The sequence below is a fragment of the Maylandia zebra genome, linkage group LG5 (genome assembly GCF_041146795.1).
Source record: "Maylandia zebra isolate NMK-2024a linkage group LG5, Mzebra_GT3a, whole genome shotgun sequence".
Classification (NCBI taxonomy): Eukaryota; Metazoa; Chordata; class Actinopteri; order Cichliformes; family Cichlidae; genus Maylandia; species Maylandia zebra.
This window is the reverse complement of record NC_135171.1, coordinates 18,649,819-18,783,939: the sequence shown is the minus strand read 5'-3', so window position 1 is coordinate 18,783,939 and position 134,121 is coordinate 18,649,819. Positions and strand designations below refer to the sequence as shown.

Sequence of the window (134,121 nt, the reverse complement as noted above, 5' to 3'; positions counted from 1 at the left end):
TAATTTCTGCTGAAAATTCAGATGGTAGGGTCAGAATTTGATTTAAACAATATGAAAGCACGGAGCCACCCTGCCTTTTATCAGTGCTTTGGGCTGGTGGCAGTTGCATGATGGAGTGGGGCCTTAGTACCAAACACCACAAACACCACAAACACACCTGAGTACAGTTGCTGACCATGTCCATCTCTATGACCACAGTGTGCCCATCTTCTGATTTCTGCTTCCAGTAGGATGATGTGACGTGTCTCAAAGCTCAAACGGTTTCATTTCTGATTTCTTTAACATCCTGAAATGACCTCCACAGTCACGAGACCTCAACTCAACCGAGCACCTTTGAGATGTGGTGGAATGAAAAATTCACATCAGGGATGTGCAGCTAACAAATCGGCAACAACTGTGTGATGCTATCATGACAATACGGACCAAAATCTCAAAAGAATGTGAGCAGCACCTTGTTGAATCTGTGCCATGAAGAATTAGTTCTGAAGCAGTTCTGAAGAGAAAAATTGCCAGACAAAAGCCAATCCTTACTGAAAGGCACATACCAGCTGCAGGGAGTTTGCCAAAAGGCACCTAAATAAGTCTCAGACCATGAGAGGTAAAATTCAGTTGATCAGCAACATGCATGGACTAAGTAGCTGTATCACAGTTTGAGAGAAATGACACAAAAAGCAAAATATGCAGCAAAACCATGTAAAATGACTTGGCATATCATTCATATTCCATTTCTTGTTACCAAGCTGTTTGTCTTTTCATTTTGGTATATTGTTCTTGAAATCCAAACTGTCAGTTGACAATTATTCATCATTTCAGGATAAGAATAGCATCCCGAGATCGCAGTGGTCCTTGTGTCCCAACAATATCTCACACAAGTAAAAACAATTTAATGCTTGTTTGCAAGATGAAGAAAACCACTGCCACAGGTACACAAATTCAGGCATTAATTGTGTTGTAGGGACATGAATCTGCTTTGTCGCATCTCAGAGTGTGTTTACCTTATAGAAACAATAAGTCCGTCTGTGAAGGTTCTCAGTCATCCAGGTCATCGTAGTCAAAGGAGCTTGCAAAGAAAAACGTCACCTCTCATCCGAGAAGCTTCTTCAGTTCTAAGGTCAAATGGTGGAGAGTCCCAAACTCTGGCTGATAGGGACCCACACCCAGTTTCACACCTTGGCTCAGGCGATTAGAGGATCATCAGGGGGTCCTTTTGTCCCTCTGTGGGGGGTCACTCCCACTAGGTTTATCTGGGACTCTCCACCATTTGACCTTAGAACTGAAGAAGCTTCTCGGATGAGAGGTGAAACGTCTTCAAGTAACTTAAAGAAGTCCAGACGCTTTTCTTTGCAAGCTCCTTTGAAAACAATAAGTCCCTATAACATAAAACACTTTTAAGGGTGAGTGTTAGTGTAAAAGTAAAGGGTAAAGTAAATAGGTGTTATGATTAAAGTAAGTCTCCAAGAAATGAATGGAATGTCCTGGGCACATGACTGTGTGTGTGTGTGTGTGTGTGTGTGTGTGTGTGTGTGTGTGTGTGTGTGTGTGTGTGTGTGTGTGTGTGTGTGTGGCACTCTGTAATGGATCAGTATGAATGCCTCGTTAGCAAGCGCCACTAAAACCCTGTCGGCCCTTCAGAATATGAGTACCATTTTAGAGAGCAGCTTTTGCTGTAGCATTCTAACTACCACTTACACATTATGTTCTGTTCTCTCTCTCTCTTTCTATCAAACACACACACACACACACACACACACACACACACACACACACACACACACACACACACACATTAGCCCACGCACATACACTCAACAAGCACTTGCATGTGTGGGCAGCTGACTGAATTGATGAAACAGTATTCTGCATCCTCCGGGGAGCAGAAACACACCACTCTATTTAGCATCAGAAAGGCTACATTCACTCTTTTCATCTGAGAGGTGAACTGAGGAATGCCCTCAAGGTGTGGACAGAGGAATAAAGATGGTTACAGGGGTCTGGTGTAGGGTTTAGGTGGCCAGCTGACTCCACCATTGGTTTCCTGATCATTCCATTCATTTTTCTCTTTTACAGTAAATCTTGCCTTCCACTCTCAACACCCCACATCAGGCAGAGAACAGAGGTTATAACTGTAAACAGTAGCAGATCGTTTCATACCTTCCTGTGTTTGCTGTGTACTTGTTTTATCCTCATTTGTGGTCATGTTTCTCTTCTCTAGTCTCTACAGGCCATTTCCCTATGAAAAAAAAAATCCACTAAAGGGAGCACACACACACACGCGCGCACACACACACACACACACACACACACACACACACACACACACACACACAGATACAGGTAGCAAAGTTTCTACTGGAGTTTTCATAGCAAAGCCAAACAAAACATGAAACGAAGCAAACGCAAAAGAGTGACGGTAGTGAGGAGGAGGAGGAGAGACGAGAAGGGAAGCGATTTTCTCTGGTTTTTGAGGCTGCACCGCATGTACTTCTGACAGGTGGGAGGGGAGATGAAGCGTGCATTGTGTTCGCTTGCTAATTAGCATCGTTAGCGGGGCCCATCCACTGTGAATGGAAGAGATAGTATTAGTGAGGTTTATGCACAGTGAGTGGTAGAGATAGGAAGAAAAGAGTGTGGTACAGCCAAAAGCTGTATATGCTAACGCTACATTAAGTTTGATAAACTTGCAGGTCCTTTAATGGACTCAGAAGAGGGAGGGAGGGAAAGACGAACAGGGAGAGCGAGGACGTGTAAAGAAGTGTACACCAGGCTGCTTCAGGCTTTCCTTTCAATACCCTGAATACAACTACTATGGTGCTCATAAAACCATGATGACACATGCATAGAATAATGAGCTATTGTGTGTGTACGTGTGTGACTGTGTGTGTGTCTTTATAGAGGTTTAGGTGTAGATCAGACTTCTCTCCTTTTATCTTAGCTTTTGTTAGGTTACACATTGGGTGTAGGTTACAAGCCATTGGCTCTATGAGAAGTCCTGTTTGCATAGGATTCATATTACAAACACACTTATAACTCTTTTGAGTGAAGGGATATCCTTCTAGTAAGTGTTTCGGTTTATATGTAATGCTTTTATGTGTATTAGAGCAATAATAAGAGTGTATGAGTGTGCATTCATTTTTGTGTTTGCCAAACTGACCCAAGAGGTAACATAAAACTCTCAGCATCATCCAGTCACTCAGGGGTTTTTTCACGCTGCCCTTTACCCCTCCCTTCACTTGGTTCAGCTCGCTTTCTTTCAGTCTCTTCATTTTATCCCCTCCAGTGTCAAGAAAAGGCCCTTGAAGCTGTTTTGCTCTCCCTTTCTAAGTACAGGCAAGCACACGCATGCAGCGCACACATACACTCTCGCTAAAAACCCGAATGTAGAGGACCATCGTAGAAGTTTGAAGAGAATGCGAGGAGGCTGTTGTTTGTGGTGGAGTTTTCAAAGATGAACATCTAACTAAAAAAAGCTGTCTACCAGAAATTATTATGCTTATATACAAGGAAAATGTATTAGCAAACTGGTTATTTAAGGATAGTAATCGTGGCTGTTATTGGGAACAGGTAGTATTATTATGAATTTATTAATATAGAAAATGTTCACTGCGAATCCAGATGCAGCATCTGATATTTCCAAAGACTTCTCTTATATAAACTAACAAACTGAACTACATTCACTACTTCATAGTATAATTCATGAATAAGACTTTTTATAAGAGTCACACACATAAACAGTTTGCATATTTCATTTAATATGGTCTTATATTGTACACATGAATTTTGGAGAGAGAAAAAAACTAATTTATGAAATTTAAAATGTAACTATACACTCATGGTAATAAAAAAACATACACCTGCAGTTTGTAAGTCTAGGGCAAAGAAAAAAGATCAGCAATGGTCTTAAAGAAGCAACTGTTGGTATCTATCAACTTGAGCAGACAATTTGAAGTCCACCAAAAGTGTAACAATCAAAACAGGTACCAGTGGACATCCCAGAAAATTAACCCCAAGATCAGACCATGCAATACTCTGAGAAACTGTAGTGATTTGGGATTTGGAAGTGCATAATATATGATAGACAACGTACAGCTCCTTTATAAATTACACCTTCACAAAATTCTACTCTCCCCCTGATCATCAACATAATTCTGGCCACATGCATGATAAAGAAAAGACAACAAAAGCTTGTAAGTTCTATGTTTAAAAGTTTTTAACTTTTTCAAATTTAAAATTAAAACTGTTACTGTAGCAATATGCTAGCAACCAAGGCAATTCTATAGAGGTTTTTGACAAGTTGGGGAAGACCACTTTTTTCTTTAGTGACCGGTGGTTGCCATGGGAGACTGTGCAGACCAATTTGGGGTTATGTATAACTGGGCCTTTAGCATGCAATTCCCAGTGACTACCATCAGCTTCCCGCAAGTACAACTGGTGGGTGAATACCTACATCACAATTAGTGGTTGGTTGTAGACCAGTCGCAGGACTTTATTCACTTGATCCTACTTGTCACCGTATTGTCACAGGTCCACAATGGCAGGTTAACGTCACATAAATATGGTCATGCATCTGCAAAACCTCAATAGAAATCAATATAACGTGCTGCACTCAATATGTACACCCGCCTGGTTGCATAGCAACATGTATTTTTTACATGCTATAACATGAGCAATAGCTAGCCTGATGTCATTGACAGATAAACATATGGGGGACCGTAGTTCGATAATAGTTGCATAATAGCTGCAGCTCTGAATAGGTTGTAGCTGTGATGCTGGCAGAGCAGGGCAACATATATCGCTGGTTGGAGGCTAAAGAGAGTCCAGAGTCCACATTGCAAAGGGCTAGTCCAAGTCAATAAAGAGTCAGCAGATGAAACTTAACAACTTAACTTCTTCAAGAAATGACTTCTTTGCCATTGCTGCTGTTGTTGCAGGACAGAATCAAAATGACCTTCCCTCAAAGTTCTGGTGTTAAATTGTCATTTAGCTGCATTGACAAATGAAAAATGTACAATAAACATCAATAAGACAACCAGTAACCCCTCCAAACCATTTATATAAACTAAACTTTCCATTCAGCTGTTTAACCCTCAGTGACAATTTAACAATTTTTTCTTGTTTAAAAGAAGACTGTTTATACCACCACATGCAATTAAAGATGACAAAGATACGCTGTGTTTTATGTCCGGGTAAACAGCAAAATGAGCAGCACATTTTGATTGAGAAATTAAAGGAAGTACATAAAGAAACCGCTTTATAGTAATGCTGCATGTATGGGATTACAGTTTACAATTGCTTTTTAGCTCTGATGAACACTTCCCTCATTATCCCCAACTTCAGTGCATTACAAATCCCTTCTGATAACAACATCTTGCAGGCCTCTATCATCCTTATACAGTACAGCACAAGAGCTTTTCATTACACTGTCACCCGTCATAATCCGCCGTCCAGCATGGCCCTCACGGAGCATCAAACAGATGACTCTGGAACAGAGGAGAGGAGGAGGGCGCGAGAGCTGGAGGCGAGGACGGGGGTGGTGTAATGCGGTGTGTTTGTAAATAATCTCTCTGTCACGGTGGTAAATAGCAGTTTATTTAACAAGCATCATATCACAGGAGCGCTTTCACCCTCCGCCACCCCGTCCCTTCTTCTTCCTGCCTTCATCCCTTTCTCCTTTCCTCCTCTCCTCCGCTCTCATCTTTGGCTCTGCGGTTACAGCAGAACATTAATAATAATAACAATGATAAACAGAGAGGAGAGATAACCACAGTAGTGTGTGTATAAGAGGCCCTCACGCTCAGCCAGCTTACAGCGCTTAGCGCCCATTAAAGATGGGATGCGGAGGTGGGGGGGGGGGGGGGGGGGGGGGGGGGGTGCAGCAGGAAAATAAGAAGCTGTTATTTTGCATGATATTAACCACATGAAAGCATACGGCTGCCGAGGACAGTAAAAGTCACTGAAGAAGACAGAGGGAGGGTGCAAGAGAGGGAGGCTTGGTGAGGGAATAATGTAAATAGTGACTGGCTGTGTTATTGGGCATAGCACTGTCAGACGTGTGCGCATGTGTGTGCGTTATCATACGCAGCGCTGTCAGACGGTCCATTGTTTGGGAAGCGATAAAAGGCAATTTCCCAGAGTCCCTTGTAGAACCACACGCTCGGCTTAATTTGAGGGCCATTTTCCGTGACAGTGTTGACAGTTTATACATCTCTCTCCCTCCTTCCCTCTCTTTTCCTATGTCTCTCTCTCTCTCTCTCTCTCACCGCCTTTCCTGCATTTCATTGCTTCCTCTGCTCATCCTGTGTGCATGCTCACTTTGTAGGAAAGAAGCTTGTATTCATGTCTGTGTTTATTAGTATCTCACCCCCATGTTTGGCATGTTCCCTTTGAAAAGCCAACAATACCTGATACTCTAATACCTGTCAGCACGCACACACACATAACCACACACACGTGCGCGCACACAGAGCCCTCCACGTCTGATGGGAATGTTTTTCCCTCTGCCCTGTCTTAATCTTGCCCTGACATGGAGCATTGTGAGCTGTGCTGCGCAGCCATCAGAGGAGAGCATGTCCTCTCATCATCCTGAGAGAGGGCCTATTAGGAAGCTGAGGATGATGGGAGGCAGAAAGGAGAGAGGGAGAGAAGAGAGGAGATCGCAGGTTCAGGGCAGGATAATTGACACGGAGGCTCCTGTTGCCTGCGGAGGAGGTTTATCTGTACAATGCCTTTAGTGAGAGAGCAAACAAGACACTGTGAACAAACACGCACACAGGCAAACACATGTATAGTACATTCACACACACACACACACATATCTGAGCAGCTTATTCCTGCTCTTGAGGTTGGTATGATCTGCACTGGTTGTTTAAGTTTAGGGCTTGGCACCTTAAGAAAAGCAGGTTAATGAGTTCAGTGAAGTGTTTTTTTTGTTTGTTTGTTTGTTTGTTTTTTTACTTTAACCTTTGCTTTATATTGATTTATTTTTCTACTTACAGGAAACAAGATTATCTGGCACAAAGTACTGTTAAAAAAAATCATTCTATGATCACTGATGCAAAAAAAAATTAGTCTTTGAGTTTTAAAGGAAGGATTTTGTTGTTACTGTCCAACATAAATAGAAAGACTTTGAAAATACTTATGAAAGACTAAAGTTTTACACCCTTTCACATCTGAAGATTAGGTGTTATAACGCTGAGTTTTTAAGACATAAAATATAAGATTTTGTAAAAACTGGGGATCGTGGAAAGTTGCTATGTAGATGAAGAAAAACTGTTGAACAATGGAAGGAAGAAGCTACCCATCTGAAAAGTCCCAAAACTAATAAACAGGTAGAAGAGAAGAGAAGTGATGTAAAGACAATATTACAGAGAAAATCCCCAGAATGTTCCCCTCTAAGCATTTGCAATGGTGGGGAGGAAGAACCCATTTTAACAGGAAGAGAACTCGGGCAGAACCACTACCTAGGGATCGGCAGGGATCTACTGTGAGACAAGAGCAAAAGATTATAGAGAGACAAGGACAAAACTATGGGACAGAGGACACACAGTTAATGATTTGCAGTAATGGTACGCAAACACATCAGGAGTCACGTTCAGCACACCGTAGTCTTTAGCAGCTAAACTCAGTGATAGCCTAGCGTCACCTGATCCAGTTCTAACTACAAGCTTTATCCCCAAAAAAGACATCTTTAAACTTAATCTTAAATTTTGACATGGCTCCTGAGCCCAGACTGGGAGTTGCCTCCTGTGGAATCAGGAAAATAACTATGAGGTCTTTAAATTATTACATAAAGTTATGACATTGGTTGAGAGAATGGAGAGAGCTTATGTGACTATGTTGACACAAGAAGTTTAATATTTGCATGAGCCAAAATCTTAAAGGTGTTTCATTTTGTCAAAAGGGAAGATAATATGACCACCTTACATGAAGGTAGCTGTAAAATATGCCACGTTAGCTAAACACGAAAAAGAAATAGCTACACGATTTCATTTGTCGGTGGCGCTGAAATAACTTGTATCAGGCTACAGTAAAAATTAAGTATGGATTTAATGAGAATATAGATAGAAAGAAGAAGTAATAAAGACGGTGGTAGTGGATGGAGATAATGTGACAGATTGGTAGCAAGCTGCAGTCTCACATGTTTAAGTCTGAAGTTTTACTTACCTGTCCATTCTCCCCAGCATCCTCCCTAGTTAATATCACTGTGACCACACTTAGTCACATTATACATGTGTTTTGGGGGGAAATAACTGTTGCTGCGATACTTCTTGACAGGTCAGTCTCTCCTAATCATTTCACTCTTATACATCATTGTGTGCATCCAAGCTTTAATAGAGAATGTGCGACATATATCACCTCAGCAGCATAGGTGTAACACTGTTTGCTGCACCTATATTAGAAGCACAGTATCACCGCATAGCATCCGAATCTGGACAAAGGTGAGACTCTGCAGGAGTTGTTGCATTTCTTCTTCTAAGCCTCTAAGTCAAGTAGCAACGGAGTAGCTCAGACAAAGATAAAGCTGTGCGGGTATCTGCTTACCATAATCTATAACCTACAAAAAAAGATGAAAAGGTTCCTGGCCATTCTTTTCTTCAGCTGTGTTATCATTTTTCAAAGCTGAGCTCTCTTGCTTTCTTTCTTACTGCGAGGCTGTATTATTGTATTGTCATGAAAAAGTATTCTTATTGTATGTATTTTTTTATTATTATACTTCATTGTCTGTGGAGAATTCCTCATACCGGCAGTCTGGTGAGCAAAGCCAGTGGCAGGTGTTTGATAAAGGCACATTTTGAGTTTGATGGGGCACTATCTGCCCTTTCTGAGTGATAAGTCACTCCTCAATGAAAAGTGGATTTAAAAAACTGTATATGCCACAATCTATTCAGTCTCACAAAGTTGCAGACAGCAGAATAAAGGCCAAATACCATAAAGACTTTATAAAAGTAACACAAAAGGTTTTGCTTATTATCTGGAGCCCACAAGCTTTAATGTAACAGACGTTGGTAGAAAGACTCAATACATTCTCTGTTGTTGGAGGGACCGTCCTGTGTATAGACTCCTCTCCTCGCCACATCACGCTTCCTCTCTGTTACAAATTGCTCCACATAGGAAATAAGAATATTGTTTCAGATTTAATAATGTTATAGGACTCCATCAAGACAACACTGCTCTATCAAACTCCTGCTATCTCCAGAGATAATTTAATCACTAAATGCCAAACTGCCACACCACATTTAGGTGTAATTTTCATCTATGCAAAGGTAATTTGTTTCAGTATTATGAATTAATTAAAGCCTAACGAAGATGGAGAAGGCTGTAGAATGTCTAATCAACGGGCCCTTGAAGACTGATTGATTGTCTCTCCTGCACACTGTGGCCTATCCTGCTTACTCGTTCTTGTTGTCCCATCTTGTGCGTCTTCTTTTCTGTCATCCCTCACTTTGTGCCTTTTCGTGGCTGCATATGTCTTTATATGACTTTGTCTCTGTGATTATGGTGATGTAGACATCACCAAAGAGCTGAAGTCTGGTCTTATCAAGTCGTAATATGGTTCTGGTTTATTAGACTGACTGTTTTCACAAGAAGAATGACACCATTAGTCCTTTCAGCAAACACCCAGGAAATCATGTGACAAAACAAATTACATTTTCTTTCAGTTCTAAGGGTTTTTTATATATCAGGAAATATTAAAAAATATCATCTGTTCCTTTTAAATCAAGTCAAAATAAAGACGTAGTATGGAATAAAGTAAGTACATCCCATCATTCGATAGCTTTAGAGCCACCTTTAGCAGCAATAACTTGAGATAGTAATTTTCTGTATGACTTTAGCAGTCATCATGGAGGAATTTTGGCCCACTCCTCTTTACAGCATTTAGTCCATTAAAGTTTGTGAGAAAAAGTTTACACACAGCTCTTTAAAGTTCTCACCACAGCAATCGGTTCAGTCGAGTTTAGATCTGGGAACTTTAACCTGACAGTCAATTCTTTTGTTTTTCAGCCATCCTGTTGTAGTTCTAGTCCGTTTGCCCAGGTTTGATCAAGCTTTAGCTATCAGACACACAGACTCACATTTGTCTCTAGAGTACTTGGGTACTGAGAGGAATTCATGATCAACGAGGGCAGTTTGTACTATAGTACTATGCATTATGGCCAATCATCTCCACTTTGTTCCTGTCTCTACAAACGACATTGTGGTTGATTCAGAGGCAACTCTACAAACCATGCTCCCATATTCTTTATTAAACACAACCTTTCCAAACAAGCCATATTTGTGCAGTCTTGTTCTAATTGTGCTGTAATTAATTTTAACATTTAATATTCTACTGATAACATCCTGTAGAGTCTGAGATGTTTTTAACATCCTGAGCAAGAATATCTTTTTTTTCTGTTTATTTTTAAATTTGGAAATATTGCTTGTCCCAATTGTCACTGAGTTTCTGTTTATAGATCATTTCTGTCTCTTTTCCTGTTTGTTACTTGCTTACTCAAAGTGGACCCAATGTGTTCATTTCAAGCTCCGCATATTTATTCTGGGAGTCCAGTAGAATAGCTTTGCATGACTCACAGTTCCAAAGAATCCTTATTTTCAAGTCAATTCCATTTTATCTATATGGCACTTATTTATGTGCCTCAAGGTGCTTTATATTGGAAGGTAAAGACTCTACAATAATAAAAAGAGACCCCGACAATTACACAATTACGACAACAGGAAGGAAAACCTTCCTTTTAACAGGAAAAAGTCTCTGGCAGAACCCGGAACAGGAAGGGGCAGCCATCTGCCACGATCAGTTGGTGGTGAGAGGAAAGAAGAAAGCAGAAAGAGAGAGAGAGGACTTATTTACCCTATAGCAGCTCTGCATTAGTCGTTCATAAAACTATAAATAAAATAGTGTCTAATGCAACTTATGGTAACTGTCTGTTACCATGTGGGGGCAAAGTCGAACTCTTGCTCATATTTGTGCTATTTTTGGTCCTTTGACTTAGCTAAGCCACAGGGAAGAAAGAATTAATAGTAACAAAAACCTTCTTGGTGGTGAAGTGAAAGCAGTTAAACCAGTTAAACACTCAGTAAAAGCCCTTTCAGCTCTGCCTTAGAGTAGAAAAGAACTTCATAAGGGCCGGTCCATTTACCAAAACAAAACTGCTCGCTGCAGTCATAACTTGTGCTTCTTGTCTGCCTTCTTTGATCTTAGTAGCCTCTGTTTTGGTTGAATTCCCGTACGTCCTCGCTCTGTGTAGCCTGAGATTTATTCAAATGGAGACCTGGCAGAACTGTAAATCAAGCTTTAGCTCACTGTTACCACCGATAACCTTCACAAATATCAAACAGGTTTCGAGAATGGACAGAATAACAAAAAATAAATAGCTTAGCCGGATTGTTTATGCTCAGTATCCTCACTGAAACAGCACTAACAAGCTATTTGGTCTGACAATCAATACAATGCAGGCATTTTATTATTATAAGGCAATTTGCGGCTTCCGACTCTTCAACATGACTCTAAAAGACAAGGCATAACAGCCTTGTCTTTTAGCATTATCCTGATCAGTAATCATCTCAGGCTGAAATTTGTTAACTAAAAAAATCTTTTTGGAAGTGCTGTGAATAAACATGTTGTTTTTGGCCAGTGTAGTGTACTGTTAAGTAGAGCAGTGGAAAGATTTCAGTCCGATTGAGCACGAGCTGATTGGTGGAGGTGCTCTACTTAGATAAAAACGCTGCAAAGCAAAGGTTTAGAGCAGTATTTATCTGAGGAATTGGCTCACAGGTCCACTTTAACTATACTCTCTCTTTTCACTACATCGTAATTCCCTGCGTCTTTTCTTGATCAAATGCTATATGATATTTGCTGATGTTTAATGGATACATTCCTTTTTCCCATATCTTTCCTGTATATGCCAGAGTGAAATGCACCAGGGTGGAGCCCCGTGTCACTCAATCATTCTTGCAGCTGCTCATCCCAGGGGCCCAGGACTTTGTTTTCACATACATGTACAAGCCGCAGGGTACCTGAAAGCGTCCTTTTCAGCCCTAAACGCTCGCTCACAGCATAAAGCAGCGCAAAAAACCACACTACACCATAAATCACGATTTTCAGACAAGCCTCTCTCACGCACACGCCACACATCAGGTGTTATCTGTACTTCTGATCTTTAGGCATGTGCACTTTGTATAGTCGCTCTGAACTACACACAACACACAGACATTCACATAAAAATGCGCACGCCCAGACACATGCAGTAAATACAACAAATGTTTTCTCATCTACCAATAACAGCATTCCTCACATCCAGACCTTAATAAAGTAAATATTTACACTGCAAGCTTGAGATATTCAACACAAGCTACGTGGTTGAGACAAAAGTTTCCAAGACCGACACGGCACAGTCAGTCCAGGTTAACAATGGATGAATGAAACCTGCAAAAACTCTGCTGTTGCAAACACAACAAACATGATCTGAGATTACAGAAAATGCTGAGGAGAGAGTTTGTTAACTTTCAGCCGCTGATTTATCCTGTAAAAATAGTTTTGACATTCTTGTCTCTTGGTGAAAGCAAACTGTCAGACTTCTACAACAGCTGGCAGCTGAAATTATGTTCAAGGACCAGATGCAGCCGGAGTGGCAGGGTGACAGTACAGGCTGAAACACTCACAAAATTGTAGGCTTTTGAGTGCACCCCTGAATCACAGCGCACTGGTGAACACTGTGTATTTCCTGAATTTTGAAACAGGATGAAATCGTTGTCGAAATGTTGCAAACTGATCCATGTTCAGGTTTATGATATGAAAGGTGTGTGTGTGTGTGTGTTTGTGAGTGCTGCTGTTGCTGTTGTTTGCATTGCTTATTTACTTTAGAAAAGATTGATGATATCTGGTTTTAGAAAAGAAAAACAGCCAAATTCAAGCGTTGACGCTTCAAAACTGTTGTCCGCGGTAGACGTAATATTGATGTCACAGTGGCTTCTGTCATCTTTTATATACAGTCTGTGGTGGTTCACACATGCCTTTATTGGTTTCACTTTCAAATGGTTTCCTAATAAGTTCTGTGTTTTATAGTCTGGCCTCTCTTTCTTTGAATTTTTAGCTTTTCTACTCTTTGTTTGTGGCTCAGCCTAAATCTTGGGTCAGAACTCTTACGGTAAAGAGGAAGAAGGAGGAAGAAGTTTGTCAGTGTGAGGTGCTGCTCACTTTTGTCACAGAAGCAAAAAGAATACTGAGATTTTTTTTTTCTAAACAAAGTGGGAATCGTGTTGATGCGGACATATAGCTGTAGGTGTAGTCCTTTAAAAAGAAAGGCAGAAGTGGAAAAATTGAGTGGGAGACCAAGGTAATCAGCGACTCGGTCAGAGTGAAACTGGTTGAGCTCACTCTGTAAAACAAACAACACAAGCATTGTTTAGTGACAGGCACCAGGGTGTGTTTATTTGTGTGTGTTTATTTAGACTCTATGCACCACCATGGGAAATGCAATAGGGAGTGTCACCAGACAAACAAAATAGCATAACCTAGCTCTCAGCAGGCCGCTATTTAAGGGCTTAGTTCACCAAATTCCAACTGAATAGTTTCCTAATTGTGTTAAGGCCATGTGGGCTATTTTGCGACACTACGCCAAGCTTTTGAGATCATTTCTGCTGTGCGGCACTTCGAGGGAAATTAAAAATTTTTAGGCCGTTACTCTGAATAGTCCACAGACCTTCATGTCACAAGTGTTCAAAACAGTTTGCGGTGAGGTGTGTGTTTATAGTGTAGTTTTTTCCTCCTGCTGCCTGAAACTCCATCTGACAGCTCACCAACAGCGTTGTTGTTTTGTAGACATTCATGTTTTACCAGTCTTTGCTCTAACATTATCCTTTTTTAATTGCTTTTTAATTGGATTTTTTTTAATTGTTCACTTTTGGGTCGCTGTGCGGGAGCTTTATTTAAAAAAGGGAAATAGAGATATTCCTCTATTTTTAAGCTTGGTTCGACTACAGCCATGGCAGGCATGGATGTTGATGATACTCAATTGATATCAGTGCATTTTTTTTTTTATACGTTATTGCTTTGAATTATTGTTTTTTTTTTAGTTGGAAAAGGATGGACCTTTCCACTCAAAGTGTACACACTAAATGTCCATTAGTATTTAGACAATGACACGTTTTGTAATATGACCTTTGTACAGCACAGCACTGAATTTTAAATCAAACATTCAAGGTGTGATGGAAGTGTTCATTTGCACTGATACCTCTGTGGATATCATATTGAGGAGTCCAGTGTTAAGATGCAAGTTTCAAGCTCCGCATATATCAAAGTTTAACATTAGACATGAACTCCAGATCTTTTATATTTTATATTTTATATTACATACATATTTATAATATGTATGTAACTTTGTAATTTCAACATGTTGTCGCCTCTTGGCCAGGACTCCCTTGAAAAAGAGGTTTTTAATCTCAATGGGACCTTTCCTGGTTAAATAAAGGTTAATAATAATAAAAAAATATATGTTTTGTTTCATGAAATCATGAGGGAAACAACCTCTCCTCCTGCTTGTCAGCCAAACGTTCAATTAGTTTTGAGCAGCTGAAAATCGGGGACTGTGTATATAAACGGCTGTAATTCCTAAACAGTTAATGTCAGAAAATGTCAGCTATATATGGCAATAAAGTGGGCGGGACTTCACGAAGTCCTTAAAGATTATAGCCTCATTGACCTAAAAAAAGCCTTTTCTTTTAACATTTCGGAGCCTTTCACTTCCATTTATCCCAGCTTGCTCTGTGCATGTGTGTTTGTATTGTCATGCACATATAGTTCAATTGAGCTCCTGCAGTTAATCTTACTATGGTGACAGGAAGCAGATGACCAATTTAAAATTCTTGGGCAAACATCCAATCAGAATTGAGCTCTTTGAGTCTTCCACTCTGCAGTCTGCCACTGCTTTTTCACAGCTCTTCCCTTATTCTGTTCTTTCCATCACACTGAGCGACAGGGGTCTTTTCACCGCGCGTGGACACACATTCAAGGAACACGTGCACACACGCACACATAAATGCAATACACCTTATTACTCTTTATTAATCTGCTGGGCGTTAATTGAAACCCCCCTGAGTTTGAGCCATACCTGCAATTCCTCTCTCATTATCAGTGAAGGTGCCTTTGGGGGGGGAAGGGGGGGTGGAAGGGGGGGGGGGGGGGGTGGAAGGAGAGGACTCCCGAGTTTCCTGTGACAGGCCACTTGTGCATCCACAGTTCAGGCTGAATTAAACTGCCAACTGCCACTCAGTGTCTGCTTCCCCTTTCCACCGTAGTGCTGGGCATTTTACTGGTGCCCTCCCACTCAGGAGTCACTCATACCAAACTTACCCAACATATGTGCATGCAGGCAGATCAGGATCCAAAGGATTCATTGAACTATGTGATTAGATCTATTATATACATTCATCAGCAGCAGTTTTTTTTAATTAGCTGCTCCATTATTAAGAGGTTTTTTTCTTTCTCCTCACTCCATGAGTCTGGTTCCACCACAGATTTCTTCCTGTTAAAAGGAAGTTTTTCCTTCCCACCATTGCCAGGTGCTTGCTCATAGGGGGCCATGTGATTGTTGGGGTTTCTTTCTATAATGCAGGATAGTTCCCTTACAATATAACTCACCATGAGGCAACTGCTGTTGTGAATTGGTGCTATAGAAATAAAATGCAATTAAATTAAATTACTTTTCCATCAAATTAGAGTGTTAGCCAAATTAAAAGCTAGTAATTACTGTTTCTTCCAAATCTAAAATACAACTCTTTTTCACAGCTGAGAGACACTAGTAGGCAATAAACAAATCCACTGTGGATTTCCTATTTGATTTCTGCCTCCCTCAAAAAATGAACACAGTTCAATGTCTTAACAAAGTGTCGCTGTGAGCTAAGATCTGCTTACAGACGATACAATCACTGTGATTCAGTGTTTTACTCAAGCATGATTTTTTCAAAAGAGTTACAGTATTTTAAAAAGTTATAGGTAATAGGCTTTAAATATAAATCTTCTCTATCTCTCACAGCACATGGGTGATTACTGTTAATTCAGTTTTTTTATCCAAGCTGAATAACATTGTATGAGTATCGTATGCCACTTGTGCCAGCATTAATCTGACTCACAGTGTGAAGAACTATTAATAATTACAAACTGAAAAAAGACTACACAGAATTTCTACTTGGCTTTTCTTTTAAGCATTCAAGCAGCGGTTTAAATTTTGCAGCAGCAATGGTCCACCTCTACACAGGTAAGGATTGCGTCTATGCTGGCACTGTGTGAATACACTGCTGAAGAGAGGAAAGTGTGTATGAGTAAACTCCATGTGTGTATGCGTGCATGCGTTTACGCCAGGAGAGAAGAGGATCCGATTAGTACTACTCTGAAAGTAATTACCTTAATTAAAGCAGTAATGTGTGGAGACAGAGGGAAGGAGGGGAGAGGGGAGGCAGGGGAGAACCTGCCATCTTTTATGGGACAGTTTAGAGACTGTGTGATTTACGGGGCACACTCGACAGAGAGAAAAGGGGTAGGGACAGAGGGATGAAAGAAAATTGTTGCAGATTGAGGATGACAGTCGGGTTCTGTTATTTTTGTTGGAGAAAAATAAAAACATGTGAGGGTGAATGCAGAAGACAGGGATCGGGGAGCGAAAGAGCGATCTGGCCAAATTCATTTTCTCATGTCTTTCCTGTCTCCTGTGTGTATGTTTTCACTTAATCTCTAACTATGCTCTCCCCACCTGTGGCAGATTTAGAAAAATGTACATGAACATTTACAAATATCCACAAAAACACTTTAAAAAAAAATCACCTTGTCTTGTAAGAAAACAAAAACAAGATGATTTTTTTTACAAGCATTAAAGTAGAAAAACTTTGCTCACACCCTGCAGTACTCACTAGCAAAACAATAGCAATTGTGCAGAGGTGAAAAGTATTTTAAGTTATAAAAGGTGCTCCCCACACACACGTAAGCTTTGACAAACGAAACCCAAGCACACGCATGGAAAACAATAGAGAAAAGCTTTGATTAGACACTGTTTAACCTCATGTTGCAAAGTACCAACACTATGCTGGCCCTTATCTGGCCGGGCATATTTCTCAACCCTCCTAAAGCAGACAAACTTCCTCTGCAATCTTTATGTACAATACCACACACAAACTCACACACAGTATATCAGCAAGTGTCAGCAAAGTGATCTGTTCAGATATTGTACACTGTGTTACACAACCATGCATTTGTTGCTTTGTGCGAGCAGTAGGCAAACCTCTACAGGCCTTTATTCAGGTGAAGCCTTTGGCACATCGCTGTAGGAAGGTCACAGTGGAGGCTAAACACACACAGACATCATTACATTTAACTGTGAGTGTGTGATGTTGGGGCGTTGCCACTGACCCACTACTCAGTCACCTCATATCTGCATGTTTTTATACTTTCCAAGGTCCCGCTCTGTCTGAAGTCTGTGGTTTGACTTGGCCTTGCATGTCTGAACATACATGTATTAGAAAGTGTTTGCGTGTGATCCCGTACCTGTGCGTTTGTGTGTACATCTTTGGTTTTGCATAACCAGACAAAGGGATGGAGAGCAGCTCACACATTTGCATGAGCTGGAGGTCTCACTAATGGTTTCTAATGGAAATCAAATAACAACTTGCGGAAGTAGCGTGTCCTTGCACCGCACACAGCCTACAGGTGTGGGTGTGTGTGCGAGCGTGTTGTGTGTCAGCATTTGAATCGTAAGTGAAAAAGTATCTTTTTGATAGAGTGATAATGAAAATAATAACATCCATGACAAAATATTCATAAAGGTAATGATGAACGCCATATTTCTGGGAAAGATACATCAGAGGCGTCTTGGTTAAAAGAAAACAGTGGCCGGCGTCTCCCACACCCTCAAATTATCTGCTGCTTTCACATTTCACTGATAGCATAGATGAGAGCTGAGGAAAATGGACACACAATTATGCTCACTTGTCGTATATTAATACTGCTTCTTGACATCTTCCATGGACCCTGAGCTGTCATCTCTTTGTCTGCTTTAATTGAAAATTAATGGTTAGTCCGTTGCCAAGGCAACAGCAGCAGTGGTGGTGGGTAGTGAGCCACATTCAGACAGACACCAGTGGCATTGTTTGTCCTGTCTGACCTTGGAAGTCATAGGGGAAAAAAAGAAAGAAGAAAGGCAGAGGAGGACAAAAAACACATTAAAAAGAGAATAGAGAGGTAAGGGTTGAATGTTGTCCATTGGAGCGAGGGAGAAAAATAAAATGAAGTTATTGTGGTCGTGTTTTGGCCAGGTAGAGAGAAAGAAAACTGTGGTAGGGTGACTGAAGAGAGGACTGAAGATATGATGTCAAAATGCCAAATGGGGGAGAATTATGTTTGAGTAAGAAAGCAGAAAAGGGCCTGGTGATTCTTCTCTGAAGTGACAGGATTACCTTTGTGCTGATGGAGTCAGAGGGCACCTCATGGCCCCGTAATCATCTGGACACAGGTGTGAGAGTGAGCGATTGCCAAAGGGAAAAATTGTATGTGTGTGTGTAGAGGTGCGCGTGGACATGTTGGTCCTACTGTTTACAAATCCATCAGTGTGGACACAGTGCCAAATGGACACTGACTTCAAGGCCAGGCATCCGTAGATTGACAGAGAAGCTTATGGACGACATACAATTTACTTCATTGTAAAGCTGTCTAGGACAAGATGAGGAGAGAAGCAAGGGGTTACAGTAGGCATGATAAAAATCATTTATAAATGTATAGAATTCATTTATAACTCTGATTTACTCTTGAGAGATGTCAACAGCTCTGCTGCTTCTCATCATTAGCTGATTTAGAAAAGGTGCTGTGGTGAAAATAGACAAGATAAAAAGATATCTTGATACGTCTAAAATAATCATCGATGGCATATCCTTTATTTTCTTTCTAGAACAGAAAACAACTCTTAAAAGTTGTAGTTTAATTTATGGGGCATGTAACATCACTTGTTCATGTTCTTTTTTTCTTTTCTTTTTTTGAGATAATGGCTCAATAGTGGGCCTTCATGAACTCCAGTGACACAGGCCTAGGGACTGGTTAGCAAGCGTCTGGCAACCACCAGTCATAAGGTACATGTGTTTTCCCCAATCAGTGGTGAGTGTTTGCAAGGGCTTTCTGGTATCCACTAAGAAATACACAGCTAAAACCCCATTTAGTCCTATCCTTGAAACCAATCAGTAAACCCCAGGAAACCATTGCTAGGGAAAAGTGTGTGTTCAGCAACTGATGGGAGAGTGGTTTCTGGAGGTCGCTCCTTGGTCATGTGAAACTGATTGCAAAGAGGTGTGAGGTAGTGCATTGAAAACCTCCTTGTGATTGCTTTAGCTGGTGGTAGATGAAAGGCTGGAAACTGGTAAACTACTTGACTTCGACGATATGGCACAACTTTTACGCTGAAGGCAAACATTTCCTATTTCTGGATTGGCATCACACTTTTTCAGGTTGTACTCCAGCACAGAGGGTAAATTGGCAAGTGTTTGCAGAAAGTTAGCATCTTTAATGCAAACTACAGGCGATTCCATCAATCAGCTTGTGATCAAAGCAATCATAAGGAGTTATTTGTGATCGATTTTATCCTGTGTCAGCCAGTAAAATATCATAAAAGAGCAGAAACTATGCATTTTTTTGATGGACTTACACAATCAAAGCAACAACATGTAAATGGATATCTTAACCAACTACATTTGCCATAAGAGAAACTTGCTATTGTGTTCCTCAAAAATTGCTATCATTAAAAAAAATGCTTAATACAGTTCACAAATACAGATCCATGTCTTGTCTCGTCTCTCAATCCTGCTAGGTGGATGCTGCGTCGAGATTTTCAGATTATGGCAATCAACAACCAAATCTTAATGGACTCTTTGGTGAATGCTTATTTGTTTCCGCACTTTTTACAACCTTATAATTTAATTCCCCTTGGGGCACAGACGCTTTAGAGAAACAACATCTGGCTGTTGCGTTACATCCAGATGAACAGAATCAACTTTTTGCCGTTTTCTTACCTGGATGATTGAGCATGCATCAAAAAACATAATCTAAAATTGTTCTGCACTCACTGCTGTAGCTGTATGTGAACAAAGCTTGTGTATTTTTAAGCGATTGCTTGATCACAGCCCAAATACACCCACCAGCCTCACAGCAGCTGTGAAGAGATGTGTTGGAATGAATCATGGTGATGTACAATATATACAAAAAAACATTTACCTCACAAGCATGCTCTCTATACTGCATACACAATACTGCCTTTCTTAAGGTTACAGGCTTCCAAATGTAGACTTGTATCAAATCTAACACAGTCTGCGCATGTATGGACATAGATGTCAGCTGAGCATAGTTCAGTGTGCATATTTGTGCGTTGCGCATCACTGTGGCCAAGATTGAAAAACTCTCCAAGGGCTAGAAGGTCATGGCACATTTATTGATTGCAACTTTCTTATGCAGACATTCTGTGAAGGTTGAGTGCCTTTCCATTCCCATTGTGCATTCTGTTACAAATGTGACAAAACAGTGCATTTGACAGGTCACATAACATTTTATTCTTTAGCAAACTCATTCAGAAAAGGTTTTTTTTTTTTTTGGCCACATTCACACAGCGTTTCTTCATTGTCATAACCCAGAGCAGACCAATCAGTGAGTCACATTTTATGAAAACCAGTGTCCAAACATTCTACACGCTAAAGAAGCTAAAGAAGACCAGCATGTCTGCTAATGGGACAGTCACAGTAGGGAAAACAGAGGTCAGAGACTGTGATTCACTCCAGCTGATTGCAATGTGTTGGCAATCTGTCTTCATTTATAAACGCGTTATTTGCAATCCTTTGCTTATTTGTCTGAGAGTGATTTCAGGGGATTGCGATTGTTTGGAGACAGGTTGCCTCCCACCAGGCAATCACCTTGTGATAAAAGTGGGCGCACAGAGGTTGAGGGTATTGATCAGCTACTTGTAATCATTCACTAAATATTTTAAAAAAAAAGTTTTAATGCAGTCACCGAGAAACTGCTGATTTCTTTGCTAGTCGGATGCAGTTCCTGTCCTATCTTTACTCTGATGTGACTGTGGCCTAAACCATACTGACACATAGGCATCACTTTTCCACACAGATACTATGTCAAAGTTTGTTTGGCAGACATCTTCAGTTTTTGCCATACGTGATATTTTTACTTGTGGGTGGAATTATCAACATCATCTGGTGGTGGTCAGAGGGGCCGGTAGCGCCAGTGTCCGGCAGCCTGGCCTCTGTCAGTGCGCCCCAGGGTGGCTGTGGCTACAATGTAGCTTGCCATCACCAGTGTGTGAATGTGTGTGCGAATGGGTGGATGACTGAATGTGTAAAGCGCTTTGGGGTCCTTAGGGACTAGTAAAAGCGCTATACAAATACAGGCCATTTAAGTCCCAACAATGGTTTTCGCATTGCCTTAAAAAGTAAATAAATAAATAAAATCATCATATTGCATTATACATCAAGAATATTTTTAGGTATCTATCATTTGCTTTGCTCATTTGTTCATTTTATGTGTATGACCCACCTCATCTGAACTGGATTTGCCCTTAGAAACCTTTGACTATCGCGTAATGCCATTTTATTTAGAAGTATATGAGATCTTATGTGTTAGACAACTAATATTATGAAACCTGCTCCAAACTATAGTGCATTGGATTATATTTGAAGATTAAAATTGTGATGATGATGATGATGATGATGATGATGATGATGATGATGATGATGATGATGATGATGATGAGACAAAAGTCAAATATACACTGGTGAGGTAAGAATTGTCCTTAGGGGAAGAATTGGACATATTTAAGAGGGGACAACGCCCGCTGTAACAAATCAATATCCTTAGGCTGTCAGGGTTTTCATCAGCATGGGTATTGCTTGGAAGCTGTCTGCAATTACATCCTTATATTATTATATAATCCCAAAAGATCATATTTGACAAGTAGTTAGTCCTGTAAAACTATCAACTATACAGTATTAAGACTGACAGGCATGACTTCAGATCAATTCAGCTTTTAACGCAGCGTCAATTCACAACAAGAAGACTTTTCATTGTAAGGTAAAGACCCTACGATAACTGTCAGGCAGGTCTTAAAAGAAACTTCAAGCATTAGAAATAAAATCACCTTGATTATTTATCTTGATTAATTGATTAAAATTAGATGTACAAAGCTCAGAGATAAATAAGTGTCCCATGGAGTGAGTGAAGATTCGTTTTCTAACATCTAAGGAACATCAAATGAATCTTTTCAAACTACCAGAATAATTGATTTTATCAATAAGGTCTAATAAGGGTGAGGAAGGATTTTCAAACAGTGTTGGGACTGTTTAAAGAAGTGTGTCAAGAATCACCTGCAAAAAAAAGAAGTAATGGATTACATAATTACTCTTTCCTTACACTACTTTCCCACTCACCGACATAAATCCAAGCCCTAATGAGGACACATAAGGAATCTTTCTTTTAATGTTTAAGTTTAAATAGAAGGATGACAAAACAAAGCAAAATTGAAAAACAGCAAAAACAGACTTCACAGAGATTCTGCTGTAGAAACATGTACAGATGGAAATGGAGGTTGATGTTTTGTTACGGTTAGTACAGCTGTTTTTTTTTCCTGGATGCAGTTTGTGCTTTACCACTCTCGTCCTTTTGTGTAATAAAAATAAAGTCCCCCATATACCTCCTTTCTGCACACTAATTGAAATCAGCTGATTGTAGTGCAACTGCACAGCAGAAAGGTTTTTCTTTCCTTTCTGTCTTACCACTGTGCAGATAATTGAAGCACATTTGTAGCAAAGTAATAGCATTATTATAATTGTAATCTGATTACTGAATTTAGTACAGCAATGCATTTCATTATTGTGTCACTAAAAAATGTAATGTGATTACAGTAACATATTACAGCCAACACTGCTGCATAAATCCCACTGAGTGATTCTTTTATTAACTGCTTGTGATTGTTTAATAATACAACCAAATATAAAATATTACACCACATGTGCAAAGTTATTTTTTAGATGTCTGCTCCAATTTGCATTTACAACGTTGATACAAATACAGGCCGGTGTGTTTTTGATTAGGAACGAGCATTCCCGCCGATATGACAACACTGGCAGGTTACTCGAAAGTCTGTGCACACATAAATTAAATGTACATCCAAGCATGAGAAATCATGTTTACATTTTTCTTTTATAACGTGTGTGCAAGTTTGCTTTCGGTTAACTGATGGCAGTAGCAATTATAAAATAAATTAAAATGCATAGCAATTACTGGCGCACAGGCCGACATCAGTGTGTTTATAAAGTCACCTCTATTTCAGCCAGTGCGCAGAAAATTCCAGTGTACTGGAGTTTGTGCATCTCAGAGCACAGACTTTTGATTTATGTGTGACTGTGAACTGTTGTCACAGTTTTGCAACAGTAACAACCTGTTGGATTATATTTCTGGAAATGGGAATGGATGGTCTGGCTGCTACAAACTGGAAACTATGTAGATTTCTACTTTGTTATTATAGTTGCAGCAATTTTACCTCTGCAGTTTAAAAGTACGTAAACAGATACAAAACAGTTCAGAGATGAGTCATCTTCACTTGAGTACTGCTATTCAACGGATTCAAGTGAAACTCCTGATTACTGATTCCACATATATAATACTTCTGTAATACTGTATATGGTTCACATATTGTTTTAGGTCAAAATAAGAACATTTATCTTTAAAACAAAATTGTGCTTCGTAATTAAATCTTATACTTAATACATACTTAATTTGAATACTACTGGTGTTTTTTTAACTTTCTGCTCACTTTATGAATTTCTTTTGTTACACGGTACAAAATGAGCCATCCTGTCTGTCACACCAACCCAAGATACATAATAAACATCTGAAACACTCAGCTCAAACATTTGGTTCCGTCTAGAGACCACGTAGCTTGCATGCAATGAATCTATTTACCACAGTTTCAAAAGCGAAAACTAGATGTCACCGATGTTCGTGGAGGTTTATTATTAAACTAAACTATAACTAAATGTGGACATCATGATTTTGCCATAGGAGAGTAGAAGTGTGAAGTCACAAATCAAACAAAGTGGTGCATATACTGCAAATGGTTGCAGCACTGGTATCATGCCACCGAAATACAGTGAAAATAACATGCAAATGAGGAAACAGAGGGAAATGAGGGTAACAAGGTAGAGAGTTAAACGCAGCTTAAATTTGAGGTGACTAACTGAAGCGACTTCCAAAGAAAGCAGGGGCTGCAGTTAGCCCCATAATGAACATATTTGGACAATGACACAATTCTTGTAATCTTTCCCTCGCCACAGTGGATTTTAAATCAAACCATCAATGTGTGATCAAAGTTCAGACTTTCAGATCTAATTCAAGGGATTTAGCAAAAAACATTACATTAACTGTTTAGGAATTACTGTCATTGTTCTACATAGTGACCCATTTTCACAGGCTCACAAGCTACTAGACAAACATACTCAAATCATCTTACTCAAAATCTCTGCCCGTTTGTATGTTTGCGCACAAAGTACTCAGACAAAATCAGTTAAGCAACCAAATCTGGCGCACATGCGTAGGTACCATAGATTCTTATCTATGTCAGATATTAGGACGTCTTTCATGTTGCAGTAAGCACCTGAAAATGTTATAAAGGCCTCACAAAGTACATCAGTTTGTCAACAACACAAACAAACCAAACAATGCTGTGGCATGGGGATGTGGATGGAGGTCAAGGTGCATCCAAGTATTTTTTTTAATGCTTGAATAAAAAGCTTTTGTAGTCATTGAAAGGTCTAGAGGTAAACGTCATATTTCCAACTTGAGATGCTCTGCATCCACTTTTACCGCAGCCACTTGCTTGTTTGTGGGACTTTCTCCTTTCAGTTTTGTGTTGTTCTATTGTGTTGAGTTCTGATCTGGCCATTGAAGAATATTGTTATCCATTTCACTGTAAAGTACTGGCTGATCAGTCATTCAGCACTTGGCTGATTCTGAGCAGAGAGTGCATGCTTCAGGATTCATCTTGGTACTTCTGTTAGCAGTCATATCATCTAAACACTAGAGACTCAGTTCCGCTGGCAGCCTTACACGCCCATGTCTCCACCATATGTAGCAGACAGTGTCAAACATGGTGGAGGCAATTGGATCGTGAGCTGTTCTTTTCCTTCTCCATGTTTTTATCTCGCCATGATTCTGGTACAAGCTAACCTTGGTTTCAAGTGTCAATTTCTTTTCAGAACTATGCAAGTCCTCTGTGAGATATTTTATAGTAAATTCTGAAATTCCTAAGCAGTATTTAATCCTTTGAAGCCAAAAGTGACGTGGTGATTGACACATTCACTTTGCAAGTGAAAGGTTTGTTTCCAGCCAGTGACACAAATGAGCATACATCCTAAAACTTGGCCAAACATGTGGAGTCACCCGCTGAAGCAAAATTACAAACACTGTTTAATCATCCAGATTTTTACCTAAAATCAGTTTTGATAAATTGTAAAAACAATATAGTCTGTTCAGATGATACTGAGCAACTAACAGTAGTAACACTACTGTAATAACACTCGTGCTCACATGTCACAGCGATAGTCACTATATGACTATCGCTGTGACATGTGAGCACGAGTTGTCACAGTGATAGTCATCTAGTGAACACAAACCGGGCATTGTGACAATGAAAACACATCCCTGTCCAACTACTTCACCAGTTTTCTTTATTGACATTTGCAAATGACAAAAAGAAAGTTATCGTCTGATTCAGTGTGTTCACTGACAAACACACAGACTGCAGGTGCTGATGGATCCCTCTTTACAGGCACATTTTAATACATTTGAAAAAATATATATCGTATTTTTAAAGTTTAAAGTAAAGGTAAAAATAAGCTACATGTATTAAGTGTTCTCTAATGAATCAGAGAAAAGCATTTAGCTGTGCAACAAAAACAAATCTAAAAAAAAACAGATGCATGTAAAAATGTGCAAAAAGGAGATTTTCAAAGTAAAAATATGGTTGCTTGATATGTTCTCCAGCTGTTATCAAAACAAGGAGGATGTAAAATAGAACGATGTAGTGCAGGGTTTGCTATCAACTTATAAATATACAAGACTGTAGATGCCTAAACAGAGGGAGTCTGAGGGAGGGAGGAGGAAGCGTCGTGAGTGATGGGCGACTGGAAAAAGCAGTTGCTTTTATGCGAAGGTAAGGAACCGGGATCGGAGAGAGAGGGGGAAGACAATGGAGAAGGGAAAAAAGCGAGATGGATCACTTTCCCATATTGCATGTGTAGAAGAATCCATCATCTTGTGGAGCCAGATGTGCGTCATTCACATCAAACTTTCCAAATTAAAAGGCCACCTCACCCTTCCACTCCCCTCCATAATCCAGGCTCCATCTCCCTCTCTCGTACCATTAAGCCTCTTTCTGCTTTTATACACACACATGCTGGCAAACTTAAACACATACTTAAACGCACATGTGCTGTACATTGAAACTCACTAACTTTTTCTTCTTATTTTTCCAAGGGAAGTTGCTGAGAAGGCTCATTTCTGATGTTTTTGCAACAGCGACATAGCCTTAGGATGCAAAACATCTCTGAACTGCCAGACGAGGCATTGTGGGTTATCTTATCTGATGTGAAAAGGGGTGGTGAATGTTATTTGCATGCTGCATTGATGCTCAAATAACAGTTTGAATGCTTCCTCAGCAGAGGAGGACTGTGATTGTACATTTGGCAAGCAAACAAGTGTATCAGATGATATCAGCCTTGGCCTACTTAACTGTCCTGGGTGAGACACAAGAGTCTGTACCATAAAAACTTCCCTCATCTCATACGTACATCTTTATCCAACTCCAGCTGTCCTCAAACTTACATACATATGCGTCGTTTCTGTGTGTTCCAGAATCTCGACCCTTTGTCTGTTGCACTTTATGACAGCGTTATGTTAAAACCCACGCATTACAGCCATTAAAAAAAAAAAAGTAATAGAAAAGCTCTGTAAGTTGCTGGATGCAGTTTAAAGCTGTGGAGACAATGCTGCCCTTTAGCCTGATACACAGACGCACACTGGACTCGTTGCACTGCCGAAGCCCTGTCTGTATTTCACGCGCACGGGAAGTGACAAAAGCAAGAGAAGCCAGACGAGAGAGGATGGGAGACAAGTACTTTTGGACAGGAGAGGAACAGAAACAAGAAGGGAGATGAAAGGAAAAGGTGGGAGAAAGACAGTAATAAGGAGTTGAAAGTGAGCGAATTGTAAATGAGTAGACGACATTCTGACAGCCGAGCAGCCGGACACATGATGGAACTTTCATCCTTCACCGTACTGTGTCATTGCCCTAATAAATGGAAAGTGAGAGATATATTTTTTTCCCCATTTTCCTTGGGATAGGTGGGCACGTGATAAGTGAAAAAGCAGAGAAACACCCTCACCCGAGAGTCTTTTGCTCTTTTTCTGTCATTCTTACACACACACACGGTAAGGAGACCAACTTTTCCTTTCTTTGAGGGACTACTCTTTAGCTGCGCTGCCAGATGAGGTCTGATACCTGCGATTCCACAGTTAATCCTGGTTAGAATTCAAATAGCGGGGAAATTACGGTCTTTCTCTTACTTTCCTTCCTTGCTTCCATTTTTGCTGCGACATCTCCCCTCTTTCAATCTCACTCGCTCTCTTTTCTCGGGGCCGGGCACAGAAAAAGCCTGACCTCTGCGTTTTCTCCCGTCCTTAAGATTGGTTTTAAATACTCAGCAGATTAAAGCACAGGCATGAAAGCTCACATTAGCCATATATTTAAAAATCCCCCTGGCCGATAATCCATGTATTTGTCAGAATCAAACAGGGGAATAGAAAAGGGACCAATGACATGATGAGTAGCCTGAGCCAGACGTATTGTGAAGGGGAATTAGAAGGAGAGAGATACATTTAGTAGAATGTGGCCCAAGAAGAAAAGTCCTTCAAGATGATTATTGAAATTCACTGAAGACTGGCTCACGTGAGCGTTTGACAGGACAAAAAGCACTGTTGCAATTTGACGACCCCTGATGGCCTTCACTGTCTTTCTATTTCTCTCTGCAGTGCACGCACACACATACGCACACGTATTGAGTGACCTGTTATGATGAAGGTCTGATCTAATGTGTATTTCCTGCACCCTGCACGATGCTTAAAGGCAGTTCCTATTCTTGAAATATTAACATTCACTGTTTTTCTATAAAAAAGGCAATTTTTGTAAACCAGAGGAGAATGAATATTAAAGCCAAAATGTGCTCTGTATTTTTATTAATATTCACAGAAACCTAATATTTGGACATTGTTAACCAGTGACACAAACCTACAGTAAAAATGCATAAATTCTTTTTAAATTATTAAGTTCAGTCTTCAATTTCAGACTCACCACCACCGTCTTATCTGATGCAGCCAGACCACAAATTGCAAATATTAATTTAGGCACTGTTTGGATATTACACTTTATATACAAGCAGAAATAGGATGAATAAATTATTGTGGCATGTATTTGTTTGATGTTCTTGTTTTACAGAAATTTGCAAGAACATTTTTACCTTATATGTGTGTGTGTGTGTGTGTGTGTGTGTGTGTGTGTTTATATATGTGTGTATGCATAATACAGTGAGTAATATTCATAAACAGTTGTTAGCTAAACTACTAATATTAAGCTGCCAAGAGAAATTAAAGACGGGCAGATGAATAGTCTGGGGAACTTAGATGTGTAGGTCAAAAGAAATCATTGAGCCTTTCACAACCACAGCACATATACACAAACAGACCCAGCAAATGTCAATAACCAGATACATTGAATTGGAGATCAAAACTTATATTAAAAAGGCGTGTTGCATTCAATGGCATAAAACATCCAAGGTTGCAAAAAAAAGAAAAAAGAAAAAGAAAATACAAGACATTAATTTTTATTAATTATTTATTTTTTTATCCAATTCATCTCCAATGAGTGAACTTTATTAAAGAGAGCATTTAATGACACAAGGGGACAAAAAAAATTGCGATGCATTCTTGAATGATTGTGAGGGGAGAGTGGGCTTGTTTGCAATAAATGAAGGCTATGTATTTTCAATGTCAACAACATCATAGTGATTTAATTAAATGTGTTTTTTTTGTGCGTTTCAGTTGTCGGTTCTTTGAAGTGTGGGTCAAAGGGCAAGGAGTTCTGCAGCCAGAGTGTGAATGTGCTTGCTTCATTGGCTAGGTGTTGCTTATAATTAGCTTTTCTCACTTCATTCTTTACATTTTTTTTTATTATTTCTATCCCCCTTTGGTGATTCGTGTCCTTTACATGCTGATAAATTCTGATGTTTTGCATAAAAATGTGCAGCTCTCAATCACAAAATTCAGATTTGACTTTCACCTTATTTTCTTTTAATATATGATGGATGACGAATATTCATTTCTGTTTTATTCCTGTAAAGCAAGCATTTCTTTCTGACACCTTTCAACTTATCCGGTCTAGTTTGTTGTTTTGAGGTTGTTGTATTTGTCAGCTTAATAGTGACAGCCACGCTAGTGTGGCAGAGCTCGCTGGGCTAAATCTTCAATACAGTATAGAAAAGCCACACACCACATCTTCAGAAACACACGCGCACATCAAAAAGGTTGCCCAAGAAAGCCAGTTCTATCCTATCCTTTCTCTCCATCTCTCTATAGCCTCTTTCTCTCTCTCTCGCTCACACAATGCAGAGGTAAAAATCATAGAGGCTTCCACATCTTTCCGAGTGTGTGTGTGTGTGTGTGTGTGTGTGTGTGTGTGTGTGTGTGTGTGTGTGTGTGTGTGTGTGTGTGTGTGTGTGTGTGTGTGTGCGTGCGTGCGATGCTTTTAGAGACAAAGACCCCTGCTGTAGGGAGTCCTGTGGGAAAGGCGTGCGGCCGGAAGATGTGAGCGCACTGGCGAGTGATAATGTCAGCTAGAGAGATACGGCGTGTCATTTTACACAACCACACATCAAAAAAGACAGTGGGGGGAGAGAGAGGAGAAGACAGCATGTCATTTGTTTGCTTTGATACAAGATCGCACCGAGGGAGGGAATGGAAGGCTCTGCAAATGCGTGTCTGTGTGTGTGTGTGTGTGTCTGTGTGCGTCTTTTTTGACAGTGTGTTTGTATACCCAGCACGTGAGCAGATGAAGGGATAATATTTCAGGGGTATTTACTAAATGTCTTATATTGAGTTACACTTAAATAGACACACATGAAGACTGGCACAGTCCGGCTAGGCATTTCTTCTGTACGCAGCATCGTGAAGGCCCCAGTCGAACACCCTGACACTGAAGATTTGTGTTTAGATTGACATTTTCCTCTACTTTCAGTCAGTATCAAGGTATTGCTTTGACCTGTGAGGATTATAAATTTATGTTATTCACTATCTACCATAAAGTTGTCTGAATGCATTGCTCGGCACATAAAAGTGACATTTTGCGTTGTTGATCTGTGGCATGTATACAAAATCCATACCTGTGGTCACTGAGAACTTGTGTGTGGCTAAGGGAATGATACTCCGCTAGTGTACTCTATTACAGATACACACCCTGCACTTGAAATGTGTCGAAGTAAAGGCACTCATATTACAGTAAAATGGGACTAATGTACTATTAAATATAATGCTACATTATTAATTGCTGATTAATGTGCAATTCTCATTTGAATCTAGCTGCCAGGGGCAACCAGTAACTCCAGCTGTAATACAGATTTATTGGGGAAAAGAAGTGGAGTTCCTTTTAAGCTGAAATGGGGTAAAACTGTAAAGGGCTATAAAAATGTAAAAGCGTTGAGAAGAGTAGAGAAGTTTTACAACAGTATCAAGAACACTTCTATTTAATTCAATTCAAATGTATTTACATAGGACCAAATCAGAACAGCAGTCACCTCAAGGTGCTTTATTTTGTAAGATAAAGATCTAATACAGAGAAAACCCCAACAATAAAACAATTCCCTTTGATCAAGCACTTGGCAACAGTGGGAAGGAAAAACTCCCTTTTAACAGGAAGAAAGCTCCAGCAGAACCAGGTTCAGGGAGGGACAGCCATCTGAAATGGGCAGGTGGGGTGATGGGAGGGAGACAGGACTATATATATATATATATACTAGGGGTGCAACGATATTCGTATCGATATTGAACCGTTCGATACAGTGCTTTCGGTTCGGTACGCATATGTATCGAACAATACAACATTTGTAATTTATTTTATCAATTTTCCTTCTGACGATGCTGTCTGTGTTGAGCGCTCAGTGAATCTGTGTTCGACTACTCCGCCTAGGCTGCACTGTCCAGCGCAGATCCACTGAGCGCTCAACACAGACAGCATAGTCAGAAGGAAGAGCGCAGGGCACCTCCCCCACCCTCATTCAGATCTGGCGTTTGGAATTATTTTGGTTTTCATGTGACGTATGACCCTGAAGGTAAGCGAGTCATGGACTAAAGTAAAACAGTATGTTGGATGTGCCACGCAATGCTCAATTACATTGGTGGGAACTAGTGTGTTAGCGCAGTTAGCTCGTTAACGTGTTGGCCGTCTAGCCCCATGCACGGAGCGATCGGCGGTAGCTCGTTAACGGAGATTTGCCGTGTTGTGGCGTTAAGGTCATTTCAACGAGATTAACCTGAAAGCACTAGTGGGAACACGACGAATATGACTGCACATTTACGCCGACATCATCCTAGTGCAAAGACAAGTGGAAGCAGACAAAAAAAGCAAGCATGCTACTAACTTTAGCCGAGTCATTTAGACAGCTGTTAGCACATGATTCTCCTTATGCTGCTGAGAATATAGCCCAGAAGAAGCGGATAGTATAGCTTTTATTTTGGAAAGAGCCATCTCTCTGTAATAAACTCTCTTTTCCAAAGATGAGTGATTCCTCAATCAGATACAGGGCTTGCAATATCGCTAGCCCGACGTCCCGGAGCTAGCGATTTTTTCAGTCGGGCTACCAAAATCTATCTCTGCCCTGCCCGTCGGGCTATTGTAGGAAAAATATATGTCAATGCTTTTGCATTCTTTCGGAAATGTAGCTGGGTAATTATGTCATTGGCATCGGTGAGCCACTGTCAATATGTGACATATTGAAGTCGCGTTTGAATTTGCGCTTGTTTTTTTGCTTTCACTTTGCAATCGTGCGAACTGTGTATAGAGAGCGACAGCACTGATCTGTGAGTGATGATAATTTGTGCACCAATTCCTCTGACATCGTCTTATTAATCGTTAGCTTACTATGCAAACATGACAAGTGAAATCTCCCGCAGCTTAAACATGTGAGAGGTTGATCGCGCAGAGAATCGCTGAGCTTATGTGAGTGCATGTGTAAAAGCATTTCAGTTCTGCTGAGCCAAATAAGACAGGTCAGGGTGAAGAAGTGACAGCCAAAGAAAAGCTTACCACAAAACGGAGAAGTTATGACAAATCAGACTATAAGGCAAAAAGAAAGTGCAGCTTTATGGTTTCATGGACAAAAGAATTTCTGTGGCTGCGATATGACGAGCTAAATAACCAGGGCTGCACATAAGTGGTCCGCAGGTGCGCATTCGCTGTCAAAATAAAAAACACGCACAAAGGTTAGAGTTAAATTTAAAAACTGTACTTTTGAGTTAAAATATATATTTATAATTTTAATAAATGACAAATTAAAAAGGCATGAACATTTTTTTTGTATCAAAAAAATATCGAACCGTGACACCAAAGTATCGAACCGAACCGTGAATTTTGTGTATCGTTGCACCCCTACTATCTATCTATCTATATATAGATAGTAGGGGTGCAACGATAAGGCACCCCTACTATCTATCTATCTATATATATATAGATAGATAGATAGTAGGGGTGCCCTCTATACACAGTTCGCACGATTGCAAAGTGAAAGCAAAAAAACAAGCGCAAATTCAAACGCGACTTCAATATGTCACATATTGACAGTGGCTCACCGATGCCAATGACATAATTACCCAGCTACATTTCTGAAAGAATGCAAAAGCATTGACATATATTTTTCCTACAATAGCCCGACGGGCAGGGCAGAGATAGATTTTGGTAGCCCGACTGAAAAAATCGCTAGCTCCGGGACGTCGGGCTAGCGATATTGCAAGCCCTGTATCTGATTGAGGAATCACTCATCTTTGGAAAAGAGAGTTTATTACAGAGAGATGGCTCTTTCCAAAATAAAAGCTATACTATCCGCTTCTTCTGGGCTATATTCTCAGCAGCATAAGGAGAATCATGTGCTAACAGCTGTCTAAATGACTCGGCTAAAGTTAGTAGCATGCTTGCTTTTTTTGTCTGCTTCCACTTGTCTTTGCACTAGGATGATGTCGGCGTAAATGTGCAGTCATATTCGTCGTGTTCCCACTAGTGCTTTCAGGTTAATCTCGTTGAAATGACCTTAACGCCACAACACGGCAAATCTCCGTTAACGAGCTACCGCCGATCGCTCCGTGCATGGGGCTAGACGGCCAACACGTTAACGAGCTAACTGCGCTAACACACTAGTTCCCACCAATGTAATTGAGCATTGCGTGGCACATCCAACATACTGTTTTACTTTAGTCCATGACTCGCTTACCTTCAGGGTCATACGTCACATGAAAACCAAAATAATTCCAAACGCCAGATCTGAATGAGGGTGGGGGAGGTCCATGTTGTAAGGAGAGCTTAACTTCTGTCTCACTAGCTTGCCCTGCGCTCTTCCTTCTGACTATGCTGTCTGTGTTGAGCGCTCAGTGAATCTGCGCTGGACAGTGCAGCCTAGGCGGAGTAGTCGAACACAGATTCACTGAGCGCTCAACACAGACAGCATCGTCAGAAGGAAAATTGATAAAATAAATTACAAATGTTGTATTGTTCGATACATATGCATACCGAACCGAAAGCACTGTATCGAACGGCTCAATATCGATACGAATATCGTTGCACCCCTAATAGATAGATAGATATATAGATATATACACATATGTGTGTGTGTTTAAATTTTCACTGTGACACTTGCACCATAACACATAATAAGCTTCATCACCATATTGGTATTAAAGATGAGGTAGGAATACGTGCCTATATGAATGCTTACTTGTGTGTGAAAATATCCACACAGAGATGCTTTTAAAACGTAAAACAGTGTAGACGTACACTGCTGCACATTTTCAGGCTGTGGGGCCATCTAATCTTATGCTTTAAACTTGAACTTTAAATGTGTTTAAGAAAAGAAAATGTATAAACTGTCATAATCAAAATGAATCCTTGTGCTTAATAGTCAAAATGCCAAGATTTTAACTTTCCCTAAGAAAGTTCAAATAAATGATAATTAAAATCCTTCTCCAGCTTTGATTCAGCAGCTCCTTGGACAGTTAATCCTTCACTCTTGAAACACAATTCTTTTTCTTAAAGTGTGTATTTTTTATGCTGAAAACTTTGCTTCAAAGAAAATGATGTTTTTGCTGGTTGAGGGCATGGGCTTTCTCGAACGTATTCTTTAACTCTTTTCTGCGTAGCCTCAGTTTTTCTTGTGTTTTTTTGTCGGCGTGAGTTTGTACCTGTCAGATTTCCACAGCAGCTTGGCGGGAACTCATTCCTTGAATCGACTGCTCGGCCGCAAGTGCTTTAAAGTAAAGTGAGTCCTTGAGTTTCAGTCTCTCTGGCCATCTCTGCGTTTTGGAAGAAGTGTGCGGGTGTGTGTTAAAGCAGCTTGTTAACACGTACGCCACTGCCTTGGCCGAGCCTCTCTAATTATTCCCTTCCAACGAAGGGCCGAGACAAGGAGAGAGTGGTGATAAACACATTTTCTTAGCACGTCTTTCCCCTTTCCGTTTGCTTCAGTAAGTGTGCGCCTGTGTGTGTGTCAGGTTGTATGATGCTGAGCAGCTGTGACAATAAACAAGTTAATGAGTGGCTAATAGAAAGCAGGTGGTGATTGGTTGTGATCCTCCCAGCAATCAGTGTATATTCAGAGATTTATACAGATGCCACTGTCTGCACCAAGGTCACATAGGCACAATCACCCTGTCTCCACAGTTTCTGTACTAGAGCAGATGAAGAGATGCCCTGTAAAGTCAATTATTATTGTTGCATTCCCAGCTGGGAGATAGCATTGGTGCATTTGAGCAACAGTCTGCTGTTGTCTTTGCATAACCACAGAGGCGGCATGTGTGTGTGTGTGTGTGTGTGTGTGTGTATGCATGCTGCCTCCCCACTTTGTCTTTATTTGTAAACATGCACACTCACATGTGTAGGACAGTGGGTGTATGCACATATGAGCGTGTTTGCGAATGTTTGGATAATTTGCGCTCTGCGCACTGTTCCCTCTCTGTTTATTTGTATACGCCTGTTTGTGTGAGGCCCCTCTCAGGGTTCGACTTTCAAGGCATTGTGGGAGATTTTGTAGGAGTTGTTTGTAAACATCAACAGCAGTAAGTTTTATTTTATTGTAGCTTTATTTTATGACATTATTCCCAGATGGCTGAATAAAGCCTGCAGGTTTTTTTTTTGCTAATGCGTCTACCACACATCCTGCAGTCCTTTAACTCGTCCTCGCCACCACGCAGATGTTTTCTTTTTCTTTTAGATGCAAACCGACAACACAGTCTTTCCTCTTTTTTTCTCTCTCCTCCTCTTACAGTATACACCCAGGACCAGAATCCCCTCCTCTTTTCTATAAATCCCAAATCCTGTGTTGAATGGATCAGGACTTATTCAAGTTGGAGGCAGGAGCTTTTTTTTCCTCATTTTTACCAGCTCTGTGACACTGTGGGTGAGCGCTCCCATATTTCTCTTTAATTAAGCCAGGGAAAACCTTGTAGTACAGCCAACCCAGCTCATGTAGCCACTTATGTTTTAATTTAATTACCTGTCCACTTTGATAATTATTCCTCCTGATTAACAGGGAGAGAAGGGTTCCTAAATGGGATGGAAGATGGGTTAGAGGTCCAAACATCGTTTTCCTCCTTTCACCAAGAACAAGAATGAGGGTACCGAATTTAGATGTCCAGGTCAGCTTGGACTGGCTTGACTTTATTCAGGCAGTGCAGAGCACCGAGTCCTCTCATTTCCCTGTTTTATATTTAATCCTACGATTTTATGCAGCTGTAACCCCAAAACAGACAACAACACACAACTCATCATTCTGCAGGCAGGCGGGGGTGATTGAAATCTTTAGTCAAAATGTCAGCAGTTACACAACAACAAGCACAAGAATGATTCAGCCTCTTTGCTCTCTGCTGTGCTTCGCACATAGTTTTCAGATGCAGGATGCAGGTTGATGTTAACTAAGCATGTTCACCCTGCTGGGATTGGGTTAGAAACTTTCTTTAAGAGCCCTTGCGTGGGTTTTTCCAGATCCAACTTTAAAAAAAAAAAGAAAAAAGGTGCACCTTCCTAATCACATCCACTTAGAAAAGCATCACTCATCACCATCCAGTTGCTCACATTAGCGCCCGTCAATTCTCGGGAGATTTATTTCAGACATATGACAAAGTGTTCCTGGCAAAATCCGTCAGGCTCAGAGGAGTAAGTAAAGGAATATATGGGTGCTCATATACACTCACACACACAAACACACACCTAAACATTTGCACGCCGACACACACACATGTGGAGACACACATATTTTTAGTGCTATTGATTGTGTTAATGAATGTGTTGTGATTTACTGCAGTGGTGGCCGATTGTTAGGTGGTGTCGTGATGGACTGCCATCATTTTCCAAAGGTAAAAGCATAGATAGAGGAAAGGCAGGAGGGCAGAGTCCCATTTAATGGCCAAAGCAAAATTATTCCTTGATCTTTCTTTGAGTTATAGCTTCGTTTTTTTCTCCTCCTCCCTCCCCCACTTTTTTTTTCTCCAGCGACAGGTATGATGTAATTTCCAAATTTCATCAGAGACAGTAATCTCAACACTGATTATCCTGTCAATTAGTAAATGAATGTGGTGGCAAGGGGGGGGAGCTGGTAATAACTCTGCAAAAAGGAGTTGTCAAGCTTCCAAAATACATAAAGGACACAGTGAGGTAGGCAGACAGTAAAATTTATCTAATCACAATATAACTGTCTATTCTGAAGGGAAGTGCATAACAAGTGTGAACCTACTAAAACGGATTTTATACCTGTTTTTATTTTAGGAATACAGCGTTTTTTATTATTATATTTTTTAGGATGGCTTTAAATCTTTCTGACATAAATCCATATAGGATATTATTTGGCATAAAAACCTCTTTTTTAATGAAATTACATTAACAAAAGTCAAGAGGAACAAGCATCTAAAAGACAATAAAGAAGCTATATGGAGAATTTTGCCATTTTTTTTTTTAAGTTTGCAAGGTTTATTTATTCTTTTTACGATTTACTTTTTTATTTACAGATACATTCGTAACTCTGACATGCAGACACGTAGAGAAAGCGATCATTTCATGGCAGACTTTGTCCTGTTTTAAACGATCGTTCTTTGTTACTGGTGGGGTTTTTTTTTTTTGGTTTTTTTTGGGAGCTCAAACTTTGCGCAGGATAACATCTGTTCCTCTCTGCCGCCACAATAGCGCAACTCAACCAGGATGCAAAAGCGAGGTCAAAAGATCAGTGCCTTCCCCTCATCCGTGCGCATGCACGCCCACACACGCGCGCACACTTCTCCGGGGAGCGACGGAGAGATGCCTCTCACTGGCTGCTGTTTTATTATGCGCCGGGGCTTTGCATGGATAGGACGAAAACGCGCACCTGCTTTAGAGGCATTACGGTAGCACAGCAAACTGTCCTCCCGCAACACACACTCCGCACTCGTACACACACTCGTACACACATACAGCTCCAGTGATTCAACCCTGATTTCCAGCGAACGAGCAAGCAACAGACGGGATGGCAAAAAAGTGAAGACCGTTGGAGAGGTTATACGCGCTGAGTGAGCCTGCTGAGGAGAGAGCTGGGGCTTGGGGGGAGAGGAGAAAAAAGCGGAGGCAACTAAACAACAAACAGAAACGAGAAGCTGCGTTGTTTCTCCGCGGCAACTTGCGCTCAGTGCCAGAGTTTTAGCGGCAGTATTGTTCTGACTTCACTCTAGAGGGGCCACTCCGAGGAGAGAGGACGCACACAAAAGGGGAAAGGAAAGGACTAACGAGCACGTTTTTTTTTTTTTTTTTTTTTGGTCGTTTAAAGTAATGGTCCTGCCGTCTTAGATCCTAGATTTCTCTGTCTCTCTCTGCTCTCTGTTTCTTTCCACTTTTATTTTTATATATATTTTTTTTAAATTTTACGTCCCTTCGGTTTGTGTCCCCCCTTTTGTCGCCGCGAGAGAGTGGACGCGCCGGGGTTTGAGGAGCAGAAGCGGGGCTGCCCACATGGTCCAACCACTGGCGTGAAAGTTGACTTCTTCAGAAACCAAGAGAACAGGTTGATGCATTATCTACACGTTTCCCCCTTCTTCTTATCTTCCTCACTTTCCCCTCACTCTGTGCTCCCATTGAAACTCTCCGACACACACGCTGCTAGACGCTTTTAAAGCGACGCACTTCAACTTTTCATGGCACGTTGTGAAACTCCTCCAGGTCTGCCTAATAATGTGATAGAGTATTAAAGTAGGTACGATCCAGCGGCCACACTAGGGAGGTTTTTGTTTTTCTCTTTTTCTTTCCCCCTCCTCCGTACTTTTTCTGTTTCATTCTAACTCTGACTTTTTCCTGGAGTGAAACTTTTTTTATTTTATTTTCATACTTTCTGTTCTAAAAAAGAAAACATATTTAAACCAGCTGTTTTCGTCCTTTCAGTGTTCTCGGTAGAATGAAAAATCGAAGTTTCTTTCTACCTCATCACTAGTTTCACGCCAACCTATATCCACAGAGTTCAAATCCAGCCTCCTTTTAATCGTCGTTTATTTAACTGGATATTACGGTGTAGTTTGTAAATTCTCTAGAGCCTACTTTGGATGACTCGGAGGGATACCATTTTTTGCGTAATGTGTCATTGTCCGAGGTTTTCGCTTATGAGACCAGAGAAAGGGAAAAAAGTTTATTTCTCGCAGGTTTAGGACGAGCTAAGATTTCGGGAGTGGACTCAAACGTAGGGAATAAACTTGTTGATATCGCTCGTTATATTTGATCATACGCGTGGACGTGGCTTATGTGGTGGCGATTTTACACGAACGGTCACAGGCAGCCGTGTGAGAACCACTTGCTTTGCCATCGCTTCATACCTCTCTACCTCACAGCTGGGTTTAGTGTCTTTTATTATTGAACTTTAGTTTCCTACAATTAAACGTTAACGTTTAAAAATAAAAAAAGAAAGGCAGTTAAACTTCTTACTTACAGAAAATCCCTGAACAAAAGAAACAAAAGAACAAACAACTTTCTTATTGACACGTTTAGAAGGTCTGAGGACGTTAGTGCCTTTAGGATTTAGGACTTTTCTCTGACCACTGAGGTTTGAGGTGCCCGTTGTGGTTTCCTTATTTGAGCTGAATTAAATATCCTAAATGATATCTTAAATAATAGCAGCTCTGTTCTTTAGAGAGGGACGTTTTACCAGCTGAACGTGGAGGAAAACTTCTCCCTGCGTTGTAAAACTTCCAGTTCCAGTTTCAACGTGAACTTTTGAACGCTTTATGTACATAAGCAGGATTATGGACAGTGATTTTACGTACATTATAACCCTGACGCGTTTAAGGGGTTTTTTTTCAGAATCGGTAATTTAAAGTGATTTAATTAAAAAGAATGCACGTTATATACTTTCTAGATTATAGTATAATAAATCTACTGACATAGAAATTTCTTTTTTAAGAAATTGAACACAACCTCTGTGTGACACATGTTTTTCCCTTCTTCTCGCGCTCATAAACCGACTAAAAGTAGGCCTGCACCACAAAGGAAAATATTTCTTTTTTCTTCCGCGAACTACGACTTGTTTTAAAAAATAAGAAAAGTATTCTGCAGAGATAAAAACGTTTAATGTGGATTTTCTTGTGTGCACGGCGTGCAACACAAAAGCAACTTTTGGGCCGTTGAAACAAAGTTGCTGATCTTTTTGTCTTTTGAGGGTTTTTGATTTTCTTCCATTTCCATGAAATAAAATTGCCTTTATCAAATATGAGATATCGGGCCGGGCACACAGAGACTCTCGATTGAAACCTTCAGATCAAGAAAAAAAAAAAAGAGGGAGAAATGAAATGACAATTCGTTGCTGTTAGTTGTCTGTCACCGAGAGAAAAGCGTACAGGCCGTGTGGGTGCTCACCCTGACACGGGCATTATTGCCCCGTGATTGATGGGCGCCGGGGCATTTGGCATAATTAATTTTATTTACTGTGTCCTCTCTCTCTCTTTCTCTCCCTCTCTCTCCCTCTATCTCGCTCGCTCTCTCCTGTTGTGCCCCCTCCCACCCTCCTCTGTGGTGGCATTTCCGCGACGTGATGACATACTTTTAATTGCACTTTAATAGAAGATCCAGCGGGAATGAAAAAGCTCTTAATCACGTTTTATGACCTTGTCACAGTTCTGGTGTCAGACAGGAAAGCAGGTATTTTGTGGTGGCTCCGAGCCCGTGCTGTAAAGTGTATACCGATTTTCTTTCCTTCATTTTTTTTTAAAGATTATTTCATCTTCATCTATCACGCCACAAGCTGTGGAAAACGCACCTTAGAATAGTTAATGCACAGTGGCCTTCATGCAGATACAAACCCTGTTGCTGTTCATTTTAGCCATCTATCCTAGAAGGGAATTTAAACTGTGTGTGTTGATTGGTAAATGTAGTAGAAGAGGCTGACTGCATGTTTTATAAGATGTTTTATAAGCATATTTTTTAAAATCCTGAATAACTGGACCAAACCAAGCTGGCAGTAACTCAGTACTATCAGATAAACATTTTTTTTTCCTTTTTTTTTTACAGGCTTAACCATTTTGCCAAATATGGTAAAATGTTTCCTAAAATTATGGAAAATGTAAATCTTATATTTGTGAAGGTTATTAATATTATTAAATTAGGTATTTCACAGCTGCCTGATCTTTCAGCTGCTTAAGTTCTTTTTGTTGCAGTAAAAGCACAGCAGCTGTGTTGACTCAGTTTAAGAATGATCTTTGGAGTTGGAGCTATGACTTCTCAGCACCCATGCCAGGTTACTACACAGTTTTAGCTGTTTTTAAGTTTCTGTTTCAAGTGACTGCTTTATGAAGAAGAAGCCTCATGGAGCTCAAGTAGAAGTGTGAAACACTGCTGAAGAATAGAGTACAGGATTGTTTTTATTTCTTCTTCTCCTTTAAAAAAACATTTGCCTACCACATAAAGCCTGAAAAAAAATCAGCGTGAAGTTATCATTTTCGTGTAATGCTTATCATTGATAGGCTATCACATTAGTGACAGGCTTTTCATGAAAACACAATAAGAGACAGTGAAACAAAAGAGTGTTTGAGAGGCAGAAGTAGTTATTTAGTTTTTTCTTGTTGTAAAAAGAGTGTACGTGTGGAGGAAGCCAGAGGTGTCAAAGGCAGATTGACTCTCTGCTCTTTGTCGGGTATTGTTTGCCTGTGTCTGTGTGTTTGCTTGGCATTGCCACCTTTTTTTCATCTGACTTGCATCAACACTTTTTCCCATCTTTGGTGGTGTTTTTCTTCTTTTTTCTCTCCTCCCTCCCAGCAGCTGTGTCTTTTCCATGTCCTGTTTCTCACATACTGCTGATTTTTAATCGCTTTCAGACGCACAGTTGTCTCTGTTATGCTTTCTGACACCTTTCCTAAATGATGATATTTTATTTTTCAGCTTGGTCCCAAGTATGTGATCGTGTGCCGGGGTGTGACTGGAAGAGTCATGTGCGAGACCGTCTAGAGACGGGTAGTAATGGCTTTGAATCTCGTGCGCTTTAAAACCCCTTCAGCAGGATTAAAAGCCACCAACATGATTGTGTTAGTCCATAAACTCGCTCAGAGAGTCCTTACCTCCAACATGAGCGCATGGGAATGTATGTGTGAAAAGAGTGTATATATCAGAGTGCGGGAGTGTGTGTATACGAGAGTGCTTTTTTCTCAATTCACCTGTCCTGCTCGAGTGAAAATGGACATTATTTCAAGTTTTAAATGTCCTGTGCGTCGGTAGCATTGATGGCTCGCCTGTCCGTCTCTTCATCTCTCGTGCTCTCTTCATTAAAACCCTCCTGCTATCCGAAACCCACAAGTCTGAGTGGGCTTTTGGCTCCAAAGTGATGTTGAAGAGCACCCGTATATGACACTGCTATACATGTAGGGTTTGACCTGTGATAGATATTCACAGATTTACTTCTATTGCAGCACTTAGTGCTTTACCTGCTTAAAAAAAGCTGAAATGGTTAAATTTTCGATATCCTTTATTTGAGAAAAGCAAAAAAAAAAAAGCCCAAAAAGGAAGAAAACCCGTGCTGGGAGAGAGAGCGTGTTTTTAGATGGGCTTATTTCAAGTGTCGGTCCTGAAGCTGACATTATTGCAGGGCTGCATGTATTTGAGGTGAACATGCGTCGGGCTTTAAGCGCGGAAAAGACAAGGATATGAGATATTCTGCTGATCATAGCAATTCTATAAATGTTTGTTAAAATTTCAATTTGAATTAGGTGTATCAGAGATTTTCATAGAAATGTTTTTTCCCCCTTTTCACATTTTTCTGTGATTTAAAAAGAAATTAAGTGTAATAACAATTTGGCATTGCAGTATAAATTATTTTACATTGTTAAAAAAAAAATCTTGAAATTTTATGAACAAATGTGTGTGTTAGGTGTATGTGTTATTGTATATGGACAGCTCAGATGGTGGGTTAATGTTCTGGTTGTGAATTAAAGTCGGTGAGTGCACAGTGAAACTGCCGGCACATTGCTTTAGACTGAGGCCTGATTATACATGTGGTTCTAATTGAACCTGTTATTTAGCAGAAGTTAAGGGCTGAATAATTTCTATGAAAGCGTGAACATCTGTGTGTGTGTGTGTGCGCGCAATAAGTCCAAAACATTTTTCAAAGATAAGATGTGTGTTTTGTTTGTTTTTTGTTTTTGTTTTTTTGGGGGGGGGGGGTGTTGACAGGTCAGAAGAGGTGTTGTACAGTGAAGTTTCAGGAAAAGTAAAAAGAAAAGAAGGAAGATGCTTTAGCAAGTTGAGCAGCTGTGCAGGAGAGATGATGTTGTTTGTTTGCTTTTTCCTTTGCCTTTTGTGGCTTTTGAAAGAGCTGTCACTGCTTATGTGGTGACAGCCGAGCCGATTCCTCTCTAAAATTTAGGCGCTCTTTCCCCCGCGGTGAATGATAAGGTAATCATTTTGTCTGACACGGTGGTTTAGCCTGTGGTCATTAACATGTCAGTGCATTTATGATGAGACGTTTCATACGTTTTTCTATTTGTGTTTGGGATGACTAGGATGCAGGCTGGCTCCGGAGATGTTCCTAAAGCTCCACAGAGCGCCAGCCCATTAACAGCTGATTGATGTGGGAAGGAGTGACCCGAAATCTCAGAGAGGAAGCGACTGTTTCCTATGGGCGGGGAGTGAGGGTGGTGGGGTGTGGAGAGAGAGATAGAAAATATGAGAGAAAGCCTCTGCGAAGTGAAGGAAACAGCGGCGCGAGGGTTATAGGCATGGGTTATTATAGCTGAGGAAGCATTAGATCAGCCTCTCCAGAGTGCGCTTGGCACCTGAGGCCATGTGAAGCAGAGAGTTGGAGCTGAAGGAGAGGGCCGTGGCTGTGGAGCTCGAAGGACTGAAAGCAGATCGCGAAGTAAGGCAGTTGTGGCGCTATCAGGTTTGATTTCAGAGACAGAGAGGGAGGATCTCAGAAGATCGTGGCGTCAGTGGCACTGATCAGGTGGAGCACTTGAGATGGTCAGTGTAAGCAGAAAAAAAATTGCCCTCAGAGAACGCTATTGTGTTCATGCGGAGCATCTTCATAAAGAGAAAAAAAAAATCAGTGGTTGCATCCCCCGCTAACTCTGCATTGCTTCTGACAGCTGTATTTGTGTTATAGATTTTCCTTCACTCTATCCCGTCTCCCTTTTCCTTTTCCCCTGCCTCGCTCTCTCAGTAGTCGGCTCCCCTCCTCTCCATCGCCTCCACCCTATGACCTTTTGTAAGCACTTCATCAGAGAGCTGTTGGTGTTTTCTAAAGCACTGCGACAAACTGACAGGGCAGCCGTCAATCGAGCGGGTAACCGAGGGAGCGGAGCAGTGGAAAGCTTCACTCAGAGCAACAATGTGACTAAACTTTCTGCAGCACTGCTTTAATGTGTATTGAAAGGATGGCTGTGAAGGGTAGGTGACAGCTGTGAAGCACAAGACTCAGGATCATATAGATGCGCGCACACACATTTTTGCACATTTCATAAATGCTCTGACTGTAGAGACGCATTAAACAGCACTTGAGTGCTCGTTTGTCCGTGGTGCTGTGGCGGTATAATCTGCCGAGCGGATGAGTGAACGCTCTGATGAAACGCTAAGATTCACACCAGAGTAGCACGCAGTCCATAAAGTATTACCTACAAAAAAACCCTCCTAAAATCTTTACTTATTACTTACTTTCGACATTATAATTTCTTTTTTTCAGATCTAGCGCTAGTGTGATGCATTTTACCTTTTTTTTATTAGCTTTTGTGATTTGCATCAGATTCTTTGAATTACCTCAACAATAACGACTGTGGATTAACACACGATGACAGGAAATAAGCACTACAGCAGTTTTCCCTTGTCCCTGTTGTTTTCCATCCTGGTCCAGGGAGGTAATAACCATTCAAACGCGTCTCATTATATTTCAAATCCGTAAAGTATCGGGATGTTGGCTAACCCAGGCGAAAGTAAGGCTGGATCGCTGGCATGCACTCCTCTTTTATGGTATTAGTATTTGTGGTATTAGTTCCGGGGGACATGGGATGCCTACTTAAGCTATTAGCATGTGAGGCGCCGTGGGATGATCCATCCCCTGACAGGACGAGCTGTTAACCAGTGTTAAACCAAATCACAATAGGCTGCCTGGGTTGACGGATTGACGGCGCCTCTCACCACTTGACTGGGCCGCCCCTTCCTTCCCTTTTCTAAACTTCACGCACAGATTTGATTTTACTTCCTTAAAACTTCTGAAAGAGATTTTTAAAAATGTAAAATAGGGGGGAAAAAACGACGATTTGGCCAACAAATGCCAACTCTCTCTCTTAACTTCTCGCTTCACTCTGCTTACTTTTTGCTTTGGTCTGAAGGTGAAGAAGACTATGCAGGCTTTGCCCAGTGGGGTGCGGACTCTGGCTTTTGTGGTGGGCTTTCAGATAGTGAGAGGCAGAGGAGGGGATGACAGCTACTGCTAGAGGTTCGCTACATGGGGGATTGCTTATAGATGCAAAGGACACAGTTGTGGTCCGCATGTGCGTACCCTTATTTTCTCTGCATGTAAGCGTGCACATCCAACTGCAATTAACTGTCAGTCAGTGGGTGACCCTCCACCCCGTTCTCTCTCCCTTTCTCTGGCTCTCTCCCAGAATTCATCAAGTTTCGGGCTTTGTTTTTCAGACAGCTCGCCGAGGGAAAGAAAAGCAAACAGGTCGTTACTTTTCCGACATGTTTTTTCAAAACGTGTTTAACCGATAACGATGCTACCTCTCGTTATTTTTATAGGCTGTTTCATCTGCACTGAAGACCGATTTAAAATTAAGGAAAAAAACAAAAAAACTTTTCCGGGCAGATTGTGCGAGCTGTGTGCTTGAGTAGCTTCTGGAGCTTCACTAGCGGCCGTTTTTTTTTTTTTTTCTTCCACCCTTTGGCTGCTTGCTGAGCATTGAAACTCTGTTAGTGCGCATACACATGCAAGCCTGTGTGTGGTGGGCATTGTTGACCGAGAGACATCTGCCACTAGATTATTCCCAGCTGTTATCTGAATAATTGTGTAATCCCCCCACCACCGCCGCCACCCCCACCCATCCTCGCTGCCTCTGTCTTTTACTCCCTCCTTCGATCCCCGGGCTCACTCCTCCTCCTTCTTCTCCTCCTTTGCTCCCTTCTTGCCCCCACATCTCGTCTTCCTCAGACTGATGAGACGGAGAGTGATGAGTCTCTTTTCTGGGTGTCACATTGGGCCTTCTCAGGAGTGTTTATGAATGTGTGAGTTTGAGTATGTGCACATGTGTGTGTGTGTGTGTCTCTGTGGCTCCTGGTCACCGGTCATTGTCTGACATTTGTAGGAGGATTTGAGCACACCCCACACATGCACACTCACCTCCCTCCACCTCTCCTTCCCTCTCGGGGAAATAAAAGTAGCCTAATCCTGCCAGATCAAGGCTGCTGTCCACCACAGCTTTACCAGCCTGTGAATTAGAGCCCGCTCTCATGTTCCTGAGGAGAGGGAACGAAGAGCATGTAGGTGGGTGTGTTTGCGTTGTGAGCCGCTGGCCTGTGAAGCAGCGTTAACTGTCTGGAGGGGGGGAGGAAGACAGCAAAGAGCGATGAGAAAACAACAAGGTGCAAACACAAGTGGAAAAGCAGGAAACGTGATATTGGTTGGAAGAAGTTGGGTCTTTTTGTTTTAACAAAATGCACCTACACTTTAAAAAAAAAAGAATTTACATGTGCCGTAGTTTTTTTTCTTCGTTCAGCTCAGTACATCGACTTCAGATTTAAAATGAAAAACAGAGAGAAGCTTTAGTTTAGGCTTTAAAAAATTAATTAAAATCATATTTTCTTGGATTAAAAGAAGAATACATCATTCGAATACACTTCTGTCACATTCTCACTGTTTCGCTGTATCTACAAAGGGACAACACAATGTTTAAACACAGACACTTTTTCCGCCTTCACAGACAGTTTCGGTTGACTTTTAATGAGACACACGTGTGTCTCTCATTAAAAAAAAGAAGAACATTTAATCAGGTCTTTTTTAAAAAAATATATAGAGATTGCAGTAAACAGTCAATTTCTTCTGCTCTGCTTTTGTGTGTGTGTGTGTGTGTGTGTGTGTGTGTGTGTGTGTGTGTGTGTGTTTTAAACAGGCTGTTATACAAATCTATCAGGTTTGCTTCACTCAGAAGGGCACTCGCGTATACTCAGCATGCGTGCCTGCATTTGCTAGGGCTGCCTTCTCTTCGGGTCCATGGTTGGTCGAAAAGTGTTCTTTTCCCTGTTGGAGCTCCAATAGTCGCTCAGTGTGAGGGACTCAACACTTGCTGTCTGTCTTCTCTCCTTCTTGCCTCTTATTGTGTTGCACTTTCTCCTGTTCATGTGTTTTTTTTTGTTTTTTTTTACCCCCCCCCCATCCGCACTCTCCCTCTCCGGTACTCTCCTCCTCTCCTTGTCAAGCCCGGTGTCTAATTATCACAGCTCTGTGTTCCCTCAGCCTCTTCATTACATCCAAGATGTCATCACAGTTTAACTCCAACATTTGCTACCTCTGCTCGGGCCCCTTTTCAATAGCTATAATTTATTCCGGATTACTGAAATGACAAGCGTGTGAGTGAGAATTTTTCAAAATGACTAAAATGCTTTTACAACAAATTTAAAACGTTACAGAAAAACAGCTATAATAACCCGTGCCTTTCTTTTCTTCTTTTATTTTTTACATCTATTTTTTTAAAAGAAACATTTTATGGAAGTTTATGCAAGAAAGGCAGGCAACTATTACTTTATTCTATATTTTAAAAAAAAACGGCACACATCATTTTTAGCTGCAAACTTATTCAACTGTGCTTCTACTCTTTGAATGGATTATGTCGGTGTGTTGAAATACATCTGAAAATTTTATTCAGTCCGTTTTGGGATTGTTAAAAAATATTGTATTGTTTTGTCAGCCCACCTACTTGTCCCTGGACAAAAGGTTGTCCCTCGCACTGTAAAGATACACAGACCTTAGAAATGATTCTCTGACAAAAACAACATAGAGGAGAAAAAAATAGATTTCTGCTTTGTATTTTGCCTTTATTATTTCCAGAATGATGTGTTTTTTTATTAAGAACTGGAGTGAACACTAGAATATTTTTTTTTCGTCCAAGATTAAGAGGTTGAATAGTAGCCGTAGGGTTGTGAGATTAGCAGATGCCACAAGGCCGATTTTTCCCGCTGAAGGTCAGTGCTGCCGTATGCAACCTGTAGCCCTAATCGGTAACTTCTGCTGCTGCAGGTTTCCATTGTCTAAAGGTCAGTCAGGAACAGCGCATTAGCCTCGGAAAGTAGTTAGCATAAACGAGGGAGGGGACTGAGGGAGGAACGAAGGACTAAAGTACAAAAACGAGGACAGGAGGGAGGGTGAGTGGCAATGAAACCCTGGCATGCTTTGTGGTGTCAGGCAGGCGTACGGCTTCTGGGGGCTTTGTGAAAAGTTTGCCTGCGAAACTTTGCTGAAGGCTGGGTTTGGTTTGAGCAGCTCCCCCAGGGGTTCGCTCAGCGAGAGAGACGGTGGAGGTGGAGGAGGAGGAGGAGGAGGTGGGAAGGGACGCGAAAATGCAAAGACAAGGAAAGGGGAGCAGAGCACAGAGAGCGGGCATGCCATCACAGTTGTCCGTTGTTATGGGGCACAGGCCCTTAGTCGCTGATCTAAGAAACACAACCATTGACTCACGCCCCCTCCTAATCCCTCCCCATTTTTTCCTCTTTCCTTTTCACCCTCCCCTCTCTTTCCTTATATTCTTTTTCTTCCTACTCCGCCTGACTTCCGTCTATCTTTTCCCTTATTTTTGTCTTATTTAATTTTTTTGACAGATCTGTGCTGTGGACTGGGCGCTGGTTATTAACATACACTCTGATTTGTTAGAGCACTGGCTGGGACTATTTACTGGTAATGAGGATAGGGGTCCTGTGCTGTTAGTAACTTGTTTGACCTCCAGTCGCGGGGTCAAGTTCATCCCGAGGAGGCGTAGATCTCTAGTTTCTTAGCCCAATCACGTGACTGCACCATCAGGGGTTGTTGAGGTGTATGTGTGTGTGTGTGTGTGTGTGTGTGTGTTGAGGGGGACCATAGTGGGAGGAGGTCCTCTTCATCCCAAATTTGAATTTCTCATCCCCTTCTCTTCCCTCTCCGTCCGCTCCTTTGTCCCCTCTCTTCCCACAGGGTTAATTGAAGGGGAAATTGATAGTTCTGTGCGGTAATTGTGGCTTTGAGAATTCTGCGTCTCCCACAGAGAAAGATGAGGGCAGCTGTACCAAAGACAGTGTAATGTGTTGTAACAGGGGAAAAAAGAGAGAAAAATATGGTCAGAGAGGCAGATGGTAAAAAGAAGAAGAAAAAAAAACGAACACCCACACCTCTACCATTTCCCTCCTGGGTGGGGGTTTGATTGGTTGATGAGGGAGCTGGTTGATTGGCTGATTGGCTGATGAACTGAGTTTTTTTTTTTCTTTTTTCGTGCAACTTTACTAGCCAGGCTCTAATAATCATTCAATTCATCATCCAATCAGAGAGACTCACCACACTGCTCCGTATCCTCACTGATTCTCCTTTTAATTCTCCTTTTGACCACCCCTCACCCCCTCCACCCCTCTACCCTTCTCCAATCCTCCCATACCTCCCCGAGGAGTCTGGGATGGACAGATGAGAGGGGCCCGCTGTATCTGTTCCGTTCTGCTCTGCTGCTTTCTGAAGTAGAGAGAGACAAACTTATATTCCACCGATACCAGCCCTGAATGGACTCTCTCTCTCCTCTCTCGCTCTCTCCTTCAAGAGGGGCTTTTCTTTCCCAGGGGCAGAGCTTCATAATTAGTCTTCTTCTGGAAATAGAAAACTAGTTTTCTGAAGTGACGTCAACCTCCGATGTGTATTTTTTAAGCTGCACATCTGAATTAAAAAAAAAAAAACTGAAGTGAAATCTGTTCTAGGTATCACTAAATCATTTTTTTTACTACCATTCACTTTGTAGCATTTTCTCCTTTTTTTTTTATCTGTCTTACAAAAATGTCAAAACTGACACTTGGATTTCTCAAATTTATTGACTTAAAGCGAGCATGGTTGGATAGAGGTTTTCTTTTTTTTTTCCTTTAGGAAAAGCAGGTGTTGTTTTAGCTCCTGCTTTAGTTGTTTAGTCTCAGCTCAGGCCACCTCAAGGCTGTCACCCAGGCAACATTTCATTGTTGTCTTTACACTATTTAATTTCCATCAGTGTGCACTAAAAATCTGTCAGTGTATTCATTTCTCTCTTTGACTTTATCTCTGCTATTGATTTAGATTTTTCTGCCCTGTTTTTTTCACCTCTTTTTTTTTCTCTATTCCCCCCCCCCCCCCCCCCCCCCCCCCCCTCACCCGCCTTCAGCATCCACACCCACCCGCCCGCTCCCCTCTGTCTCTCCCCGGCACTCTCCTTTTCTCTTCCCCTCCCCTTTTCCTTTCGCTTTCTCTGTCCGTTAATGAGAATGTGTTAACGAGAAAGAAAGATCTATTGGGTATAGCACAATTTATCAGAAAGGCAGAGGTTTGGTAGGGGGAAAAAAAGGCGACGGGCCCTTCAAAGAAGTCCTATTCTTGTGGTTGTGAATGTTTGATGAGACAGTGAAAAGTTCCCCCTCTAACGTCATGGTGTCTGAACAGAAGAGAACAGAACCGTTCTAATCATGCCGCACAGAAAAAATGACTTCCAACCCGATTTAATTAACTGATAAGAAACGGCTTCAAATTAATTTTTCAAGGATGTTAGATTTTGATTAAGAAACTCCTAAAAGAAATAGACGAATAATCAATTTTTTAATCAACTTACCCAAATGGTAACTGGTTAATATGATAATTCTAGCAATTAGGGCAAATATTGTTGAGCAGCAGTTTCTATGCATCCTGTTAAAGGAATTATAATATCTTTACATCTAATTATCATGGTTATTTAATTTTTTTGTATGGCTACCTCTCAATTTTACCATTCAATTTTTTTTCATCTGCCATTATAGGGATAATGAAAAGAGAGTTGGAAAGTGTAATAAGATGAAACTTTTATAAGGGCCAACCTGAATGGGGCTTTTCACGCGCCCTGATTGGATAGATATTTAGGAAAAGGAGAGGCGAGTTGCTCAGAATGACATTATTTCAGCTCGTTTTACATGTAAAGCTGAGATGGATCTTTAGATGTGGGATTCTTTTATTTCGTCAGCAGATTAAAGTAGCTAATAGCTCCTGGCTTCTCCGTGTGTAGCCTCTCTTATTCATAGGCAGGCAGGTAGGCGCGCCCATGAATATGCACACCATGCCTAATCCGCAAAGTTTGAAATCATCTATTTAATTTGGAGAGAGAGGGGAAAAAAACAGATGCAGCTTTTTCAAGTGAAGGAAAGGTTACGCTGTTCACCTGCTAGTGGCCATAAAGTGTTTGCGTGTATCCATTTGTGTGCACATGTATGTGTGTGTGTGTTTCCCTAATTGGACAGGTACTGTAGCAGAGGTGAAGAGGGGCCAGTTAAAGAAAGGGAGGTGGCCGGGGGGAAGCACAGAGATAGAGCTGGCAGGGGGTCTGGGGCTTTGGGAGAGCATCAGAGAGACAGAGTTCTTTACTTCAAAGACGGCTTACAGCTTGGACAAACGCAAACCATGCTCACATGCCACTGCAGCACACACACACACTCCACATTCAGTGGCTCTTTTGCCTCTCATGAGATGAATATCCATCCCCTCTCGTACTCCTCTCTCTGCGTCTCTGCTATATCCCTCGCTCCCTGCATGCTGAACATCAGTGGAGTCATGCGTTCAGAGGGAAATATTGACAAAGCGTTTGGAGAGATGGAATGGTTCCTTTAATTATATGCTGCTCTTATGATGCATGGTGTTTCTGTCTGGCTGCTTACGCACCCACACATCCAGACACACACACAAAGGCACAAGCGTGCTGATCAGCTGAATAGGTATTCCTGGCACAAGCCCCTGTATTGAGCGTACATATTCAATTAGCAAAACTCATTAGCAAAACTTGGCATTTGTTGTTGTTTTTTCCCCCCGCCTTGCTGAGAATTAATGGTTTTGATATGCTAATTAGCGGGTAATTTAATTTCAAAAGGCCTCAATTAACAGCAGCGTTGTGGACACGACGAAGTTAAGCAGCATAATCTAATTTGCATTAGTAACGAGCAGGGAGTAATTAGTCTCTAATTAGCCACTTCAGACAGCACTTGTGTTTACTTTCCTAATGAAGTGGAGGGCCTTTCTTTTTTCATGCAGAGAAGCCCACGTGTGTACATGCAAGTGTGTTTATGAGGGGGCAAGCGTGTGTGTGTGTGTGTGTGCGTGCTTTTCTGTGTGTTGTTGTGCATGACTGGTAAGGGGGTGGGACCAAAGGCAGAGCGGCATATGGCTTACAGTTTGGCTCCAGTTACACACAGCCCCCCACCACCCTCCACACACAAAAATACTTACTCGCACACAAACAAACACTCAGACACACTCGAACATAGAGGTTAGGCCTCGCCGTCTTACGTAACTGGACACGCACGTACAGTAGCGTTCGCTCCACTGAAACATCTCTGTGAGCTCATTTACACATGCCACAAGACACTGGTTGAGTGTGTTTGAGTGGATTTGTCTCGATAGTATTTCCCCTGGTGTCATTTTTTTGTGTTTGTGTTGCAATAGCTTGCAATGTTTACCTCTTTTAAATATATATAGTCATGTATTTTCTAATGGCTCTTTTTATATTGCGGTGTGTGTTGTTACAAACCCTTGTTGCCAGTTTGTCTAATGCAGGGTTTATTTCTGGTACATGGTTGCCTGTTGTTGACAACGTACAAAAAGCAGAAAGGAAAGGGCAAGGAGCGGCTCCGCAGATGGATAAACAAACAGGCCACGTGGCTGTTTTTATTCTTTGCATTGTTGTGTTTTAAAGGCTCTGGAAACTTGTGCTGAGTAACGATACAGGAAAATATTGGACAAAATACAATGCAGATTTTTTTTGTGTGTGTGTGTGTGTATGTGTGTGTGTGTGTGTGTATGTGTGTGTGTGAACAGTTTGAACTTTTCCATTCATAGTTGTGTCAAAAACAAGTTGAAAACAACAGGCTTCCTCCTGGGCTTTTGTTGGGAATCGAGACGGTGTGGAAGGGTTTCAAGGGGAGTAACATAGTGGGGTTTTAGGGAAGGGGGGACAAGCAGCTGCCCTCTAAGCCCAAATCTGTTGTTCAGAGGAGGTGGAGGAGGGTGGAGAAACACCACAAGAGTCCCACAAAGAAAAACGCACACTTTGTTCACTTTGTGTGCAGACAGGGCTATAGTCTCAGATTATGCTACATATGTTTATCCCTAGATATTATTGTCTCATAATCTTAATTTTTACCCATAATCCAGTGCATAGGACATCAGAATACTTTAATCCCTAAGGAAATTATGTAAATTGGTGAACAACTAGAGCTCATCCAGGACATTAGAGACAATGCCAGTAACTGGTAGCCACTCTGATGGAAGGTGTTTCTTCTGAAGGCTTTTCTCCAACCTTCCCTGGGAACAATACACACAGGGTCACAAAGTTCGGTGACTTTCTTCTGAAAAGTGCAGGGTCAGAGCGCTGGTTGGTAGAAGTAGTCAGCACTCAGTGGACAGGACTTGGAAGCCATATAAACACGCGCGTGCACACACACACACACACACTGTGAATGCACGGCAACCCGTAGTGTTGAACTTGTATGATTTACACGCGCCAAGAGCAGAAGCTGGAAAGAATTCAATAAATATAATGAATGAAGGCGCTGCAGTGATTATGAGCCTGTTTCCAAAGCTGACCTCTACCATAACACACACACTCGCAGATTTATAGGCACAAACATCCACAGATATACACGGAAACACTAACACATACACACCCATAAATAGGCAACTGATTTACAAATGAGCTGACCTGTGTGTTGGCCTTGCTCTCAGATAGGCTCGCATCCCCGCCAGGATGCATAAATCACTATGGACATGCATATGCATGAGCATCTGAGGAGGTGGGATAAGTGTGTGTCCGCATGCGTGTGTACGTGTGTGTGTGGAAAAACCAGGCAGCAGCAGTGTTTGTATCGATCATTGAGGCTTAGTTAAGTGCCTTTTATTTCACTGAGTTAAAGTCAAGGACCATGGACAGGCCTCTCTCCAGAGCGCGTTGGTTTTGAATGGAGAGAAAGCAAGAAAGAAAGAAAAAGGAAGAGAAACTCTTAACTGTTCTTTTTCCCTCTTTTTCTTTCTTTCTTTCTCTTTTTTTTAGTGGCATCTAGGGATAGCACATCACATTAATGGAACAGAGATGACGTTTCACATCTCGTCTCTCTCTGGAAGAAGTGGTTTTTGGGGTTGGACCTTTGCCTGATGTATATGTGTGTGTGTGTGTGATGTGAGCTGCTTTAACCTCCTCTTGTTTTATGGACTTATACATGGCTCTGGATCTCACTGCCGCTAGATTAATTTACACACCACTCACATAGGCTTGCCAAATCTCCCTCTGTCTCTCTCTCTCTCTCGCTTCCTCCCTCCATCCAAAGACAGAGCAGAAATTGCCTAGTGAGGTAAATAAATTACTTCCATCGATTGCTGTAGTTGTGGAGTGACTTTATCGCAGTTTGACTTGTCCAGATACAGATCAGCATGTGACAGCATGTTTTTATAATGTGCCACTACGTCTACGTGTGTGCGATTTAGTTTGTGTGTGCGTGAGTGAGGGTATTTGTCGGCTGCAGAAATCACTAATTGATGGGTATCTCGGCATATTAAAAGTTACTCTTAGTGGTGCAGCATTTTCCACAAGCCGTGTGTGTGTGTGTGAGAGAGAGAGAGCATGTGTGTCTAACTGAAACAGGCCTCCATATGCTATGCATATTGAAACACAGAAGAATTAGGGTTGGTGCTTTTAGAGACGGGTTTGCAGCCCACATTATGGCCACATAAGTTGTTGTCTGATTGCGTTTATTGCTGCTTTGTTATCCATCAGCACTAAACTGATAGCAGCTGCAGATAGATGATATCTTAATATCGCTCACGCTGATACCCACCTCTGATAAGCTTTATCTCATAGCTGTTGCATGTGTGGACACTGCACTATGTGTGTAATAAGCCTTTAGGCATACCCTAACCTCGATGCTCCAGATTTCACCTAATTGAAAAAGGTTAAAAGTTCACCCCAAAAAAGTGCAGAGGCCTCGCGCCCGTGCATGTATAGCAGTCTGGGCCACATGCTGTTTTAATAGTCGCTGCGCTGACGTTACTGCCAAGGCCAAGAAGCCACCGTTAAAAAGACAGGGCTCTGGAAAAAGAGTGAGAAAAGGCCCCATCTGTTTGCGTTAAACAGTGGAAGAACTGACCAGTGAGGGAGCAAATGAGCGGCAGACTGCTAAAAGATATCTGCCGCAGCTTTTCTTCACTCGTTCTGCTCAACCTTGATTGCTCAGTAAGCAGCTTCTTTTATCCTACAGCTCTTCTTTTATCTCACTAATTTAACACTTTTTTTCCCTCATTGAGGTAATGGTATTTGCTTTTGTCTGACAGCATTTTTTCTATTCTAAAATAAAGACACTTTAACGGGCCTAAAAGAAAAGTAGCACGTGAATGCAGTTCAAATGACAAGGAATAAAACGGTTAAGCCTGAGAGCTGGCAGCTTTTTAAAACTATATATATATATATATATATATATATATATATATTTTTTTTATTTTTTTATTTTTTTTTAATTTACTCTTGAACACTATTACTCATGTTTTATTCTGACTGGCCTGTCTGTCATCTACCCTATCAGATTATTTTCTGAATCAGATGCTCCTGATTTGGGAATTAATTAGGCAGTGCGGTGGCGTCAGGGTTGAGATGTTGGGCTTGTTCGCTCGCTATTTTAGTAGCTAATTACTGAGGGGGAGAGTGTTAATTGGAATTCTCTTAGATAATGTGAACTCCTCTTTCCCTTTTCTCCACCACCTCCATTAGAGTTTAATACAAAACTGCAGAAATAACAGACTCTCTCTCTCTGTCTCTTTTTATTCTTTAATTATTTGTTTATTTCCTTGATGTTTCTGACAGAAGCTCAGCTGATCCACTTGGACAGGTCATGCTGGTTCTGTGTACACGTGTAGCGTAGCCTGTGGATTCGTGTTGTACTGAACTGACATATAGATCAGTAATCCACTCAGACTTCAACGGGATATAGACTTCTTTGCCCTCACTGACTAGCAGCCTGTTAGCTTTAACGTGGCACAAAAGGTACAGAGACGCAGTGGCACAGAGGCATATCACGCCGGCAAAGAACAGAAGTGGTTTGGTAAAAGAGGGCTCGATTAAAACCCTCATTTAAAGTTTAATTTCATTTAAAGTTATGTAAAAAAGTGTAATTTTGATAAAAACCTTCTATGAGGACTTGATCGTTTTATTTAGTTAGTTTTTGCTGAACTTAATTAGCAAAAGTGGTTTAATGTGCATTTTGAGTTATTTCATGGGGGGGGGTGTTAAAATGCTAATTCTGTGGTGTGTACGTAGGAGGATAAAACAAAAAAACAACAAAAAAAGATTTCAATTTTAACGACTGGAATGAAACAATAGTTGCATTTGGATGTTGTTATAAATGGAGCGAATGGCTGACTAGATAAACAGACTTCTATTGCTGGCACAGGAGCACCCACTTGGGGGTCTTTTTCATATCTGTGCTCTGTTTAAAAATTTAACTCCTAGCCAGCATTAAGCAGAGAGGGTAAAAATTAATATACAGCGAAAGAAGACTAATCAGAGATCTGTGGTTTTATTAGAATTCCTCCGTCGTGTTAAACTGTGACAAAAACATTATTTAACATCTTTACCTCCACTTCAGCCACTCAGAAAGGCTCAGCACACACACACACACACACACACACACAGAAGGCCGTACAGTATTTTAATATCACTGCTTGTATATTCTAATAATCCTGACACCACTTGAAATATAATTCTTTCCCCTATTTTAAATCATGGATGTGAAATTGCATTAAGGCAAGAGTGTGTGGGCATGAAAGCAGGGATGTTAAATGGACATATGAATGCAGGGGTGAATCCTAACCTATTAAGTACTTTCCTTATTATTTCTGAAAGTGGAGCGTGATAATTAGTTTGGTTGAAATCCTATAGTGGGGTGGAGGTATGGGTCTCAATAGTTGAGCCAAATTAATTTCTTCTGTCACCTTGAGCATACGTTCCTCTTAATAGGTTTAATTTATTTCACGGTGATTATCTTCTTCTTCTTCTTTTTTTTTTTAAAACCACTTGACTGTGATGTTCATATTCACAGCAAAATCCGCTTCAGCCTTTTGCACATGAATGGTATATTCATACCTAAATATGATATATCTGCACAGCGTCATTACTGCCTGGCTGCTGAGTCTGTGCGATCTGAGAGATGGCACTGCGCCGTTTTCCCAGGGGTCCCTGCTGCCGCTGCTATTGCGGCCCAGTTGTCATGTGATCCATGTGTCTGGCTAAGAGCTCAGTTTTTCTCAGGAGTCACTCCAAGTCTTTTTAGTTCTAAAAGTTAACAATCATTCTTGATGTTAAATCCATCAGAAACCTCCATGTGCCACGAGGTCGCTTTAATAATCTCCCCTGTGTGTGTGTGTGTGTGTGTGTGTGTGTGTGTGTGTGTGTGTGTGTGTGTGTGTGTGTGTGTGTGTGTGTGTGTGTGGAGGTTAGGGTGGGCCATGGGAAAGTGGCATACCTGAGCGGATTACAACGATCCCAAGGACAGCTTTCCGTGGGACAGATTGAAATACTAATTTCTTGCAAATCCGAGCACAGTGCCATTTTGTAACATCTCACACACCCCGGGCCCTTTTCTATCCAAAAGAACATGAGTCACTGCGAGACGAGCATACCTAGAGGGTATGCTTGTGTGGGTGTGTGTGTGTGTGTGTGCATTGCGCCCCACCCCGGTATGTATGGTTTGTTTTTGATCCTCCAAGGATCACTCTAGTTGCCCTCTCTGGTTTCAACTTACACTGGTAAATTACACCCAATCACTGAAATTACATCCTATTTGCTCTCTCTCTCTCTCTCTCTCTCTGTGCGTGTGTGTGCGTTTGTCTTGATTGTTGACGTCATCTCGCAGAGCTGTTCTCGATGTCAGGTTTGATTAAACTGAATGAAGTCCAACTGTTTTTGTGTTTTCGTCATTTAGGGGAAGTAAAATGGAAATGCAGCTGTTGTGTTGTGCGCGCGTGTGTGTGTGTTGGAGAAAACTGGTTTGTGGTGTGCGCCGGCGAGTGTGTAAGACTGGTTGTCAGCTGGTGAGCAGCAGAGACGCGGTGCATATAGAGAAACTGGTGTGCAAGTCTCAGTTTTCATTTGAGCTGCTGCAGTACGGGAAGTCTGATGGGTTAAAACTCAGATGGAGAAGCTGCAGTCTGCCAATTAGTGCACCAGATGTCAGTTATTGTTGGACTAAGATTATGGCAATAACTACAACAGGCCAACGGTTGTGTGTGTGTGTGTGTGTGTGTGTGTGTGTGTAAGTGAGCTAACTCCAGCGTGATAGATTTTAAACAATCTTCGTTTGGGACTTGCTCTCCTATTTTATTACTCTTCTGGCACCTGTAGTGTTTTTCAGAATTCCATCTCTCTTCTTTCTCTCTTTCTGTGTAGTTTTTCTGCATTTTGGAAATGTAAACACTTACAAAATACATCCAGATGTTACCAGCTGTGCTCCGCCACCGCAAACACTGGGCAGGCAGCGTGTGTGCGTGTGCGCCTCAAAGGCTCCTTTCTCAACTCTTCACTCTCAGACAGACAAAATGATTCTGTTGTATACCTCTGCTTCTTTGTCTGAGCGCGAGCAGGTTTTTAACTATGGTGTAAAACAGTGTGTTTTGACTATTGAACTATCAAAGTTGTTCAAAGCTGCTGAATTAAAGGCTCAAAAAAGTAGGAAAAAGAATGATTTCATCAAAAAACCGACCTCATGTAGAGCCCATCTTCTGCTCCTCTCTCTCCCTGGCATAAGCACATGCTCCAGCACGCAGCCTCATCTCCTGCAGGACTACCCTTTTTATGGCTCCATGCAGATTTGCCATCACGACAGATTGGACCGAGTTCAACTACTCTGCGTAGGCGACGGTGATAAGGGTCTAATTGCGAGGTGAATGGTGTTAACGTTTGTTTACAAAATGCCCTTTACGGCGTGCACACATGCACATACGCAGCCTCACACACAATTACCTGTTTGGCGGCGTTCTAATTAGCAGATGTCCTTCGTTAATGATACGATGGTATTACTGGTGTTTCTGTCTCGCTCAGTCTCACAAATGCTCCTGTACCCAACAGGTGAACATATTTAAATGCCAGCCACATGCTGTTTCAGATGTTTCAGCATGCTGTATATTTGGATGATGTGTGTGTGTGAGTGTATGAGTGTGCATTTGTTGATGCGCTATGGTCATTGCTGAATCCTTGCTCCTTGGGGAGTAATTACAGAGGAGATCTTCTGGCCGCTTTCTCTCATTAGTGTGAATATGGAAAGAAATTGTAGGACCTCAGTTTGCATGAGTAACACACAAAACACACACAGAGGTCTGTGTGTGTGTGTGTGCGTGCGCGCAGTGCCGAGGCTAATGCCATGACTTCAGCCTGGAAGCACATGGTGCACTTCTTTTGCCGCATGTCTATTTCAGCCATCGCCTCTGTGTGCGTTTGCATCTGTTTGTGTGTGTTTCTCCTATTCCGCAGCATCTGGCCTGAGCCCTGCTCGGTCCTTCAATTCAAACTGCAGGTTGTTTGTTTGGGTTTGCCCTTACAAACACACCATTAGCCATGTCCTCTGCTCTCAGGACTATTCCTGGCTCTGGCCTCAGTTTAGCTCAGGCCTGCTGCCTGGCTCACTTGGAGGTCCCTGCAGGCAAACCTCAGTCCTACCAGAATCCAGGAAGATCCGAACCACAGCGCACCGCCTAGCCACCACAGGGAAACTCTAGCTGCTTCGACCAGGCTCACCCCACAGCAAGCCTTAAAAGTCAGCTGGAGGGCTTTAATGTGTGTTTTCTAAAGCACATCCTTTCTGTTTGATAGTCAACCAGTCATGATGCAACAAGTCCACTTTTTTCTGCAAACAAACAGGAACGGGCAAGATACAGGCCCCAGCCTTTGTGACTAACACTCGGGTGAAAAAACAAAAAGGATTTGGGAATGAGAGATGAAAAGTGAAGGAGCCAAAGAGAGAGTGAGAGGCAGCAGAGACAGAAAGAAAACAACAAAGGTGGTCAGGACAAAAGCAGTATTGTATCACTGGAATGACTTTTGAGTTGAAAGCCTTAAAAGTCCTCCCTAGAGCCAGGTCATAAAGCCCAGAGACGGGCTTGGCAGCCGAGGCCAGAGCCAGACAGCCCTGGCAGTCGAGCCCAGAGAGCTTCCAGTAACAGGAGATGTAAAAGTCAATTTGCCGTGAAAAAGGTAAACAATCGGAAATGACAAATATGCAGGTTCTTTCCATTGCTCTTTTTTTCATCTCTTGCTATTTTCAGTGTTATTACAGAAGACAAATGCAGGAGAATGACTAGTCGGGAGTCATGTAGCGAGGGATCCCAGAAACATTCAAGGGGGAGAGTGAGTGAGAGAGAGAGGGATTTTTCCCTCCCCCTTCTTTTTCACTTCCTGAAACAGTCATGCTTGACTTTTCCTCTCAGCAGTTGAAATACATAGACTCCACATTTGAGTGCGAACACACAGTTTTGCAGAAGGACAAGTAAGCGGTCCTGATTAAAGAGGTGTAGGTCAATACAACCATGCGGATGGAGAAATGATTGAGGGATTTGGAGATGACAGGAGGGAGAGAAGGGGGGGATGATTCCCTGGGGGCCTGTTTAGTGGTTAGGGGCCCTTGGGGGCCCCGGCGGAGAGCTCCATTAGTGGAACGATCTAAGCATAGGGGGAGCTGGTCCTGTGGCGGGCCTTTCGAGGCAGGGGCCGATCTGTTTAGCAGCAGTTTGTCTGCATTGCTCATAACATTGATCCTGTGTTGAACTGCAGCCGTAGGAAAGCTCTTTGCTGCTGAATAGACTGAGCAGCGGAGTATTGATGAAGCAGAGTGGACCAGCGGAGAGCCCTGCATCCCGTTGGTCATCGGTTAAGACAGACAGATCTTGGTCAATACATACACCCTACGGCTGCCTTATGGCATGTTAAATCGGTCCGCATACGTGCATGTGTGAGCAACATTTAATGTCTTATTGAATGTAATCCTCTTTGCTTTCTCCACTCGTCCTTCTCAGATTAACAGATCTGCCGTGACTGGCTGGAGGGAAAAGAAAGAAAGAAGAAGGGGGGGAGAACAAGTGAAAAAAACAAACATGTTTCCCAGGCCCCAATTAGCCCACTTTTATTGACCCTAGATGTACCCCCTCCTCTTTACTCTATGAAGTCTTTCTAGTCATAGTGCACCGCAAATTGGCCCCTCTTTTTTATTTCTTTAAAATCTGCACATTTCCAGATTGAGACACATTGACGGGAGCCGTGTTTACGTGTGTTTTTATATGCGAGTCTTTGCCACCGTCTCCTCGCGTCCCCGTGTGTCTGCACTGTAGGATATGTGTGTTTTGCGGTTGTTGTGTTTGTACAACATCAGTCGCTGAACGCTCACAAACAAAACAGTAGAATCCTTCGCACAGAAGCCCTCAATTCTTAATGAGATAATGACATGCTAACATACTCACAGCAGCAGCTCTGTTTACAGATGAAGACAAACCACAAACAAGACACAGACATGCTGAGCCCTTTAGCTTTCTTTTTTTTTCCTACACGCTTTCATTTTTTTTCTTCCTTTTACTCTTTTCCCCTCTTCCCGAGTTATGACTTTGTGTGTTCGCCAAGACATTGTGAGAATAACAGGTGGGGAACATCTTGATGGTGTGTGTTTCTGTGTGTGCGCGCCCAGTGAGTGTGTCTGATAGAAATGCTCATAGGCAGTAATGAGACAAGCGCTATAATGTGGCTGCAGACCAGATTCCCTAATAAGAGAAGAATGCTGTCCGTGGCATCCAGAGTTTTCCACTGGAATCACACATTCATCCAGCCTGTTTCCTGCCCCGGGGTCTTCCTCTCGGCATGAGCAGATGAGGAGAGGGAACCCTCTGTCTCCCTGTCCTGCTCCCTGCTCTTCCCATTGTCCCTATCCCCTCCCTCGCCACATCCTTCTCCTCATCCATTTCATCACCCCCCCCCCCCCCCCCCCCCCCCAAATCGGTCGGGGTCAGTTGATGTGGGCTATCGCAGCTCTGACTTTCTTTCTCTCTGTTGGATCGTGCTACTCTGCCTCTGGAGTGAAAAAAAGCACATGACTCACAAAGTGAGTCAGACCAATTCTGGCTTATTGCTGAGGAAATGGTGGTGGATTAGGAGGGAAGGTGTCTTTCTCGGGTTGTTACTGGAAACACACACATACCCACGCACCCAACACACACTTATGCGCGCATACAGCTGAGTAGCAAAAAAACCCCCCAAAGTCTCCGAATTAATGGAATTCTTAGTCTAGCTTTAGAGCAACTTTAAACAAACCAAGACAGAAGTTTAAAAATTCACATTCAAACACTTTAACCTTGAAATCTCCCCTGCCAAGGCACTAGCTCCCTCTTTTTTTTCATCTGTTAAATGTTTGAGTGTTTGATAGTTTGAGGTCTATAGCAGAACCCGCCCGGGAATTAATGTCATTCATATGCCCTGCGGAAATTACTTTTGAAATGCATATAATCTAAAACATGCAAATGAGGCTGACTTTGTGCACCCTGTTTAATATGAATTATCATTTTGTGAATACCTATTATTACTGCGTACATTTCTCCAATTATATTGTTCTTTTTTTGTCACTTTTGCATACGAACGCACACGTGCACATCAGGAGCGCCAGAAACGAGCGTGCACGCGTGTATGCTCGGTCACGGCGGCGTGCGGGCGCACACGTAGGCCCGCACGCGCAACACACACACACATCTTTGTGATGGGTGTATTTTAATGAGGAGTAATAAGGATGGTAATGACCCAGTCCACTTCACTCACTCTCAGTCTTTGTTACTCCCTCTATTTCCCTGCGTCTCTTGCCCACTGCCTGGCACACAGCTGTTAGTTTACATAAAGCCAATGAGAAGAGTTCATTTAAAGAAAAAAAATTGGGGGGGTGCAATTAAATGCATGTAGATGCCTTTTGCAGATTCTGCACAACTCCAAAAGTCCTTAAACAGCAAATGAAAATAACAAGGCAGCAAATACAAGTGTTGCTCATCCAATTTTCATCAGCTGACTGAAATATTGATGCGTTTTAAAAGTGAACTGTGCGTGTTTAGTTTTGTCTCTTCCTTTTCTGTTCTGGTGATAGAGCACAGCTATTAATGTCCTTGTCCAAGAGGCAGACTTCTTTTTTTTTACTCTTTTCTCCTAAATTGAATTGAAGGCATCCCCTTTTCAAACGAATTACTCTATTAATTTATTTATACTGTGCCATAAATTATTCTATTAATATTAGCATGTACCAAATTAGTATTACTTCTCTCAGTGTTCCTTCTACTTCTATTAATTAGCATGCTTGTCACTATAACAAAGATTTTTCTTTCTCTGATAAATTATAAAGGAGACATTTTTTAATACAATGAGAACTGCCTGAGAAATGATTAATATTTTAGTTGTGGCCTGTAAGACAAAAGTGAGGAGAAAAGAGCGAGAAGAACAGAAAAACTAACAATAACATGCAATACATTACAGACTTTCATTGGTTTGCAGCACTGTTGGTTTTTATTTTTATTTTCTAAAAAGGGGGGGCACAAGAAGTTGTGTGAGTGCTCTGAATGCTCAGGGATATCATCTTGTTTTAGCACTTTTGGATAGAATGTGAGTTAATTTAGTCTGTAGCAGCTTGGACCAAGTTCAAAAGTACTAAAATCCAATTAATTTGAAAACTGGACATGCTATCATTTTCTCTGCATGTCTCCTTTAAAGTCTGGCCTGTTTTTACTGTGGACTTATTCAATTATATTTGATTAAACTCGTTCCGATCCAATCTATTAATTAACTAGGAAATGCAAAGTGCCCGACTTGAAAGCCGATGTACAAAATTATATCATGTCCACTTTGATATTTATTTATTTATATTTTATACACCACTATTTTTTTTCTTCGAATAATCCATCATAACCCTTTATTATTGTAGGTTGCTCTTCCCCCATTTTACGCTAATATTAAATCTTTTCACTTTATCTTCCTTTCAATGCAAATTTTTGATTGTAAATGAAATTTCGCCTCACCTAAAGGCTACTACGACACACGTACGCGTCACGCTTCCTCTTTCTGTTTCCTCCACAATTTTGCCTTTTCACGCCATAAAACATAAAACGTCCCATTTGATTGAAATTAGGTACTTGGTAATTTATTCAGTGAAAGTGGAGGATATCGGTGTCAGGTTTTTCTATATAGTAAGCAAATGAAATTCCACTTTTTACACACACACACGCACACGAATGTACGGGCATATTTGTCTTATCAAATTTGAAACGACTGAAGACTGAAATTGTGTTAGAATGTGTGCATTTGAATTCTAACATTAAGGGTTGCATATTAGGTCACACTGACCACATCGCATATTGTTTGCGTGTCACTTCTGTGGCCCAAATATGTAAATTTCAACATACCCATATGGAAAAGAAATAGTAAAAACTTATATGTGATTTACTCATGAAAGTGGCCACTTTCTCATTACTTTCATATATTGTTTTAGGAAGTATCCAAAACATACAAGTTTCATTATATAATTTTTCAAGGGATCTTATATCTGTTTTCACTCTTATATGCTTTTCATACAAGTTTCACACAAGACAGATACAAACTTTATAAGATTTATATATATCTTTTCCATATGGGTACTTACGTCTCAGTTTACTCATCTGTTTCACCTTCATGTCATGTGACTGTGTCCCAGCTGACACCCTTCATCCGTATTCCTCAAAAAAATTTCTCTGCCTCTCTCTTTCTTTGTCCCTCTCTGCACCCCTCACCCCTCCCTCCCCCTTCACAGTGAAGGTCATTCTAATAAAGAGCTCTCGTAGGACAGAGCTGCTAATTGCTCCGCGGCGCTCTAGCTGGTTTCAGATCCAAATAAAGGCACATCGCCTTTTTCAAAAAAGCTCCTTTCCTTGCCCTGCATTCCTCCACCGCCCTCTTCACCTCTGTTCCACCATGTTAAGTACAATCTGAGTAATATTTGTGTGAACCGTATTAGCCTGACCCTCAGCCTCCATTACCTCTCAAGACAGAGGGAAGAGATGAAGGTAAAATATGGGATTTTGTACCTTCATGATCACGGGGTGATTTTCAACTGGCAAATGGGCACATGAACATGCACGTGCACAAGTTTTACCTCTTTAGGAATGTACCGTACAACCCGTGATCTTAGGCTGAGATAAATGAGGTGTGCATGAAGCCCATGCTTTCTACAAATATTTGTGTGTGTGGTGTGTTTATGTATGTGTGTATCTTTGTTTCCAGTATTGTGAACAGACAGCAGTCTCCAAGCTGGTAAATCACTTACTGCACTCTAAAAGAAGGGTCGAGGTGAAGGCAGGAGTGTATGTTTGCCCCGGTCATACACACATACGGAGCGATCTCATCGGTGCGGAATGTGCTGTGTGTTTACCTATGGCTCCAGAACCCACCTGACCGAGGGAGGCTAATCTTTATGGGCTCTGTAAACAGGGACTTTGTCTTCTGAGAACTGCAGGAGGGCAAGAAGACACACAATTCACACAGCATGCAAACATAGACGTGCACAATAGATAGAAGAGGCAAAAAGCATACTGCAAGTTAGCATACATACTCTACAACAGTACACAGAAAGGCGCACATGCATGTGCAGAGACACATGCACACGCAAAAGTGCTATTAAATGCTTACCCAAACTAAACACCATATGGCAGACAGTCCTGCAGAAGTATAGAAAAACTCCTCGTGTTTTCATAGTGAGGGATTTTCTTATCATTTGCACTCTGAGCCCCCTCTCTTCTTCTCTCCACTCCCTAACAAAAGCACCGGCTTCTTCATTAGCCAGCTGCACAGCACAGTGGAGGTCAGAGTACAGGCCAGTGCTGCTAGCTCCTCTTTCTGGGTTGATGATGCTCTTTGAAGCCAGTCAGTCAGCCAGCCAGCCGGTAGTAGATATTGGCCCACATCTGACTGACTATCTGTCTGGGATAATGGAGTTCACCTGTTAGCACTGGAGCAGGGCCAGGGCAGCCGCAGACATCTAGCATTAGCCCTTTTGCTGTTAGCCAACCTGTTAGCGCTGGCTGACAGCCAAAGTAGCCCGGAGCAGTGCTGCTAGCAGCTGCTAGCTTTAGCTCTCTGCTGAAGTCTACCTGGCTGGTATATGTCTGGTTTATGCACACACGTTTTTTTGTTTTTCTTTTGTGCCTGTGTGTGAATGTAGTGTGTTATTTCCTCACTTCACCTTTGACCTCATTCTTTTTTTTTTTTATTGAAACTAATACACGTCAGCTCAGAAATGCCACACAGATATCCCTCCTATTCCTCTTCCTCTCATTCTCTTCTTTCGCTTTCTTCTCAAGGATAGAAGGAGAAGACAGCTTAAGATCTCTGAAACATCCACAGAGGCTAGGTGAATATTTTTGGATTAAACTGAATGCAACAAAGCAATTCGGTGTCTTGACAGAGAACTGGTAACATTTTGTTAATAAGCAGTGAAATAAGGCAAATATAGTTAGCACTATGAATATGCTTCACAACAATGCATGCTCTGTTGACAGTAATTAGTTTAACTGACTTTAGAGTGACTGTTCTTAACAAGTCTGCTAAGCATGTGCGGACACGCACACGGTAGCCTCATTGGTTAAATAGTCATTTGCTTGTGTAAAAAGGTAAAGCGTTAGGTGCTTTGATAGCAAGATGTTGTAGAACTCCTCCAATAGTCACTGCTTTATTTATTAAAGCAAATATATCTACTTATTGCTTTTCATTTCTTTCTATTGTTTTACACCCAACAGCAGAGTATGTCATTGTGGCAGATAAGTACAATTTACTCAGTGTTTCGGGTTGTGTTTCTCACTCATTAACCAACAAATGGATTTATGAAGACATAAGTGGCCAGATCTGATAGTTGGATTTGTTCTGGCGTTTGGGGTTAAATCAGATTCCCTCGGGGATAGTGTCACAGTTTATTTAGCACCGGAGTCTGACAGCTTGTTGGGTGAGAGTGTGAGAATATGGGCGTGTAAGTGTTTACTAAATCATGATCTGTCTTTGCATGACAGTGTTCCTGTCCTTGTCAAAGCGCAAATGTAGAGCAGCTTAGGCTCTTTGTAATGTTTTCAGGAGACAAATCCTTTAGCTTTCCCCAGTGACAGTAAATAGGACGTTCTCTGGACAGAGTGACAATAACGACTGCGATTCCCATTCCTTCCTCCGAGACTGTCATTTGTAATGAAGTAAAGTCCTCGCAGTTGTAACAGTTAACCAGATATTTTGTGCATCCACAGAGCCACTCTTTGTCAACTCTGAATTGAGATTCCTGATTACAAAACGGGTTAGAGCTGTGGCTCCTCAGATACTGTCTTCAGAAGACAGTCTCACTTGCTCACAAATATTGATTGAACTATCAGAGATCATAGACATAACCTATGTGGGTTCTATTTCAGGGTGAAAACTTTAATGTTTTCCAGGGTTGAACCTGCCACTAGTTGCCAGGCATAACCAGAGGGAGAAAGACGGCATGAAGAGAGCAGGAGAGATAATTCAAGAGTCAGATGAAAGTAGATAGATGATGGAGTGTAGATACTGGTACAGACATTTTTTCCCCCTTACCCCCTCCCTCCTCCACTCACTCTCCCTCCCACTCTTATTCCCTCAGTTCTTTGCCTAATAAGCAGCGTTCCTGTGAGCTGATGCAAGGCGGAGGAAACAGAACAGGCGTTCTGGGAGTGCAGGAAATATTCCCACATGAGGCATAACATGATAAAGACTTATTATCTCACTAAGCTGCTGTAAACACAGATGCACACATAAATACACGCCGTACACAAATCTCTCCCCCCTCTCGCACAAACACACATGCATTCGCAGAAAGTGAAACCGGTCCGGTTTTACAAAGTTCCTGATGAGCAGTGACCAGGAGGAATCTGACAGAGCAAATACCACAGACAAAGCCTGGGAGTCAGCCGCGGTGAGCCAGCTTACTGGGCATTTGGCTCGGCTTGTTTGAACTTCACACACCCAGAGCAATGGGAGGAAACAGAGTGAGAGTTTTTTGTTCTGATCATTATTATTAATGCTGTGTTTTTGGGAACATCTGAACAAGCTACAGTACGTGTTGCAACAAGACTCGTCCCAACGCCTCTCGGCTCATCAATCTCACCAGACGCACACATAAACACATGCACCAAGCGTTCGCAGTGAGCTAATCCATTACAGTACAAAGGTAGGTGTCAGCCTCTTAGACAAACACACACAAACACTCACGTATACGCCAGAGTCATCAGAAACATGTTGAGTCCCATTACCCTCCTTCTCTTCTCCATCCCAATTAAAAGGCAAAAGAGGCCTTTTATTTCCCTCTCTTCCAAACACATTCTTTATCTCTCTGATCTGCACTCCGCCCTCCCTTGCTCAGTCCCCTCGGGGTAGTGGGAATGTCTCTCCCCACACACTCTCAGGTCAGGGGTTCAGCAAGAGAGGGTCTGAGCATGTAGCGAGATTGAGAGAGCAAGAAAGAGGCGCAGATTGAGAGCGGGGTAGCGGGCTGAGGCAGGCCTTTGCACGGGCAGCTCCTCTTCGCTGCCAGAAACACTTAAATGTAAAAATCGTGTGTGTCTGTGTGTGTGTGTATCATAACCCTAATCAAAGACTTCAGGGTAGATTTATGCCCCTGCCTTTTTCCCGACCTCCATTACACCAACTTATATACACCCATTACAGGATATGACAGAGTACACACCCTTTAGATGGGCATACCACCACACTGGCCTGTGTGTGTGTGTGTGTGTGTATAAAAGACAAGGCATGTGCTTGCAGCTTTAAACACTTCCCACTTTCCCATTAGGTCCTTGTCCACCTGCAAGCTCCATCTCTCTGTCTGTCTTTATCTCTCTTCCCCTCATTGCTAATAAGGTCAATGAGAAAGAGTAAAAAGCAGATGGGTCTACAGTACATTACGGCATGGCACAATATAGTGTGGGATAGATAGCAGACCGGTGATTCATGCGTAGTGAAATGTGTGATGATGTGAGGAGTTTTCTACCGCAGTGCAAAGTCAGTGGACTGTGCGGCGAGATGTGTTGATCACTCAGCACTATGCCTTGCTTCATAATATTACCTCAGGGAGTAGTTTGACCTAGCAGGGGTGTGGATGAAGGCGGGAGGAGATGAGGGTTGGGGTGGGGGTGGGACAATGAAAAAGAGAGCGAGAGAGCGCACTGAGGAGAGGAGTGAGGTTGGAGATTAAGTGACTAGCTTTAAATGTCACAATAACGCTCTACTTCTCACTCTTAACTTCACAGGCGGATGGGTGCCAGGAGGGAGACAGGGGAGAGTTAATGGGGAGGAAAAATACTGCAGTGTGATTTGTGGCTCTCGAATGGCGCTGCTTGTTAGGGAAGAGTCTCGAACTGGTGAAATATGTCAGTAAGCACCTTGTACTTTTAAAGGTTTAGCTCGCAATATTTTAAAAAATAATAATATGTATGGCAAAAAATGGTCTCGCCACAGTGGCCAAACAGTAGCTCGTCTGGGACTGAAACCGGAGAGAGGTTTTCATATAAACGAAGACATTCTGAATCCTTCTCATAGAATTCCTCGATGATCCACGTTCGCCCGGTGCGCTTAAGTGGCACTGATAGCTTGCATGGATTTATTTCCACGTTCTAAGGCCTTGAGACGCTTGCCTCCAATACTTTTGATTCTATCCCCAGAAAAAAAAGTGATATAGAGTGGAACTGACACAAAAGAGCGGAAAATTTATATCCGGGTTTTGCAAAACCTTTAAAAGTGGAACCAGACTATCAGCAGGGCTGGAGACCTCATCAATGAGAAAACCTGTTTTGTTTTGTTTTTTTGGGGGGGGGGAGTATGATTTGAGAGAACTGACCATTTAACAAGCCCATCCACCTGCACACACTTGTAACCTCCCCCTACATGCACACAAACATGCTAAGGTCCCTGTCCCCCAGCAAACATTTGGCAGCATTCCATTAACAAAGCCACCAGCGATTTCTCACCCTCACCTGCTGTCAGAGAGAAAAAAAATATGCACACACACACTCATGTTCACCTACTCTTGCCTCAGAGGAAAAGAAAAGTTAGATTCTCCCATGAAATAGCTTTTATTGTTTCCCCAGAAGCCATGGGTTGTACGCCTCTGAAACAACACACACATGCGTTACACGCGCGCACACAGACGCAGACGGCAGGTAGAATGCCTCGATGGCGTTTTGTGTACCCACTCCGGAATGCTGAAGTAAAAGCAAAGAGAACTTTCCCCTTTTAAAGTGTGCACTTGCATGTTTGTGTGTGTCTGTGTGTGTTAATTTCTAAAACTGGATGAGGCAGAAAGACGAGATTGAGCTTGTCATTAGGAGTTCACAGCCTGCGTGCTTGTGTGAAGGTTTGTTTTGTTTTGTATTAGCTGAGCTTGTGTGTGTTCGGCGCACGCAGAGTGTGTGTCTCTGTGTCTCCTCTCTCCCACGCTCGAGCTCCTAACGATGGCAAATGCGCCTGTGTGTTTGCGAGGCGTTGTTTCTCAAAAACAACAACACATCCAGGAATGGCTCGTTTTGTCGGGTTTTGTGGAAGGAACACGCTCTAATTAGAGAGGCCCTCTGAAGGTGCATCAAACAGATCTTTCTCAAAGAGCAACCAGCTCATGTCTCACACACAGCGCACACATGCCACCTCTGATTATTGGAGAAATGTGTGTGTTATTTAACTATATAGCAGAGTATTAACAGACTTGTCAGTTTAGATTTGCTGCACATGTGATCCTAATCCATTGTGTATGCTCAGAGACACACACATTTACATGGAGACGCACACAAAAAAAGTGTCTGCTTTAGGTGTTGCTTTGTGGCCTCTTGGGCAGGTTTGTGCATGACCGCGAGCCCTTTTTAGAAAGGAAAGTGTATATGCACGTATACGCACACTGTTCTCTCTCTCTCTCCTTCAGCATAACTTTAGTTTCCCAACTTGATCCGTTCTATCAGATAAGAGCTGAAACTGCCCAGGTCAGTTTTGTTCAACCTGTGACACGCCCTTCTGTCCTCAGGTGCCAGTGATGATGGTGGAATCAGCCTCTGAGACCATTCGTACGACGCCGTCCAACCAGAACGGAGTCAGCAGCCTCAGTAGCCAGTCGGATGGAGGGGGCGGTAGAGAGGGTGGGTCCAACGGAGACACCAATGGAGAGATCAGCCCAGTTGACTTACTCCACCTGCAACAGCAACAGGTGTGTGCTTTAGTGTTGCATATAAGTGTGCGCATGTTGTTTTTAGGCCTTTGTGGGGTCTCCCTATGGGTGTAATGCATGCTTTTTGCACTGTTTCCATTTGTCTATATGTACTCATGAGACTTGTTTTGCAACCCTTGTGCAACTCGTGATTGTATATATGGCACATCGTATGGAGCAGCATGTACACGTGAGGTCATTGCATAACGTACAGATGTGACAGCACTCGAGTGGCCACACAGTAATAGTTAGCTTTGTGTGTGCGAACAGTGAAAAGCTCTGACAGGTTGGCTGGTCGTTGCTTTAATTAGCCACTCTTCGTAATGTGCCAAATAATTCCACTGGGACACAGTTCCCCGCATTAATTCCTACTCGTGAGATTCCCAGTGATGGATATTTACACAGTCCTCACAATTCTGAAGAAGAAAACAGGGAAGAATGAGCTATTGTAGGTAAGCTCTGTGTGTGTGTACATTTCAGATTCTTATTTTTATGACACACTCCATATAGCACTCGGATGTGTGTCCATAACGTCTGGAGTTATGCTATTCTTCTTCTGTCTTTCTTGCTCTCTCTCTCTCTCACACACAGACACACACACACACACACACACACACACTGGCCACTGCGTCAAATGGAATTTCCAAACTTTTCCCGGAACTTCTTGGATGAAAATTTTATTTCTCATTCCCCTCAGAATCCACATAACTCTCTACTGATTACTGTCTGAAGGACCCTGGACCTTTTCACGTACTACAAACTTACAAACACACACACACACACACACACAGAATTTCACAACTTTTTTTTCATATAAAGGTCTCTACACTAGTCATTTGTCCGTAAATACACAAAAATGTCCGCCATGCTGTCGTCTAATGATCTAATGGTGGAAACTTAGTGATTCACGTTTTTCAGTAAATGTTGAGGCGTTTTCTTTATTGAGTAGATTAATAGATAGAACACATTTTTGTCCTCCTGTTTATTTTTTTTATGCATGCTTTGTGTGTTTGCCCGTCACAGAGGGTCAGTGTGGGTTTCTGGGTTCTTTCTAGTGAGGAAACCCAGGGGGGGCAAAAAAATCAGGGTTTCCTCCCTGCTGCTAAAATGATTCCCCCCTAATTATAATGATGGAGCCTTAGGTGAATGAAGAACACTCGAAGCCCTTCACTCCTGTCCTGCCCTCCCTCCTCCTTCCCATGACTGCATCCTCACCCTGCTTCCTCAGCAACCTTCAGCCGAGGACACACACACAGAGACACACACTGCCACGCACAAATGCACACATTTAAACACCAAACCTGTAGCTCATACAAAGCAGGTCTTTATTCTCTTGGACGTGTCTATGCTCTCTATGTTTTTGCACCTGTGTGTGTGTGTATATAGGTGTGTGTATGTGTGCGTGAACCCTGGTATTTCCTCTCTCGAGCGGGTTACCAACCACAAACATAGCTCCCTCTCTCTTTCCATCTTTTTCTCTTCCTCTCTTTTGCTGTACTAACCCCCCACCCCCCCCACCCCAGCCACTATGGACCATGAAAGACAAGCACAACCTTTCCTCCAGATCCCAACGCTCACCTCACAAAAATGTTACATCCACATATGTGACTGTAAATTTGCATTGTGGTAGTTCTTTATGAACAGCTTTTTTTTTTTTTTAGTTTAACTCGATTCTCGCGAAGTTGACTTGTTAAGAGTTAAAGGTGTGGTCTTCCTGTGCTATACATGTTTGTGTTTTTTTCGTCTGGAACCATTGTGTTCTTTTTTACTTGATTTATGGGTGTTTCACAGCAATGCATTTTGGATTGTGAGGCGTAGTTTTTGCATACATGCGATTATGTTGAGGACTCTTAAACATGTGTCTGCTTAAAATGCTATTAGAATCACCTGTACCGTGTCTTTTCACTGACTTAAGATTCACGCGTACATTTACAAGCTTGCGTGCCACCTTCAGCCCTTCGAAATATCACAAGCCTTTGTTTCCCTTCACACACCTCCCAAACTCTCCGCTCTCGTTGCCTCACTCCCTGGATAAGATTAAAGCACCTTGGAGTGTTTATTTCTTTGATAGGAGCTGAGTTTTTTAAGTTTATCTTTTATCTTTCATCTGTTTTATTTTTTAAACTTTGTTATTATTAATATTTTATCCATGTTTAAATGAAAGATCTTAGAAAATATTAAAATATACTATATGTAGTTTAAATGCAGCAGGAGTTAAGATGTTATTTTTGTTGTTGTATCCTAACTTTTATTAAGAGTGAATTTTGTTATTTAACCTCCTAGGACCTGCCGTCTACATATGCGGACATCACATTTTGGGGCATTTAGACCAAAATACTCAATTTTGCTCTACATGGGCCTGATATCCACTTACGAGGACATTATACTGCTACTGTTCTATCAAAATTTTAAATGAATATCCTCATATGTGGCTCTTATTTTTCTTAAAAACAAAAATAAGGTAAAAAAAATAATCTGGTAATTCTTTGTTTTTACATTCATCTGCCCCAAATATGCCCAAATATCAAAGAGAAATTAAAAATGCATGCCGTGGAAGAGTTTGGGTCTTAGGAGGTTAAAAGAGAACATTATACTTATTTTAAGACATTTTCATACGACTTTACTAAGTTTTATTAGATTTATTTATTTCATAGTCAGTCTTTAAAAACTAGAAGGAAAATGTCTTAGCTTTAGATTTCAATTTAGGATTTCTAACTTTTTAGTCTGTACTGGTCTTTTGATTTTCGTCCTTTCATATTCAGACTTGATTGTAAAATAATGGTGTGTATATATATATATATATATATATATATATATATATATATATACATGCATACATTTTTTTTTAACTTAAGACGCTACCTAAATCTCATGGACATACCTCCTGCTCCCTATCCTCCTTTTATCTCCACGCTTGAGTCTCTCACCTGAAGCTATAGTGTAGACCAGCGTTGCCAATGCGCACTGGAGCAGAAAAGATATACACACTGACATACTGGGATCCTGACAGCTCAGTGTTGTCAGAACACAAAGCCATCTTTTCCTTGGGCCTCTTGGGAACCTGAGAGAAATCACAGCCATCTCCAGCCATCAAACCTCTAAACTGGCCTCTGTCTTTGGAGTCTAATTTTTTTATTTTTTATTTTTGTCTGTCATAGGTAGAGAAAATCAGAAAGATAGGAAAGTAAATGATGAGGGATAAACAGAGAAGAGAAATTGGAAGATGGGACTACCAGTCAGCAGGAATGAAGGTAAAAGGACGGGTGAAGAGGCAGCACTGGGACGGAGAAGGGGGGTGGGGGTGGGGGGCATTTGTGGGCTGGAAAGAAGAAATAGAGGGATGAGGGAGGGGTGTAATGCTGAGACGTGTCAGAAAAGGGCGCCTGGGCCTCCCTGTGGAATGTGGCCTGTCTGCCTCCCCAGAAAGAACAGAGCAGGAAAGAGGGAAGAAAGTGAAAAGGGGGTGAAGACCAGTTTTGCCCCATCATCGTGGAGAGAGATGAAGGGAGGGCAAGGAGGGAAAACAATGAGCCGAGTTACAGAGCGAGAGGAGAGCGAGGTGGAAAAGTGAGAGTGCGGTGGAGAGTGTATGGCAGTTTGTTGAGGTGCCGGGTGTGGACGTGAAATGATGCATAGCAGAAGAGAAATGTAAGCAGGATAAATCCTAACAAACCTCAAAGTGTGTGTGTATGTGTGGCTGGGTGGAGGGTTCACTGACGAGAACCAGGTGTCTCCTATTCTCTCCTTCCGTTTAAGTCTCTCCTACCACCTTTTTCCTTGTTTTTGGCAGATTTTAAGTCTATGCTGTACGTTGCTGCCACCCCCTCTCTCTTCTCACCCATTTCTGTCTCCCCCCCCTCCCATTACTGTCAATTAATCGCTTCTGGTGATGAGAGGAAGAGAGGAGAAGAAAGTAGGAAAGAGAGTGAGATGGTGACAAAAAGGTGCCATTTCCTCTTGGCAGGGCTACTCATCAGTTGCCTAAACCAGCCAGACAGGAGTTTTTCCCCTCTCTCTTGTGCTTAACTCACTCTTACACGCAAATAGAAAGTGAGAAGCAGACTGTAGCAGTGGTCTCCATCCCCCAAGGGTTTAAAAGGAACATTGGTTGAGAAAAAGGCAGTTTTAGAAATTGGTTTGGAGCTTCGATCCCCACTCCCATTTGTCATGTTCTATTTTTTCCTCAGTGCTTCCCTCGTGTTGCGCACGTGTGCACGTTCGCACACACTCGGATACTAGCGATCTTTGTCACGCTCGCTTTTTCGTATACGCTCACACAGACACATATAGGAAGTTACACACGTGCACAGAGCTGATGTGAGTTAATGAAGGGTGTAATTAAGGAGCCGCAGTGATGACTGGAGATCAGGGGGAACCGATACAGATCTCAGATATACACAAACACTGATGAAAGATAGCTGTTTTGTGTGTGTGTGTGCATTGTGTGTGTGTGCACGTTCAAGAGTGAACATTTGGGTTTGATGCTGGGAGTGCTTTGCGGACAGATGTATGAGAATGCTGTGTGTGTGAGCATGTTAACAGATGATGAGAGATGCTGGATGATTCATATAACGTATGGCTTCCTGTTAGATTGGCTAGACTCGGTAATTATGGCCCGTATGAATGGAGGTGGGGAGGTTTTGAGCCATATGGGATTCGCTAGCTTTGGCTGAAAAGGCTTTGCTGAATTATGGAAGGTGAATGTTGGTCACTGGGACTGTTGTGTCTTGTTTGACCTCCAGCACTCAACAGAGTTCAATTTCAGGTCAGGAGTGCAGAGCAGATTGAGGTGAAGGGGTGACTTGAAAAGAGAAGGTAGATGGGAAAAGAGCATTTCAGTTACTGTTTCTGGATTATTAGGAATAATCAAATTCAGCTCCTTTTTAGTGCATCTGCACAACAGTTTATATACCAATGCATTTTTCTTGCCTGTCTGCATGCATGCATGCATAAACCCATAACTGTTTGTCTGTCATGTGTTCTGGTCACTAAATCAGTCCCACTCTTCTCCCTGAGTGCTGTCACCTCCTAAAAGCTTTCCCTCGGTCTTGCCCAGGCCTTCGTCTTTATGTGGGAGGTCAGTATGGTTCACAGGTCACCAGAGGTCATGCTGAGACAGAGGAGGGGCAAATAGGGTTGCCTACCATCACAGAACACCCACTGCTATTACCGCATTGATACAAAGAGACCTATAGAGCAACTACTTCCTCTAGGAGTCTTAAAAGGAATAGCAGTACCCTTTTTGTGTCTTCCTTGAATTTGACTTCTTTACTTTTTCTTTACTCGTTGGGATCTCAGAAAATCAATCTTTGTCTTAACCAGTACTTCATACTTAATAATCAGGATGATTTAAGACATGAACACACAACAAATATAATCGGCTACCCTGACTGTCACAACGGGACTGAACGGACTCACGCGCAGGCTCTAGGTCTTGAAAGCACAAGAGTCTTTATTATGATGCACCAGGTGATTATTTACAAAAGTGAGGGGAAAGCCGGGCTCCGGGGGTCCACACACGAACGGGAAAGACACGCACACTCTCCGTCCACTCCTCTTCACACTCGCACACTCTCCGTCCACTCCTCCTCACACTCCACTCACTCGGGTAACACAGGGGTAGGTCCAGGGAATCTGTACACAGAGACACGAATGGGTAGTTAGGTAAATCGCTATGAAACACTTCTGAAGTCATTGAGCTGGGGTTACACTGACGAGGGTCGGCAACGGTCCAGCGACGAGAAACACAGGGCTGCCGTCTTATAAAGGAGCTGGATCACTCGTGATGAGCCACAGGTGCGTGGGCCAAGGGCAGGAGCCCGCAGGTGAGCTCTGCCCAGGCAGAGGGAGGAGGGAAAGAGGGGAAAGGAGAGAGCAGGAAAAAAATAAAAAAAGGAATACAAAACATATGTAGCCGTACTGAGCCGACCGGGTAGGCACAGGGACCCTGACACTGACTATCTTTTGAGATCCGGATATACGGAAGCACTCTACTGCAAATCTTTAAAGCTTCTGGGTGCTTGCTTATTAGCATACAAACATCTACCTAAAGAACAAATATGCATCAATACCCAAAATATAGCTTTAGTGTTCAAAGGTGTTCAATTGAGTGCAGCACGGTGGCACGATGGTTAGCACTGCTGCCGCACAGCAAGAAGGTCCTGAGTTCAATTCCACCATCAGGCCGGGGTCTTTCTGTGTGGAGTTTGCATGTTCTCCCCGTGTTTGCGTGGGTTCTCTCCGGGTACTCCGGCTTCCTCCCACCGTCCAAAGACATGCAGCTTGTGGGGATAGGTTAATTGGTTAATCCAAATTGCCCATAGGTGTGAATGTGAGTGCGAATGGTTGTCTGTCCCTGTGTGTTGGCCCTGCGACAGACTGGCGACCTGTCCAGGGTGTACCCCGCCTCTCGCCCTATGACAGCTGGGATAGGCTCCAGCGCCCCCCGCGACCCTGAAAAGGATAAGTGGACGCGAATGGATGGATGGATGGAGGTGTTCAATTGACCCCCCCTCCTCAAATTTCTCTTTTTTTCCCACATACCTAATTCTAATAGTATTTTTTTGTGTCAATAAAATAATTTTTAATGCTTTCTCCAGCCAAGCTATTGAAATGCGGAGTTTGTTTTTTTGTTCGCACTTTTGTTCTCTCAGTTCTTTTGCATTTCTCCCCCGTGACCTCCTCATAATACATGCTCATTTTCTAGCTAAAGAGGAAAAATCCACCATAGTTTAGCACATTTCTGAAATTATAGCAGAAATATTCACCACAGTTTTCACATCAACTTGAGCAGTACTGTAAAACTGTAAACTCCTTAATACGGTCTTCCACATAAGTATGCTACAGGACTATAGCAAAAGACGGAGAGTAGACATGGTTCAGCAGACCAGATGAGCTAGCATGGACATAGTCATGGTTGATTGATCCGACCGGTCAAGGGACCCAGAGATGAAAATAGACAGCACGAACACACAAAAAAAATGTGTGTTTGTGTGTGTTTGTCCTGTCTCTGTTGTGGAGACAGTGTTATACTCACACATACCTGGGCACCTGTAGGGGTTAGGTTGGGTTTGGTTGCCATGGGAGTGTTTGAAAGCACTCACACTGGGTAGGCCTGGCGGTGTTGTCAGGTAAATAACACACACATGCACACAAGACACGTCGAGGAATGGGCTGCAGCAGACACAGTTTATGGAGGTTAAAAAGTTGAGTGAAATAGGACTTCCACTCCTCAACCTGTCACCATGGTGACTGAAGGCTGTTATAAGGTCACAGGTCACAAAACAAAGCTGAAAGACCTCATTATTATTAGTAACAGCTTGTGTGTGCGTGTGTCTGGGGATGCTTCTCCAGACATAATTGGTTTTAACTGACTTGAGATCAGGTGCTCTGTTGCAGAGTTCATCTGGAATAAGGCACCAAGACAGGACAGCTTTAGTCTGCAACCATGCACTCCACTCATTTACCCAAACAAGGAAACGTGTAAGTTAAATATGTTGTTGCACAGGTGGCCGCGCACAGTTAAGGTTCATGAATGTTTCACGTGTGTGGTGGCAGACAAATCTACTTAGTATCATAGAAATAATGTGGCAATGTGTATTGTTTTTCTTGGGTTACTGTATCCATAACCTGGCTTAGCATGGCATTTTGTACAAGCACTTTGGTGGGACGATCCCAAAAAACTGATACTCCCACACTCTGGATTGAGCCGCAAATAAATCTGCACGATCATAAAAGTTCTTGCCTGCATATGTAGAAGGGTAATTGGTAAAGAAAGCAGCTTTTTAACCCTTTTAGTCGTGCATATTCACAAAATGTTTTGCTCCAGTTTGATCAAATTTGACTGCTGATGCTATGCGTGCAGTCATTAAAATGTTAACTCTTAACCCGTGTCTTTAGTTGCAGGATTGGTCTTGTTAGCTAAAAATAATCTATCCAGATGTGTGCCTAAGGATGAGACTTGCTTCTAGGAGAACTTCTTGTGTTATAAGGTCCTCCTATTGCGGCGATGAAGGGTCAAGAGTTGGGAGTTCGCCTTGTAATCGGAAGGTTGCCGGTTTGAGCCCCCGGTTTGGACAGTCTCGTCGTTGTGTCCTTGGGCAAGACACTTCACCCGTTACCTACTGGTGGTGGTCAGAGGGCCCGGTGGCGCCAGTGTCCGGCAGCCTCGCCTCTGTCAGTGTGCCCCAGGGTGGCTGTGGCTACAATGTAGCTTGCCATCACCAATATGTGTGTGAATGGGTGGATGACTGCATTTGTAAAGCGCTTTGGGGTCCTTAGGGACTAGTAAAGCGCTATACAAATAAAGGCCATTTACCATTTCCTATCCCGGTCCAAGTGCCCGGTCTGTGCTGTTACTTCTTACTACTTAAATCTACAGAACTAGATGGACACTGAGAGGGGAACAACAGGAAAGTAAAGACAAAATGTGCAACGCTTGCAAGGCTGCCGGGCAAGCAGTTACCCTGGAAACAGTTGAGAGCCCAGGATGCACACAATGAACACACACATATACACACTACACACACAAAAGCTGCAGAGGCCTAAAGTGTTGCTAATTAGCTAGTCTGTGCTGGTCCTTTGTGCGAGCCATTTTAAAGGAGAGATTAGAGTCAACAGGGAGGACGAGAGGAATGTAGCTCTTCTCTTTCCCTTTCTTTTTTTGCCTTCTTCTTGAGCTCTGGAACCGTGCACGGCACCCTCCTTTCACCTGATAGAAAGAATGCCTTTGTTGTCTTGCTAGTTAAGTTTTCCATAACTGAAACACATGACAAATAGCCATAGTTGTAAGTGTTGCAAGTGAAAAGTATAAAAATTGTGTAATCTAGTAAAAAGTAATATGTTAAGCAGGGAAATGGATTAAAGCAGATGTTTTGTGAATGATGAAGACTAAAGAAAGCCATAAAAACTGCCATGAGCAGACTTTTCATGCTGAAATTTCCTTTTATTTCTGGCTGGTTTCTGGTTTTGTATTATTTTAACCTAAAAATGTGCCTCACTACATCTCTTACTAAATCACACAGTCTAGCGTGCACACATAGTTCCCCATTTCCCCTTTTTTAATAGCACACCCCAACCCTGCTCCTCATTTGGGGAAGTTAAAGATTTTGTGCTTGTTTAGTTAAACTTATTGTACAGCAGCCAGCCTTTGTTGTACTGCCCACTTCCGCTCTGTGTGTGTGTGTGTGTGTGTGTGTGTGTGTGTGTGTGTGTGTGTGTGTGTGTGTGTGTGTGTGTGTGTGTGTGTGTGTGTGGTAAGGGTGGGTGTTAGGGTGTGTCTATCTCGATCTCTACAGCCACAACCAGGTGTAAAAACCCTCTGAACCAAAAACATGAAAGAGTTTTATTTCCATCGACGCAGGCAGGCGGGCTAATGCTTTTACAGGCCACTGACTAGGACTGCGCTTTTCTGTTTAACCAATAGACTTCTGAGTGTGCGCATTTCTCTTTGTGTGTACGTGTTTGTGCATGCATGTGCACATGGCAGACAGTCTTTGTTTGTGTATGTATGTATGTGTTTTTCCTCTGTCTCGCGCGCTGGGTCTTGGCAGTGTCTTGCATGTGTTATTAGTTTGCTTTTTTTTCCCCCCACGTTTTTTTTTTTTCGGTTATTAATAATAAGAGTTAAACGGTTTCCATATGTGAGGCCTGGTTGCCAGGCTAGTGCTATCCTCATCATGGTTTGGGCAGGAGAAATGGCTGAAACGTCACCCAGCTAAGACCTGCACCTATGTGGCCTTATCTTCCCAGGAGCATGACCCGACTACTAAACTGTCCTACCTTATACGAGATGAGTGCTAAATATTATAAGTGTGTGTGTGTGTGTGTGTGTGTGTGTGTGTGTGTGTGTGTGTGTGTGTGTGTTTTCCTCTATGGGTTGGGTCTGTCTGGAGCGAGACCTTCCTCTCCTGCCAAACGAGCTGTGTTGAAAACCGCAGAGAAACTGCATATGTGTATATAATATATGACGTGTATTTGTGTGTGAGTGTGCGCACGCGCGTGTGTGTGTAAGGAAACTGCTGTAGAGCTATTTGCCATCAATTAGCCGCCTGGACTGAGCTGAGGCCTACAGTACAGAGGGAGCTGCTTTTATATTCCCTAGGAAGGGAGTTCCTCTTTCTTTCTGTCCCTCCTCACCTCATCATTATCTTTAATTGTCTATTTCTCCGTGCCCTTTTCCCTTCACTTAACAGAAAATAGCCGAAAAGCTCTCGTGTTGGATTTAAGATGTGTGTATATGATGATGAATTGTGTCATGATATAAAACAGTTCTGGGTATTCGTTCAGCTCTTTTTTTATGACCATGGGTATACCCCCGTGAATCAATAGAAACATTAGATGAGTGTCGGGACATAGTTGAAGGGGAGAGGTTTTCTCGTTTCACAAAACAGTTTTGAACTGAAGAGAACCATCTGGAAGTCGGCAGGGTCCCCGGAGTTTAGAACAGGTCCCTTCTGTGAAAAATAGTATGTGAAAAAAAAAAATCTAAAATCAGCCAGGGTTTTCAAACACTACGACGTATTTTGAAGTTCTTTTGGAGTTTGTGAGTTTTTATAGCATTGGCTCTTGAATACGGTCTTTCCTCTCTTTAATGGTCAGTCTGGGGCCCAGAGAAGCTTGCTTCAGCCATTTTAAAAACCTCAGCACTCAAACGGTGCCTTTATATTGCGGAAACATTACATTAAATAGCTGAACGGGCCTGCCGCTGGCCGGTGGTTCCGAAGGTGTCCCAGATAGTTTAGACTGAGGCATTCGGTGTTGCTTAAGCTCCGCTAAATTGGTGGACAACTGGTCTGAAATCCACGTTTGAGGGAGCGAAAACAAATGACAGGAAAGCTGGTGAAGGGGAGGGCGGAAAGACCTGATTAATACCAGAAAAAGAGAAGGCGTGCACGATGAGGAGTCGGAGGAAAGGGTTGAAGGCTTGGCAGAGGGTAGTTTATTTGTAACCCACCGTGAAATTGACAGGCTTTAGAAGGCTTTGGTTCAAGCTGCAAATTCCTTCTGCATATATGTTTACCCCGTGGAAACCCCTGATCTGTCTTAAATATACTCGCCATTCCCTGTTTCCTTTGTCGCATTGTTGTATATACGCTAAATCAATAAGGCCATGACTGGCATGGTGAATAACACTACCTAAAACTCCTTTATTTTCTCCGCGATGATTCCTTCTGTAGACACCGCCGTCGCAGTGGCTCAGCAGACTGTTTTTCCTCCTTTCTGTGCTACAAAGGAGCCTATATTTGTGTCCTTGCAAAATCCTGCAAAATTCCCATTAAATTTAATGTCTGCTGGAAAAAATGAGCATCAGTGAAATCAGCTGCTGTAATGTTTGGTTGGAATAAAAACTTCCTGACTGCAGCCTTGATGACGACAGTTCCATAAAAGCTCTTTACCAATATAAAACTGTGCAAAATGGTTAATACATATCTGTTACAACAACTTTTAAATACTTTACACGAGAATGCCGTTCATTCAGTCGTCACTATAGCCGTTTTTTGTCTGTCAGTCAAAGGCGGAAGGCGAGGGTCCCCTCTTAAGCCCAACAGCTGCATTCACAAGACTTTGCTTCCATTGGAAGACCCAGACGATCTATTTTAGGCCTGCGCCTAACCCGTACCTGCTGTCAGAATTTGCTGTTGTGAAGAAGGGTATGGATAACAGATTTCTAGAGATGAGAGGCCAGGGGTTCAGAAAGACAGAATACTTGGAGGAGTGCCAAGCAAATATTTGTGTGCATTATATGGCGAGGTAGAGTGAAGGTGGGAGACAGATCAGGTGATGTAGACGGAGAGAAATAAAGTGATCTGGGAAAGCAATCTGGTTTATGTGGTGACTGACAGTGATGCATTTGATACATGAGATTTCACTGTGGCTGTAACCAAGCCCTCACTCATATATGCCCCAAAGTCATAGAGCAATCTCACTAACTGTCACCTCTTCAGGAATCTCACTTTGTGTACAGTGTGTGTGTGTAAATACTGGGCCTATCTCTGTAGGCAGGTGAGCTGATACTATACTGTGTATCATCATCCTTTTAACAAATTTACATGCTTTGTAGATTGTATTACATCTGTTCAGTCTTGTTTCATCTTCTCTCTGATCATGATTCCCTCTGAGTAGCAAGAGAAAGAGAAGGAATCAAAGATAAGAGAGATTAGAGCCAGGAAAACTAGTGGAGTAGCACAGAACGAGTCAAAGAGAAAGAGGGAGTAAATTAAAGTCGAGGGGGGATTTTAGTGGAGTTTGAGGGTGTTTTTGGTGCCAAAGTGAGGAGAAGCAGCGCACATGGATACAAGGGATCACTGGATGACCCAGGAGGATGGCAGCATTCACACAGCTTTAGCTTGGCTTTCAGCTTCAATAACAGCCCTCCAGAAAGGAGATAGCAAGAGAGAGGGAAGAGTTTGGGGGGGGGGGGTCCACTTCTTTCTGAACCCAGCCTCTCCTGCTGATTCAAAATCAGAAGGCATGCAGACCTTAGAGAAGCAGCAGGGTGTGACATGCTCTTTTCTGCATCTTCACCCTGAATCTATCTGCCCGTGTCTCCATCTATTGCTCTTTCCCGGAGAAGGGAGCGGATAGAGCACTGGAGACGAGGTGCATTACGAGCCACCATTCCCAGGCTGTTGAGCTAGTAGGGGCAGACTGGGGATATTTGTTTGGTGTTGAAGTTATCTACTGCCTCAGACGCTGCACAGACATGTGAATCACCAGCTGCTAGAGCCTAGTTTAGCTCCCTTGTCACTAAATGCAACAATAAGCTTTTCCCTCGCGCTCACTTGTGCTCCTTTTCTTTGTACACTCTTCTTCTTGGTCTAAGAGCAAAGAAATCTGATACCACCTGCCTCCCCCTTGCCCTTCCTAACTCCCTCGCCTCCTCCTCCTCCTCCTTCTCCCCCAAGGACAGCCCACTGTCTGCCCCGGGGGCTGTTTATCTATGGGGGGATGCGGGGAGGAGAGGGTAAAAGGGGGACGATTTTGTTTCGTTTCGGCCGTCAACAATGGACCTCAGTCAGTGCTGACGGATTACTCCAACATATGGTACCCACCTGTCTCTTTCTCTCTCGCCCTCCCCTGCGTCTGCCCCCCCCCCACCCTTTTTCCTTCACTGTGTCTCTCTGTTTAGATTTCTTTGCTTATTCCTGCGTTCTCTTTCTCTCTGTCACCCAAACACACTGGGCGGATTAGAGGCCAGATTCATCACACACACAGAGACCTGTTTGCTTTAGCAACCTGAGCCAGGCACGGGTGCGCACATACAGACACACACAGGTCTACTTTAGGAGGCTCGGATTTGCTACATGTTTGTTGAGACCTTCTAGTTTGCATCTAACATTTAATTCGTGACATCCCAGCTGTAGGTGAAGAAGAAGCTATTTTCAGACATACAGATGTGCACATGTTCATAAAGATACTGCAGTAAAGATACCTGCAGCAAAAAAATCACCATTCTCGTCTCCTTTCTTCTAGTCGTTTTCAGATTTCAATTAAACGCGTAGTTGTTGGGCATTTTTTGGAAATCTGAGCGAAAGTAGCCGTGTGTGTGTGTGTGTGTGTGTGTGACCCTGCTGAATTAAAAAATGCACTGTTATTAAAGGCTGTGTCAGAGGCGATGATTTACAGAGGGGAGCGATGACAAGTCATAAGAACTCACACACCAAACTGACATACACACTTGCGCACTCAGTGTGCTCTCGAGCCTCCAAGCTGAGCAGTGACCTCCTCACCCCTCCTTCCCCTTCCTCCTCCTCCCTCCCTCCCTCCCTCTCTCACTCTAATAAAACCTGTCTGACACCACTGATGTGTGTATATGTGTGTGCGTGCGCGTGTGCGTTTGTGTGTGTGTGTGAGTGCTCAGCGGCAGCACAAAGACTCTGTTGTTGGGCCTCCCTCTTAGGCCTCCCTCATATTTTCTTTAAAGGTGCAGTGCGCCCCCAAGAATGCCACAGGGGGAGCGGGGGGAGTCTTAGAGGAGCTGGTGTAAGTGTGTGGGTGGGTTAAGGGGGCAGGAGGCATGCTTTGTAATGCTACAGCTCGCCCAGGTCACACAGAGAAAAAGGCAAGGAGTGAGCATAAAGAGTAGAAATGAAAGAGAAGGGTCAGAGAAGAGAAGTGCTTCTTGACAAAGTAGACCTGAGAGGCTTTGGCTGCGGTTGCTGGTGGCATTTGTGTGCGTGCGCACAATTTCTAGTGTTGTTCAAAGTTGAAAGTTCAAGGTTCCGTTTATTCATCCACAAGGTAATGGGAATTATTACAGTGTGAGTAAAACCTCACAATATAAGCCATACATGTGGTGGAAGCAAGGAGTGACAATTACATATGGTGCCAATAGTACTAAAGACAAGCTTCCAAGTGACAATACACAAGAAGAGGAGGAGGGTTTTTTTTAAACTTACTAAGGTCATTATTTTCTAAATCCCAACATCTCGATTTGTGTTGTCACTCTTGAACCGCAATCTTTGTAACGGAAGAATGAAGTAATGTTTACATAATCAGCTACTTCTTGAGCTTCCTCTCCAAACTTATGGTTAGTTGCTGTACCGAGCAAGATGAGGAAAAATACAGGAAATTTATGATTGACTGCCTTTTAGTGAGTCCAGGTACCCGAGGGAGAGGAAACAATTTAATAATATTGTTCGGTGAGTTTCAGTGGAATAGCAGCATGGTATTACGGTCATCTTTTGTTACGGTTTAAGTTTAAATAAATGTTACCAAGATTGTTGTAATTAAAAACAGACAGCTTTAGACATTAGGGAAGGCTGAAAGGTTTTGTTGGATGTTGACGATATAGAATAGATTCTGTAAATATCAATAATGAAAAAATACCCGACGCTAAGCCGCCTTGTATTACCATCTGTTCTAGTCGGTAAACATTTTTTGTATTTATGGTGTATACAGATGCCCTAATGGTAGCTAGCTGGGAATTTTTTCCTCTTTGCTGTCCAGCAGAACTTGCAGATTATTTATATGTATATAAATATCTGCATTTTTAACTTAATTCTTGTGTCTCAGACACTCACACATGCATGGATGCAGGCACACGAGTGGAGACAGGCATCACCTCTGCTTGGTTGTAGCGTTTATGAAAGCCATAAATGGCTCTTTAATATAGTGGTAATCAGGGTGGTAATTTGGGTGGAATTGTCCCTTATTGTTGCCAGACATGCCTCCCCAGCTCCTGCCAACATACAGCCATATGCACACACATACACACACACACACACCCACACAGACAAACACACATACTCACTCCTGGGCAGACAGGGTGTTCAAGGAGTAATTCACACCACATGCCAACAAACTGGGCGGTTGTGTTTTTTTTGGTGTGTCTATGTGTGTGTATGAGTGTGTGTGTCTGTGCTGCTTAAAAGCTGAGGTCAAACCAGTAAATGGGAGGGGGGTTCCCAAGATTTTTGTCAAAGTGTTAAAATTCGTGTGTGCGTGTGTGTGTGTGTATACAGGCACGTCCTCAGCCGTGTCCGTGTGTGCGTTTTAATTGCGGTCTCAGCAAAAGTAGCAAGTGTGCTCGATACAGATGGTTTTCATCACTCTGACTGCACAGAGAACTTCTCTTTCTTTTCAGCCTCGGTTTAATCTCTCCTCTCTGCTTTTGTAATTAAACGTTGCCTAATGCACCCAAGCTTCTAATTCGACAATTCATTAAATAAGCACGAGTGTAAAGTAAGCGTGTGCTGCACGTTTCACTGTACTGTGTGTTGTGAAATGATGCACTAGATTTCTTGTGCGCTGCAGTTGAGTAAGAGCTTCCAGGGTAAAGAACATCCCTCATTCTGGCCGTTAATTTGTGGCGCGCGCGCGCGCACGCACGCACACACACACACACACACACACACACACACACACACACACACACACACACACACACACACACACACACACACATAGGGACTTTCATAAATCAATATTTACTAAGGAACCTTTCCCCTTTGAGTCAGAGGAAGCAAATGTGCATCCTGCTGTCTCCCCTCTCTAACTCTCTGTCATGAGCTCTTGTGCGTGGTTGCATGTGTGTGTGTGTGTGTGTGTGTGGGTCTGTGCGCTTACGGTAAGTGCAAGGCGGCTCTGTTTTGAGATGGGTGTTTTCTTGTTTTGTTTTCTGAGTAGTTCAAACATTCCAACAAAAATGCCTGTTTCCTCAGGGACTGATTTGTCTCAGTGATAGAGAGTTTTGCTCTTTAGCACTGTGACAAAAAACACAACAAAGGAAAGAAAAACATTAAAAAAAAACCAAAACGAAACAAATATAATTAATACAGTTAAAGGCGATAAAAGACATTGAGAAAAGGTGCCTTATGTTGAGAGGGCAGGAGAGATGGCTGAGGCAGATTCCAGATTAATCAGTAAAACTCAAGCAGAGTGAAAGAATGGAAACAGCTAGTGAGCAATGGTGACACTGGTTTAGATGGACAGCACTGGAGGGCAGACACGATAGAAATGGGAAGAGAAGGGAGAGTGAAGAGCTAGGTGGGGGTTAGTCACAGCTTTTCAGGGAATACCAAGCCAAACGGTTCCTTACATCACTCTGACACACACACACACACACACACACACACACACACACACAAAACACCCACCATTCAAAAGACACACATGAAGATGTTGCTGACACACTTCTGCCTCACAGGATGTGGAAAACCCGCTCTACACTTTCCCCTGAGGAGGAGAAAGAAAGTGAACAGAGGGGGGAAAAGAAAGGGCATCGGTGAAAAAAAGGGAATGGGCAGAGGAGACGGTCGGAGATTTTTTTTTAAGTCAAGAGGACGTTTTGAATGAGTTGAGAAAGAACTCAGACACACCAACAGATATAAAAACTCAAGCAGGCTGACAGCCAGGTGCATACCTCAGATTGAGGAAATCAGATTTGGAGAAGAGAGCAGGTACTGAAAGTGTGCACGCTCAGACGCTATGGGTGCATGGTGATATGAAACTGCACACATTGGGCTTTTTTCTTTTCTTTTTTTTGTAAATGTTAAGCATTACTTTGAAAGTGCGTGACTTTTTCGAGTTGCTTAACACAGAAAATACTGCACTGTACGACTGTGCGTGCACGATAAACATCTGATCATCTCCAATTCTCTCTTGCAGGCCCTCCAGGCAGCCAGACAATTCCTCCTCCAGCAGGCCTCTGGACTCAACTCCCCTGGCAGCAACGAGGTCAAACAGAGCCCAGTGCAGGTCAGAGCACACACACACACGCACTCACACACACTAGCACACACATAGTTGCTGCTTTGTCACAATCTGCATGATACTAAGCCTCTGCCAGCCGCAACTTTGTTTTCACCAACTGCCACGTCACCTGCAGTCAATGATATAGGTGCATACTTTTGTTTCCCTTTTTCACTCTCTATCTGTGTGTATCTCTCCCTCGATTTCAGTGAGTGTGTGTGTGTGTGCGTGATTGTTAGTGAGTGATTGAATGAGGCCTTTGTAGTGATTGGGTAGCGAGTCGGTGTTTTTTCTTTTTTCTTTTCAGAGTTGAATTCAGCAGTAAGTGGAGAGAGCGGGGTTAGCTGGAGTGCAGGATCCCTGCACTCCAGCTTGAGGAGGATATAGATACACACACAGAGTTACAACACATGCTTTATAGCTAGCAGTGTATGTTGATAGATATCACACAAGACATTCCTCTTGGTAATTCTTTTCGGTTATAATATGCAGGCCACATGCAAAAGCGTGATTTGTAGCTGTGTCGCATATCCATAAAGCGGGATCGTGGGTCTATTAGAGCAGCAAGCAGTCCGGTTATTGCACTGCTCTTCTCATTAGCATGCCACATTATAAACACACGGCCGCACCATCACAATATGGGAAACGCAGAAAAGGGGAAGAGAGAGAAAGACAGATGTGAGTCAGAAACGAGCATGAGGTAAGATTTACTGTGTGGTGTCTAAACCCGGTAAGGCACTTTTGGGGGGGAAAATAGGGCTTACTGATTTATAAAGCAAGGTAATAACACTCTGCATAAAGATCTGCAATTTTCATCTATATATGCAGCAACATTCCTGTTAAAGCATTTTCATTTCAACTCCTAAATATATAGAAAATACATCTAAATGTCAAAGCTTTTCAGCAGCAGCACAGGGATGTTCGGAGCTGTGTGTTTTACTGTGAATAGCAGAATCTTCCGTGGCTGATCAGAAACAGCATCATCAAGAGAAAGCCCAAAAGTAAAGAATTTGAACTGTCGGCCACGCGGTTTAATTGCCAAGTGACCTCTGAGAAGTGCAAAAAATGCCACTGAATTAATGACTGCTTATTACTCAAGATGTCAAAAAAAGAAAAAAAAAAAGATTCCAAAAATGGGATTTTACAGCTTACACTTTAATCAAAACCTGAGTCGCTATTTACTTTGGATAGAACCTGGCAGGTGTAGAAATGAGGTTTTATGACATAAGCAAATAAAATAAATACTGTTTTATACCATATCTGGGTTTTGAAACTCTTAGTTTCTCCTACTATTTCGACTGTTCGTTGCTCGGTCTCTGGCTTGCAGAATGACCTCCGTGGCTTTAATCCAGGCTGGCGGTCAATCCGTGTTGGGCTCAACTTTGCTTTGGCGAACAGGAGTTTACTTAAAGGATAGAAATTTAATTAAATGCTACATTACAACTCTTCACTTCCTGGCTCATCTTAAAAGAGAACTAAAAGAGATAGGAGGAGGGGGTGGGGAGGGAGTAAGAGAACGTAAGCATGTAGGGGGAAGTGAAACTGGGAGTTAACACCCAGTGTAATTCTGATGTTAGCCATTGAAGAGTGACGAGAATGTTGACATTCATTTTCACATGAATGGGATAAAGTGCAGGTCGAACGCGCGTTCACTTGACCTGCTTCAAATGCGCATCACTTATAAGAAAGAAGTGTAACCTTCCACTGCCTGCTCCTTCCTCTCTCTCTGTGCCACCCTGCTCCTCTCCTGACTCTCCATCTCTGTCTTGTTTGTCTTGTTTGTTGCTGTGTGGCCTGCCTAACCTCTCTACTCTCCGGGGCATCAATGCTACATCTCTGTTGTCTGAGCTGTCAGCTCACATCGCCCCACACATCCTGCCAACACACACACAGATACACTTGGATTTACATTTGCGTGTGTGTGTGTTTGCTCCTGAGTCCTTCCAGACACAAACACAGCAGCACAAAGTATACGCCGGTTGTTGTTCCTGTGTGTTCCTGTGTGTCGCTTCAGCACTGAAGTTGTTTACAATAAATCAGGCTGGTAAGGGTGGCAGGTAGACATCTCTTAATTACTGTAATTTCCAGCTCTATGATCGCCTTTAAATCTCGGCGACTGCGCTCGGTTTCTTTAATTGAAGCAATCATACATTGGCCACAGAGGGTGACGTGAACGGTGGCGTGAGCGAAGGTAGACATTTAATCTGGTCATTTGTAAAGGTGGCAGAAAGCGACTGTGCGGTGGCACGGTGGCTCCACATCAGGCACAAAATGGCCGTCCTCAGGTTGGCTCCTGCTGGGCTCGCTCTCACACATGCAAATGAGCCTGAGACAATAATGAGATCTTTAGGAGCTCGATAATTAGATTTTTCCCTTCTCTCCGAGGGAGAACCGCAGAGGCAGACAGGGTGAGCGGGAAGACTTCCTTTCGTGTCTTGACTTCTCTGGAGAAGCCTCGGTCTGCGCTTGACAAGCCACCCACCCCCTCTCCCGTACCCACCCACCATATCCTATGCCCCCACGCCTTCCCCATCATATTTCTATTCTTTTCTTTATTTATAATAGAGGGGAGGATCAGAGCAGAGAGCAAAAGAAACTCTCAGATTGTATCTGCCTTTTGATTGGTTGCTCAGAGATGGTCTCTGTGTTTGGCTGGATGTGCGAGATGGTATCAGTGCACTGTGTGTGTGTGTGTGTGTGCGTCTGTGCGCTCACACGTGTGTGTGTCACTGTCATGTCACGTTCAGGAAAAACCCGACAATAGCTCGAGTCTCGAGACAAGCAATTGAAGAAGAAATCGATTGTGTGCGACACAATTGCAGCGGCAGTGACTAAAAAGAAGAAAATATTTTAACAATTGATTATTTATTAGATAGCAGTGTATTAACAACTGGTTCAAGAAATGAACACAAGTGATACTTAATAACGATGGCTGGGAATTGTCGCTCTTTAGATTACAGTCTGACAATTGGACAAATAGATTGGGGAAGTTGTGTTTATGATCTTGCCACAAAGGCAGCTGGTTCATTTCACACTTTAAATGTGTGTTTGTCGTTGGCGTTGGACATAATTGACCACAGTTACCTTAATTGGGAGCAGCAGAAGTGCTACTGAGAGAATTGGTGAGCAAAGTTGGCAGACGGTGTTGGAATTGGCGGATTACCCAGCATGATACGATGCGTCCGTGACCTGCCACACCTTCTCTACAATGGACTCACTTGGCAGACACTTGCACTCCAGGGTGGGCACGGGCAGAAGCATATGCACCGTTTTGGCAGACACGCGCCTGGCACACTTAGCAAACTGGTACTTGGCATGCACACATACAGATTAACGCACGTGCTTGGCTGTGGCCCATACGTATGTAATTGAATAGTGCGGTGTCCCGTTTTCATGTATTATTGAGGAGCTCGTTTAATTAGGAAAAAAACGAAAAGACTCATTAGAGATATGTTAATTAGCTTGGCTCTCTGCTCTCTGGAGAGGTCTGACACCAGCGCAGTGGGATGAGGAAGAGAAGGAGGCGCACGAGGCGAAAACTGAGTCATGCCGCTCGTCACGTCGGGATTTTTATTTTTTTTTTAATCCGTTTTAAAATATTAATATCTGCCGTGTTTGTCTTTGTATTGCTAAGTGATTTCCTCCACTTGCCTTTTTTAAACTACCACGTATATATTGTTGAAATGTTGAAAACTAAACATAAGGATTGAGGGGTGGGGGGTGTTCGAAGTCTTTTAACTAATCAACAAAAGTACTTGGAAAGATGAGTGTTTTGCCCCCTAGAGTCTGCAGAATTGAAGCAGTTCCTTCTTTCATTCTCTTTTATTTCCTTTCAAAGTGTTTTTCCCAAAGCACTTCTTTTGTCCACTCAATGAAAGTGCTTAGTTGGCAGTTTCTCTTATTTGATGTGGAGGGAATTGTGGCTGTGTGTGCACGTATTTGTGTGCAGTTTAGCGTGTGTGTGTGTTTTGGGGGGTAGTATGGGATCCTGACAGTTTGCGAAGGGTGTATGAGAGGAGGCTGAGCAGCCAGTAGATTGGGCTTGGCTCTGGTCAGAGGGGTGGACAGACAGACGAGAAGGATGGAAAGGAAAGGTTTGGGTCTGGCCACTGAAGTGTGAAACTCTTATTTTGTGATTTGAAACATGAGTGAAATCAGTAATGAAATATGGTCGATAACGGCCTCTCACACTTCCCAATGAAGGGCCCGGAGTGTGTGTGTGTCTGTGTGTGTGTTTCTGGAAATGTGTTGTCATTTTTATTCTGGAGCACTGGGGCGTTAGATGGAGGGAGGCAGCGGAGGAGGAGAGCTTGGTGGAAGGGGGGGTTATCCACTTGAACTTACTGGTCTTTCACTGTCCTCTCTCAAGTTTTCTTTTTTTTCTCTCTTTTTCATTTGTCGAGCCCCTGTCAGAGAAAGCTATGTTTTATACGCCTCCACATACAGTACATACTGTTTGTATATGAGTATAAGAGTCAAAGCGTGCATGGCCAGCGAGCACGGGACCAGCTTCAAGATCCCTTCAATTCTTCCCTTTTTGCTCTAAAAGACCCGTTCTTAATAATTATATTCACACACTTTTTGAACTAAAATATTTTATAGCATTTTACAAGTATGTAAAACACTATTTATTATTTAGTTTAATCCAGAACGTTTTGTCCCCAGTTAAAGTCATTTTACTGTTTCTTAACAAGCCGCTTAAACAAATATGTTCATTGTTCATCGAGACAACGACAGAAGCGTTACTCAGCAAAAAAAAAAGGTTTGAAATACGGAGCATGTCCATATCATCCCCAGCCTCACCTGGCTTCGCTCATCAGTTTCCTTCAGAATAATGTGGCCCCTAGCCCCACTGCAGATTAGCTGGAGGAGGGGTACTCACCACACACAATGGGGCCCTTTTACTTTCAGTGAAGGCCCTGGCCCCGAGTTCCAAACAACACTCTCAGCACAGTAGGCACTCCTTCTCTCTTCACTCAAATGCTTTTCTCTTCTGCTTCTCTCTTTTCCCCTCTTACCCCTGCAAATCCCCACACACCCACTCCCCCACCAACCCCAAGCTCTCCTCTCAGTCCTTGGCATGATGAGGACAGACAGGCTGTTTACCTGGAGGGGCTGAAAGATGGAGGGAGCAATAGAGATGATAGCTGGAGGATAAACAAATCCTAAACCAGCAAGAAACGAGAGCGCTCGCCTCACACTGTTAAAACCTTTACGTGTAAGGACGCTGCACGGTGCTGAAACACACACAACCAAACGCAGTTGACCGGTGCCAGAAGAAGAAAAAAAAGACAACAATGCTTTGTCATGTGATTTGCAAACTTCTTTGCGACCTGTGTCCATGGAATAATGATTGAAAACACTTTTTCAAGTAACTCAGAATGAAACAAAAATAAATATCAACAGAAAAAAAACAACTGTCCATAGGCCTATCTTTAAAGCTGGTTGGACAACAGCACGAGTATAAGAACAGAAATGGAATGCGGCCAATTACAGCTGGACGATGAGCGTTCCCTACAAATCCATTTTCAATCCTGATTACTCGCTAACTTTAGAAACATTCTGCATTCATAGAACCTTTTTAAACGTCACCTTTTAACAGTGGAAATACTTGAAATGAAGGTGGTGGGTGACACAGTTCGGCCCAGACTATAGGGTCCATGAAGCCCGTCTCGCAAGGACAGCCGCCGGCCCCTGAGGTGTTGATGCAGACTGAGCGTCTTGGGAGATCTACGCCAAAGCCTCGGGGAGAGTGACACGAGGGAGAACAATAGAGAGGGGGACCAATGGAGGGTTTTTGCAGGATCACCTGAAACTGCATGACTTTTACTTTCTCAAGAGAAACTTTCTCAACCAAAGTCACATTTTCCTTCAGCTTGGGACAAGCTAAACTATATAGAGATCTACTTCTTTCTTTTTAAAGGTGCTTAAAAATCACGAAGGCCGCTGACAAACTCACCAAGTTGGTAACAATGGCTGCACAGTGTTGGAACCTCAAACAAAAAGTTTGGTTTCTGAAATGATTCGCTATCTTTTTTTATTTGCTTCAGTGAGTTCTATTCTCTCTCATACTCATATTTCTCATATTTCTATTTGCTATTTATGAAGTTTTGTGTGGTTGCGGTCACACAAACCAGATTCCAGAAGCTATATGCACCTGCATCTGTGTGGGTGTGTGTGTATAAGTGCGTTTGTGTGTGTGCATGTCACACACACACACACACACACACACACACACTTTGCGGGGTGAGGTGGTAATGCTCAGTGACAAGGATAAACAGCACTGGGGTTTGCTCCCACCAACAGGCGGGGTGAAGAGGAGGAGGAGAGGAGGTCTGTGTCAGCCTCTCTCTCCTTTCCTCCTGCTCTCTCCTTGTCATTTTTTCAATTATCCTTCTCTCCTGTGTGTCCCCATAGACCCAGAGGCAGGGGCTGCATCATTTAGAGCGAGAGCCTGTTTAGATTCTGATTATAGCCTCCTTTCTTCTCGCCACTCACTGCCATCACTCGCACACTTAGATACATGTTGTGGCTTCACATATTTGAGCCAGCATGAGGTGGAGAACTGTAGAAGTACTTTTATCTCATTGTGAAGCTCCAGGAGGGGGTGTTGTGCTGAGGGCACAGTAATTCTTTTATAAATTGTCAACATGATCTTTTTGTTTCTCTGAAAATAAGGAGTTGTGTCACGGCCCAGAAAGACTGCTTTTGTGTATTTCAAAGATGATCATTCTGGTGCGTAAACATACTTTAGAAATATATATGATGGCTCAGGAGGCTGTGCATTGACCGTATTTATTGCAGTCAGCTGTCTCAGCTGGGAACGTGAAGTCTAAAGTCCAAAGTTCACTTCCAAATTAGCGGCGATGCATTCGTTTACCTAGCATTCTTCTGTGTAAACATAATAGCGAGCTGCACAGAGCCTATTCCCTCTGGCTGCACGCTGGTTTAATATCAGATCGCCATCCTTCGCATCTTCTAAAGGTTTCATCATGGAAAGCGGTGAAAGGCTTTCCTCCTTGTTAGAATGAAAAGTCATCAAGGGAGGAGAGGAGAGAGGGATGGAGCCTCATTGAAATGCAAGTTACATTCCCCTATTTCTCTCTCTTCACTCCTTTGGGACTTTATGCCTTTCTCCCCGTTCTCCTTCCCATCTTTCAGGCGCTCCCTTGCTCCCTCTCTTCCTTTGTTAATCAGTTAAACTCCCTCTTCAAACAACCCCTCTAATTACTCCTCCACTCTCTGTAAACGACAGGGCTGTCTCCTGTTTCTCTCCTCTTCGCTCGATCCCCATCTCCCCGGGCTCCCTCTATCCATGGCAAGGGTTGACCTCTGTCAGCCGCTGGCCCTCTCGACAGCGTGCGTCTTGGTGCGTGCGTGCATGCATGTGCGTCTACTAATGACTGATTCTTACATGGAAATGATAGGAGAGACAGCTTAGATTTTTGAAATCGTGGCATTGTTCACTGTCAGACTTTTAAATGTGTGCGCGTGAGCACGTTCGTGCACACGCGTCGTCGCTGCTTGAAGCTCGAGGCCGCACTTTCCTCTTTAAGCAAACCTCCCCGGTCGTGTTCCTTCCTCACACACATCTCTCATCTCCACCCATTATAATCCACTTCTTTTTTCATTCCTCCCTATCTTCTTCCATTTCTTGCTTTTGTGGATGGTATCCGTCCTCCTCCACTTTCTCTTCTCGCCCCTCCGCTCACTTCCCCTCAGAATCACCTCTCGCCGACTAATCTGCCGCGCATCTCTCTCTTTTAAATTAACATGCAACGTGAAAAAAAAATGGACGACAACGGGAAAAAAAATTAAATGCATTTAATAAATGGCTGACTTCAAATCGCCTGGCTTTTCAGACTCTCCCTATTCACAGTCCAATGAAAGGGGAGAAATCATTCACCAGGAGAGACAAAGCCGAATGAAAATATAATTCTGCATTGTGAGGCGCTTTTGTCCTGGCCCGTCAAATCGCTAATGGCGAGGCTTTTGTTTTGTGGCGGCGCTCTCAGGCTGGCGGTGTCGTATGGCGGTGGCAACGCATGCCCCATAATCACCACGCTTTGTGATATTAGATTATAGGGGCAATTAATGGCGTCAAACCTTAACTACTCAGCATTCAGCCTGCCACACACACGTTCAGCTTTAAACGCATGCACGTTCGCACACACACACACTCACACACACCTTCACCCACATTTGCACGCACACATACAGTACAGTATATCTGCACTTGTACACAGGAACGCACATTCGGCTCTGGCGTCAGAACGTCAGCCAACACACAGAAAGGTGCTATATCTCCAGTAATTATTACGCCTGCGACTTGAAAATGTCGATGGCGGTGTGTATAAAATAGAGTGTATGAGTTGTCAGGAAGGAAGAATGGGATGCACAAGAGCAATTAATTACAGCTTTTCATTTGGCAGCTTAGAATGACAAGGCCCAGCGGCGGGGGCAAGCTGGCATGACGCCAAGCGGCACCCATCACCGCCCCCATCTTGCTCGCTGTTCCACCACCTCCCCCATCTCCTTTGCCTATTCCTTTACCAACTGCCACAACACCACCATTTTCCTTGCTCATCCCCTTCTGACTCTGTCTTTTCTTCTTCTTCTTCTTCTCCTCCCTTCCTCTCAGCTCACACACCCACCCGCCCTTACACAACAGCACATTTATATCGCAACTCAATCCTCTTCTACTTCCGTAACCCAGATTCACCTGTGCCCTGCCCTCTTCCTACCCCTCCTCCATCCTTTCATCATTGTGTGTGGTTCAAAGTGTCCTTAATTAGGTAAGCCTGGTTTCATAAAGGGATAGACAAAGTCTGGGGACACTGTTAGCACTGAGTAGAAGAAAAAGAGCAAGAGGACAGATGGCATGGAAGTGTTGTTTTTTGGTTTGTTTTTTCTTTATGGCCAATCTTGTTTACAAGGTCAAATCAACTCTATACAAATTTCATGTACCGCTAACAGCTGACCTGCTGCCACCCTCCATACCTGAACTTAGGTGGTGAGTGGAAAGAGCCTAAGGGTGGGGTGGGGGGGACGACACACACATTAGCACACAAATGCATGCACACGCATACAGTTGATCAAGAGATGGATTAATAATTTATATATCAAAAAGTGAAAATCGGGAGATGGGCAATTACTTCATTTTCCTGTGAAATAGCCATAATATGTGAGCAGAGATATTAAAACAGCTCAATACAAACTTTATTATTTATGTGGAGAGAAGGAAGAGGTTGTTATCACTCAGTCTATAACCAGAGAAAAAGAGTTCTCAAACACAACCGCCCCCACCCCCACCCCATATAGCCCTCCTCCCACCTCCGTAAATATCTCTTAGTTTCTCATCTATTAGCTGCGCTAATTAACTGTAGTTGTTGCCACAGTGAATAAATGCAAAATTGCTTTGTCAGCAGGATTTTGCCAGAGTGGTTTTTCAGATGTTGTGTCTGCATTTATGCATGTGCATGTTTGTCTCAGTTTCTGAGTTTATGTGGTAAGTTTGTCTTCAGTTGTCATCAGATTAGTATCTGCACGTCTCTGTGTACAGTGCATATGCATTAAGAGCTGCTTGCACAACGCCATCTACAAAAAATCACCATGCCGCTCTCCCTGTAACCCCCCCCCCCCCCCCCCCCCCCCTCTCACTTTCACTTTCTTTAGCAGCCTGCAGCGCTATCTCGTGAGATATTCATCTCATCAGATATCCACTTTGTTTTTCCTTTCTTCTTAGCCGGGCTTGACTGTGAGGAAAAGAGAATCGCAGGCAGTCGTAATCATGTGTTTATAAAACCAGATAAGATTTTATTTTTATTTTTTTATAAGCCTATTGCATATCTGTCCTTTTATCTTGGGATTTTGCCACAGAAATAGTTTTTAATAGTGGCAGCTTTGTGTAGGAACTTGTCAACAATATGTTTTATAGCATGCCTATTTTTGTCTAATGTTGCCAGCATTTCTTAACAGTATCTGAAAGCAAAGAACAAGAGACAAGATAACTCTCCAGCTTACTCGTCTGCACCGTCATACTGTACAACCTCCTTTCAATGGGGCATTCAGGTGCAGGCACAGTCATGCTTAAAGCTTGCTGCGCTGGCTCTGCCTTTTGACACAAAGCTTAACTTAGCTTAAGTGGCTGACTTATCCTACTTTTGCTTGACAATATCTAGGTGTGTTAATAATTTATAATGTATGTGCTCCCCTGTTCTGTCTTTAGGTCCCGGTGTCTATGGCTATGATGAGTCCACAGATGATCACTCCACAGCAGATGCAACAGATCCTGTCCCCTCCTCAGCTTCAGGCCTTGCTGCAGCAACAGCAGGCTCTCATGCTACAGCAGGTAAGACGCGGATTCTCACACACACACAACACACACACACACACACACACACACACGCTTTATCTGGACCCAGTCCCAGCCTGACATGTTCGGATGTGTCTGTTTTAGTAGCCGCTGACACACAATGGGTGCGATTGTATCTCATTCAACGCTCTGAGATCTTTGAAGATAAACACACGTCCACATTTCCACTCATACACACATTGTCATTTCAACTGCCTCTTCTTTAGCATTGTTGTTAGGAGACAGGGCACGCTTCTGCCCGCGGGAACACACGAACACACCTATGCACGCGCACGCACGTGCTTTTTGGCATCGCCCTGTGAATCACGGTGATTAAGAAGTGTGTTGATGCCCGGCAGGTGATAGAGGAGTTGCCATGTCGACACACAAACCAATAAACACTCTTCATCTGCAACACATTTGTCAAATGCTTAGCCACACCAACCCCCATGACCTGCTACCTGCACAGGCAAACGCTCTTAAAGGCTGCAAACATGACCACTAACAGTGCGGGGACACAGAAGTAATTGCTTAGTAGGGGATATCGAGAAAACACGGCTTGGGCAAAGCCAGAGCAGACAGAAGATTTAATAAGAAGTGGTAGCTTTAGGCGTGTATAAATTGCAGCGGGAAGATCTGACAACATGTATCATAATGGAAATGGGAAATGTGGTGGCTTTCTATAAACAGACATGCAGATGGCTAAGAACCTCTTCACCAGCTCTTTTTTTCCTCTTTTCTTTTCTATAACGAGGAAAAAGGAGGCGGTGGGACGAGGGGTTGATAATGCACACTCACTCACAGCATCAATAATAAAACCACTGAGTTTAACATTGCTCTCCCACTTAATTAACCACAGTATGGACTACGCACTTAGTGTATATCTGCAAATCAGGCACTATTACACACACACACACACACACACACACACACACACACACACACACACACGCACACACACACACACACAGAACAGTCAACCAACATATCACTCACTGGAGCATTAAATTTCATATCCCCATGGCAATAGTACATTGTGTAAGAGTGTGTAAGTAAGTTTTACAGCCCACTGCTACACAGCAGTTGTGTGTTTGCACAGGCACTGACTTGTGGATCTTGCGTGTATGTTTATGTGTGTTTGTGTGTGTGTGTGTTTTAACCTTTAAGTTTCCTCCAACCTTTACTTTACTTATGCTACAGTTGTTCTGCTTTTCTTTAGTGTGTGTTCACTAAAGTCAAGGTCATGGTAATAGGCTGGAGAGGTGAGTGCCTCACTTACACATACACTTAATGTACAGAGCCACTGAATCAAATCATTAAAAAGACCTTAATTATCACTTAATTATTCCCTCAACTCACCACTCTCCAGCTAAGTAAGTGTGTGTGTGTGTGTGTGTGTGTGTGTGTGTGTGTGTGTGTGTGTGTGTGTGTGTGTGTGTGTGTGTGCGTGCGTGCGTGTGTGTGTGTGCGTGCGTGCGTGTGTGCGTGCGCTTGCATATGCATTTGTCTGTGTGATTATGAGGCGATCAGGGCTAGTGACGCGGAAAAGAGAGATTAAGTCCGCCTAAGGAGCGATAAAAGAGAAGAAAGACAGATGGAAAAGAAAAAAAGAGAGCAGCAAGAAGGAATGAGCCCTGCATTTAAAATAAATTAAGGACAAGAAGGAACATCGTGGTAGCAAGCACAGTAAATTATGCTAAAATGAAGCTACGTCTGGGATAAGATTGAAACTGGAAAATGTAAAACAGCTTTGCACAAAAGGAGCATTACATTTCATAGTGTGTGTGGTGAGGATGGGCAGTGGTGTGTAGTCTGTTCACTGTAGGGTCAGACGGATGAGAGACCGAAGCAACTGCTGTGCTGTGAAGTCATTCTCTGCTGAAAAGCCTCTTTGAACATTTGATGCACCATGAAACAAAGACAAACTGCAGACGGACACATGTACAAGCTGTTCTCAGGAGGATAACCCACACACAGACTAACAAAGACTCACACACACTGTGGCCAGTGTGAGTTTTCCTGTCAGCCTTGCTCTACTCTCAGCAAGATTATAATCTTAATGGAGCTTCCTGGGTAAATTAATGATTACAAACTCAAACAAACAGACAAGCTGTGGCCGGTCAGATCCTCTGTATGTGTATGGGGGGGAGGGGGCTTAGTACTTTACAAAAAAGAATGAAACAAAAGAGTCAGAGTACATGGGAAGTATAGACAGTGAAACGAGTAAAAGCAAACAAATAGAAATGAAAAAGTATGAACAAAAAGCTATCAAACATTTTTTAAAGGCTTTCACAAAAAGAGGAGCTTTAAGAGGATCTGAACCTTTCCCAACAGAGGTGCGTTTGAGAACAGATCTGTCCAAAGCAGTCGGATCAGACAGCTACAAAGTGAGTGCGATGTCTGATAGTGCCAATGTGCGAACAGAGCAGGAAATAGTCCTGTGTCGTCCCTCCTGTACGCCCTGCTCACCTAAACCAAATGGAAGATTTCAAGCAAGAAGAGCACGCGATAAACAGACTATCTCCCGTTGTGTGCTACATTTGTCCAGAGTTAATGCATAAAAACAGCTTAACTGTATCTGAGTTCAGTCGACAGAAGGTTCAGTGGTGTGGGGGCTCCAACATGAAGTGCTGTTCTTTGGTGCAAATGCTGAATGGAGGTTTTGCTCATGTCCCAGCAAAGTTCCATTCATCAAGCTGAGAACAGCTTGCATATGTACAAGCATGTAAACCTTTTTGTATGCCAGCAATTTAAGAAATGACCTACTTACAAAGATAATTTTAAGCTGACAGAACCTAGACTAAACAACTTTTTTTTTAATAAAGCTGGCACTACAAATAAGAGTCCGAGCCCAGCCCATTTCATATTATTTTACAGAGGTTATCCCCAGTAGAGCTGATGGCATTTGGACGACTAGACAGAATAAAAAATATTAAATCTGAAGAAATTTCAGAACAAATGGGATTTCATATCAGAGAATCAAGTAGTGAGGTTTGCTAGGCTCCTAGGACATGTGGGTTGTTTTTTTATCAATCTATTTAGCTGTAGAAATGCTAATGCACATTATGACTTTGAGTAACCTTGCCAGGAGGCAGCATGCCTGTGGAAAAGAGAAGGGGGCAAAGAACGGAGCCTTGAGGGACTCCATAACTCAATGGGGCCACTGAAGACATTTAAGTTAGCCAGAGTGAAAGAAAAAGCTATGTTGTAGAGGTTTGAGACTGGTAAGCTAAAAGTCGAGCCTTTGTTTCCTACCAAAGTCTGTAAGTGATGTAAGAGGATACTATGAGTGACTGTATCAAAGGCAGCACACTAAATCTAAAGGTATTAAAGGGGAGCAATCACTTAAATCTGCAGTATGAAGGAGACTCGTAGAAACCTCAGTAGCAATGGATGGACACATTTTAAATAACCACATGTATCCTAAGGGCCATACCTCCTATCTGCATGCAGTCTAAAAACAGGGTATGTAAGATTCGGTGACTCATAACCCTTAGCAGAACAGTGTAGGTATTCACACGAACCTAGCAGGTGTTTTATGACAGCACATCACCAAATAGACTAAGTGCTGCCTCAAAGTATATCAAAGTATATCTGCTTGTGCATTTTTTCTCTGCAGGTTTAGAACAGTCCTGTTCAGTCTTGCAGTGCTGGTGTGTGTGTGTGTGTCTTAGTGTGTGCCAACTGCCATTTCAGACCTTTTGATTTATTTCTGCACTGCAGTATAATGCATGTCTAGTGCATTATATTTACAATATTCAGGTGTGTTTCTGTTCCATTGCTCTTGTATCTGGTTGCACGGTCAGTCAGTCGGATCTTTCTATAACCGAACTTGAACCCTGTGAATAATCCAGCACCGGCGGTTAGCTTTGACATATACAATTACCTCGCTACACAGCTTGACACATACTAACAGCTCAGTGCAGTACTTCAGTGGGCTTTGTCGGGCCTGTGTTTGCTTGTTGCATGTGGTTTGTCAATAAACCACACACCACCACAACAATAAACTGCGGCCTTCGCTGCAAGGAGAGGAATCAAAGCAACTGCATCCCTTGCGACTGCCATTCACGTTAGTGCATTTTGGCGATATTGGGTCATTTCACTGTTGGAAACCTGTAGCATTGTTGAAGCTTTTACAAAGTGTGTTGTGACCGACTTGCTTCACATTTCTCTCCCCACCCATCCACCCACCCCACCTCCCTTTCTGCATCTGTCTCCAGTTACAGGAGTATTATAAGAAGCAGCAGGAGCAGTTACATCTCCAGCTTCTGACTCAGCAGCAGCAGCAGCAGCAGCAGCAGCAGCAGCAGCAGCAACAGCAGCAGCAGCAGGCCGGGAAGCAAGCAGCAAAAGAGGTGAACTTAACCAAGCGCACACTCACTCAGCTCAAGTACACTCTAAAGTACACAAGTACTCTTAAAAGCAGTAAAAGTGGGTGACATGGGAGAAAACCATAAGGGGAAGAAAAAAAGTCACATGGAGGATCTGATGTATAGACTGCAGGACACATATAGCTCTCTCCTTCCTGTTTTCTTTCACTCTCCTTTTCATCCAGTTGTCAACTTCAGGGATGCATGCACATATTTGTCTTTCTTAAGAATTAGTAAATATGGGTTTTCATTCTTTTTTCACATCCGCATGCTATGTTGAGGCAGTAAAGGAGTGCTGTGCTAAACCAACTGCTACCCTGCCAAAGTATTCATTTGCATGCCTTCTGCTCTAAGACTGAAGGGAAATCTCTCTGTAGGAGGGGTCTGCCACACTTTAATTGTCAATTAACCCCACCAACACTAAGAGTCTGCCTTCATTTCACTCTCTTTCTCTCGCACTCTGTCTCACACACAGAGATTTGCACAAACACACACACTGTACCGGGTTTAACCACAGCTGTGTTACAGTAGGATAACAGAGGATCAACTGGGATCACATCACGGCAAAACAAAGCGAATCGAAATCGATGAGACACGATTACTGTCATAACCTATGGGTGTGCGTGCGTGCCTATTTGTATTTGACTGTACTGTATGAATGATCATTAGCCAAAAAGCTTCCAAAGATGCCCAGGACAATGCAGGAGGCAGACTTAAGGAGAAGAACCCCATGAGACTTTTCTGATAAACGCATGAGGAGACACATCCTAGATTTCTCCCCCTCTCCCAGCGGGTATACCAACCACGGTCAACCAACTCGACCGTGACAAAAGCAAACCAGTTGTGGTTGAGTCGCATGTTGCGATGGTGTCTGAAACGCTTTCCCTTTCTCCCTCCGCTCTGCTGCTGTCCCAGTTTTCAGGTTTGTTGTCCTGTAACAACTAGACAAGTGCCAACACTGGTCATACAGTGACACAGACACGCAGAGAGAGAGAGGAAGACTTGATGTGTCACGGTTCAAAGCACAAACACACGCGTGCACACACACACCTGAGGGACTATGCCTCCCTACAGGGATTCATACAACTCATGTGACTTATAGGCCACTTGCGGCAGTCTGTATATTTCAGGTGCTACAAGGCATCATTCACAACCAAAACACCAAGTGTTTTCCCCTCAATTGTCCTGTAAAATAAGTGCACAGTATTGAGACAGTCACTGTTTTCCATTGTGAGTATCATATTGTTTGGAAGTTTCCAGGTAGCCGTAACAGTTCATATTTCTTCCGGACATATAAAACTAGCCAGGCTGTAAATTTGAGCCGCCTATATATAGAGAAAGGAAGCCTGAAGTGTTTGTGGACTAGTGTATTTGACTGACTTTTTGCCCCTTTCCATCTTCTCTGCAATCCTCTTTTCAATTTCCTCACGGTGGAAATGATGCATTGAAAGAGTGTGTACATACGTATGTGTAAAGCTAGTGTTTTGCACCGGCTGGAGTATTTGGGGACTGGTCAGGAGTCAGCTTAATGAAGTGACTCTGACCATCACTAGACATGCGTACTTTGTGTGTGTCCATCCACAGTGCTAGTGTGCATCTACTGAATGGCCTTTTTCGTGTGTGTGTGCGTGTGTGTGCATGTCGGTGTGACTGGCAGGCTCAGACAGTGTGTGATGTGCTCATAAATCACATTGACAGCCTGTTACTGCGCTAGCTTTGGCCACTCAGCCACAGCTAATGTAAACAGAACGCAGGCGCACACACACGCACACACAATGTGTGTTTTAAAAAAACCATAGCCATATCTCAGGAGAGAATGAGAGACAGAGGAGGGACTGGAAGAAAGAAAATGGACAGACAAGTAGAGAAGGGGGGGCACTGAGGTCAAAAGAGAGCGAAAGAGAGGGAGGAGGCAGTTCAGTCAGGACACTCTGATTTTGATAAACCATTTATTGCAACTAATGAGAACTTGGCAATCCGCTTCAAAGAAACAGACTATGAAAGTATGGCACAGGCTTTGTCGGCACTACAACACCTCTTGTGTATGAGAAAGCTTAGTTTCACAGTTACACTGCAGTTGCAGTACAGTACAACAATCGAGTGTCATCTTTAACAAACTATACAATTATAATGTGAGGAAGGTGTAGCAGAAAATAAGGTTTAGGAAGCTGTGGTCACAAATAATTGAACTACTTATATTTGTGTCTGTAGTTACCAAATAAACAGACATAAACGCACACACACAAAAATCAGACACAATTAGCATCGATACGTTTCTCAGGTCTCCACTTGTTTTTTGATTGGTTATTTTTTTGTTTTTCATAGATTTATTCCCTTAGAATGGAGTACTATGTATTTACATTAATTAATTGGAATCAGTGGCGGATTTTGCTGAACATGCACACAGGGATTTGAAAGATGAAATAATTTCCCTTTCATGCTAAGTGACACATTTGAACACATGAGAACAGCAGCCATTTGTGAGATATGACACCATCTGTGTCTAAACGTCACTTACAAGTGGTGTTTGTCAAGCCGGGCCTCTGATGTTCAGCACATCATATGATACAGTTCCATTGAACCGTTTCATTGAAAGATGTATTTCCTCCTTTTTTTAAATCAGTGTAATCAATGTAAAGGGTAATTGTAACTACTCTCTTATGCTCCCCTGCCCACACGCACACACACATGCATATACTCCCCCATCAGACTCCACACACCACCACCACACTACTTCTCCCCAGACACCAAGTCTGAAAGGAAATGACCTGTTTGCCCTTCCTGTGAGTTCTTTTCTGTTCAAAGAGGTCCAGACTGCCACTCTTTTTCACACACACTTTCACACACATACATTCTCACACAATGAGGAGTTGTATTTATTTATTTTTTCTCCACTACTTATCTGTGGGAGATAAAGTCCATCTCTCTCAGGGGTTGCAACATAGGTCTGCACCGAACTGGGAGAGGAGGAAAGGGGACATTTATCACCATAACACACACTAACATTATTGCTAAATGACATGCAGTCTCCTGCACTCTCCCCTCAAACATTTCACCCCTTCTCTACATCCTTCACAGCTTGCGATCCCTTATGGGTTACTTGCTTCATGCTTTTATTTATTCTGTGTGGTGATTTTAAATATCTTATTATCTTATCTGAATGTTGGAATAGGATATGTATACCAAATGAACTCATTTAACTACATTTTTTGGCCATTCAGCATAGTTTAAAAATTCATTTTGAGAGTGATACCTTTACAAATTTGTTGTTTTTTGTTGTTGTAAATTATAGTTACAAGCAGATTTTTGTCTAGTAGAGCTCACAGTACATTTACAGTATGACATTGTATAAGGCAATTTTGGCTGGCGTGACTTCTTTCCATATGGATCATAAAAAAATTGAGACAGCATAAAATAAGAATGAATAAACTTCTTCACCAACTTAGTTAAACTGAGCACTGAGTTTCCTAACTGCTTTACCCTCTGCCTTTTATCTTGTGGCTTACAGCAGTTAGGCAGTAAGCAGCTGGCCTTCCAGCAGCAGCTGATCCAGATGCAGCAGCTTCAGCAGCAGCACATCCTCAACCTCCAGAGACAGGGCCTGGTTCCACTGCAGCCCACCGCCGCCATGCAGACTCTGCAGCAAGGTATATGCACATGCACACACATTCATGAAAAGAACTGTAACTCTGTAGCACTCCGGTGACACAAACACATCTTAACAAGCGTGTGCACACACATGGGCGTACACACAGGCGGGCCTGTACCCAGTGCTGCCTGTGAAGCCCGTTAAGTTAATCAGCCTATAAAAGATAAAAGGAAACGTGATTGGTGGGTTTGTGGAAAGTACTCATTTGGGTAATAGGTAAAATATGGCACTAAGCCCTCCTGCTTAGAGAAATGTGTGCATGTGCTTGGGCGAATGTTTGCACGCATGTGTGTGTACTTGAGATTAGCCAGATACAAGAACATCATCGTTTTGCTATTGCTGTGCCCACTGGATTGTGGGGTTTTTTTGTGTATTCTTACGTGTAACGTCTCCCACAGTCCCTTCATTTTGTCAGCAGAGTTTTAGAATGATAAATGTTGACTGGTGACTGGCCCGCCCTGAGTATATGTGTCCTGTGTGTGTATCTGTGTCCATTTGTTTTCCGTGCTCTTAGCACAGCAGCCCTCGACACACACATACACACTATCTCACTCACGGAGAATGCTTTAGAGGCTCTAAAGTGGCCGTAACATTGCTAAAGCGCTGACTGAGTTGACCAAACAGACCGATTTCCTTCCCTCTGGCTGTCTGATCCCTGATCTCTCTTTTTCTCTCATGCACAGTCACATGCAGTCTCACACGCACACACTCACATACAACAAAGAAACTGTGTTTAACTAATCAAAAGTGAAATTCAAATCAATTTAATACTGGACAAATTGCTCAAAAAGCGTGTGTATACATGTGTGCTTTATGTGCTAGAGGACAGGGTGTTTGTTTGTGTGAGGTGAGGACAAATAGATATGCCAGTTTACACAGAGTGGAAAAAGCCAATGGATACTTACTAGGTGCAAATGAAAAAGACAGGGGCTACGTTTCTGTTAGAAGTGTAATTTTTCAGGCAGTTTCAAACATTTGGCTTTGGCATCTCCTTTTTTCTTTCTTTCTCCTTCCGTATCAGACTGGAATTTCCCTGCAGTGTGAAAGAGCTGGTCCATTGTGACGGCTCAGCCAGGCGTGAGCCAGAAGCATTCCTCTGACCAGCCATGCCACGCAAACACACAAACACTCGAGCATAAACACTCGCACCTTTACACACAAATGCACACACTATTGCCCCGCCTCAAAGGGCTGTTGTGTTCATTGTGAAGGTGGTGGCATTAGGGGTCCTGCTTTGGTTTCAGTTTATTTCTCTGACCGCAGTAGGATGGAGGTGCTGCGTAGACCTCTCATAACTGCCTTATGACAAAGCCTAATAAGTTCATGCCAAAAAGGAAATAAAGAAGAAGAAGACGAAAGAGCACTAAATAAATTTTAACTGCAATAAGACAGACCAAACAGTGTGCAAGGAACCGTTTCAGCAGCTTTTGAAACTTTCAGACAAATCAGTTACTTATTTTGAATTCGCCCAGTTTAATTTTAGAACTCCCCAGCATGTGTTTGTCCACGGTTATTAATGTGAAAGAAAAATGAACCCTCATGACCAAATATGGGCGCGCACGTTTGGCAGAAACTTTTAGCAAGAGCACTCTGATCTCCTCAAATATTTTGCATCTTTAAGCTCTAGCTGGAGGAACTTACAACAGCAGTTTTCATCTCATTTCATGTTTGTTTTTTTAACCTTCCTTTATTTCCTTGTCGCTCATCAATAAACCACAGACTTTTGCCAAGAAATCGCCTACATTTTCCTCTCAAATTCCGATTTTGTGACTGGATTGTGCTGTGAGCCGCTTTCTATAGCGGTCTTCACCTACCTCACACTTTCGCTCTGTGAGCACGTCCATGCTTTTTGTGTGGAGCTGTCCCAATAATACATATATGTGCGTACCCATACAAAGACATTGACGCACACGGCACCTCATTCTTCCAGAGTGAGAACTTTTGTTTTGGCGGGACCGCAGAAGAATGCAGACAAAGCAGACATAATATTTGGATTGCTGCAAAGTCTCCGTATGAGTTTGTGTCGATGTGTGTGTGTGTATCCGCGTGTGCGCATGCTACAAGATCCACCGGAGTGGGCTGTGGCGTTTTAGGCGTCTCTCTCGCTGTGAAATTGGAGCAGAAATAACAAAGCTATGACTCGAAAGCTTAAAGTGTGCACCCACCCATTTCACACAAATAGTGGTGGCAACGGGAGCAGTGGAGCTGCTGGACAGTAGCAGTTGCAACAAAGTTTAGCTACTTAATTAAGAATACTGGCTTTCTGGGGGGACAATAAAAAGGTCCGTTTTTAAGATGTTCTGTTTTCCACTCTAAACCGCTCTTAAACACAGGGACAGTTAAAGTAGCACGTGTGTGTTTTATGTCTGCTATCATTTAAGATTAGTTTCAGCTATCGCTGCTTCTCTGTGTGTGTCTGCACGTCGGTACAATTATCTGGTTTATAGTTAACCGTATTTCTTCTTCCATTTATTAGAATCAGCTTACCTTAAATATCCTATCATCACATTTGTGCATGAACATTTGAAGTTGATGGACGGGTTAAGTGGGACCAGTTGCTAAGTTAAATCTGTGTCCTTGCCTGCAGCGATGTGTCCGTCAGACCTACAGCAACTGTGGAAGGATGTGTCGGGGGTGCCGAGCAGCGAGGAGGCCCTGAAACAGGCCGAGGGCCTTGACTTGAGCACCAACAGCTCCAATTCTACCTCAGCCTTCCCCAAAGCTGCCAGTGCTCACCTTCCACTGCACAGCCTGCCCAATGGACAGAGCCACACCCCAAAGAGAGACAGGTATAGTGATGTGTGGAAACAAGTATGACTTCCTGATGATAGCCACAGGTAATGTGGCTATCACAGTCTGTTCTCTGTGTGACTCTCTTCCGGTCTCTCTTATTTAGTCATTCTCACTGTGTCATTTTTTTCTTAAATTTGAACCTTCTTTTGGACACACAGAAAAAAACAGATATAAAACATGCACATTCAGCATATCACACATCAGTGTGGCGTAAACTTCGCTCAGCTCATTTGATAGGAGGTGTGTCAGCCACATGTCAGTATGGTGTGGACACAAAGTTAGGAAAGAAGACAAGACGATAGTGGATTCGGGAGAGGGGTAGTAGCAGGAAGTAGATAAATTCTACTCAAGTAGATAAATTCCGCAGTCGAGCGTGATCATTTCCAGGGATGCATGTGCTGGGGGATGCACTAACACACACTGTGTAAGGGCTGTGTTGTCCCATGGCTGTGTTGGCTGCTCATGGGCTTGTCTCCGTCTTTAAGAGCCAGACTGTTTGAGTGGATATCCTCCTTCACCAAGGCAGACAGCGGAGATGACCATATCCCTCTTTACTCCAAAGGCAGCCAACCCCCCAGCAGCCAGTGAGTAGCACATGCACGTACACACACAGTCACAAGTGGGCAAGTCTAAGACAAGAAGATACACTAGAGGTGGGTGGTTTGAAGTGTCCTTCAGCACTGATTTACTGCTTGTACCAGTGGCATTGTTGATCCTGACTCCTGACTTCATTTCAGAGGGGGGTAAGGGTGGCTGGACAAGTGTTAATTAAGAGAGGTTCTATTAGTTAATCAAATATATCACACATGGTCATGCTGAAGCTACAGTGTGCTGGCAGTACTCCGACAGAGTTGGCTTAGAAGATCACAAAGGGGATAGCATTAGCCTGCTAAGCTAATGCATGGCTGATGTGGAGGAGAATGCGGTTGCCAGCAGTTTGTCATGTCTGCTGTCTGAGCTGCTTCTGAGTTGACTCAACCACAGCCAACACACATACACACAACATACACTCCAACCTCAGCCTCCACATATGATCAGGAAGAGGTGAAAAGCAAAGAGAGGGAGAGAGACATGTTTCCATCTGCAAGACAAATGGTTTTTGTTAGACAACCTTATGATGTTGATTTGGGAGAATCCCCATTCCAGTCCACGCACACACATATGTACACACTCGCACGCACGCGCACATGCACACGCACACACTCATACAAACACGCACATACACAGTCATGTAAATATATGTGGAGACAGCAGTCGCCGGCAGAGGTCCAAGTCTGAACCACATCTGCTACTGGACCTGCCACACACACATGCACGGATACAGTTATTTTACCCTGGGTCCAAACCAAACCTGGCCTAGTCTTTCATCATCAGACACACATATAAATACACACACTGTCATAAATATGAAGAGATACGCACTCAAAAAACACACACATAAGCTCACCACAAAAGAACAACCAGCACATGACGGCAACCGCCACCAATCAGTCATGGCTGGTTGGTCCCGTGCCGGCTCTGTGTCAGCTCCTGAAACATTAGAACATACACCAAAACCAACACACACATGCAAAGCACACGCCAGGAACAGAAACACAGGTCATGGACTCCAGAATGTGAGGTTGCTGGACCAATTCCCCTGTTTGCCTGGCTTCTGTGACTGACCCCACTCTGTTCTGTTCCTCCTGTCTCTGCACTTGGCTTCGTGAACTGTACTAATGACTGCTAACCAAACTCAGATGGCTGTATTGATGCTGCTGCTGCTATTGCTGCTACACGGTTTTTGTTTTCTTTGTTTTTGCATGTGTATGTATGTGAAAGTGTGACATGTTAATGCTTTTCTTCTTAATATTCTAAGCACTTACTTTGACTTTATCTACTGTTTCATGAGGATAACAAATATATAATGTCACTGTTGTCTCTGTTTGTGTGTGTCTTTCTCTCCACAGTCATGAGGAGCACACTGGCTCCCATCCCCTCTATGGCCATGGAGAGTGTAAGTGGCCTGGCTGTGAAGCACTGTGTGAGGACATAGGACAGTTCATCAAGTAAGTCACCAGCCACTGAAAAAATAAGCACTCAGAAAAATCAATAAAGATATTTGCACTGCACTGGGGGTTTCAAACAGAAGGCCTGGGGGCCAGAATTGGCTCAGCAAAGACTCAAATTGGGCTCAATGAATGACGTTAGAACAAGTGAAGGAGGGCAGGAAATTTGGAATTTTAACTGTGTCTTCATAAGTTTTAAAGATTTTCTTACTTATTATGACCTCCCCCATGGCCAGTCAAACTACACCAAAGCAAATACATGACTGACAAAAGATTAAATGACAGAAAACTACTAAAGAAATATATGGGGCGGGGGTGGGGGTTTTTCCACTAAGAGTACAATAGAAAAATATAAAATTTCTTTCCGAGACACACTTTTAAAAGTATTAATTTTTTATTAAGGTATCTCAGGGATTAAATGTTTACTTTAACTTCTTTAAACTGACAGAAAGTGGAGTCTGGCGAATTTAAGATCAAATTGTGGCCCACAGCGTAAAATCAGACAACCCTACACTACATTTGATTGACATATCTGTTAATCTGAGCTGTACTATGATTGCCACTTACATCACATGCCTAGTATATATTTAATAGTGCAAGTAGAAGAAAAGTCAAAGTGAAAAGGATTCTGTTTTGACCCCACTTCTGTTATTGTCCATTTTCCATTTCCATCCCCTTTACAGCTGTTATGTGTGAACTGTTTTATTTTTTATTGTTTTATGTAAAGCACTTTGGTATGCCCAAGGCTTTTAAATGTGCTCTATAAATAAAGATTGTTGTTGTTGTTGTTGTTGTTAAAGAGTTTGTTATAGGGACATGCATATATTTCCCTTGGAGAGGTCATAATAGTAATATTTCTAGATGCGTTCAAATTCTCTGTTAAAAAGAAATCACACAGTTAAAGATAATCAAAGTCTGTTCAGTAATTAGTTGGCATTATTTACAGTTTCAAATGGCAATGAAACTGTAAAACTGTAAATGTTAAATATTTCTGCAATCCTCGACCAAAGTTCAGGTTTGATTCAAACATTAAAAGTTCTTTCTTTTTTTTTTTTTTACCACCAGTACAAAACAACCATTTTTTTAAATTTAAGCCAATAAAACTCACAATGTCTGATTTAGATTACCTGTATGAACTAAAGGTGAGGCAAAACAAAGAAAAGCTAATAATGCTAATAATGTACATGTCAATCGTACACATCACTTCTGCGTTTCCTGGCTAATTCATTTGTTGCAATATGTTACATCACATTAGCTCCCAGGCACATGCATGCATACATGTACAAACACACGTTGGTACACAGATTCACTTCGTTTTTCTCTGAGTCTTTGTCTTCCTTGAAGAACAGAATCCTCCATCTCCATAATTCCATGTTTGCACGTGCATTTTTATACATCACATTGTTGCTTGAGTAGAGGCAGACAACTGGTCTAGCTATGTAGAATTATCACTGATGTGCTTTAAAAATATTGGTCTGTAAGCCATTCTTTAATTTGGTAGGCTTTTATGATTTTTGGTCTCTGTGAGAGCAAGAAACCCCTCTCTCACTTCTTTTCGCTCTGCGTCCTTCTACTTAACTTTCACTCCTCCCTCTGTTATTTACCAGTTTGGATACACTGTGCGATGCTGATGCAGTATTCGGCCTTGACATTCTCCTACCACCTCCTGTCACACGTAGCACTGTGGACTTCCCCATGGCACCGTGGCTGATAATGAAGGCTTCACAAGCCTCTAATGAAGCCTTAAACAAACTCACACTCATTATCTATGTGAAACTCTTAGCTATTTGGACAGTGGAGATATTAATAAGCCTGGGTGATGAAATACGTATTCGTACACACACACACGCACACACACCATCACAGAACTGTGAATAGTGATTGTGATGGCATCGGACAGTCAGATCAAAGCTAGCAGGCAGGCTGGGAAAGTTTGGAGAGGAAAGCTGTTGTTTGGTGTCTCATTTCATGTAGCCCCAGGGCAGATGGAAGGAGAGTGAAAGAGTGTGTTTGTGTGTGTATGTAAGAGAGAGAGCGAGAGAGGGAGGAAGATGAAAAAATAGAGGCAGCGACACACAGTGCCATCAGTCTAACCGTGCGCTCCCTTCCAGCGAGCCTTAGTCATCGCCCCAGGAGGGAAAAGGGTAGAGCAAAAGAACAGAGGAAGGAGACACTTCACTATTTCAAGTCTTTCTTCTCTCCTCTTGTCTCTGCCCACCTTCCCTCCCTCCCTCCTCCTCCCTGTCCTCTGGTATAATACTCTGGCTGTGGCTGGTGGAGCTGGGTGTAATGTGGGTTAAAGCCTTGTCTGCCTGCACTCAGAGGAGTAAACAGAGCCTCATTGTCAGGACACATCGAGAAAGAAAAAAAAAACCCGCTACTGTTTATGGCCCAGCTATAGAGAGAGGGGAGGGTTTGGGGGGCAGATTCAGTTGGAATGAGTGTGAATCATAGGCATTTGGGGAGTTGCGGGGGAAGAGGAGTGGGAAGGGGAGAGTCGACAAAAGTATAAGTGACGGACAGGGAGAGAGAGAGCGAGTGAGAGGGGTGAGATCATGTTTTTGTTATTATTATCGTGCACTTGTGTTGAGCCATCTATCTGCCTAGATTAGCCCCGCCATGACATCATTGTTTTTCTTTCATTTCTAGTCTTCGCCTGATGTTGCCCAACTTTCTACTTTCTGCTAGACGCGCAATGCCGTACGTGCCGTGCAAACGTGCATTTCCGCACTTTTCCGCACTTTCACAACAAGCAAGTGACTTTATGAACATTAAAAGTTAACACAGCAGGACATCTAATGAGTCAGCCTGGCTTAACTACCCTCACACAACGACATATATATGACCGCGCAATCTCATGCACAGACAGCAGCAACCTGGGAATAACCTTGGCGATGACAGTGCAGAGAGAGAGAGAGAGAGAGAAAGGGAAGGTGGAAGGGAGACAGGGAGGGGTGATCTGGGAAAGATCAGAAGGTCCCAGGTCCTCCCACATTTGAGGAAACAAATAGCGCCACCATTCCGATACACATACACACACACCACACAGATGCACACCAGCGTTAATATGTGGAGAGGAGTTTAACAGAAAGTCTTAAGATAAGGCTTTGTGCAATAACACATGAGCTCATATCCAGGTGGTTGTCTTGGATCATGGTTCACTAAGCACCAATGAAGTATACACACACACACACACACACACACACACACACACACACACACACACACACACACACACACACACACACACACACACACACACACACACACAAAATACAGCTGCCGCGTCCTTCAGTAGACAAAATAAACTTCCAAGATTGTGATTTATTTTTCTAGCACTGAAGCAGCTTAGATCTCAGTTTAAATAAATGTAAAAGAGCCGAGTTTTGTTACTTCATCATCCAGGACCTGCAAGCTGATTCAACAATAATCCTATTGACTTAAAAATCTTAATTGAGTGGGGACTAGCAGCTCTTTGATCTTGGCGCTTTAAAAAAATTTTTTTAATTTGCAAGCAGATATCAAATCACTTCCCAGAAAATGAGTAAATTACTGATACTCTCTCATCCCCTCTAGGCACTTGAACAACGAGCATGCCCTAGATGACCGCAGCACTGCTCAGTGCCGAGTCCAGATGCAGGTGGTTCAGCAGCTGGAGATACAGGTGAGCAAGAACACCTCATTTTCGTTTGCTCACAAACAAAGTCATGAAGACTGTTTCAGCCTGTCAATGGCCGCAACTCGTCTGAGGCAGGGCAGAGTTTATGGAGAGCAGTGGAGCTTGTAATTTAAAAGGAGCAGTCAGCAGGGAAGCTGCCATTGCTGCTCCAATTATAAAGCTTCTCTGGTCACCAGCAAGAGAGAGTGAGGCTGAGAGGAGGGGAGGAGGGAGGGAAGAGAAAAGAAAAAGGAAAAGAAAAGAGAGAGTGAGACAGAAGCTAGAGAGTGGAGGGCCAGGCTGCAAGGAGTCTCTTGTTCTCAGAGTGGTTCATGCACGCAAACCCTCTTGAAACATCTGAATGGTCCCGCAGAAGCAAAATAACGAGAAGTGAAATGCTGTTCTTAAACGGCGCCGAATGTGAGAAAGTTCCAAACAAAGTTCAAATACAAAGACGAGTCTTTTGGCGCGCATTGGGACATTCGGTTTACTGAACACAGCGGCCACGTCCCTGTGTGTGTTTGTGTGTGTCTGGTGGGGGGGTGGGGGGTCCAGAATTAGGGTTAGCTTTTGTGTTTGGCAGTAGTGGTAAACAGCGTTTAGCTCAGCCCCTGAAGCCACCACCAGGGAACACAAAGTGACAGAGAGGCAGCTGGTGTCACATCACATCAGGACAGCCGTCTCTCTCTCCTTCGACATGTCACTTCATCAGCATCCCACCGCTCTGCCCCTCGCGTGCACGAACACGCACACGGCGCACACACACATGCGTGAAGCGTGTTTTAAATTTCTCATATTTGCACTCGGACACACATCGCCGCGTTCGCCTTGGCGTGGATCCGTTTTTTTGTTTTTCTAGAGGCGACACTTGTGTACGCTGCTACTCCAGCACAAACACACACACACGGGATTCAGCTCAGACTGTAACATCACCCTTTAAACAGCGGTTATCAAAGTCAAATGAGGACAGTTGTGTCTGCAGACTCGTGTGAGCGTCCGAGAGGGTGCCTGGTGCTGAGGTGGCTCACGCTCATGTTCTTCGTGGTGCTTGACCGGTTTTGGAATTGTAGGATGTGCCAATACCACACTATAAATGAAAGGGTTGTGAAATTAAATGTATATCAAAGTAATCCTGTCCACGCTCGTGTCTTTCAGCTGGCGAAAGAGAGCGAGCGACTCCAGGCCATGATGACCCACCTGCATATGCGCCCCTCAGAGCCAAAGCCTTTTAACCAACCTGTGAGTACACACCCAAAGTCCAGTCACATGACATGTGACCCCAAACCTAACGCTCTTCCTTCTTATTCACCCACAATCTTCTTTTAATAGCTCACTTTCTTTATTTCTACCCTTCTGGGTACAGTAACCTTCCTCTGTTACTGTTCAGTTTGGTATCGACGCCCCCTATTGACCAATGAGAGTTAATGTGTTTTTCATGAATCATAAAGGCCTACTTTTTAATTTTCCTTATACTTTGCTACACATTTCCACACTTTTTTCATCTCTTTCCTCACTCTCCTTTTCTCTGTCTTTAACTTGCAATGATACAGTGCATCGAATTTCCCAGAAGAGTAGGCTTTCACAATGTTTTAATTCCACATGCAAAGTTAGAGATTGCAACAAATCCCCACATTCAAACTGTGTCAGAGTTTCCTTTCATTTTTCTAAACAAATCCTGCATTTGAGAATTAAGATTTCCCAGCCTGTCTATGAGAGAGAGCAGTTAAAACAGCCTCTCACAATATTGTCAGTGTGTGCCAACAACATAGGATAGAAATTTGACATGGCGCGTGCGTTGGCGAGGTTGTTATTAGGTATCTAATGAATATTTCATTATTCAGATTGACGAGGAGTCTTATTAAAATATGAAGATGTTGAAATTAATTGTCAATTAGAGGTAGAGTGTCTTAATTTGAGGATATAAATGGGTGCAGCCGAGTGGCAATGTGTGTGCGCGTGTGCTCGCGCGTACTTGTGCGCCTGCCTGGATGATGTGTTGATCGCAGGGGGATCAGCTGCCATTTTCATCTAATGGGAAATCAGGAAGAGGCGTGTTCTGTCACCACTGGAGAAGAGCCTCAGGGTCAGGGATTGGAGAAGGAGGGGCAGAGGAGGAGCATCAGGAATGGAAACAAAGCTTGGCCTCAATTAACAGTGTTCGACTGTTGCCGTGGTGATGGGGCAGGGTTGCAGCTTTAATGAAGTACCTGTTAAACAGCCCCGCCCTCTCCAGTCAGCTTAAATGGTACAGAGAGGGGGCAGAGTAAAGAGGAGGCGATTCAACACATTTTGCATACATCTAGACAACACACACATGCACACACACTTAGTGGTTTTAATTAGTCCTAAACTAGCAGCCTTACAACAGCTCTCCCAGAGAGACTGGATGTAGTGGTTCTGTGTGTGTGTGTGTGTGTGTGTGTGTGTGTGTGTGTGTGTGTGTGTGTGTGTGTGTGTGTGCACGTGTGCGTTCAAGTGTGTATCTGTGCAAGGCTCTGCCTAATTGGGCCGAATTGGTCCGTGAAGACTTCGCCACCGCAAAGCGCATGTGTGTGTTCCCTTCTTAAAAACATGCTGTCGTGTGGTTTTGTTTTTGTAAGCTCAGGGTTAATTGCAGCCAGTGCAGTGTGTGTATAAGTATACATGTGTGTTCAAGCGCTCAAGTGTGTATGAGTGTGTGCGGTTCTGCACAAATGATAGGACCACATTTTCACAGGGAGTGTTGAAGGCCTTTCTTTTCTTATGAGTTAACATTAGTAGTGGCCCCTGAATAAAGCAGCCTATTATGATAGGTTAAATAATGTCAAATTAATGGTTGGTATAATTTTCAGTCATCAGGAAGGAAGTGGGCCTGCCGGTGTGTGTGTTTGCATTTCTGTCCTCTATGTACAGCATAGCAGGGGAACTTAATAATAGTATTCCGCTTCTGAGCTGAAACATTATGAATTTTCTGGGTGAAATGCCTGAGGTGAGGTGTCTTTTCACCTCCTCCTTGCCATGATTTTAAAGAAAGAAAGATAATCTTTCTTTGTAACCAGCTCCAGACCTTGACAGATGACAAAGGGTTAAGGTAAACATAAGGTCCGCCTTAATTAAATAGAAAACCTATTTGACGTTCCAGAACTAAAAAGTTCAACACACTAAGTACATAAACAATAAAGTTAGACAATGAAGTTTTATAAGCCCAACCTAAATAACAGTCTTCATGGAAAGGACCATGAAAAGGATCTTTTTCTCTTTTTTTGTGCTTTGAAACAATTTGCCCGTTCTGTGTGTATCGTTTTCTAGCTGAACCTGGCTTCCAGCGGCTCTCTCTTAAAGCGGGATAGCGAGGCCTACCCAGAGGGTCTTCCCCACCCCCCCACCTCGGCTGCCACCCCCATCACCCCACTGCGCCAGGGGCCTTCAGTCATCAGCTCCTCCAGCCTGCACACACACTCCCACTCACACACGCACGCTGTTGGGCCCATACGCAGGCGCAACTCCGACAAGTACTGCACCCCGATCGCCTCAGGTAGACTGAAATATCCATCTTCACCATCGCCTGATGCTCACAGTACTTTACTGAGAATACCATTACTTGTTAGTGATGCAACATAGTCTTTCTGGAGTCCAGAAAGACCTGAGGTGTTGACTGCTGCTATATTTTTGCATTTTATTTTGCCAAAGCCAAAAAAGAGGGCATTTCCTCGCATCTCAGTGATTTCATGTACCTGAAAAATATTATAGTGTTAGTTTTATTAGTTCAGAAACTCTGCATAAGCTCACATGAGCTCATTTGAAATGTCTTCTGTCTTTCAGAGCTCGCCCAGAACTGTGAGTTCTACAAGAATGCTGATGTCAGGCCTCCCTTTACCTACGCCTCTCTTATACGTCATGTGAGTCTCTCTAATGATTCTTATCAGCATCTCTCCGTCTGTGTCCTCCTCTAACCTTTTTGTTCCATTTCTCCTTTCTTTTAGGCCATTTTGGAGTCCCCAGACAGACAGTTGACTCTCAACGAGATTTACAATTGGTTTACACGGAAGTTTGCCTATTTCAGGAGAAACACAGCCACGTGGAAGGTAAAGGCACACCGCATGCGCCTTTGCACTTTCCCATTTGTATGGCTTTTGAATCCCCTCCGTATTGCAGTTATACTAATCTCTGGTTTTGGTACAACACGGTATTCAGTGAATCTAAAATAAACGAGAGCAGAAGTAAAACGAGCCAATTAACAAACTAGTTTAGAGCTGTTTAGATGATAGAGCAAAACAAGCTGGGCCATATCTAGTAAATGAAAGTCTGGAATTCAGCATAATATTTTGGCTAAAACAACAACTGGGCTGGGTTTAAAGCTGATTATTGCACATGTAAATTTCGTCTGTGCTCTCTGCTGAAGCCCCTAACCCAAGAAGATGCAAACTTATTAGATGTATTTGAAACACTGAAAAAAATGACTGTACTTTGCAGTCAACTGTGTCAGTTTAAAGGCCTAACCTGAACACTTACGTAGTGATACGAGTACAATAACAGTCACGGTCTGAACACCCCTGCATACGCAGATTCTTAGGCTGACTTTGCTCAGCACCCACCAATATGACTGATTTGACAGTTATTGGCTGTTTCTGTCCTTTATGAGACAGTTTTCCTCTGCTCTCTTTCTTTCACGCTTTCCATTCCTCTTTCTTTATCGCTCCCTCTCTCTCCTTCTTAGGACTAAACAATTTTCTCACCTGCAACGCGGCACATGGAGTGTCGACCCCACTTAGTCAAGCAAAGACACTTCTAGCTGTTATGCAGCCTCATTACAGAGAAACACATACAGAGCTAACACACACTGCTCATGATCGCACACTATATTGCCCATTTCTCCCTCTTCATCCTTCTCTCTAATACACACACACAGACACACACCTGGCCTGATCTCACCATTGTAGGTGACCCATTTTTACTGAAACCTCACACTAATTTGGGTGTCAGAAAGAGGGAATGTGAGGAAAGGAGCGAAGGAGTGAGAAGGGGACGACCACGGGCTTCTTCTAATAGCCCAAACCAAGGAGGGAAGAATGAGATGAAGACAGAGGGAGAGTTGTGCAAATGGTTAACACAGGCTAGCCAGGAATATCTTTACCTCCTCATCTGACTTTTATGAATTTTAACTATTAATGTCTGGCGTCTGCTTCCTGTGCCGCTGGCCTAGAAGACCTTTAAATATAGCTCTGCATGGCCTTATGTATTTATATAGCAGCCCAGTGAGTCAAATGGGGCCGTAGAGATATATGTCCTTTAATAAGCCGTTATATTTCATGAGCAGAGCAGCGGTGTCAGGGAGTGGAAGTCATTGATCAGAGAAAGAGAGGGGCAGAAAATGAAGAAGAGATGGGAGAGAGAAAGAAAAAGATGATTGAGAGAAGAGAGGAAATGAGTGCTAAGTGTTTTTTCAAGGTGCTGCACGATGGGCTGGGGTCTGTTATTTTTTAATGTAGATTCTCATAGTAATAATCTTTTTTTTTGTAGGTGTTTTTCTTTTATTATTAAATTTAAAAAATGAAATTTATGTTGAAGAAATGCAATCAGGGCCAAATTAGAGGCTGTACTGGCACTTGCTTGTTTGCTCACTACATCTACTTTATGTAGCATCACATGCAGGTAGCCTGGCCCTGAATGCATCAAGTCAGAAACATCAACGTGTTCAAATATTAGCAATATAATAGCAATAGGACTCGGATTAACATCTGTGAACCTTCAATGCTTATTTTCTCTCATTTGTGAGGTACACAATTGGATCTTTCTTCCAAAATTTCAACCCCCCCCCCCCCCCCCCCCCACACACACACACACACACACACACACACACACACACGCACACACTTCTCCCAGCCGAAGGGAGTGGAGATGAGTGGCACATGTGCTGTGACCCACTGTAAATGACTGCTAATGTTTTAACTGGGAGAATTAGGCTTTCATCACGGAGACGAATGCAAATCGCACTGCAATAGCACTGGCGTCTGGAGTGTGTCTGTGTGCTTGTGTGTGTGTTTGCGCTGTCAGGGTGGCGGGCAGAGATTGGGGTCAGACTCATTTACAAAACTTAGCATCACGGCTCGGGGGTTGAGGGGATGCGGGGGAGAGAAAGGGTTCCTCCACTGATTATGGCTTGTGTAATTACGTGTCTGTGTGTTTGTATGTGTGTGAGTGTGCGCGCGCATGTGTGTATCTGCGTGTGTAATTACGGCAAGGAGTGATGCATGCCTGGCCTGTCCCTCCCTCTCGGCTTAGAACAGCGTGTCAGAGAGAATATGCAGGATTTAATTATAGACGAATTAAAATTGGTAATGAAATTGGGCATGAACAAACTACAAATAGCAGATGAAAAGGGAGGCCTGTCCCTGGGGGGTTGAGACGAAGATAGCGGTGTGCCCGCCTGCTTGGCTGTCTGAGAGCTTGTGGATGTGTGTGTTTCTGTGAGAGTGTGTGTGCTGATGATGACTGATTAGAAGCATTCTGTGATAAAATAACAGTACTAGAGAACCGCTGCCTTGTGTTAGCGCTGCACAGGGAGCTACATTGAGGTGCAAAGCGATGGCTGAAGAAGTTGCGGCTCCTATCCTTAAAGTCGCATTACTTATTAACTTTTGATGGAAAGCTCGTATTCTTGCCTCCAACTGGGTGACAGACTTAGTGCAAGGGTAGAAAAGTGTGGTTACGCTTTTCACTTCCTGTTACAACTTTTGCATTACACTTTAGGTAAAACCGAAGACCACGGATGAAATCTTACATGAAATTAACAGCAGTCATCAGGAAACATTAGTACTACTAAACCAGTAGTAGTACTTATTAAATTCATCACTTTGCGGGATAAGTTGAGAAAGTGTTTTACAGTTATTTCAATAAGCCTGTGCATTAATTCAAAATGAGGTTCTTCATCCCTTTTGGAACATTTATGAGGCAAGAAAGGAGGCCGACTAATTTTAATGCTAAATTTAAAAAAAAAATGAATAATCGTTTCTGCAAAGAGAGTCCAAGGAAAGTTAAAGCAAAATAAAACCTGAAATCTCAGCGTCAAGTTAAATATTAAACAATGAAAATGCAATAGTAGCTGATTGATCCTCGGTGACTCTTTTTGCCTCTTTTCACTCTTCGTCTCCTCAGAATGCCGTGCGCCACAACCTGAGTCTGCACAAGTGTTTTGTTCGTGTTGAGAATGTGAAGGGGGCCGTGTGGACTGTGGATGAAGTTGAATACCAAAAGAGGAGACCACCAAAGATGACCGGGTAAGCACCACACACATACACAGAGTCAAGTGAACACGCTGTCACATGCGCACGCACGTTTGCTTTCTTGATGCACGGTTGAGGCTGATGTGAGTGTGAGCTTATCGGTGCTGGCACTATGATTGCTTAAATGGACCCACTATTATTACCGAGAGGCCAACTCGGGAATCAAGTAAAAACAAAGTAGGGGCTGCTGGCCATTAATGTACATACTGTGTGTGTGTGTGTGCGTTTTTCCCTGTTTGTCGACTCCATTAGTAAGCAGCTGTGTGAGATGCAAGACAGGAAAAAACCTTGTTAGCGCGTGTAAACAGATGTTCTTTCCAACCACCAGAGAATCCAGGGATAATTATGCACACACACCTGCACACCAGATATCAGAGACTTTCATGTGCATGTTTTTAGCGTCTGTTTACAGTCTGTGGATATTTCAGTAACAAACATATTTGTGGAATTTGTTGCAACGCTTTTGGTGATGTGACATCTTTCTCACATGTGTATGCAATCTGTGATCCTCAACCTCCTTTTTCTCCTTGTTTGTGCTTGTGTGTGTGTGTGTGTGTGTGTGTGTGTGTGTGTGTGTGTGTGTGTGTGCGTGCGTGCGCTTTATTTGTAGAAGTCCCACTCTGGTGAAAAACATGATTTCAGGACTCGGCTTTGGATCCCTAAATGCCAGCTACCAGGTAAGGCTCCTTCCCCCTACCACCCCACTTCTCTCAATCTCTTTTTCTGTCTCCACCTTTCACTCTCTCTTTCACACACACTCACACACACACACACACACACCTAGTAGCCAGTCATAATCAAGGACACTAATATCAATTCCCTCTTATAATTAGCCAATTCCCTAACGACGTTCACACCACCTCCCCTCTTCTTCCTCCCACATTAACACACAGTCTCACCTCCCACCTCGCTTTTTCACAGACGCGCCACCTTCATCACCGCGTGCGCGCCACAAGTATGCAAACACACACCGGACCCACCTCTTCTCCTTGTTTTAGTGCAGATGTACAAATCAAAAATGCACACACACACAGACACACACACATATGCGCATGTGCAGTTTTGGAGACCGAGATGATTTATAGCAGCAAGTAGTTGTCAATTAAGGTTACTGCATAAAATTATCGCCTGCCCTAGAAAACTCACCTCTGAGCCACTGAGAATTCCTTTTGTCTTTTTTCCCCCCTTCTTCTGGTGAGAGGGGAAGGTGGGGTAAGTATACCAAGCAGGGCCCCAACCTGTGTCTTCAAACATCTGGATTTAGAATAGCGGCCGAGGCAGCTCTCTTTAGTTCTATTCTCTCTCCTGCAGATGCGGAAGCTGCGCGGTGTGTGTTTAGAATGAGGTTGTAGCTCAGTCTCTCTTAACAACACTGCTGAGACTTTTGTGTCAACACACACACGCACTTATGACAGGGACTTAAATGTAAAAGCACAGACCTTGATATGGAAAGCACTGTATGTAAGTGCCCCCTAGTGGTTTGTCGTGCTCACTGGCACTCTGTATAGAAGAGCTTTAAGAGGTACAGAAAGGAAAATCTTCCTTATCATCCAATTACATATTTTAGGCAGACCTCCATGTCAGCTCGGTTTATAAAAACACTCTAATATCATTAAAGATTAAATATATCAGTAGAGATGTTTCTATTTGTCACATTTCTTTTATAACTCCACATATTTTTTCTCCAAACATGATAACTTGTATATTTAAAGTGACCACACGGCTCGCTTGTTTCCAGGCGGCTCTGGCAGAAAGCAGTCTGTCCCTGCTGAACAGCCCACCCCTGGTGACCCCTCAGTCTGCGCACAGCCTCAACATGCTGCATGTGGGCCACGATGATGTCAGCTCCACTGTGGAGCAGGTCAACAGCAATGGCAGTTGCAGCCCCACGCTCAGCCCTCAACAGTACAGGTATGTGGTACATAAAGGCGCACGTGTAAACTCCCACATGCAGAACATACAGGTGCTGCCAGGAAAAACAGGATGCCCATAATATTATGTCCATATGCTAAGCGTATCGACACAGATATATTTTTGGTTTAGTGTGGGAGAGCTTTATGTAGATGCCTAAATTTTAAAATTCTAAAAAAAAAATTTTTTAAAGTGGCAATATTAAAGAGAACCTTGTCCCCTGGGTTTAAGTAAAAAGTAGACTTTAAGTAAATGAACAGGTGTCACTGAAGAGTTTAAGTTCTATTATAACCTAAGCAAATTTCCCGAGACCTCAATCACAGAAGTAACTAATCTACTGGTTACATTTTACAGGATACATCAGCCAGCAGCAACAAAATATCCCATTTCCCAGTGCTAATGTGTGCAAGTTGTTGTATCAGGAATATTGCAGCTCATTAAATAAAATTGTATAAATGCAACCAGAAGCTATCGTAAACCATGGCAAGACTTCTGGAAACAGGAAATCCTTGTGGCATATTTAAAGATTATTTTTTCTTCTTTTCAGCATTTCAAAAACTTAAAAAGTCTGAAAGACAGCATCTGATGATTTGTTCTTCCGCTCTCTCTTCCAGCCACCCAGTGCATGTGAAGGAAGAGCCCACTGAAGTGGTGGAGGAGGACAGCCGGTCAGTATCGCTCCTGGCTGGTGTCACACACAGCCTGCCATTGCCAAGCGATGAGCGTGACCTGGAGGAGGATCTTCCCACAGAGGAGCTGGAGTAGGACAGATCTCAGACAAGCCGGAGGGACGGGACTTTTTGAGACCAATCCCCGAGCCCTTCTCGCCCGTGTGAAGAGGAAAAAAATTACCAACAGTACACTTATGAGAAAACAGATAAGAGAGAAAAATAAGAGAATGTTCTTTTGTTTTTAAGAAAATTCAAGCAACTAAGGATGACATTGAGTAACTTCAAAAAAACAACAAAAAAAAAACAACAGGGTTAGATGACCTTCGTTACTTTCAGACACAAAAATAAGACTGTGGAGCACTGCTTTACCTCCATGTGTTGCTTTCTCAACACTTGGCTCAAAGGTATGACACCACTTAATGCATACACACTCACGCAAACACGCACACACACTCATTCACTTGTCACACCATGTCTTGTCATTCTCCCTGGAAAAATTGCCCTCTATGTAGAGAACCTCTAGAGGAGTGGACATAGACACAAACACGCGCGCGCACACACACTCTCTCCTCCTCGGCCTACCACCCTGCATACACACTCCTCTCTGTTGTCTCGGGCTGCCTGGCTAGCCATTTTATCTCTACGTCAGTTGAGAGGACACCTAGATGTGTGTGTTAGAAAGAACACACACGTACACACACACACACACGCAGAGGATCATGTGTATATAGATGGGAGCGGTCATCAGGGGCTGTGCAGTATACCTCTCCTTCTTCGCCCTAGTCCAGTCACTTGCTTTTTCCATTTCCTTTGATCCGATTAGACTAAAACTGTTGGGCTTCTCGATGAGGAGGAAGGAAGAATACTTACAAAGATTACCTCCAACAGTACTTTAACACTTCTGCAGAGCAGGCACCCGCATCCACATCTGCGTGTGACCGGCCCTGGTCCCTGCCCAAACTTCTGCCAGCAGCAAGACACTTAGTGAGGGACTTCTTTAAAACTCTTTGATTCTATGTGGGGAAAAAAAGAACACACATCCCTGCCCCTCCTGCATCCTCTCCCATTCCACATCCCCACCCCCAGAAGACTGCAGGAATAGGACCGTTTGGTGCTGTTCTTCTTCTCTCGTCCATCTGCAGATGGAGTGATGTGCACGGAACACGTTTGAGAAAGAGAAGAAAAAAGAGGGGAATCTGTAAGAAACGATGGAGAAAGTGTCTACCAGAATATTGTGACTAGAAAAAAAATGAAACTGTTCATGATTATGGAATATAACAAGAAAAAAAAATGTGTGGTAGCTTTTTGTCATTTCCTTTTTTTTTAATTTGTTGTTGTTATCATTGTTTATTTTTGAGGATCAATATTTCCAAGGTGGCGTTTTGACGTACCTTTTCTATGGATGCTGTTTATGTTTTTTGTATTGTAAGTTGTTTAGTTTACTCTGGTTGTTCACACCATTCCAAATGAGTATTGGCAAAAAACAAAAAACACAAAAAAAAGCTCAGTATTGTCCCAATTTACCTGATCCTTTAATCCCGCCCCTTTCCCTTTCTGTCCCCAGCGTAGCAGGCAAGAAATTGGGAGATAGCACTTAAAGTTGCCGTTGTCCAGACAGATTATTTAACAGCTGAATCTTTTTTTTTCTTCTTCTAATTATCTCTCACTCACTTGCTTTTGGTTGTGTATTTAGTTGGGAAATATCCATGATGCTTTAAAACTATATATAGATATATTATTATTGCAGTCAGAGAATACCTCATCCCACAGAGGTTCTGCCTGGAACTGTGTCCAAATCGTTAAAGAAATAAGGGGGGATTCTTTCTGGGGGACACCAAATGTGGCAACTCTGCTCAGCTTCGATTCAAAGCTCTGTGGTTGTAATAGTTACTGTGTAGAAGCTAGCTGCAATTCACTGTGTGAGTTTATGTTAAAGGAATAGCACGTGAGATTTCTTTGTTTCCATTAGCAGAAAAGCATTACTGTTCTCTACAGTGCCATACCAAATTTAACATTTATTTTGAATCTATTATCTGCCTATTCCCGTTTTTATTTTTGTTACAGGTAACCAAAGAAATATGTAGAAAACCAAAAACCCTGTAGTTCATTTTTCCCTCTGTTTTTTTTTTAAATTCTTTTATTTAATTTTTTTAAGAACTGTCCAAAAGTCAACAAACCAGGAGTTTGAATTCTTATTGTTGTATTCATATAACTATTGTGTTGAAAAATTATACCTGACTTACAGTGCTGACCATTCCAAAAACCAAAGTGTGTAAAGCAAACTACAATTTGGAGACAGTTAGGAATGACCCACATTACTTATGAGGCCAAAAACTAGTATTAACAAACCTCGCACAGTTCCTCAGAAACACAGAAGAAAGAGAAAAGCACTTAGAGATGAAGCCCCGTCTCTCTCTCTCTCTCTCATACTCAGGCTCAGCTGTGTTCCAAACACAATCCTGGGAGTGGCCCGACTACAGTGTGAGCAGGCCTAAAAATAAAAAATAATATAAACACTCACAAGGCATTTGAACACAACAATTACCTTTCTGTCTGAGATTTAAAACAAAAGGTGAAATGGAAAAAAAATCTTTGAAACAGCTGCTGTTATATAGGTACTTTATATTGATACTGTTGAAGTTTTAAATCCATAAGAGAAAGCTCTTTACACATAAATGTTCAGCATTCACAGGAAGAAGTTGTGTACTGTAATCTGCTTTAAAAAAAAAGTGATATCTTTGGGCAGGGAGGAGTTATTCCAAATATCTATTGATTATACAATAAAGAGGGAACAATGGAAAACAGCAAAAATATACCAATGTAAGAGGAAAACAACCAAGGGACGTTAAGTAATTTTAAAGATTGGTTCCTATTTTAATGTTTTGTTTTTATTATTATTATTATTATGTCAAACTATCTCTTGCACTTCAGATGGGTTTTGTTATTTAACGAAAAAAAAAATCACATTTCCGACGAGTTTGCGTTCACACAGGACTGTTTCCTGTCACATTAGAGACTGATTTATTACAAAGTACAAAGTGGCAGACAGAAATCTTGAAGTGAGATTAAAAACCAAAAATAACACTACCTCCTTTTCAAAACAGTTCAACACATAGCCAACGGGAGACTGAAATCTCTTAAACATTGTTTTCTCCATTCATCCTCAATGATGATTTAAAAAAAAAAGCCAAAATTGTTTTAACGCTTACTTTAAAAGTGGCAACAAAAAAAGTATTTGGTGATCTGGACTCCCTAATACATCTGCTTGAGCCCAAAAAAACAAAATAAAACATAGAGGCGTTTCACTTTCCATAGATTTAAAAATGACTACCTCTCCTTAAACCACATCTGAAGCACTCTCTACGTCTCCAAATGTGCTGTAAAGTGCTCATTATCTATGAACAGTTTTCTATCAGCTGTTTCAAACTGACCATACTCCTGTACCCGATTAGCATCGAGCTATGTGAACAGCCTCTCAACTGTGTGCTTTGACTGTACGTGTGCATATTCATCATCAGGCGCAGCTCTCGGCCAATGAGAAGCTGGTCATTAATGGCTGCGTGTTGTTGCAGGGAGCTGGCTGTCAGATGTAGTGATGGGCTGAATATATTAGTGCCACACACACAAATAGACACACACATGCACACACAGAGGGGTATAATAGAAGTGTAGAAACAGGGCTAGGGGTTAGTGCAAACGGAGGCTCTGACCATCCAGATATCCAAAGACCCACAACACTGCAGCACCCCCTTTCACCAAAACACTCACAGAGACACTGAGAGGACTAACACATCACTACTAGTAATATCCAAACTAAGAGGAACTGCTGCATACAGTACATAGATGATCTCTGACTTGTGCTTTAAGGTACACCTGTAAACAAAGCTGTTTTATAAAGATGTAGATTGTTCACAGGTCACCATGTAACACTTCTGTTCTTTCTCCACCTTGGCATAACATGATGTATTCTTGTATATTGATGCTTGGCTTATCTCTCCAGGGCATTCTTTCCCATTTTGTCCTTTGATTTTTCTCTGTTGGGATTTCTTTCTCTTTTCTTTTTATTTTCCTGAACCTGTTTAGCTATTGTAAAGCTTTCAGCTCTGATTCCTATACTGTACTGCTAATGCAGAAGTATATGTATTTATCATATTAAGTGCTGCAGGTATCTTGGTTTAATAGTTTGGGGTTTTTTCCAATGTTTTTTAGGTTTGTTTGTTTTCGGTTCTTCATAAAACGTCTGGGACGCTGATTTTTTTTTAAAAATGTATTATCTCTTTAAAAAAAAGAAAAAAATGAAAAGAACTAAAGTTAGATCAGTGGTTTAGGTAACACCTGTTTGTATATTTATCTTAGCTAGGTCTATTTTGATACTTTTTTGTCTCTGTACTGCATTTATGCATTTTTAAGGAAAGAAAAAAAAAACAACATATGGAAAACAAACTAAAAAGTTTCTTCATTATGTATTGATACCTCAGAAGGACTTTTTTTCCGCAAAGACAGGACCAAAACCTCTGAAAAGAAAAAGAGAAAGAGGAAAAAAATTTTACGAATATGTAGCCCCTCTCTTGCTTTAAAAACTGCGGAGCTCTAGAAAGGTATTGCTGTTGGTCCTTTCAGGTGCCAATATGTGTCCCTACTCCCCTTGACCCCCTCCCTCTGACCCCTGACCCCTGTCATTCCTGTGTTGAACTCCGACCCGCAGAGCTGTCAATCATCTGCAGGTGCCGTGGGGGTGTCACTGAGTCAAACACCTGGCAGGTGGTGACCAGCCAGAAACCTCATCTCCCAGTCCCACAAAGGCAGATCAAAGACTGACACTGTTGCATTTTTGATACTCGTCCTCTTGCGCAGTCTCAATACCAAAATGTGGAATGACTCTCAGAGATGCAGCTCATCCTCTGACTACCAAAGGCATTGCAAGCAAAACATTGCTTAGTCCAAACTCTTGAACTCTAACCAAACTGTAACCAAACCAATGCCACAACTTTAACCAAACAAAGACCAAGCTACTTCCAAAACTCTCCATCGACTTCACTGATCACCTTTACTGATAGCTGTTATCTCGCATACATCCACGTAATGGTGTTGTAGGAGCAGCCCACATCCGGTTGACTGGTGACTAGCTCAAAGGACATGGGGAGATCAAATCGTAATGTGTGATTGGACAGTTCTGAGGTGTCATACGAAGGGGAAGGGACTTTCAAAGTGGAGCATTTGCCTGACGGTATTATCAAGTAGATAGCCAGAATCTGATGGAACTACCACTTCAGCTCTCCTCTGGTTAAACCTTAGGAATGTGTGTACATTTTCAGCAGTGACTCTTTGTATTGTTTCTTAGTTCAGTTTACCTGTTTACCTCTCTTTATCCTTTGTTTTTGTTTTATTTGTTTTATTTGTTTTAATGTTTCTTGTTATTTGAAAGTGTGACCCGAGGAAGAGGTGGGAACAGGGACTGGATGGTGGCTTTAGACAGACAGTGGAGCCCAGACCTCTGACCCTCCACCCCGGGTAGCCATGTAATGCCAGTCACTGCCCTTTCCTTCATGCTGTATAAAACACACACATATATCTGTGTATTTGTAACCTGAATCTTCTTGTGTCTGTCCATGCAGACAATAAAAAACTGTACAGTAGGTCTAGTTGCATGTAATCTGTACTAATTATTGACAATGGCATTATAAAATGCAATAAAATACTTATTACAATGTCCTATTCTGCATCCTTGTTTCTTCTCTAGTGCTGTTGAGTTATCTTAAAATATCGATGGGCTGGACAGTATGGATGATGCATAAGAGTTAGATCGGAAATGTTATGGGTTAGTTGGGCACCTCTTCGGTCTCTCAGGGTTTAACTGAACCAAATCATCACTGCTGAAAGGCTGATAACAGATGTTTTATTAAAAAAAAACATCCAACTATTTAAACAAGCTAAATCTAACTGATAGATTTATACATAAAAAGATAAGTCTACAGATTTGATCAGAAACTGGCCAAACTTTTTTACTAATATTGAACTATGTAATGGAATTTCTTCTACTGTTTACCCTGCACACGCAAACACACACATGAAAGCTCTTATACTGTATATTTGCATGAAAACATTTTTTCAAAACTGATCTTATCCGTCTGAAATACAATCAAGATCCTCTCAATTGAAATGAGCGCCGTGTTGCCACTTCCATATTAATCCTTTGCGATTGGCAGGTTTTATTTTAGTGTCTTTATGAAGAAAATTAATGTCTTTGTGTAGCAAAAATGCAACCCTAGACTAATGTCACATAATCGTTAAACAATCTTAATCCTGTCCCGAGTTGGAAGCTGAACCATATGGAAGGCCTTTAGACAGTTCAAAATGTGATACAGAGAGTGGCCACCAGGAGGAGTAAACAAACCAGACAACACAAGCTGCAACTCATAAACACAAACCCAGCAACAAACATTACTGGGGTCCATTAACACGTTCTGACCAACAGAGTGGGCCAGAGAGTGTGGAACAAACACTGAGTGAACGATCTGCACTGTGTGTGGCAGTGGGAACGTCATGAATACAGGTGACTGAAGTCTCATTAGGGTTTATAGCATTGATGATGTATAAAAAATGCTTCTTCTTTTTTTAACCTTTCTGTACTTTTAGCTTGCCCACCTTCTCAGTTTTTACTTCCCGCTCTTTACCCGTGTCTGTCTCCCTCACAGGTTTGCAGCATGCCCTACAGCTTCTCTTTAAACCTCAGCTCTGCATCATGGATATGTTGCCACAGGGAGAAAAAATGGAAACTGGATGGATGTTTTTTTGGAAAGTTGAAACTTTGTTTAATCTTGTGCTTTTATTGAACTTCTGTGTTAGTCAGCTGGGAGAAAACTCACTCTTGACGCTTAAATCCCTGTGACATTTGGTTTTGGTAGAGACCCTATTCTAAGCCTATTATAGGCTGAAGGCACACATGCACAGGCATAAAAACACACTCACTGGCATGCACACATTATGAATACTAAACAGAAACTTAGTACCATATACTTGTACAAGGTGAGCCAGGGTGCAGAGCAACACAAAGGGGTTATTCTTGGCGTGGGATGGTAGTATTTGGCACACACCTGAATCTGAACCTTGGCACATGTTTCTTAATGCTCATCTGGACAGAGTAAGCATTAGGAGGCCTGAATGTGAGCGTGCTTCATACATTTGTTCGACAGTCCGGAGGTGGATTGTACTCTCATGCATCTGCCTATCTGTCCATGTGCATGAGCTTGCGATGCTAAATCAATATGCATGTTTGTGTGACTGGGTGCACGGGTGGGTGTGAAAGGACATTAGTCCCAACAGCATGGAGAGCACTGAGGTCCAGGCAGACCCTGTGAGTCACAAAATACATTTACCCAGAGCAATGCTGACATCTCTGTCTCTCCCCTGTTCACTCACTCTGTCTGTCCCTCTCCCTTCTTCCCCTCAATGTCTGTGGCTGAAGCTGTGGGCTAGGCTCCAAACAGTGCACTGACTCACTGCAAACAACACATCAGTGTATATCTGCTGCTGCATGCATCCACATGGATCTGTTTATTCAAGGCTAATGAGCTTAGACTCTTTCTCCTCTCTGTGTCTACCATAAAAGACAACCCAAGAGGTTTTTTTCTTCGCTAAAGCCAAAAGAAAAAAGCACTGTAATATACTTTTCCTTACTGGTGGGCCACTGTGCATTTGCCCCTATTATATTTAAAACAATGTAACAAAGAAAAGCATAGAATTAGCACCTATTATTGCATGCAGTGTGACTCAGTTAATTAATCAAAATTTGTTTTGTCGGATTTTGCTTGTAATTCCACTTCAGCCGACCCTGCAGCAGCACGTTTAAGTGAATATGACATTTTTAAAAACTGGTTTGGCTTTTTGTATGATCCTGTTAATAATAAACATGTGGAAATACACTGAAATAGCGTTGCTTCTCTTTGTGAAAGCCTGTTGACCCAGAGGCATGAGCTCTGGTTTACGTGTGGATTGTGCAAGTTCTCCATATGCCTGAGCTGTTGCTGTTTGCTCCCATGGTCCAGCCAAATAGATGTTAGGTTAATAAGCTATTCTAAATTGGTTGTAGGTGTGGATGTTGGAGTGAATGGTAGTGTGTCTTGCTGTGTTTTCCTTGTGTATGACAGGCAATCTGCATGATGTCAGCAGGGATAGGTGGGATCAGAAATGTTATGGGTCAGTTAGGCACCTCTTCAGGCTCTCACTGATCCAAATGGAATGTTACATGGCAGGAAATGATGGGTGCCGGAAAAATGCAAACAAGATGAGGACATAACGACAGACGTATTTTACAAAACAAGCAATACAGGATAAGAGAGCAAGAAGACTTTGGTATATAATGAATCATTAAGTAAATGGTGCATAGCATATAAATTTAGTATGCAAGCAGCTCAAAATTGCACTCCTAGGACACGCTGGAGTGTTATCCTGCTTTTTAAATAACTATCCTTGAGTTGTTAGTGTCTCGCAAGTTGTTTTTTCTTTAAATCACCACAGGAACCCTCCCCTGAGAACCCATAAGTCAGATGAGAAAATGGATGAAGCTCCATGACTCCATGTGTGGCAGTGTGTGTGTGAGAGAGAGAGAGGGCTCCGGCCACAGAACAAAAGCATCTTTGTGAGTGATTGGAACCACATTTTTCACCCTCCCGTCTCTCTCTCTCTCTCTCTCATATTCACTCTCTCTTCCAGTCACCATATCATTCAGAGACACTGAAACTGTTAAGAAAAATACTCAGATATGGACACTCATACTCCGAGTGTGCCCAGTTCCAGTTTCGCTTCTCTTTGAGCACCCCCTCCGTGTACACACACACACACACACACACACCTCACTTTCTATGTCTCCGCCTGGGCTA

General features: G+C 42.6%; 1 protein-coding gene across 3 annotated transcripts; it reads left to right on the top strand.

The window, feature by feature from the left end:
• The first annotated feature begins 37,715 nt into the window (after nt 1-37,715).
• On the top strand, nt 37,716-130,955 carry foxp4 (forkhead box P4). 3 transcript variants are annotated; one of them, XM_076883927.1, is made up of 18 exons: nt 37,716-38,409; nt 71,154-71,333; nt 88,443-88,532; nt 98,755-98,877; nt 103,107-103,235; nt 106,759-106,897; nt 109,487-109,688; nt 110,178-110,276; nt 111,642-111,740; nt 115,317-115,404; nt 116,554-116,637; nt 118,687-118,912; nt 119,200-119,276; nt 119,361-119,462; nt 122,533-122,654; nt 123,271-123,337; nt 124,399-124,571; nt 125,186-130,955. In XM_076883927.1, the coding sequence occupies exons 2-18, from the start codon at nt 71,163-71,165 to the stop codon at nt 125,334-125,336; spliced, it is 2,142 nt and encodes a 713-aa protein (XP_076740042.1). In that variant the 5' UTR covers nt 37,716-38,409; nt 71,154-71,162; the 3' UTR covers nt 125,337-130,955. The 3 variants fall into 3 exon arrangements, with proteins under 3 accessions (XP_076740042.1, XP_023010243.2, XP_023010244.2); XM_023154475.3 differs by having other exon boundaries at nt 103,101-103,235; XM_023154476.3 differs by lacking the exon at nt 110,178-110,276 and having other exon boundaries at nt 103,101-103,235.
• Nucleotides 130,956-134,121: the final 3,166 nt, after the last annotated feature.

Excerpts from the sequence above, each read along its gene's own strand:
- foxp4 (XM_023154475.3), top strand. The coding sequence starts at position 71,163 with ATGATGGTGGAATCAGCCTCTGAGACCATTCGTACGACGCCGTCCAAC. Across the intron at positions 110,277-111,641 it reads AGCCAACCCCCCAGCAGCCA|TCATGAGGAGCACACTGGCT; the intron begins GTGAGTAGCACA and ends TTCTCTCCACAG. Across the intron at positions 115,405-116,553 it reads TTCAGCAGCTGGAGATACAG|CTGGCGAAAGAGAGCGAGCG; the intron begins GTGAGCAAGAAC and ends CGTGTCTTTCAG.